The sequence below is a fragment of the Sitophilus oryzae genome, unplaced genomic scaffold (genome assembly GCF_002938485.1).
Source record: "Sitophilus oryzae breed Bouriz unplaced genomic scaffold, Soryzae_2.0 scaffold_1442_pilon_pilon, whole genome shotgun sequence".
Lineage (NCBI taxonomy): Eukaryota > Metazoa > Arthropoda > Insecta > Coleoptera > Curculionidae > Sitophilus > Sitophilus oryzae.
In genome coordinates this window covers 7,015,586-7,138,035 of record NW_022146107.1, presented here as the reverse complement: position 1 = coordinate 7,138,035, position 122,450 = coordinate 7,015,586, and the positions used below count along the sequence as shown (strand labels likewise).

The 122,450-nt window shown below is 31.5% G+C and overlaps 5 protein-coding genes and 4 long non-coding RNA genes across 18 annotated transcripts; 3 read left to right on the top strand and 6 right to left on the bottom strand.

Moving 5' to 3' along the window:
• Positions 1–12,303: 12,303 nt before the first annotated feature.
• On the bottom strand, positions 12,304–48,614 carry LOC115877185. Of its 2 annotated transcripts, none has more exons than XM_030893346.1 (16): positions 47,994–48,614; positions 47,302–47,805; positions 47,070–47,248; positions 43,963–44,181; positions 43,695–43,903; positions 40,161–40,308; positions 39,233–39,437; positions 37,881–38,128; positions 36,302–36,502; positions 32,088–32,636; positions 30,176–30,394; positions 29,961–30,117; positions 24,212–24,407; positions 23,068–23,291; positions 21,991–22,166; positions 12,304–12,715 (listed from the first exon to the last, which is right to left on the bottom strand). In XM_030893346.1, the coding sequence occupies exons 1-16, from the start codon at positions 48,215–48,217 to the stop codon at positions 12,447–12,449; spliced, it is 3,927 nt and encodes a 1,308-aa protein (XP_030749206.1). In that variant the 5' UTR covers positions 48,218–48,614; the 3' UTR covers positions 12,304–12,446. The 2 variants fall into 2 exon arrangements, with proteins under 2 accessions (XP_030749206.1, XP_030749205.1); XM_030893345.1 differs by having other exon boundaries at positions 29,961–30,126; positions 47,994–48,613.
• On the top strand, positions 13,544–15,390 carry LOC115877188. Of its 2 annotated transcripts, none has more exons than XR_004049305.1 (5): positions 13,544–14,035; positions 14,118–14,225; positions 14,285–14,481; positions 14,665–14,818; positions 14,895–15,390. It is a non-coding gene; the product is annotated as an uncharacterized LOC115877188 (long non-coding RNA). The 2 variants fall into 2 exon arrangements; XR_004049304.1 differs by having other exon boundaries at positions 13,547–14,035; positions 14,285–14,474; positions 14,895–15,019.
• LOC115877186 lies at positions 15,104–20,885 on the bottom strand. 5 transcript variants are annotated; one of them, XR_004049301.1, is made up of 9 exons: positions 20,596–20,885; positions 19,236–19,437; positions 19,039–19,165; positions 18,864–18,976; positions 17,614–17,697; positions 16,599–16,802; positions 15,667–16,072; positions 15,473–15,602; positions 15,104–15,393 (listed from the first exon to the last, which is right to left on the bottom strand). It is a non-coding gene; the product is annotated as an uncharacterized LOC115877186 (long non-coding RNA). The 5 variants fall into 5 exon arrangements; XR_004049303.1 differs by having other exon boundaries at positions 15,473–16,072; positions 18,777–18,976; XR_004049299.1 differs by having other exon boundaries at positions 15,473–16,072.
• A 1,414-nt stretch (positions 48,615–50,028) lies between the features above and the next one.
• LOC115877184 (nucleolar protein 11) lies at positions 50,029–52,914 on the top strand. The gene is made up of 5 exons (XM_030893344.1): positions 50,029–50,250; positions 50,562–50,726; positions 50,791–51,139; positions 51,222–51,424; positions 51,481–52,914. The coding sequence occupies exons 1-5, from the start codon at positions 50,119–50,121 to the stop codon at positions 52,432–52,434; spliced, it is 1,803 nt and encodes a 600-aa protein (XP_030749204.1). The 5' UTR covers positions 50,029–50,118; the 3' UTR covers positions 52,435–52,914.
• A 1,047-nt stretch (positions 52,915–53,961) lies between these two features.
• On the bottom strand, positions 53,962–58,290 carry LOC115877183 (TPPP family protein CG45057-like). Its single transcript, XM_030893343.1, has 3 exons — positions 57,982–58,290; positions 57,790–57,919; positions 53,962–54,291 (listed from the first exon to the last, which is right to left on the bottom strand). Exons 1-3 carry the CDS (start codon positions 58,149–58,151, stop codon positions 54,112–54,114), a joined length of 480 nt encoding a protein of 159 aa, XP_030749203.1. The 5' UTR covers positions 58,152–58,290; the 3' UTR covers positions 53,962–54,111.
• A 13,900-nt stretch (positions 58,291–72,190) lies between these two features.
• Positions 72,191–96,876, top strand: LOC115877181 (TPPP family protein CG45057-like). Of its 2 annotated transcripts, XM_030893340.1 has the most exons (5): positions 72,191–72,370; positions 82,825–83,055; positions 90,418–90,612; positions 94,203–94,418; positions 96,579–96,876. In XM_030893340.1, exons 2-4 carry the CDS (start codon positions 82,837–82,839, stop codon positions 94,383–94,385), a joined length of 597 nt encoding a protein of 198 aa, XP_030749200.1. In that variant the 5' UTR covers positions 72,191–72,370; positions 82,825–82,836; the 3' UTR covers positions 94,386–94,418; positions 96,579–96,876. The 2 variants fall into 2 exon arrangements, with proteins under 2 accessions (XP_030749200.1, XP_030749201.1); XM_030893341.1 differs by lacking the exons at positions 72,191–72,370; positions 96,579–96,876 and adding an exon at positions 81,243–81,264 and having other exon boundaries at positions 94,203–94,915.
• LOC115877182 lies at positions 91,850–92,663 on the bottom strand. Its single transcript, XR_004049298.1, has 2 exons — positions 92,436–92,663; positions 91,850–91,987 (listed from the first exon to the last, which is right to left on the bottom strand). It is a non-coding gene; the product is annotated as an uncharacterized LOC115877182 (long non-coding RNA).
• A 2,451-nt stretch (positions 96,877–99,327) lies between the features above and the next one.
• Positions 99,328–105,419, bottom strand: LOC115877245 (alcohol dehydrogenase 1-like). Its single transcript, XM_030893396.1, has 6 exons — positions 105,394–105,419; positions 105,307–105,348; positions 105,016–105,257; positions 104,650–104,756; positions 100,108–100,344; positions 99,328–99,689 (listed from the first exon to the last, which is right to left on the bottom strand). Exons 3-6 carry the CDS (start codon positions 105,026–105,028, stop codon positions 99,468–99,470), a joined length of 579 nt encoding a protein of 192 aa, XP_030749256.1. The 5' UTR covers positions 105,029–105,257; positions 105,307–105,348; positions 105,394–105,419; the 3' UTR covers positions 99,328–99,467.
• A 1,894-nt stretch (positions 105,420–107,313) lies between these two features.
• On the bottom strand, positions 107,314–117,723 carry LOC115877180. Of its 3 annotated transcripts, none has more exons than XR_004049297.1 (12): positions 117,529–117,723; positions 116,742–117,094; positions 116,403–116,551; positions 114,917–114,988; positions 114,358–114,474; positions 113,249–113,405; positions 111,927–112,024; positions 111,426–111,528; positions 110,534–110,626; positions 110,016–110,100; positions 108,233–108,311; positions 107,314–107,461 (listed from the first exon to the last, which is right to left on the bottom strand). It is a non-coding gene; the product is annotated as an uncharacterized LOC115877180 (long non-coding RNA). The 3 variants fall into 3 exon arrangements; XR_004049295.1 differs by having other exon boundaries at positions 113,355–113,405; positions 117,529–117,721; XR_004049296.1 differs by having other exon boundaries at positions 110,534–110,621; positions 113,355–113,405; positions 117,529–117,721.
• Positions 117,724–122,450: the final 4,727 nt, after the last annotated feature.

The window sequence follows — 122,450 nt, the reverse complement described above, 5'->3', positions numbered from 1 at the left end:
CCCATTGGTTGTTTGAAATGTCAAACTGTGTCGCCCGCGACACGACGTTGTTCTGAGAACGGGGCTTGTGAGAACGGGGCTTCAGAACTGCGACTGTCGCCAGCGACACGACAAAAGAACCAATCAGATTTGTACAAAATTCAAACAACTGTCAATTTTAAATTTAGTACAGTTCTCATTGGTTGTTTGAAATGTCAAACTGTGTCGCCCGCGACACGACGCAGTTCTGAGAACGGGACTTTAGTTATTCTATGAGGGTGCAGCCACACTATCCTAAAAACGGCGTATCGGCGTAACCTTAGGGCGTAACGGCGTAATGACCTTGAATAGATTTCCAGTAATTCTATTGGCTGAAACATTCATCTGTCAGAAATTTTATCTGTCAAATTCATCTGTCAAAAATTTCAGCCAATAGAATTACTGGAAATCGATTCAAGGTCGTTACGCCGTTACGCCGATACGCTGTTTTTAGGATAGTGTGCAGGGTTCGGAAAACTACATGTTACTTTTAAAAACTACATAAACTACATTGCATGTAGTTAATATAGTTTATGTAGAGGGCGTAGTTTATGTAACTTATGTATGTAACTTTCAAATGTCAAAGGTTTGAGGTGAGGTTATAATCAGTTGAGGCTTTAAAAACACATAATGTATTTAAGAAAACAGGAGAAATATGGCTTTAAGTATAATATTTACATCATATTATCTCTATTACACCTCGTACAAAGGAAAATTATTCATAATATCAATACATAGTTTATTAACGTAGTTTTCATGTAGTTAATGAACGGGAAAAGACGTAGTTTTTGAAGAAAAACTACACGTAGTTAATCAGGTAAATTACGTCTTAATTAACTACTTCCGAACCCTGATAGTGTGGCTGCACCCCAAATACATTTAAATTTACATATACCGCGGCCTCCCCATAAGAGCAATGAGAGAATTTTTGTCCCAGGATTGAAGGACAGAAGATCGAGTTTGACATAAGTCCATCCTTGTTCAGTAGCTGGATGTAATGCACATGCGCCGAAATGCTACTTTTCTATTGGCCGAATGGTGTCGAGATGGGTTATCGATTTATTTTTGGACGCGTCGTCGGCGTTTTGTTTTCAGTTTGGACTTGGGCAGTCGCCATTAGTGTTTTCTCTAACTTTCTGTGTTTTCCACGTGTACTGTGTTTTCGTTTGTATTTTAATCTTTGTGCGTTTATTGACAATTTTGTGATTTAGTTTTAAAGACTTTTGCTGTAGTTTAATTAATAGAACAATGCGAATGGGCTACTGCTTTTTGTGTGGTAGAAGCCAACTAACCAAATTAATAATAGAAATTTTTCTCGATGTTCGTTTGTTTCATGAAAGCAAAATCAGAAATGAAAGGGATGTTAATATAAGACAAAAATATACGAAACTAATTTTATTCAAAAATCAATAATTGTTAAAAGCATTATATTTAGTCTTACTATTTTAAAATAAAAAAGACATTATAATGTAAAGACTAAAAATAGAGACTACATAAGGCTAATTATAATGCTTACACAGTTACACACAGACTGTCTTATTGTAAATTATTATTGTTTTTTTTTCATAATATAAAAGAGTATTTACAATTAATGCAACAATGTAAATAATTATATTTTTTGTATCTAGCTTGATTTATGTATAAACTTAATATGTACGTTATATTTGTTTAATAAAAAATATGTTAATAATAAAGAATTACTTTTGTTTCATTTTAAACCAGGACTGATGTTGATTATTGATCATAAATACATGGGCAGTAAAAGAAACAATAGACAGTAAAAAATGTACTGTTATACTTTGTTTTGCTGCAATTTTTAAGTCGAGTGAAATAGATATGCAATTTGTACTACAAAGTTTTTAAGACAGTTCCTTAATTGAGGTTTTACTAAATTATTTTTTGAATTTTAAAAAAAGTGAAATAATGCAATTTGTACTACGAAGTTTTTAAGACAATTTCTTAATAATTGTGGTTTTACTAAATTATTTTTTGAATTTAAAAAAAAAATATCGTACCTGTCACTTTTTTTCATTCGTTTTATTTAATAATAATTGTCTAACACAACAAAGTCTACTTAGAACGATATGATATAAATATAAATGAGTTCATTAAAAAATGGTCTGATTAAAATTAGTACCTAAATAAGCAAAAATTATCCCCTCATAAAACAAGAAATTAAGGAGTTCAGTAAAAGGATTGCAACTATATATTTTATTCAGTAAATTTTCATAATAGTAAGTATAAAAGCACAATCTCTAAAACGACAATATGAATAATGTATATTAAGATTTAACTCGAGTTTCAGTGAAAAAACTATATTGATATTAAAATATTTTAATACCTTCAGAATACTAATTACATACCATAAAATAGGAGTTTTTACGATGCGGAAGCCTATCTAGAAAAAGAATTTTAGAAATCAGCAATGGGATTCTGTAAGCTCTGTAGCAAGAAATTTCCTATCGAGCCTATGCTATTTGTATACGATTGATGAGTCACTAGACAGGGAAATGTTTACAGAATCGCACTGCAGATACCTATTACGCTACTAGGAGCCCCCCATTGTGAGACAGATATAAAATAATTTTTATATACCTATTCCATAGCCTATTTTTTTAAATGTCTGTAATCTTATTTTAACGAGTAGAAGTATTGCACCAGCATCAAAATTAACACTACTTGTAAAAAACTGTTGCTCCTTGAGTTTGTAATACATATAAACAAAATAAACATTCGAAAATAACTAAATCGAAGATATCTGCAAACTTTTGGTTGAAAGTGTTTTGCCATAACATGTTGGATACAATTAAAATATCTCAATTGACAAATATGCGCATAATGTTACATTATCAAACTTATTTGATTTCAAAATATTTAACAAAAAGCTTCCAATTTTTCGAAAGATTTAATTCAATTAGAACGTCTTTAACCTCAACTTAAAATAAATAAAACCAAAACAAAACATATCATATGATTTGGAACTGTCCAATCAAAGTGCTTACAGATCGAGCAAGCGCAGAAAACCTCCTCCCGAACAAGGATAGACTTATGTAGGAAATGCATTGACATTCTATAGCCATCCTTCAACATCGGGACAGGAATTTAAGCGGTACTCTCCGTATATTTTATTAAAACGTATTTGCTGCACCCTGAATGACAACTTAAAGCTTGTTTCATATAAGGTTTGTTCTCACAACTGTAAGAAACATATTTCCAACAGATAATCATGCGCAATAGGTTAAAACGCGTTCGCACAGAAATGTTTGATTGGTTTCCAATCAACAGTACGCTGTTCGCACAGAAAATTCTGATTGTTAGCTGACAGGCAGACCTGTTCGCGGATCTTTTGCAAGTAAAGTATCCGGCGCATGCGTATTGCGACCCGACGTCATTAATTGGTAAACTTAACCTACAAAACATGTGTTGTTTTTGTTTAGTGTTTTATTCTTCAAAAAGTAAAGAAAAGAAATGAGCGATTTAACATCTTCCAAAGAATCTGAGGCGTCTGAATTTTCGGATACGGACACAGACCTAGAAGAGCTGATGGAGGAACGGGTCAGGCCCAAGAATCAGAATTACAAAACATTAAAACATTAAAAAGAACAAAACCAAAAACATTAAAAGATGTCTTTTGCTAATTCCCTGTTCGTTTTCTTCTTTATTCGGTATTACGTAGGAGTTAAAATTAGTGGTATTATTAGATCAAAAAAGAAGAGTAGGGGATTCGCTGTTCGCACAGACAGTTTGAAACATGTTTGAAATCGACAAGAAACTGCATTATTTGAGATCTGCGCATTAACACCGGTTTGGAAGAAGTCACAAACATGTTGGGAACACGCTGTGAGAACAAACCTATAGACGCGAATTGCGATTTTGCGAAACTGCTCTCATTGGTCCAATTTTACTGATCATGGCGGCGCTGTCAGAAATGTTAAGATTTTGGCGATTCGCAAGATTTAAAATTTGGGGGGCGGGAAAGTTAAAGTGTTTTCAACTTTTTGCGAATATTCGCGCGATTTTAAGGTACGCGTTTGCGCAGAATGGTGTTGTGATCCGGTTATCGATTATTTTGACGACGCTGCCGCAAAGTAACTGAAAGCATTTCTCCAGTTGAAATGGGTTCTCGTACATAATATGTTTTTGATATATATGGCGACAATTTTTCAACTTCAACCAAGTTATCAAACTCCTATACAGACAATCTGTGAAAATTCCTAAATTTTTTCTCATTTTTCTTCCTTATTTTTTGAATTAAACTGCGACAAGCACCTTGTTGCTTACGAAATTTGAATATTTCACATGTCCCAAATGGCCCATAAATGACCTATAAACCTGTGCTATAAACCCATTCTCTTCTACGTTTTAACAATAAGTAAATGGCAATTTTACACCTTATTCTATTCCAATCCCACAATCGTAATCGATATTCATAATTATTAAACAAATTTAAACTCATATTGTATGCTATAAAATATAAAATAAAGATCGTAAACACGAATAAATATGTATAAAACAAATTAAGTTATCTCAGGTTATGATTTTTTTTTGGTAACTTTCAGTGGAGCAAAAATGAAATGTCCCTGAAAATTCGCGACTGTATGAAATAGGTCCAAATTTTGCGAATATTTTTTGGCGAATCGCTTTTCGCAATTCGCGATTCGCGTCTATATGAAACAAGCTTAAAGCCCCGTTCTCAGAACTGCGTCGTGTCGACAGCGACACTGATTGACACTTCAAACGACCAATGGGAGCTGTACTAAATTTAAAATTGACAGCTGTTTGAATTTTGTACAAATCTCATTGGTCCTCTTGACGTGTCGCTGGCGACAGTCGCTGTTCTGAGAACGGGGCTTAAACTCATCTCTTTTCCAAGGTCTCTTTTCAACGTTCAGCCCAATGACCAGGGTTCGGAAAACTACATGTTACTTTTAAAAACTACATAAACTACATTACATGTAGTTAATGTAGTTTATGTAGAGGGTGTAGTTTATGTAACCTATGTATGTAACTTTCAAATATCAAAGGTTTGAGGTGAGGTTATAATAAGTTGAAGCTTTAAAAACACATAATGTATTTAAGAAAACAGAAGAAATATGGCTTTAAATATAATATTTACATCATATTATCTCTATTACACCTCATACAAATGAAAGTTATTCATAATATCAATACATAGTTTATTAACGTAGTTTTCATGTAGTTAATGAACGGGAAAAGACGTAGTTTTTGAAGAAAAACTACACGTAGTTAATCAGGTAAATTACGTCTTAATTAACTACTTCCGAACCCTGCCAATGACTAAAGAATATAAGGACATGTAACGCCCCTGTACGGGCTGTAGTAGAATTTGTGACGTTAGACGCCATTCGTTTGATGCCAAACAGTGAGTCATCATCCAGTCACCAGCGACAATTTTAGCGATTTTTAATAGTTTGTTGTGTGTAGTGAACTTTGTATAAACTTTGTTACAATGGTGAATTGTGTAGCTTTCAAGTGTAAAAGCCACAGCGACAAGAAAGAGCCAGGAGTTACGTTTCATACGTAAATAAACAGTCCACTCCAACTTTTTAGCGTTTTCTTATTGAATTCGATAATTATTCTTCAATTTCAATTAACATCTGTATGTACTTGATATGTGCTATACGTCGATACTAGTTTTGTACCTTTTGTTAACATTTTAATACGTTTTTTTCGTAATTAATTAGGATGATACACCATAGGCGGAGTCAAAACAATTATCAAAAAATATAAATATTGCTTCAAACAGCTAGGTTAAGAAAAATATGTGCCACGGCACTGTTTGATGCCAGCGTCACAATTTGCTGTCGGGTGTTATTTGTCCTTGGATTCTTTAGTCATTGGTTCAGCCGATTTTAAATTGATCTTGACTTTTGACTTGACAGATTTTTGACTGTTTGAAGCTTTGAAGTATTCAAACTTGAAACCACAGATAACTGAATTGATTGAAACCTTTGATTGAAACTCAAAGATTGAAACTGATTGAAACCTTATTCAAACCAATAACTAAAGAATACAAGGACATGTAACAACCTTAAACGGGCTGCAGCCTGCAGCCTGCAGCAGAATTTTTGATGGACATGTTTTAAAATAAAGTATACGGAGGATACCGCTTATAAATACCTGTCCCGATTTTAAAGGATGGCTATAGAATTTCAATGCATTTCCTACATAAGTCTATCCTTGTGTTGTAGCCAGGGTTCGGAAAACTACATAAACTACATTACATGTAGTTAATGTAGTGGTAAAGGTGTGGATCCGGTGGCTGACCTTGAAGCCCATATTTGCTGCATTTGATCATCGATACTACGCAAGCGCACATCGTCGATGTTGCCAAATTGCAGTTTATTTTCGAATTATTTGCAGTTGAAATTTTTTTTTTGAGTGTTAATAATAATACAAACTCTATAATTAATTTTATAATTTCAGATTTATCTTGATATCCAAAATTAAGGTAAGAAGGATAATGAAGATTGTGAAATGAAAGTATTATGAATATATAAAATTGTAATAATAATAACATTTATTTATATTTACATTAGAATTAAAAATTATCATTTACGGACTTTTTCTTAATGGTTTTAAACTTATTAGAATTATTTTATTTCTTTCAAGTTATTAAATTTCTAGTTATTTACAGACAACAATAGTTTTGATTATATGTATTGATGTATTGAAGTACTACCATGACGAGTCTTATACAGGGTCCGGCAATAGTGCGTCGGGCATCTGCAGCTCCTAGAATAAAAAACTGAGAATTTTGTTTAAGTGCAGACCTAAAGTATGTACCAGGATGTATTTCAGGAAAATATTTTAGCTTCTATAGAGTGGCTCAAAAAAGTGTGAGTGGACCTGGATGATTTTTTTTAAATTGAACACCCTGTATATTATTGCATTTTTGGCTTCCTTTCAGATCACTTTACATAACCCTAAGATATGAATAAATATATTTCGATAGTTTCAGAGATATTAATAAATAAATAAAAAATATATATTTTTCAGTCTTTTTTAAAAAAATTATTAAAAATAGAAGAACTGTTCTGAAATCAAAACTATGTTAGGTATTTACTTTAGATGGTCTATTCTTACTTTGCTATAAATATGGTTAATCGTAAATCATACAGGATGTTCAATATTCTACGCTACACTTTCTAAAATATAAAATAATTTTTCTTTGTTTTTGTTAAATGGAACACCCTGTATATTATTATTTTATTAGATGGAGAATTAAAAAATGAACATTTTTTGTATTTAAAGTATTTCAAAATTTTTAATAGTTTTCCGGATACACGCAGTATTATTTCATATGGCGCTTTCAGTGGTAAAATACGAGAGAAAAATGATTGGGTGGCTTTGATAAAAATTTACTGTGGAAAATGCCATATGAAATATAAAACCGCAAATATTTGCGAAACCGTTAAAAATTTTGAATACTGTAAATACAAAAATGTCATTTTTAATTACTCCGTCTACGGAAAAAAGTAATATACAGGGTGTTCCATTTAAAAAAAACGAAGAAAAATTATTTTATATTTTTAGAAAGTTTGGCGTAGAATTTTGAACATCCTGTATAATTTACGATATTCATATTTATAGCAAAGTAAGAATAGACCATCTAAAGAAAATACCTAATATAGTTTTGATTTCAGAACAGTTCTTGTATTTTTAATAATTTTTTTAAGAAGGGCAGAAAAATATATATTTTTGATTTATTTTTTAATATCTCTGAAACTATCGAAATGTATTTATTCATATCTTAGAGTTATGTAAAGTGATCGGAAAGAAAGCCAAAAATGCAATAATATACAGGGTGTTCCATTTAAAAAAAATCATCCAGGTCCACTCACACTTTTTTGAGCCTGAAATACATCCTGGTACATACCTTAGGTTTGCACTTAAACAAAATTGTCAAGTTTTTTATTCTAGGAGCTACAGATGCCCGACGCACTATTGCCGGACCCTGTATATGTACTTGATATGTGCTATACGTCGATACTAGTTTTGTACCTTTTGTTAACATTTTAATACATTTTTTTCGTAATTAATTAGTATGATACACACCATAGGCGTAGTCAAAACAATTATCAAAAAATATAAATATTGCTCAAACAGCTAAGTTAAGAAAAATATGTGCCACGGCACTGTTTGGTGACATCGGCACAATTTGCTCTCGGGTGTTATTTGTCCTTGGATTCTTTAGTCATTGGTCGTGAATCGTGAACTTTGTATAAACTTTATTGCAATGGTAATTAGTTGTTCAACTTTAAGTGTAAAAGCCATAGCGATAAGAAAGAGCTAGGAGTTAAGTTTCATAAGTAAATAAGGTAAAGGCAGGGTAAAGGTGTGGATCCGGTGGCTGACCTTGAAGCCCGTATTTCGTATTTGCTACATTTGATCATAGATACTACGCAAGCGCACATCGTCGGTGTTGCCAAATTGCAGTTTATTTTCGAATTATTTGCTGTAGAAAACAAAAAATGTTTTTTTGAGCGTTAATCAGTAATAATTTTATAATTTCAGATGATCTTGATACCAAAAATTGAGGTAAGAAGGATAATGGAGATTATGAAGTTAAGATATTGTTATTGTAATTGGAGTTGTAAGGAATTTAATATTGTACTAATAATATCCCATTTATTTATATATTAAATATATTGGAATTAAAAATTATCATTTACGGATTTTTTCTTACTGGTTTTAAACCTATTAGATTTATTTTATATCATCAATATGACACATTTATTATATCAAAGTTGTTTAATTTCTAGTTATTTACAGGCAACAATAGTTTTGATTAAGTCAATTATAAATTATATGTATTAAAGTACTACCGCGCATGACGAGTCTTATAGCACGATACAAGTCAATTGCTGTCCTCCATTCGCGAATTTCAAGTTCCAGAGCTTTACGTATGGCTTTACGCCCTGGGCCCGTATTCTGTAACTTTGACATAAAGACATTACGCTTTCAAAGCGGTGAGCGCAAGTATTCGATCAGCGGTTTCGCATTTCGAAGCAAGGCAGTCGATTTTGATATTCTCGTTGCCATGCGAATCGTGTTCTGGATACGCGTTGAGCACATATTGACAACATCACAATTTCTAATGTAGTTAATAGTCAAAAGTTGATAACTGACGGATGTAACAATGAAAAATGTCAATGTTACGTGAATTTTATAACCTATTGTTGAGTTATGTCCAGAGAAATAGAAGGGATAGTTATGTCAAGCTATTTTTCTATGGATATGTCATTATTTTTATTATACGAGGGAAGTGTTGAAGACACTTCTTTGCATTTTCGATGTTTTGAACAATATTTATAGCTGGCAAGTCGTAAATTATCAATTACTTATTGAGGAATTTATAGAAGAAGTAGTCATTTTCACTAAAGAGCCAGATAACGCACAAAATCACAATTTTTTCGAGTTTCACTGACAGTTCGACAAGCAAAACGATCCTTTAAGGCAGCCGTTTTCAAAGCGCTCAGCGCAATCAGTAAAGACGGTAAGCGCGTCAGACGAGAATACCGGAATCGCTAATTAAGTGCGCGTTCAGCGAAAATTAACGTAATATTCGCTGAGCATCTAAAAGCGCTTAGCATTTTCAAAGTTACAGAATACGGTCCGGGCTGCTCAGAACGGTTCTGAAAGCAGCTGTGCGCGATAGCCTGGTGCTTTAATATGGCGCGGAACACTTCTGAACTTTATGACTCAATTGAATGAAGTGAGAGTATGGCGTTCTTGAACAGTTCAGAGCTGCATAACTGCGTGAATGGAGGACAGCATTTGTTATCTGTGGAGCTGCTCAACTGTGTGAAAGGAGGACAGAAATTGCTGTCCTCCATTCGCGAACTTCAAGTTCCAGTACTTTACGCCCTGGGCTACTTAAGAACGGTTCTGAAAGGAGCTGTGGGCAATAGCCTGGTGCCTCCATATGGCGCGGAACAGTTCTGAACTTTATGACTCAATTGAATGGAGGGAGAGTATCGCGTTCTTGAACAGTTCAGAGCTGCACAACTGCGTGAATGGAGGACAGCATTTGTTATCTGTGGAGCTGCTCAACTGCGTGAAATGCTGTCCTCCATTCGCGAACTTCAAGTTCCAGTGCTTTACGCCCTGGGCTACTCAAGAACGGTTCTGAGTGAGAGTATCGCGTTCTTGAACAGTTCAAAGCTGCACCACTGCGTGAATGGAGGACAGCAAATGAGATAGAGGTATCATTTGGTATCATTTTACCTAGTTTGATTATAGTGTTTGTATCATAATTTCTTAAAAATATCAAGTTAGTGGATTAATAGCAATTGTAGGCATATATTTTATCGAAGAATGCTGATAGGATTAAAATAAGCTTTATATTTTATCTTTTTCTCGGTAATGGTGTGGATCCGGTGGCTGACCTTGAAACGAGTTTTTTGCTGCATATAGTCACAGACACTACGCATGTGCACATCTTCGATGTTGCCAGATTGCAAGTTATTTTTGAATTATTTTCAGTAGAAAACAAATATGTGCTTTTCAGTGTTTTTTTGTCAACATATACCGTATGATCGAAAAAACGGCGTCCAGTTGGCTGGGAAATGACGATTAAGGATATTTCCCATATAAAATGACAACGATCTTCATTTCATAATGATCGCTGACGTTTTTTTTTTCAATCATAGTACGCCGGTATATTATTTATATTATTTTAATATTTCGCACAACACGTGAACGCTTATTATGTATTTTCATAGTCAATAAAATTAAATAGATATAAAACTCTAGATTCTCATAATAAATCTAATTGCTCTAGATTATTATGCTACGTTTAAAAAGTGTTTTATTAAAAATTCGGGAAATTAAAAGTGACGTGTCCAAGTTTTTTCTTTTTTTTTTTAATTTTTATATGCTGTAGCTCCATGTCATCAGATGTCATATTCATAATAAGTTTTTTTAACATTCCATCAAAACTACGGAGGCCTTGTGAGGTTCAAGTTAACGTCTCCTTTCTGCTGCAATGGCTAAACTGGACGGGACCTACTTGTTTACGCGGAATCCGAACCGCGGTCCTCGGCCATATCATGGTCAATGGCCTACCGACTTAGGAAGTGTCTAAATTAACTCTTACTCACGAGATATCCGATCTCATCCGGCCTTGAACCGGCGTGAATGAGTAGTGTGTATCAATAGATTTTACACTTTTCCCTTTTTGGACAACAGCACGATGCAAAGTTTCGAACCGGTCACCCGTCCATCCACTAGCATCGCCTTACGACGCTTAACTTCGGTGTTCTAATGGGAACCGGTGTTTCGACGTAGCTGGGCCGTTGCCCATTATTTATATTAATATTTTAATATTTCGCACAACGTGAACGCTTATTATGTACAATATTTTCATAGTCGATAAAATTAAATAGAAATAAAACTCTAGAAGCTAATTACTCTAGATTATTAATTATTATGCTAGTTTAAAATGTGCTTTATTAAAAATTCCGAAAATTAAAAGGGGTGTGTCCAAGTTTCTTCTTTTTTTTAATTTTTAAATGCTGTAGCTCCAAATCATGTTCATAATAGGTTTTATAACATTCTATTAAAACTATGTATGTCTTCTTTAACGAAGCACTTTTTAAACTAGCATAATAATGAAGAGTGTAAGAGTCAGTTATTTTTCAAATAATATTTTAAACAATAATTAATTAATAATTCTTTAAAAAACCTAAGAACAAGATAAATTATTCGTCTATTTGCGCTGCCTGGTGAAGGTTTAGGGTCTTTTACAGCGGGAAAAAACGCTTATTTAATTTTGAGATAAAGATGTATATGGTGTCAAAATATGGCAAAAAGAGCAAATATATCATCCACATACCTAATCCAACTCTTGTTACTCCCCTAGTTGCCAAGAGTACGGATTAGGTGTAGGATGAAGCTGGTTTTTAGCTTCTACTTCAAACCTGCTTATGAATAAATTGGCCAAGAATAGAGTGTCAGTATAAATGCCCAACCTGTAAATTAAACAGCTGATGATGCTAACATGGTTAGCAATACGCACGTCCAGCATTAAAAGTAAAGTGTTTTGGGATATTGTAGCGAATTAGTGTTTTATTCTGCTGATGTACACCAAACATTCCAACCCCAACTTTATTCTATCAATTAAAATGACTGATAACTATCAACGTCATATATTCTCTCCCTGAACCTAACCTAAACAAAATTAATATTTTTTTATCACTTGTCATTTTTTATATGAAAAAATAAGTTATAATACAAAAATTGGGTTAAAAAATTGGTTAGTTGCGGTTGACTACAAGTTTTTATTAATGACTGACATGAAAATAGTATATTGAAGGTCATATAAATATATGACCTTCAATTAACCTATTGGACATAACTATTATAAGTACATTACCTATATGTACAGAATATTTACATAGGTATTATGGATAGTATGTAGTATATGGATGATGATATCCTACGTTTGTTGGCGAAGTCACGTGAGATCGAGGTGTTATGGGAGTGGGATGATAGGGTGTCTGAGATACTCCAGTATAGCTGCCAAACGGCGGCATGGGAGGTGTAACAGTACCGTTAGCCGCTGCTGGTGGTAGAATGCGAGTATCTCCAAGTAATGATCGTTGATCCAGAAGACGTGATTGATCTGTTAATAAACGACTTTCATCTGTCAGAAGTCGTGTCTGGTCTGATCCTGAAAAACAACATTTAGAGAATATTGTAGATTCGATACAAATTGAAGTATTGAAAAGCCTATGTTAGTTGTAAATAGATGAATATAAATAATATATACCGGGTGCGTCTTAAAACTGACTCACCCCCTATAACTTTTTTATTTTTTCAGATAAATAAACGAGATTTGGTATGTTAGTATATGACTTAAATTAGGATTGATTGGTATATTCAATTGTTTTTGGTCAATTCCTGTTTCACCGGAAATGACTACAACTTTTGATTTTTAAATGGCACCCTCGGTATTTTTTTACTTTAGTCGATAGAAAATGACATTCTGAATAGAATGACATATCATATGTCAACTTTTGACATTCTCACTTAATAAAAAATTGTATTTTAAAATTCGATCTAGAGTGCCATGGCTATCTTAAAAACGCCAATTCTTCATCAAGGAGCCTTGGAAAAATAGATTTGATCGTCTAATGTTTTTAGTGTCTTGTCCTGGCCAGTTAGAAAATGCTTAAACCGTATTTTTAAGAATAAATCAATTTTTTTCAAATGGAACGAGGGTGGCTCATTAGCATATTTGGAAAAAGAATTTTTTTACGAATAATTTGATACCACCAAAGACATCTAAATATAGGTAGACAGAACACTCCATTCATAAAACTCAATTTTTTAGAATCATACATGGTTTGGCACTTTTATGAGAGTTAAAAAGAGATGGGTACATAAATATGACAACACGGTTGAGTTTCGTCTGTCTTTCTGTCATTTCACTCCATCAGTGGCGTGACGGTGGTGTGGTGTTTTTATCAAAATTTTAAAATACTTATTTGTGTATTTTAATTTAAATTTTAATTTGTAATATACGTAGTAATATCGATAATATACAATGTAGGGGCGTTTGCACCAAGTTTTTTAAGCAAAACTTAACACTATGTTTAGCTTATTTTCTTGCACTATGCTTTAATCTAACTTGAATTTATATTTAAATTAAGCGGTCAAATTTCCAGGCTAGTGGTCACTTAACCTATCTTAGACACAAAAATATTGTTTTACGAGGAAGAATTATTGTTATTCCTTTGAGAAAGCTAAAAAATGTATTATGATACCTCTACGTAAGTTCGATGATTACTTTTGATATCCTAGACGTCGATCAGTAGGTATATTCATTGAAAATGGATTTCCTCAAGAATGGATGTAAGGAAAAATCATATTGCCAAGAAATGAACCTCCTTAAGTTTTTAGGACAGAGACTTTTAAACGACACTGTAATATATATCATTATTAATTACCTCGGTTTAATTGAACAAAATCTAGAATATCAAAATGAGAGGTAAGTTGGAATGCTAGTAAATCTAATGTAAGATAAATTAATTATATTTATACTTTGAACCATTGTTCTTTAGTATTTCCAGAAACAACAGCATAACTGCCATAAATCAACAACAATTTTATAGTATATTTGGGTTTCCTGGGATTATAGGGATAGTTGATGGAACACAATGTAAGAAAACATTCACCTGGTAAGTACCTATATATTTTCTTCAATATTTATCAGCACAAGGTTTCTTATACTTTACAGGGGGTATTGATGGAGAGGTATTTAGAAATAGAAAAGCATTATTTACCCCAACATTTAAATTACTGGAAATGCTAGTCTTAAAACTATAGACTTGATTGCTTGTTGGCATGGGTCTGTGCATGAAGCCACCATTTTTGGACATTAAGGACCCGCTTGGGGACTGGTGACTTTTCAAATTAAATCCTGCTTGGTTAGTGGTCCGTATATTTATTTACTGTTAGATCATTTATATAAAATATATTCCTTAAATATTTGAGTAGGTATTCAATTCAGAAATATATTACGAATAAGATGAATTAAAAGAAATTTTTTAAAATTAAATGTGATAATATTCAAAGGGTTCATATACTCTATTAAATTATTTTATTATCTGTTATAAGGTGAGATTGCATATGCATTGAGGGGATATATGCAGAAATACAGCTGAAGAAATGTTTCAGAATTATCGTTATATGGAAACGCCACTTTCCAATATGTGTTTTATGGTATAAAACCAAAATTACAAAATGCAATGTCAGTTATTGTTGCACAACAGTTTGTTAAGAAAAATATTATCTGTTCAATTATAGAACAAAATTTAAAAACTTAATGTATGTACTTAAATTTTTAGATTTTGTTGTTTCAATGTGCTACACAATACAGCCAGAATGATGCCTGAACAAGAGCTGCCGCCGTTAGATGAAATAAATATGGACCAAATTAATAAGAAGAGAAATAATAAATTATTTTGAAAGATTAGGGCAATATTTTTTTTTAACTTATTCTAAACATGTTTTTATGTTGTTATTAAATCTCTTGAGTATTAATTTCTATAAAATATCATTATTAAATGTCTTTTATTCAGAAATAACATATATTACATTTTTTACATTACAATATAAACACTAATTAAAATTATTAAATAAGTTCTCTTTGAGAACTTTACTGTTCTTTTTTTATTTCAATGTCTAACAACCCTTTTTTTCTTTAGCTTATGTTCTTCTCTGTTTTGAATACTACTACTTTGAATTTTGCCCATCTCCATATTACAAAAGAACAGCCTTTTGTCTAGTAAATTAATATCTTCCCTTTTCTTCTGTTTCTTTGTAACCATCAGTTTTGTTTTGAGACTGAAAAAATATCTAAATATATTGAATTCTCTTAAAAGTAATAAAAAATTCAAAAACACAATGAAAGGTTAGTACTTACAATACCAGTACTCCTATTAGTTTTAGACAATCTATCACCATCATGTTTTTTAATCCCACAATGCTCTTCTCATTTTTACATTGATTGAATATATTATTATCTTCCGTTTTTGCTTTTTGTATACGTGGACCTCCACCAGTTAGTCAAAATATATTTCAATAATTGATTTTCTTTTACATAGTATTTATACATACGTTGTAAGCTTTCCATACAAATTAGAAAGCCCAAAAATCCCGTTTTTCTTTGTGACTATGGTTGACCTTTCTTTTAAAGTAAGTCCAATAATATACAATTTAATTATTTCAAAATTATTAAAAAGTATGTTGTTCTTATATTTTTGATAATTTTTTTATATGAATATTTTGTAAATCCATTCTGAGAGTTAAAAATATCAAAAATATTGTTGAAAACTAAATGGAATTTAGAGGCCTCCTAAGAAAACTCTGGGCCAGTTTATGTATCCCTTATAAAATTCTATGTTTTCGGCGAATAAAATGACAATGTTAAAGCAAAGGATAGTAGCAGAAGATTGGATTTTTGTGTGGCAGGTCCTTTTAACATTCTTTCAAAGATATTTTGTACTGGTTCAGCTAAGGAAGCCTAAAAAAAACATATATTATCTCTATTAATGTTATATCTCTATAATATTATTATTAGTCTTTTTTAGACACATCCAAATTCACTAAAGGGTTTTAAAATTTAGACCTGGCCTTGTCATGGAAATTAGAACCTTTCATTAATCGTATTTATGCCACTGTCATATGGATTAGTGTATCATTTACAAAATTAGACCAGAACTAAATTTAAAACTTGTTAACGAATCTTGGGGACAGATTTTGACATAATGGCTGTAGGACTAAATTATTAAATGGCTGATAACTTAACATTATTATAGTTCCCCTCCGCCCGCCACTCAAATATATACATATAATAATAGTGTCCAAGATAATAATTACAAGCACTGGGATCTCAGAAACAGTAAGAGATACAGCTTCAATTATTAGAAATTGCTTTTGGCGATTTTTACTTGATTTTTATATTTTTTTGGATCCTCACATATATTACTTTACTTTGACTTATAACCATTATGTTTTTAAAATGTCACCCTGCATATCTATATTCATACCTGAATGGTCAATTCAGTTGATACACTTATCAAAGATTTTTCTTTTAAGTAATCAATTAACTGATGCATTGATATTATTTTATTTTTCAATCTTCTAAGACCTATTTGTAAAGTATGTATTTTTCATTTTCTTTGTTTCCAAATTTTTACAAGACTTAAATTTCTACATAATATCATTATAATGCCTCATTAACATACTTCTTTCTGAAATTAAAATAACTTATGCACAATTTTACTTAAGATACAGGGTGGCGCCTCTTAAATGCTACCAAGGAGAAAGAGTTTGTATTGAAATTAAATTTTGGGAGTATATGTAGGTTAATTTAGAGCATTTAAACATATAAATGTGATAAAATATGTGTTTTTTTAAAATATGGAGTTCTACAGGGTGTCGCCAAAAAAGTTACACAACAAAGTTTTGTTTTTTGGAATGGGACACCTTATATATTATTTGATTTTCGGATTCTATGAGAAAAATAAAGGTGAATTTCATTATTGGACTAAAATGTAATTTTATTCCCTTTTATTTGAAATGAACACAGCAAGTTCCCTTTTATTTGAACACCCAGAATACTATTCCGATCTTTTAATTGCAGTGTGCATTCATCAATTAATAGAATGCTTAAGGTCAAATTTTAATTTGGTTAAATATACAATGAGTAAATTTCCATCTAGGTAGCTGTTATTGAAATTTAAAGTTTATTCATTATTTTCACCAAATGTGAAATATGACAAGCCTTACATTTTAGACATATGCTTCTTTAACAAAACTCACTTTTATTTCTTTCCTAGAATCCGAAAATCAATTAATATATAGGTGTTCCATTACAAAAAAAAACTTTGATGCATAACTTTGGGGACACCGCGCAGAACTCTTGATATTTCTATAAAATGCTTTCCATTATCCTACATATGCTCCCAAAATTACATTAACGATAAAAACCACCGTTCTCTTTGGAGCCTCCGCGTCGTAGGAGAGGCACCACCTTGTATATAATGTAGAGGTAATTTTTACCTTTTTCTGATACTTTGACGACTTTCTTGAGATAATAAATATCCAACTATTGAGAGATCAGAAGATGAGGATTGTCTTACTATGCTGTAAACAAACAAAAAAACATTAATAATTAATTTTTCAATAAAACCTATTTTCGTTTTTAATTTTTTCCTAAATACTAATAATTTCCTTCTATAGTATTAAATTTATCATTAAGCGAGAATATTTTCTAGTGCAAAACAGAAGCTCACTCATAGAAAATATATGTAAACAAAAACCAACACTATGGCAAAAATTATGTAGTTTATGATCTTATAATGTGGAAGATAATTCCAAATAACATATCCTTGACAAAACATATAAAATAAAAGATAGCTATGTTAATTATACAGGATTTCTGGATATTCGACCGATAAAGCTTGACAATGAGAAGCAACAAGTCTCGTATTTTTATAAAAATTAAGATAGGAGGTAAACCCATAAAGTGCTTAATTAATAAGATACAAAGTGATATTAGTAATGTTATATTACGTTATATTGTTCTATTAAATATTATAACAGCTTCCTTGAAATCTATTACTGCTAATGACATAAACAAAGTGTCCCCTTTTCTGCAAGAAAGATAGAGATGTCAATTTTTAAATAATTAAGACGGCAAACAAAAGCAGAAAAAATGTTATTTTGAAAAAGCTCAATGTGTCAAAGTATCCCGTCTACTATAGTTACGTCAAAAGTATGATTAAGAATGTATTTAGATTTTTTACCGCAAAAATTGTGTCTACGAAATTTCGCGTCTCAATTTTTTAAAGAAATACCTGGATATGTCAAAATTAAACTTACTATTGTGACACCCTGTATGTTAAAAAGTAAATACTTCGCAAGAGGGTGTACACCTGTATTCAATAAGGCACAGTACACTACTTGACAATAATAGTTATAATGAGAGTATTTCATTTAAAATATATTACATACTAGTTGAAGCCTGGCGCATCCGCCACGACATCAGGAAAAAAAAATACTTATTATTTTTTTTAATTAAATGAAAAATAAAAAATCCGGCGATGAGCCAATTAGCTATCTTTTAGTAAAAAAAGCAACTTTCTAGAGCAAGTCGTTACTTCAGTAGAGACGACACAGATAAACATTAGCATTTTATATTATTATTATATTATATATATTACTTTGTTATGAATACAGCTATATTCCCATTCTGTTAAAAATACAAGAGCTTTTAAGCCTTGTCAGTCAAACATCCAGAATACACTTACAAAGAGCACATACTGGTTAATTCCAACTTCTTTTTCCAATGCCGTTTCTGTTGTTTTGAGGGAAGGGCTTCTTGAGAAGGGCTAGTTTATCTTGTATGATTTTAGGCAAAATCCTGTGAATTTTAATTAATTATCAATATTAAAATACATGTATAAAATGTATCAATGTTCTTACAAATTTGAGGGGCCAGCCAAACTGCCAATCGCGGGACTAGGTAGGGACCTTCTCTAGTCCCTCAGCTGGTCTGGAGGTTCATTTACCTAAAACATTTTTTGGGTGGCGGTACAAACTAGAAGAAAACCTAGAGTAAATACTAATATTAGTACAATACTTATTTATTAACTGTTAAAATGTATTTGACTGCTTTTTACCTGTATGATAAAGCCCCAGCAAAAATGGTACTATCTATTTGAGGCTCAGAATTTGGTCTTATTTGCCTTCGATCAGTTAATTCGGCGATCATAATATTGCTCTTATCAAAATCATCAGAACAAATTTGGACACACGTTAGTTTGATTTTTCAAATTCAAGAGTGAAATCGATCATTGTCTAAGCTCAGTATTTATAGGAACGCTACAAAAGTACTATTGGTTACATATGCAACACATACATATTAAGTATTATAAATCTATTTAATAATATATGTAAAATAATAAAAATATGCGGTAAAAAAAAGGAAAATTAACCTAAAGGAAAATTTTTCCAAGGTTTATTTTCCTCTATTTAAAACACCAGATATGTACTCGCCTGTGAATTGTGTGTGTGTGGGTGTTTAGGTAAGTGTGGGTAAAAGTGTAAAGGGTTCCAAAACTAAAAAAAAATATCATAAATGAAAGAGTAAAGAATTATCATAAGTAAGGCTTATCATTATCATTCAAAACAATGCATATTTTTAAGTACTGAAGCATCATTATAATTTTATTTAATTTATTAACTTTTTAATTTGAATTTTGAATACCTATATCTAAACCTTACCTATTAGGTAATTACTTATAGAATTTTTTATAATAAATAAATAATAGATCTATCATATGTGTTACGGCTAATATCTAAAACCTGCTAATGTTAACTAGAGTTCAATAAAATTAATATTTAGATTGCAAAAACAGTTTTCTTTCAACATTGGGGGAGAAATGTGGAAATTATCTAGCCAAAGTCTGAAGTAATTATAAAAATTAAATGTCTTTAGTTGAACATTAGCTAATTTTGTCATACTAATTTAGCATACTAAGCACTGCTTTAGCCATAATAAGGTACATAGTTAATATAGAATATAACTGAATAATTTTGATGTTCAAATCGTGTTCAAATTTCAGGTATTAACTACCTATAACAGCAACAGCTGTTTTATTTCAGCAGATATTAGCCATAACATACACAATTTTTAAGATATTTATAGCGGTTTCGAATGTTAGTTGGCACTTAGATATATAATATAAAAAAGTTTTTAAATGTTAAGTTGAGAACAGCCAGTATTACCCCTGAGCATTTTTTACCACCAACTGTAACAGCAAAATGGACAAATACATAAAATAATTGACTTAAAACGTAGATCGGTTTTGCCAAGGTTTTGCCTGAGGTCTAACTAAGGATAAGTCTAATTTCACAATCAAAAACGCCAGCAAATAAGAAAATATACGTATTTTTGTAATAATCTACTTATAACTAAAAGTACTTAGATACGCTACTGTAAAGGCATTGCTAAAGGTAAAAAAATGTAATAACACTTACCGTCCAAATATCAATCAGGAGTTAGAATAGTCCACCTTTAACAAACTATGCACTGGCGAACCATTGTAGATAGTTAAAAACTACTTTAAATAGTTTTCTTTGCAATAAACACTAATAATTATTCGAAAGTTGTCCGAAATCCACAAACACTTCCAACGGTCGCAGAAAACTCGCAACAATGCTCCGTTGGACAAAAGTTGAATGAATACGTCAAATGTCAGCGTAATTTCTACAGATTCCGACAATTCGTAGTAAAAATTAATCCGTAGCGATGCCGGATTGTCTTAGTAATTTCCTAATATATTTTAATAGTAATTTTAATATAATTTAATTAGAAAACTAATAATAATTTCAAAGGTATAATCCTAGTATAATTAATGTATTATAATTAAAATTATATATCTACACAAATATTTAGTCTAATGACCTTGTAATGACAATAGCATTTAGAACTCAAACCGTAATCAGCCGAAATCTACCACCGGTCACTTAAAATTGGCATCATCGATTTTTGTGCAACACGGTTCCTGATCGCGGTAAAATGTAAATTGTTTCGTCTCCTTTTATTTAGATGTCTTTGGATACCACACACTTGGTATTTCAAGTCAAATTTTCGTTACGAACCGCAAGTTATAATTTCAAATAAACCATATGCGAAAATGTCAAAAGTTGACATATGAAGTCATTCTATTAAAAATGTAAATCCATTTAATAATAAAAAGTTGTAGTCATTTCCGGTGAAACCGGAAGTGACCGAAAACAATTGAATACGTCAATCAATCCTAATTTATGTCATATACTAACATACCAAATCTCGTTTATTTAACTAAAAAAAAATAAAAAAAAGTTATAGGGGTGAGCCACTTTTGAGACGCACCCGGTATACGAGGATTGTTTTTTATATTTTGCATATAGAAACATAGGCGCTGTCAACATGTATCAAATGTCAAAATTAACTGCCCAGCAACAATTTTATGTTCTATATAACATTTCCAGAGCAAATTTTATAGAGCAATGTTTGATGATGCAACGACGAATAATCCTCCAAGGCAATGCAAGTCCCCACACAGCTCGAAAAACAATTTAGTTTTTAAAGCAAGAAAACATCCAATTGTTGGACCATCCTCCATACAGTCCTGACCTAAGTCCTAACGACTTTTTTACTTTTCCAGAAATTAAGAATGAACTGCGTGGTCAAAAGTTCCAGTACCCAGAAAATGCAGTCAGCGCCTTCAAAAATGCTATTTTGAAGGTACCAGCAAGCGAGTGGAATAACTGCTTTCAGAAATGGTTCCAGCGCAGCGTGGATAATACTTCGAAAAACAATATGGTTTAAAAGTTATTTACTGTTTTTTCTACCTCAACCCTCGTAATAGAAAATATGTAAATATTTACCTGTTAAGTGATCGTTGTTGCCTAAGATTCTATTGGTTGTATGGTCGGATAGTAATCTGCCACTTGTTTCAGGTATGAGCCGGGTGTCGCCAATTCGGCTTGTCAGTTCTCCTGTTAGTAATCGACTTTGATCCAAAAGCCTATGATTTGGTTGTAGTGTATGATCAGTAAGTAATCTAAAAATGAAATGTTTGAATAATTCATGGACAATACAGTCTGTTCAATTTTCCTGGTTGCTACCCAATTAATAAATTTCGCAATTAATGAGACAATAATAATTACAAACAAATCTTATTATATTTAACTGCATTTATTGTTTTTTATAAGTATTCTCTAAAATACACATAAAGTTTGCAAAAAAAAACACGAAAAAGGCGTTTGATGCGTCACGCATCCGTGCTATGACCAAAAAACATGTTTTGTATTAAGCATTTTTTTTCTTAATTTCTTTTTGTTCTACCCATTATTATATTCTATGGCAACCATTAAATAAAAAAAAAAAGAAATGAGAGTTAAATAATAGTTGTATAACAGTGACAGTTGTCTCCATTTTAATTTGCAGAAATTGTAGTTTCTCTAATGCAATATTAATAATAGCCTTTCCACATACTCTGCAAGCCACCATGACTGGAAGCTAACTCGTAAGAGATGCAAAATGATGACAAATATGAAAACTATATTATAAATTATTTTATTCAAAAAAATAATTATATTATTATATTGATTATTTAATTAATTACTTAGTTTGCCAATTTTTGCTTAACCTGCATTGATTTTCATTGCACGACATTTTCATTAGTCCTTTTTATTCAAAGCTTATAACCAAATATTTTAAAACAAAGGATTCTATCCCGAAAGGTCAATTATTTAACTAGCTTGCTAACTTAAATTGAAGAGAAACTAACCCATTTAATTTAATAAGTAACCAATAAGTCCTAGTAAATATTATGTGCCATGTAGTTCCAAAATATTAAATCTTAGAAAATAGATTTTTTGATTAATTATTATTATTTTATTTTTTAATGAAAACAATTAATGCACTTGTTAATATGCTAATATCAACACAAAATATAGTACCTCGTATTTGCTATCGGATGTAAAGGGTGACTCCTAAGACTTAAATCCACGCTGTGTCGTCCTGGTGGCGTTAAGTCTAACGAAACTACCCTCATTAGATCGTATGGTGGGGGTGGGGGAGTATAATTTAAACGCAAATCTACTCTATCGACTTCTGGATATAAATGATGGTAACGATTGATGTTTGAGTAGTTGTGAAAACTCCTTGCTGACATATCTAAACCCTAAGACACACATTAAAAAATAAATTTGGATAAACACGCTGTATCTTAAATTAAATCAGAATAAGAGTTAAAACACAGATTAATATTGTGGTTAAAATGTACCAAAATACTCTGGTATAGGCTTGGTGCATTTCAACCGACGTTTTAAAATTCCGACAGCAGCGCTCGGTACGGCAGGAATCAGAACTGTCCGGCTAACTTTATTACACACCGTCCAGGTTACCATGATTTGCAATGTACATGTACGTTGTTGCATGTACGCACTGAATCATTATTTAAATCATATAATAAGTCATAATATATATCATATAGATAGTCATAATATATCGTCATTAGTTTTTACTACCGCAGTTATTAAAACTATAAAATTCTCAGGTACCAAGTTTGTGTGTTTCGGGTAGTAAAAATTAAGTGAAAAAGAAACCAGACTAGACGACGCGTTGTGTTGTGTTGTGACAATTTCAAAAGATAATAAAATTATAATATAATCAAGTAATTGTCCGGCCAAATTATCGTCGGTAGTGCCAGTTACGATTCTTGTTTTTATGAAAGGTAAATTGTGCATCTGGTTCGTTCAAATGAACGAATCGTAGGAGTCGATTCAATATGAGAAATTGAATCGTGTGATTCGATTCACTAAAAAGAATAGTGATATCCATCACTACACAGTTATATTCCATCTAGCAAAATCGGTGCGTAAAGCTATGTAATAACGTAGGTGAAGCAGCCCGCATGTTATTACTAATTTAAAAAGATTTACCTTTTTTTAATTTTTCTCGAATTGCACTTACTAATAATATTCAAATAATATTATAACAAATTTAACTCGTGTATTTGTATAACTCGGTTGTTTACGGGATTCTCCCATGGTGGCAGCACGCGGAGAATGCACCAAGCCTATAAAAAAGCACGTGACTTACCTGCAGCTCGGACGAGTTGAGAACTAACGGCTCAAAGTTTCTATCCGGTCTAAAATCGGTTTCTACCGTTGTTCGATTCTCCAAAGTGTCTATGAGATCATAACTCTTATTCCTAAATTCTAAATCAGAACCAGTGTCGTAGGCTCCGCGTTGACGAAGTAACTCAGTCTCTATATTATTTTCATAATTCTTCAGTCTGAAAAAATATGGTAATCTCAAAACGATTTCCGATGCACGTGATCAACTTTGAGTGACAAGCGATGGCGACAGCGCTGCCAGATTGTGATGGATTTATCAGATGAATCTTAATTTAAAAGTGACAAACAATATATTAATTATATCATTTTTTTCAAGATTTTTACGGTTTATATTTATATATAAATTTAATAACTAATATTTTAGTAATTAATTGATTTATATGTTTTATAGCTTATTTTACTTATTACGTATTGGCAAAAACTAGTCCATTATGAAGATTATTCTAAGTGTTATTATGGGTTATTTATTTATTGATGTACATCTTACAACGCCATAAGTGGTAATAACAAGTAAGAGGGTGTTATTAATTCACAAACTAATAATCACAGAATTTAATAAAAACTAACGTAGAAATAACTTTGAAAGTGGTGCAATGTGCTTATTAATCAAACTTACTTCTCTGACTGCAGTCAAGGGTAATAAAGGATATTTATTGTCACGTTCTCATTCAAAATAGTTTATCAGGGAAACTACAAGCTCTTTGCTTCGACTATTTAAATGCTTCGGCATATTTTCAACACACAATTGCAAGAAATGCAATACAAAAACTCGAAAATTTAGTTCTTAAAAGAACTGTTTGTGCTTTTAAAGTATTTTTTTAAAAGACTATGAAAATAGGCAAAAAAATGAGAATTACCCACAAAGATTCAACAACACGATATTATAGAAAATAATGACTGACATTAGGATAATTATTGTCAAATAATAAACGACAACCTTGCTGAAAACGGCGCAATGTGACTAACATAGCGATAATAAAATTCGGTTTAAACTAATTTTTGCAGCTTTAATCTAAATAAAATATGTTACAATCATTTGCTCTATAAAAGTTAAATAAAGAGCTGCTCGGTATCCTAAATTATACAACAAATTTATTAATTATTAACATTTTTGTCAATATTTCATTTAGTCAGGTTTATAGATTTTAGTGTCAATGTCTATATGATTGATGACGTGCATCGGAAAATGTTTTGCGATTACAATAGTTATAATTTCATTTCATCACTGTTTTTCAACAAGTTTTCTCATTTTAGTGTCATTTGTGCGTTCTAAAATTCAATAAAGCATTTAAGAGGATATTTTGTTTCCTTGAACGTAAGAAAAATACATGAAAATAATAGAAGTCTTAGTATAAATGCTTACAAAAATATGACCGCCGTAAAATATACACAGCTGCAAAACAAACATATTACGAAGGTAGCTTGTATGGAATACATGTTTTTAGCATATCTTTATCTAAATAATCAATTTTCATATAATTTTATGCTACCTTATTTTTTGCATTTTTATCTCAACTTTATAAAAAATAATCAAAATTTAACATTTGAAATTTACAATAATGGAAAGTATTACATACAGGGTGGTGCCTCTCAAACGCCGCGGAGGCTCCAAGGAGAACGACAGTTTGTATTGAAATTAAATTTTGTGAGCATATGTAGGTTAATTCAGAGCACTTTTTAAAAATATAGAGAGTTCTACGGGTGTCCCCAAAAAAAGTTACATATCAAAGTTGTGTTTTTTGTAATGGAACACCCTATATATTAATTGATTTTCGGATTCTGGGAGAAAAATAAAGGTGAGTTTTATAAGAGAATTATATGACTAAAATGTAAGGTTTTTAACATATTTAACATTTTCTAGAAATAAAGAACACTTTTTAAATTACAATAAAAGCTACCTAAATTGGAATTTACCCGATATAGTCTATATGTAGTTAAATTAACTATTGTACTTTAAATCAAATTAAAACTTGATCCAAAAAGTTATACAAGATGAGACAAAATTAATACTGAACATTGGTCACCTTTTAAAGCATGTTACTCTTTTATTTTAAATGGACCCAGTATATTACTCCGATATTCAATGGAGAATTCATGTCTCTTCAAAATACTATTAAGGTTGCCTACCCCTCAAACAAAGATTTTCATTGATATTTTCATTTACATGATTTGATCTGGGTAGATCTTTATTATTTGATAAAATCTAGATGGCTGTGATATGTCTGACGTTACTTCAACATATCTGTCTAATTAGTCCAACTTTAACAACTAGTTATCATTGTGTGTCAGTTAAAACAAAAAATTTTCTCAGAAATTTGCTGAAAATGCAAACTTATCCTACATCAGAGAGAATTGATATGATTCTATTAGTTGGTGAATGCTTGGTGATGAGTGTTCCATTAGAAAAAACGCAACTTTGATGTGTAACTTTTTTTGGGGACACCCTGTATAATTCTATATATTTTATAAAATGCTTTCAGTTGACCTATATATGTTGCCAAAATTTCATTTCGATATAAACTACCATTCTCTTTGGAGCTTCCGCAGCGGCGTATGAGATGTCCGAACCTGTATACACCGAGTGAAAAAAATATACAGGGTGTTCCTTAATGACAAGCTAATATTTATTCCTGAACATATTCTAAGAAAAAAACTTCATATGAATGTGTCCTAAACGTCTAAACTTTTGAGATACAGGGTGGTAAATTTTTCTAAAGAAAACCCATTTTTCATAATAACTCCGATGTTATTATAGATATCTTTATGAAATTTGGTACACTTTTTCTATGCATCAAAATGTCTATTTTGATGTACAAACAATTTCATTATTTCTATCAGTGGCGTCCATACAGAAGTTGAATTAAATATTTTTGAAGGAAAAAATGGTGCGCCACTGACTCTCTTAGCATAAAAATTACTTTCAAAATCCTCATTCATTTCTAAACAACTTTCATCTTCTCTTCAAACCAAGTCATTTTACTTCAAGGTCAAATCGTTAAAAATCTGAGGCGGTGATTGTTGTGTGGGTATCATTTTTCCATCGGCTGGATGGAAATTAAGAGATACAATAAAAAAAGTTGCACTCCAAAAAAAACAGTTTTATGCATAGAAGACCGTGTATGAAATTTCATAAAAATAATTATAACGACCTCAGAGTTATTATGAAAAAAAAAAGTGTTTTTTGGAAAATTTTACCACCCTGCATCTCAAAAGTTAAGATGTTTAGGACATAGATTCACATGAAGTTTTTTCTTAAAATAGGCCCAAGAATCACCCCACTTAAATATTAACATGTCATTAAGGAACACCCTGTATATTTCCTTGGCATATTTTATGTAAACAAAGTCTCTTGATAAAATCGCTACGAGTAATAGCCTCTCAGGGTATTTGGAATCGAAATAATCCATACAATATCACTAGATTAAACTGAAACTTGAAATGTTTTTGTGCCAAAGATTCAACAGAAACTGTTTTATCATAATTTTCGCTAGACAAATTAATGATTAATTTTAAAAAATAAGAAGTTCCCAAATTTATTATTTCAGTCAAATAACTAATGTTATTTTTGTCAATAATGACATGTATTGATTATTTCCATTCCAAATATGTATACTCAGTTTTTTTTCTCGGGTAAGATTTCGACAGACAATGACAGAAGAAAAGCAGATGACGTCCATACCAATCTATTTATTTTTCTAAAAAAAAGTTTCTAATATTTTTTAAGTTAACTATGGATGGACTTAAATACAAATCCGTCAGGCGTCGTCTCTTGTTATTCTTAACCAGTTTTATTGGTTTATTTCAAAAATGACAGATCATATTTCAATTTTATTGGTTTGACGGAACGATGAACGACAAACGGATGCCGACGCGTATGAACTCGCCTTTAAATTTTTGAGGATTGTCAAAGTCTTGCCAAGTTATAGGTTATAATTTTGTGTCAACTTATGTCAAATACCCTGCGTTTTGGAAGATGATTTTTTTGGTTCGTGTTATTACGTGTGAAAATCGAGGGAAAATTAACTGTAGACCCAGAGCACAGTTTATAGTTACTCGGTGCCCAGGCGGAAAGTTACCATCAATAAAGTTTGTATACCATCTCGTCATAGATAAGTGCATCTCGTATATGGTACAAGGATCGTACTAGTGATGGGAATAATCGAATTATTTTCACCATTGAATAATTAGTAATAATTCATATTTCACAATCGAATTAATAATTCGAATTATTTAGTAGTATTATAAATTTAACCTAAAAATAAATTCCAGCTAGTGCTCGTCTAGGGGCTATTTTAAACAAATCTGAACCAGTGCCATACCTATATTCTCTCACTGAATAAAAAATTAAAAAAAAATATTCTTTATTCAATGTATTCTATTAACTGTGCCGAAGCCGTTTAATAAATTAAACCATAATTTAAAGTTTTAAATTTAAAAGTGCCGAGTTTATGATTGTTTCAATTCCTATTGAAAAGCTCATATCTAAAATAAAAGCTTCTTCTAAAACGATATAAATATGTCCTTGTTTACGTGCGGTTCGTATTTCTTTTTATTTTATCAGTTGCAATCAATAATTATTTAGATAAAAGAAGAAAATTAATTTTAGTGTTCGGCAGGTGTTCGGTGAAATTTGGGTGAGATGGAAATGAACCAAATAATAGTAGTATTCTTTCGTTCTGAACGAAATCAAAATTTTCACTTAAACTGATTTATTCCTACGTGGTATAGGAAATAACAATGATTTCTGGATTTTTCTATATCGGATCGTTCCTTTCTTTGTCGATTCCCTTTATAAATCAGTTTAAGTGAAAATTTTCAGTTCGTTCCGAACGAAAGAATACTACTAATAGTACTATACTAATTACTAATATTCGTATTCGTCCATAAGAGGTTATGTTATATGTTCATTTGTAATTCGGTTACCACAGATATAATATAAAATACTACTAATTTTTATCTCGATTATATCGAAAAAGATAATTCGAATTAGTTAGTTTTAATTTACTATCGAATTAGTCGTATTATTTAATTCGAATTTTCCCAACACTAGATCGTACTAAACATATACTAAAAACTGGAGTAGCTGTAAAATATAGACATCACACGATAGTTAAATAATGGATTTTAATACTGCAGAAAAATAATGTCAAAAGGTACACTGGTTTTAAAAGAATTAAGATTAAACTTAATTAATCAACCTTTAAGGTATAAAATTTGGTAAGTATTATTATTAATAAAATAGTTTGTTTTATTTATGTTGTTTTTTTATTCCTGTGGAATATTTTGAAAACTACTTTTGGAAACTACTTTGAAATTAAAATGACAGAGACATCTATCACTGTCAAGGATCTTGTCGTTGGACAGACCAACAACCAATTGTTGGACAGATTTTTACCAAGAGAACTTTTTTATCCAACAAAGAATTTTAGGGTATGAATTTATACAAACTTTTTTACCTATTTTTATCGGTAGATATTGCCGCAGTTATTGTCGCAATCACATAACTTTACACGGTATAATAAATCATCGTATTTTAATGAATATAATAAACCTGTTTATTCCTTTGTCGCACCCTGGATCCATACGTTTTTCATTTTCAAGATTTATTTGATTAGGTTTTAATTAAACTATAGTGTAATAAAAACGATTTGTTTAAATCTGTGTTAAATATAGTTGAAACACCGGACTGTCATGTCAGTAATGTAACAAACCTCAAATCCAGATCTAGTTCAAATTTACTTCTAATCTCAGCCGACAAGTCATCGTGGTATTTATTGCGATCATCTTTCTCTTGTAACCCGTTCGACATATCTTGCACAATGTCAACTTCAGGTTCTAGAGGATTTAATGCGTTACTGGTGGTCCCAACTAAAACATCTATGAATATTATAAAAATAAAAACATTCTTATAGTTTAATAAAATTACTTTCTCCATCAAACTTCATTCTTCGTAAATATTCTGGAGTTTTGTAAGGAGTCTTGTACATTGATAAATCTAGTTGAATATCGTTTTTGGCGGCGTGCAGGCTTAGATTTTGAGCAGCCATTCCGTTACTCTCATCGGAAGACAAATTTTCAGGATTAATATTGTGGCCAAAACCATAGCGCGGTGGACTTGGTCCTGGGGATGGATTTTTATTGCCTCCTGAGGAATGTAATAAATTAGATTCAACAAAACACACTTCAATCAATAAAAAAACAGGCAAGTTACAGGTAACTGTCTAGTTAAAAACCAAGTAAAAACAGAGCAAAAAACAAGATAAGGCCAAGGACCCAAGATATACAAATCAAATATAAAGAGAAAGATCCTAGATTGCACTTTTTGATATAAAAAAAATATTAGCGAAGATCGTATATGATTACTATTATTTTTATCTACCCCAATGACTAAAGAATCCAAGGACATGTAATGCCCATATACGGGCTGCAGCAGAATTTGTTACGTTAGACGCCATCATTTTGGGGCCTACGGATGAGTCACCACCTCGTCAACAGCGACAATTTTGTATAAACTTTATTACAATGGTGACGTGTTCACCTTTCAAGTGTAAAAGCCGCAAGGATAAGAAAGAGCCAGGAGTTGCCTTTCATAAAAAAATAAACAGTCCACTCCACCTTTTTAGCGTTTTCTTATTGAATTTGGTAATTATTTTTCTGATATTATATGTACTTGATATGTGCTGTAGGTTGATACTAGTTTTATACATTTTGTTAACATTTTAATACGTTTTATTCGTAATTAGTATGATAACACCGTCTACACCATCGCCGTAGTCAAATCATTTATCGAAAATATAAATATATCTTCAAACAGCTAAGTTAAGAAAAATATATGGCCACGGCACTGTTTGGAGCCATGGTAACAATTTGGTCTCGGGTGTTATATGTCCTTGTATTCTTTAGTCACTGATCTACCCCCAGATATATAACATTTATTTGTTTCTCTATTAATAATTCATAGTAGCATAACTCTATTCAAAAATTTCCAGATTTAAAAATTAGTATTTTTTGTAAAAAATCTATGCTTGGACTATAGCCTACTGACAACTCTCGGCTTTGGATCTGGATTTTCGTATGTCAGAAGAGTACAATGCATTTTAATATTATAATGTACTGAACAAAGGGTAATAACATTACCAAACGTGTGAAATAAACTATGCACATTGTTAAGAGACGTGGAAGGGGATATGGAAGCTTCGTCGCGGTCGCGCAGCATAAAAATCATAAAATTGAAATCAGAGACATTTAAATTCAGTATTTAGAATTCTAGGGAAGGGTGTACAACATTCGTTCAGCATCCCAACTAAATAACTGCCCACATGTAAATATCGATCCAAGAACAAGACTTGCCAACAGGGTATTTTTAACAAAATAGGATAACAATTATGTGCGATGGAACATATAAAAGTGCATGAATTGTAAAAGTTCATTAAAATTTATTTGTATTTTTTAAGAAATACAGTATCTTAATTGACAACATAATGATTCTGAAATGTCAAAATACCGCATGGCGTTGTTATAATTTGCATAAACGCTTATTGTGACAATTTAACTGTCAAAGTTGTCAAAATAACGCCTACTTTAATACTGCAAATCGTCACCATATCTCGATTATTTACAATAGAATTCATTTAACAGCCTAGGCATTAAATGACGTGGAAAAATTTCAAGGTATCACTTTTAATTTATTTAAAGTTCGGTTCTATTTGTATTAACATTGTATCTTTTTTCATAAAAACTCTACATATAATTGTTTCAGAACTTTGTGTACAGTATAATGCAAATACTTTAAGCCACAAAGACAAAATTCATAACTAGAAATAATTGATTATTTTTACCTTCATAACCGTTGTTTGCAGGCGACAAACTATTGATGTAATTCTTCACAAAGTTCGCTCTCTGAATACTAGTAGGACTATTTTCTGGACTAAAACCATCCTGATGGAAATTCGAATAATCCAGTCCGATATTTTGGTTTTGCTGTAATTCGTTATCCAACTCGTCCGTTACCGAAATGTGATCGTTTACAGATGGCGACATTAGGCTTATATCACGCGACTCTTCCAGGCTGTAGTTCACTTCCGGTAAATCGTTGTGTTGGGTTAACGAATAGAGATTATTGACCAAGGTATCGTGGCAGTTCGAAGCCCCGCTAACATCGATGTCAATCCTGGGTTCATTGCAGACCGAATCCAATGCTGCCTCCACCAGTAAACTGGCGTTCGACGGTTCGTGTCTAGTGAATTCGGCCAAATTAGACAGTTTGCGATCGTACAAGTTGTTATCTTCTATAGTTAAATCGTCTTTACTCAGTCTTTCAATGGTATAGAAATCTGACGCTTTGAGAGTTTGAAGCTGGGGTTCGTCTGCTATCCATTTTTTAGATCCTACAAATTATTCATTGGAATAAATAAGATGTGTTTACCTTACACCTCCGGTAGAAAGGGTTTTTTGATTATACAGGGTGATCCGAATTGTAATCGGAAAATCATGACAACATATTCTGCAGATGAAAATAAGTAAAAAAGTTCTTATAAAATCATCTCCTAAAATGCTTCGTTTTGGAGATATGATGAGATGTAGATGTTTCATTTTTATTTCGGAGTTTTTAAGTAATTTCTGAACTAACGTCCATATTTAAAACTCTGGATCAGGGAAAAGCAGACTGGAGAAATAGACAGGGGCACAGGCACAGCAAGGCTTTTATCCAAGGACCTAGCTCTAAAACCGCAAAAGAACTGCTAATACTTAGCAGGAATAAATTGCGGATTACAACAGGCCTCTTGACAGGACACATGGCTGTCAAGTGTTACCTGAACAAGCTCAACCTGTATCAAGGAAGTCTTTGCTGCCTTTGAATAAGAAGACTAAGGAAGGAGCATATTAAAAATCTTAGGTACACCGCGATGGACCTCAAATATGGCCGACTTAAATTCCGGTTTATCAGTGCCGTTCTAATTTTATTTAAAAAATGTAAAACTATGATGTAGGGTAGACATGGGGTAGACTCAATAATGTGTTATTTTATTTTACATTGTGAATAAATGCTGGTAGTTATTAAAATTGTTATAAAAATATATAATTCTAATAAAAATAGATAAATTATAATAAGTATTTATTAACACAAACATCCGATACGCTACTGAAGCAGGTAAGTCAAATTAACGTATCAGAATTCTTTGACATCTGATCTTTGACAAGTATACTGACAAGTAGTATAAATAAAAGCTAAAATGCAAGAAAATATATAATTTAGTTAATTTAAGTGAATTTCATAAATGATCGGTTTACTACATGTATGTATATTATATAGTCACTTACTAGCGAAAAGTTGTTTCACTCAATTTTTTCGGAGATCTACCGCACGCTACACAACCAACTATTTTAGAGTCTTTTTCGATAAATCGCGATAATGTCACTGTTAATTTAAGTTCTGCCACAATTTCCATCTAGATTTACTACCTTTATACAACTATCAGTAGTAGAATAAATAATAAATAACATAAAATAAGCTCCGTAAAGACTGACAAATCCACAAAATTTCAAATCAAATTCAAATGTGTCAAATGAATCGTCAAACAGAACTGTCAAGGATCCCCACCCTATAGAGCTTTTTCCGCCCACCATGCATGAATACATGGATAGCATTATGCTCCTTCCTTAGTCTTCTTATTCAAAGTTTGCTGCAGACTCTGCAATAAAGATCCTGAAAGAGCGGAGCACATAATATGTCACTGCGAGGCTCTGGATCGCAAGCGACACTTTTTATTTGGGAAAGCTAGGCTAGAACCAGAGGAACAATGCTCCCATCCTATCAAGCTGCATAAGTTAGTGCAGGGCACAGGGATAGGAGAATGGGTGCAGATATAGAAAGGGGACAAACACAATAGGCCACACAGGTCGCAGTGTTTCCAGCAGAGGACGGCCCCTTGTTGTGAAAAAAAACGTCCATATTTGGATAAAAATTGGTGTCTGGGTGTTTTTTGAGAGATTTGATTTTTAGGTGTCAATGTGACTCGTATGTATCGGGGACGCCACCTACGTATTTTTTACTGTTTTGAAGAGTAATAATTTTTTGTCCGTACCTGTATAAAACTACTAAGTAAATAAATATACATTTGAAGATTTAAAGTAAATAATGTTCTTGAGTGCCAAAAATCGATTTTACATGTTTTATTAAATTTGTAAAATGTCCTAACGTCCATAACCAACAACATACTATACTACAAAGCTCTAAGTGTCACAGCGTTAATTGACGAAATAAGAAGATGCGCAACCTTATGGGCGATTTCGTGGCACAAAACCTGTCCGAGATGTAGCTGGTGTTACCGTCAGCCTGTCCGAGAATTCCAAGATTTAGTTTAGCTCTGCGCCGTTGCGCGCTGATCGTCGTTTACAGATAAAGAATACTGTACCGTAGTTCTGCTTTTAGTCGACAGAGTAAGTGGTTGCCGGAGACAGTGTTGCCAGAACTACTGATTAATCCGTACGGATTTACGGATTTTGGGTATAGTACGTTAATAATACGGATTTTCTATCGTTAAACAATTTAATATAATATTATATGATTAAACAAAGAACGGCTTCAGAGCTGGCTTGGAAATGAAGATCGTTGTTCTTTCATATGTAAAATATTATGGTAAATGTCAATAATCGTTATTTCCAAGCCAACTAGACGACTTTTTTTCGATCATACGACATATTTAATACAATAATATTTTTTAACATGGCAACACTGTCGCTTTCAGATCCACACTGTCCTCGATATGCCTTCGCTGGCCGAGTTAGAGAAAATACGTGTTTTACGCATTGACCGCAGAACAATTGCTGTCTCCACCATACAGCACTTGACACGTAAGTGGAAATCAAATCAGCCTTGTTACGAATTCGCCCATAAGGTTGCGTATCTTCCCAATTCTTTCAATCAACGGTCACGGCTATTAATTGTAATAAAAAAAATTCTTAACAGACACCGCCCGTTCTTATATATTGGTTATGTAACAAAAAATGTTTATCTCGATAATAATTATTATGGCACTTAGAACATTATTTACTTCAGGTCTTCATAAGTTATGTAATTTTTTACGTAAAAAAGGGGTTTTGGTAAAAATCGCTACGAGTAAGTAGCGATTCTCACTGTAACGTCTCGTCTCCCGTTACCGTCACATCGAGACAGAAAGCATGAAGTAAATGGGAGGTGGACGTTGCCACAACGTGACAGCGACGTTACGGGTAGTGTGAATATGTTCACTGTTGGCCATTTAAAAACATTTACCATGGTTGCCGTTGTGACAAAGGTTCAACAAAAACTGTTTTATCACAATTAGTTCTAGAAAAAATTATGATTAATTTAAAAAAAATAAGAACTTCCCAAATTTACCATATAAGTCAAGTAATTGTCTAGTCAACACATGTTTATTTGTTGTCAATAATTAAAATAATAATAATAATTAATGTATTGACTATTTCCATCCCAAATATCTTGAGAACGATTGCTCATAGCCATTTATACCGAGAGCCCAAAAGACCTTTTTGACGTAAAAAATGACGGAAATGTGTATCTTTTTACTGAGTAGTGTTATTTATTAGCACGAAGTCATTACTCTTCAAAATAGTAAAAAAACATGTAGCTTGCGCCCTCCACAAGTAGAAGTCATATTGACATCAAAATCAAATTCCTCATGTCAAAAAACACGCAAACAACGATATTTTCATCCTTTGACTACAGTTCAGAAATTATTTGAAAAAAAAAACGAAATAAAAATGAAACTTCTACATCCTGTATCTCCGAAACTAAACATTTTAAGACATACATTTACAAACTTTTTTACTTATTTTCATCTGCAGAATATGATGCCGAAGTTTCCCGAATTCAATTCGGACCACCCTGTATATAAAGATAATTAAAAAAATATATATTTTGCATTTCTAAGAATAAACAAAAATAAAAAAAGAATAATATTGAGAACAAAAGAAAACGCATAAGTATATTGCAATTTAAACTAAATAAAAATGAAAAAAAAGGAATATATAATTATATCTTTATATTTACCTTTACTGACTATTTTAACAGTAGATGGTTGATTTGATAATTCACTGACATTATATGAATCAATTTGAGATGTTTCTGGTTGGTTTGGGGACGACAAATCTGGGGGTTGAGTAGGAGGAGGTGGAGGAGGAGGCGGTGATTCGGGAAGATCAAGTGGAGATTGTAATGCTGGCGGATCATCCATTCCCTTACTGTCCAAACCTAGAACAAACAAATTTCACGACAAAAATAATACAAAACACCAAATTTGTTGGGTTTTACTAAATATATTTTATTTTACGGGAATATTTCGATAGACGACGACAGAAAAAAGGCAGATGACGTCCATACGAATCCATTTATTTCACTAAAAAAAGTTTCTAACATTTTTTAAGTAAACTATATGGAACAGTTTATATATAGGGCGAGTCAAAAACTTAACTTAAATAAATGCAAATATTTTTAGGGGTGGTATATTTCGACACCAGGAACATGTAAGACAGAAAAAAATCCGGTGGCTCTCAATTTTTTTTAAAATAAATCAATTTTTTTTTTAATTTTCAAACTTGAATATCTGGATTATTTTGGACTTATTTGAAAAACGGTCAAGAAAAAATATGTTTCTTTCATCGAGATCTGCCAGCTCTGAAATATTTGCACTTATTTGACTCACCCTGTATAAATCCGTCATGCTCTCTTGTTGTTTTTAACCAATCATATTGATTTATTTCAAAAATTACATATTTTGACTATTTCATTACAAGTTTGGAGTGACGGAACAATGAACGACGCACTGAGGCAGATCTGTATGAACTCGACTTAAGATTTTTGAGATTTGTCAAACTATTTCCAAATTATAGGACATTATTTGTGTCAAGAAACCAACGTTCTGGAAAATGATAAATATTTGCGAATTGCTGTTGCATTTTGGTTTGTTATTACTTGTGGTTTGTGTTTATTAAGTTAGTGCAGGAAAAATTGATGAAAAATTAAGTGTAGACCCAGAGCGCAGTTCTAAAAATAAAGTTTGTATACCATCTCGGATATGGCACTAAAAACTTGAGTAGCTGTAAAATAAATACATCACAGGAAAAGTAAATAATAATAGATTTTAGTACTGAATAGAGAAAGTAAGTGTGACAGTAAGTGTTTGTAAATTACTGAAATTATAAATAAAATATTTTGTTTTATTTATGTTGTTTTATTTATTCCTGTGTAAATATTAAAACTTTATTATTTGTACAGAAGTTATATTGATAAATATAATAATAAAAGCAGGAAGTTTGAAAGTAAGAAATAGTTTTTTATAGATTTTTTATATGTGGTGTTTTGTTTAATATACACCCTTGTTTGTTTTGTATTAACACACACTGTTATTTTTTAAATAAAATAACTCAATTAGATTTTTTCAGTTTTATACAGTTTCTTTTCATAAAATTTTTAAGTAGGTAATCATTTGTCACTAAAATTTGAAATATATTAATATCCTGCTTTGCAATTTTACCAACTTATTTCCTTGTAAAATAAACTACTTTGAAATTAAAGTGACAGACATATCTTCCACTGTCAAGGATTTTGTCGTCGGACAGACTATACTCACTAGCATCATCCAAATCAGTATCATCGTCGTTGTCATCATTCATTTGCTCATTATGTTCCCTATTACTTTCCGAGTAATCTAGATCATCAATCATTTGACTTTCAAGTCCGCTATATGCTTTGAATGTATAATCAACACTGCGTTTAATTTTAGGCATATTTTCCTCTGTATAATTATGGCCTTTTTTATAATGGAACTGTAAACACTGTTTGGTAGTAAAGGCTGCATTACAATTGTCCTCCGTACATCTAAAAAAAGTTAACTATCAGTAAAAGCCATTCAAAATTAAACTTAAATTGCAATAACAAGTGTCCATAAGGTTTTTAATAATTTACTGGTGTTTAATTTAAAATAATTAACTCAGGTAGAGTTAAATGAAAACTATTTACGATGCACGTTATACCTTTCTACAACCAAAATCTGAGATATATTTTGTACATAATTTACCTACTTAATACCAAATATAATCAAATGTATAATATAAAATATATATACCAATAATAATCAAAAACAGTTTAACATACATATTTGGTCACCGTAGAAGCGTGGTCTGGATTTTATCGTGTGATGGAGACAGCGTAATGAAAAATCAAATGTATTAAAAAGAGAAAAAAGTAGGGTTGATGGATTTCTTTTATGCGGTATTGCTGGATTTCGCATCAAAGTTTCAGACCGCCCAAGTAAGAATTTACGAAAAGTGTTGCATCTAGCGTTGGATCTTTATTTTCTCAATTGCTTACTCATTTTACTACAGCTGTAATAGACTGATATTAAAACTCGGTCTCAGAACTACGTTGTGCCGCTGGCAAAGTTTTCAAGCAACTGTCTTAACAGAATTGGGTATTATTAAATAGCTATATATATGTTATCTTCTTTTATGTTATTTCACTTACAAACCGGCAACACCGTATGCCCCTTTTTATTTTATCTGTCTGTCAACTGGTCGTATATAGTTTTCTCTATTGTATGCATTAAAATACAGACGACGGAAATAAAGTGATCAGAGCCATATGTTAAAGGCAGACAATCAAAGACATCTTGTCTTTTTTCATTGCATTACACGTGCTCTCAATTTTATCATTCACTTAGAAACTACCATATGATCGAAAATAACGGCGTCCAGTTGGCTTCGAAATAACGATCGATGATATTTCCCACATAATTTTGAATATAAAATGACAGCGATCTTCGTTTCATAGCCATCGCTGACGCCATTTTTTTCGATCGTATGGTACCTTCTAGAAATTATTTCTTAGTAATCCATCCTAAACTAATGTATTTCATAATTATATTTAAAAAAAATTCTATGGATATGCACTGGATTCGCATATAAAATAGACAGGTATACTTACTTAAAAGGCTTTATGCCACTGTGAGTCAACATATGAATTTTCAAGTTAGATTTATTTTGAAAATGTTTTCCACACCTAGCACAAGAACATGTACCGTCACCTTGTTTTTGATGTACCTCTTTCTCATGCCTCTGTAAAGCAGCCCTAGACCCTAATATTTTCATACAATTTTTACACTGAAATTCCTTTAATACTTCTGTCATACCTAAAATATTTGACAAGTTAAAAGATCTACAGAGACGTGTTGTGTTTAATAATCCCCAATAAGATAAATATAATTACAATCTTTGGTAATTGCCTTTATGTACGATTAAAATATTTTGAATCTGCTTTGTGAAGGAATTAATAAACGATAATAAATTACCCAGCAAACTGATTTTAGGCCAACTACTGTTATTCCTAACTAGATCTGTCCGACGAAAAAAGAGACGAGATAATGACGACGAAAAAAGTGAGAGAAAATTAGGTTGATTTAGACAGATCGAATATGTCGATTTTCCTTTACTTATAAACCAAATTTCAGCTTGCCGAATTTATAATATAAGTAATGCTTATTCAAGATCATGTTTTTGTTAATTTTACACATATTTCATTTTTTATCTCGGAAACAACTAGAGATATGTAGGTATATGTTATTATAACGAAACATTATGAGATATGAAAGTAGTTTAAAAAATGTAATAATATACCGAGTATTCCATTTAAATATCAATGACACTATCACTTTTAGTATGAAGAGGCAACACTGTAAAGCTGTAAATAATTTAGACAAATGGAGCAGGTGCCTTTATACCATTATACCATGATAAATAAATTAAAAACCTTAAAATTACTAAACACCACACTCTAAATATGTAAGAAGAAAATTTGTAAAATAGACTAAGGTAATATTTTACATTATGCGGATTTGATTGTGAAAAATACATACTGCTGTGCATCCTTTTAATGTGGACTTTCAATTTTTGAGGCTGACAAAACTTCCTCCCACAAAAATCACATAGTGGTCTAGCTCTGTGGGGATTCGCCGAACAACCATATGTACGGTGCATTTCAAGGTAATTAAGTCTCAAAAAGAACTAAAACAAATGTAGGTTTTGGTAGTATCTGGTCAACGTTTAAGTTAAATATTATGGACTGCTAGCTGCAGTGTCTCGTTTGCTATCGAAGGATTTTTGGACTTGCCTAAACTTGAATAAACGGATTTTGAACATTAAACATTCACAGATAAACTACAATTAATAGTAAAAAAAATTATATCCAAAAAATTAAAAATTGTTTTGTCTCGAAAATTTATTTGGTTAACAAGGTCATGTTTTGTTAGTCATATCACAGATTATACAGATTATAAATTTATCGTCAAAAGCAGTGTTTTTTTCGTGGTTCCAATTTTCGGAGTCGCGCACTAGTTAGGTTACTAGTTTGCGCACAAGCACGCCCACTTATGGCCTCTAAGATTGTGCACAGCGCCTGACCAGCCTTGTGACCAGCAGAGTTATTACGCTCTTTAAACGGGAATTTATTTTTGCGCACAAGAAAATTTACTCGTTTGCTCATCGTCAAAAAACAATTTTCGTACCATGAATTAGGGACAAGATTTTTATCTGTATACTTATAGGATACCTAATCTGTGGTCATATTTACTTCTTGAAAATGAAACATGTTTTTGGAATATAGTCCATTGAAAATAAACTTCTCCAAAACATGAATTGCATTACATATGTAAGTATCTAAAAATTGCTTGCCGTACAGTCTTCCAGTACTGAATTAAAGACTGATATCGGGACTGATATATAGACTGATATGGGAAAAAATAATTTTTTGAAAATAGATTTGTGTGTCTAGAAATTTTCTATCCTTTTTTAATCTTTCTATAATTAGTGGTACTTCTGACAAGTTTTATGTCATTTTTTAGTAAACTGACATAAAACTTGTCAAAAGTAACACTAATAATTATAGAAAGATTAATAAAGGATAGAACATTTCCAGACACACAAATCAATTTCCAAAAAAATATTTTTCCCAAATTTTAAACTACTCCCACTAAAAAGCATTTTTACTCAATACAAAAATAAATTACAACCTGCTTAAGGTCAACTGGCAGCCATTAAAAAATAAAGAAGAGTACGGGCCAAGTAATGAAATGTACGGTTTGACGTCGTCAAAATTATCCTTTTTTTATTTCAATTTTCATTCCCAGGCCGTGTTTGACGCCGTTTGTTTTTTTCGTATTGCATATTCAAAATGTCATATTGAATCCATTGTTTATTATACAACAAATACCTATAGTAAACGCCACGAATGTTTGGGAGTGACTTATCGGTCGCTACCAGGTGAACTAATCTGTTCAAGGTCACATAAAACTTAATTCCAGTGCAGTGGTGTTTCAATAAGTCATTATAATAATCAATATATAATCTGTTGTAATTTGTTGTTTTAACTGTCAAAGTCTTGTCAAAACATATATTTGGTTATAAATATAAAATGGAATGCCCCATTGGTCGCACTGCAAGCACACCAATGGACTGACGCACAAAAACGAATCAATCAAAGAAACGCGATATAGTATCGTCTTTGTCAATCACGCAAATATTTTAGAATAAGTAGGAGGAGCGTAGGCAGATGATTAGACCGGGCCTTTAAAAACTACGTCTGCGGTAAAAATTTACGTTTTTAATGTAAAAATGATAGCGCGCGTGTCGATTCTAACTTCATCAAGCGATGAATCACTCCCAAACATTCGTGGCGTTTACTATACTTTAAATTATTAGTACAGTACGTCTGTCCGTTCTGTAGCTACGGGATATCCGTGAGGATATTCTCTCGATGTTTTTCGTAAAAAATTAGACGACGCTTCCCATCAATAAAAAATCGACAAATTTGCTAGTAGCCAATAAAATGAGTGGGCGGAGCGATTTGCGGTGACGTACTCGTCAAGTCGACGTATAAAATATATTGTTGTTTATTTAAATGTTTTTTGTCTGCCATACTTTGGTGACAAGATTTCGAGGTGACACCAAGCTAATTTATATGTTTTTTGTGAATACTGTTTTGTTTTAAATTTATAAACTGTGTTGTTTAGTATGGTGAGATGTTGAGCGTATGACTGGAAAGGCCGAAGCGAGAAAAAAGTGGCTGGAATTACATTTCACAGGTAAATATCGATACACAACTTTTGTTATGTAGTCATAAAATGTACATTTTTTTCATTTTAGCAGTAAAAATATGTAAAATGCTTTTAATATGTCTTGTATCACATCCAAACCAAACTATTTTTAATCATTCCAAGTAGTATTTTCAATAGCCTGTATTATAATTAATGTTTCAAACTATAAATAATGCCAATCTGATTGAATTCCTCCAGTGGCGTAGGGAATTATAATCAGAGAAATACAATTTCTGCAATAAACATTTTTTATATATTTTACAAGACTACTTGTTACTATACTTTTTTAAATACCCTTTCAAAAAATTTGCTAATTTAGGTGTATAATAATAGTTTCAGTGTGTAACTAATAAAAATTTAAAAATAAATAAAATAACAGAAATCTTCTAGAATTGTTTGTTTTTTTGTGGAAAATTAGGATATTCTTTTATTCTTATGATTGAAGGCAACAAACATAAAAAAATTACATTATTCATTGAATCCGTAAACAATTGTGAAGGGGATTAGCTAGATTCATTATTATACCGTATGATCGAAAAAACGGCGTCCAGTTGGCTTGTAAATGACGATCGATGACATTCCCCATATAATTTTACATATAAAATGACAGCGATTTTCATTTCATAGCCATCGTTGACGCCGTCTTCTTTCGATGTCGTTTTCTATAGTTTTTATGTCATTTTATATGTAGTATTATTTGGGGAATGTCATCGATCATCATTTCCAAACAAACAGGACCCCGCTTTTTTCGATCATACGGTATGTACATACACGTTTAAAACATATATATTTACATTATTTTTTATTTAATTATACATTATACAGACGTTAATAAATAAATAATTGTCTTGATGATCAGTCCACTGTGACTGTTAAATAGATTTTGCATTATCGACTTAGATATTCTAATATTATAAACGTGAGACTATAAAATACAAAATTGTATATGCATTACTCAAAAATGAACGATATATTAGTTTACGTTTTAATAAATATTTTGTATCGTCTAGGTACAAGCTAATTTCTGATGCTACGCCATTGGAGAATTTCGAGTGGTGACAAGTGGCCTCACTTTCAGCTGCCGTGTTACCTGTCACCTCTCTTTCCTTGTCTAAGCTGCCGACACAGTTTGACATTTCAAACAAACCAATCAGATTTGTACAAAATTCAAACAGCTGTCAATTTTAAATTTAGTACAGCTCCCATTGGTTGTTTGAAATGTCAAACTGTGACGCCCGCGGCACGACGTCGTTCTGAGAACGGGGCTTAATTATAATAAACATAAGTATAGTTGCCTACCTTTCTGCAGAATTGGCACTGATAAGCTCCTTGTCCATTATGTAATTCTATTGCATGTTTCATAATATTTTCCTTTCCTAAAACTGCCTCACCACAAATTTTACAATGATATTTTCTTATTGTTAAACTATACCTAATGTCATGAAATACAGAACAATGGGCTCGATAATACAAAGGGTGAGAAAATGTCATATTACAACCGCCACAAACTAAAAATATTTATTAATTAAATATTTTACGTTACGTTATCTACATTCCATGGTCTTACTAGTTTTTCCCATTTTTTTCTTACTGGTAAATGTCGAACTATCTTGCCAGTATAATAATTCATCACCATCATTTAATACCTTAATATTAATAAAATATATATTATTTTCTTTAATAATCACAGTTACATTTCGATCGTCTCGATTTGGAGCTGGTCTAATGAATCGACACCAATTAGATGTTTCCATATCTTCTGTACTAATATAAGTATATCCGTTCTCTAAAAAACAGACGAGAGATTATAAAAAAACGGCAAGTGCAAGTCGGACTCGCCCACTGAGGGTTCTGTACAAATTTATAGGCACATATTATAAATAGTTCTGGAATCGAATCTCACAGTTTTTTCCGAGCTTTTCCCGAAATACAGTTTCCAAAACCTATCATTATTACTTATAGCGGTGATTGAAGAAATAAGAAGATGCGCAGCCTTATGGGCGATTTCGTGGCACAAAACCTGTCCGAGATGTAGCTGGCGTTACCGTCAGCCTGTCCGAGAAATCCGAGATTTAGTTTTGCTCTGCGCCGCTGTTATTTCTTCTATATGTAAATTGTTAAATGTCAATAATCGTCATTTCCAAGCCAAGTAAACGACTTTTTCGACGATACGACATATTCGGTACCTATAAAAGAATTTTTATTTTTATTTTTTATTCTATGTTTAACACGAATAAATTTTCAATACATAAACGGATTTTTCATCCAAAGATATTTTCATCAAACGTATTACAGATATTACACATTTTAATATGGCAACAGGGTCGCTTTCAGATCGACACATGCAGATTTTCATCTTCGACATGCCTTCGTTAGCCGAATTAGAGGAAATATAAGCGTTTTATGCGTTGACCGCATAACGATTGGTGTTTCCACTGTACAGCACTTGAGACATAAAGGGAAACCAAATCAGCTTTGTCACGAATTCGCCCATTAGGTTGCGTATCTTCCCAATTCTTTCAATCAACGCTTATAGTAAATTATGGTTATACTAACATTTCATACCTAAATTAGACGAAAAAATTATGACGAAAATACTTTTGACGAAAAATCCGCGTTTATGTATTGGAAATTTACTCATGTTAAACATAGAATAAACAACAAAAATAAAAATTCTTTTATAGGTACTGAATTTATCGTATGATCGAAAAAAGTCATTTAGTTGGCTTGGAAATGACGATTATTAACATTTACCATAATATTTTACATATGAAATAACAGAAATCTTCATTTCCAAGCCAACTCTGACGCTGTTCTTTGTTTAATCATAAAATATTGTATTAAATAACTGTTTAATAATAGAAAATCCGTATTATTAACGTACTGTACCCAAAATTCGTAAATCCACGGATTAATCAGCAGTTCAGGCAACACTGTCTCCAGCAACCACTCACTCTGTCGACTAAAATCAGAACTAAGGTATAGTATTCTTTATCCGCCGCGCTGTAAACAACTATCAGCGCGCAGCGGCGCAGAGCTAAACTAAATCTCGGGATTCTCGGACAGGTTGACGGTAACGCCAGCTACATCTCGGACAGGTTTTGTGCCACGAAATAGCCCATAAGGTTGCGCATCTTCTTATTTCTTCAATCAACGATATTACCTAATTCATTTTTAATTATTAAGGATAAACACTTCAACCACTTTTATATTATGTTTTCTGTCACTTCAGTGGCCATTCACTTAATTGACGTTTGAATAATCAAAATCGTCTCGTTTTGAATTTGGTAGATGTCATACGTTATACCCACAACTCACAGCTCACTCTCAAAAATTTCACAAATATTTCCACATGGAGAAAGAAATGCTGAAGTATATTCTGAACAAAATTGAAAACTATCAGCGCTCAGCGGCGCAGAGCTAAACTAAATCTGGGGATTCTCGGACAGGCTGACGGTAACACCAGCTACATCTCGGACAGGTTTTGTACCACGCAATCGCCCATAAGGTTGCGCATCTTCTTATTACTTCAATCAACGAATTATTACCTAATTCAATTTTCAAGTACAAACAAGATAAAACTGGTTATATTTTTAATAATTTTTAATTATTAATAAAGACAAACACTTCAACCACTTTTGTATGTTTTCTGTCACTCAGTGGTAATTCACTTAACTGACGTTTGAATAATCAATCAACTTTTTTAATAAACGTTCATTGAGCGTATTAATTTTTTTTCAATTTTTTTTATAAATAAGGGTGTTACATGTTTCAAGACGGTAAGATCTCATCTTCAGTACAAGTTAAAATATCATAGAATACAGCCACAGAAGTAAAAACTTTACTTATTAAAAAGAGTCAAATAAACAAAGTCAGGCAATAAGACAGATACAAAATACATACAGTTAAAAATATTACAATTGTTTAATTATCTATAAAATTTTTAGAGAAAGTTAAATTGGCTTAACAATAGATAGATTATAATTTATAAAAGATGAAACAGGGAGATGGTGTAAAATTACCTTTATCTTATACAATAAAATTACGGGTAGCTAAATTTATATTATACAAGACTATTAAAAGTTAACAAACAAAAAATATTATCTAATTGTGTTTCCTTTATTTCGGCTTGTTTTAACTGTTCTTCTTAACAGTTTAAAAAATACATTAATAAATGTTCCAAATTATAAAAAAAATTTCAAATTTAATAACTTTTAATTCTCTTGTATAATACAAATTTAGCTACCCATAATTTTAATGTATAAAATAAAAGTAACTTTACACCACCTCCCTGTTTTATCTTTTATAAATTATAATTTTTATCTCATGTTAAGCCAATTTAACTTTATAATAAAAAAACTTTATACGTAACAATTTTATAAATTGTAATACTTTTAACTATATATAATTTGTATCTCTCTTTTATTGATTGTCTTTATTTCACTTTTTTTAATAAAGTTTTTTACTTCTCTAACTGTATTCTATGATATTTTAGCTTGGGCTTTGAAGATGAGACCTCACCATCTCAAAACATGTAGTCCCCTTATTTATAAAAAATTGTTGAAATAAAAAAATATAATACAAGATTGTGAGGATTTGTGTCTTTATTCCCTCATTAGAGGATATTCATTTATACTTTTCTTATATAAAAATAATAAAAAGTATAACTTTTACCTAAAACTATTTCCCAAATGTCTCGCATATTTGAATCATCCTGAATATCCACTTCTTTTATGCTTTTACCTATTAATGGACCAAACTGAGTAAACATTTGGATCTGTGTTTTACAAACTACACCCAATCCATGATTAGTTTTTGTATTTATAAAATTAAGGCAACTTGGTAAGGAGACTCTAAAAATTCAATCATTGAAAATCACTTACCATAAAGATTTGAATACTTATACCTTGAATAAATAAATCTATTTCGATCCAGATCTTCTTCAGTTTCACATTTAATATTTTTGTAATTTTGGTTGTCATGTATAGGTTTGTACTTATCTCTCCATAATTCCTTACTAACTGAATCTGATATGTTTAATATAGGATAATAGATTGGACAATGATCATCACTGTGTTTTGTATTGCAATTTGAACATAGTTTGAATTTATTTTCAGAATTTGAATTATCTTTTGAGTCATCATGTTGAATATGAAGTTGTGGAACTTTGCGGGCATCATAGTCTTTTGGCTTTTCTTTTTTAAGTGTATTAGTCTTTTTTCTCTTATTCTGTTTTTCTTCTTTTACTATATTTTCTAAGAGAAGAGATGCATTTTCAATGTTATTTACCACTTCTTTATTTAAATTTTCATTTTCACTTTCTTGTAACACTGTTTCTTCGTATTTATCAACCGAATTTCCATTTCTAAATTTTAAATTTTCTTTGACTGGTGTGCTTTTCCTCTCTGATCTAGAAAAAATTATAAAGCCAATGTGTAGAAAAATCAAAACAAACGCACGTGGTATGTGTTTATATTGATCTGTCAAAATACGATCCACCTACAAACATGTCTGCCGTATTCATTAGAATAGTGAACCGTAAAATGTGATATATGTTTACTTTAATCTGCTTTAATACAATTTTACAGTGAAACTTACTTAAATATGAACTTTTCAGCAATATCTAGTAGTTTTGTGACAAACTGTTCGTTGGATTTACAACTCAATTGCCGTTTTACTTCACACCATCGCTTGAAGTTTAAAGGACCTATAACAAACTTTAAAAGGGCAGCTTCCTGAAAATTTAACACCTCTGGATTCGTTTTTTGGTTGTTTGTGACGATAGATAGTGATTTTTCGATATTTTGAGCCACATTCGGCATTTTTAAAAATATTAAAGTAGATAAACCGAGAACGAAGCTATCGCTCTATCATCTTTAAGTTGGGCGACATGTTTGATGACGTCAGGCGGCGGGAATAATTCAAACAAATCGATAAAGTTTGCAATCATTTTTCTCTCCAAAAGGTCCTAAATTCTGAATACCTACTCACTAATATATTAAGTTGTGTACGATTTTAATGCTTTTTTATTGTAAAGATATTTGTGTACAATAACATATTTATAATGTAAATGATGAATTTAAAACATTAAAATCAGAGAAACGTCTGAAAAAATCAATAAAGAAAAGGTGCTAATAAATATAGTTATAACTTCTAATCTATTAATAACTTCAAAACATTTATTTTAATGATTTTTCCTGAAATATTAACACCGCCTAGTCACAGGCCTAGTACCTAGTTCAAAACATGAAACATATTTTGAATGTGAATATATAATATATGAACGAAATTATTTTCTTCTTGTTTTATATGAAGTAGGTACATATATAAAGATTGAAATAATGAAAAAAAAGTTAATTCAGCCCATTTTAAAGCACAGTAATGTAGTTCAAAATTAATTAATAATAATCTATTAAAATTTTAACAGATATAAAAACGACATATAATAACTCATGTACTATCAAAGAGTAGATGAGTAGATAAGACTTATCTACTCTTTGGTACTATCTCTGTTCGAGACAGGCGCCATACAGATACAGGCACTAAACCATGGAGTGTAGAGGTTGGAGTGTATGGAGTGTAGAAAGACAGTGTATGGAGTGTAGACCTCTACACTCCATACACTGAACCTTGGCGTCACCGTTCGGTTGTCTTCGTCATGGCGCAATTTATAAATTTTAGTGCAAGGTTGCCAATTATGCGGTGATCTATTTGTTGGTTTGTAAAATAAATGAAGGCGAATGTTAAGTGGAATATTTTTACATTACCCTCTTATTTGGTCATTTACGTTACCTTATCGATAAATTATAAATTAATAACTTTCTTTCAAAATATAGAAACCTTTAGACACTGTCAGTGGATTGTGAAAAAAATATATATGAAGCATTTTAATAAACACCAAAATGTGATCGTTATTTTGTTAAAATAATTTGAAACAATATTAATTTTTTAATCATAGTTTATGAGCAAAGTGGCACCTTTGGCGGCACTCTATAAGGTTCTTAACATGCTGGCATTGTTATCACTTTTTATTTTATTTTATTAAGGATCCAGTGTAATTAATGTGTTTATTTTATCATGCGCTACAATTAATATACCAAAACCAGAGACCAAAACACTTATTTTTAACTATAGAGGGTATAGGTACTTTTAACACAGGACGCGCGTTTTGCTATCCAAGTTAGCATCGCATCATCAGCACTATCAGCAATGATTAAAACTTAGTTTTAATTTTGATGCATTAGTGTTTTCTATTTTGTAGTTGAAACACCAAAGGTTCCAAACCCAAACTCTATTAATAAAAGATAAAGAGAACCAAACTCTATTAATAATTTAAAATACGACTTATTCTGAAGATTGGCAACATTGCTGCAGAATCTTTGTGGCACAATCTCCATAGGCACAATGACGAAGATAACCGAATAGCGACGCTGAAGTTAAAATATGGTTAAAATACCTAAGGCCAATCTAAGGCACACGATAACCGGGCCATTTCAGGTCAATGTCAGTTGTATGTGTTCATATACCAGTCATATACTTATAAAAGTATATGACTGCGATAGTTCTTACTAAATTCCCGATTAAACAGGCCGGATAGTCCTAGTAGCTTAAGCCATTCTGAAGCTTCTAAATTAATAAAAAACGAAGATATTGGGTTATGTATTAAATTCAGCATTTTTTTCATGAAGATTCTTGATTCTTATAAGACTATTTATATTCTAAGATGGCAAAGTTATTATCATATTACCGTTTATGTCCACTAATTGATAGTAAAAGTTTATTAGGAATATCTCACGATTCTGAAAAAGGTTTTGTAATTGTAACTTTGGGAAGAAATATTGTTATAAAGTATAGGGTAAGGTTTATTGCTACATATAAAATGCATAAGAGGCTAAAAAATTGTTTCGAGTTTATTTTTTTCTTGGATATCTGGTGCTTATACATACATTGAGATGCTACCTATATTGTTAATTGGTAATGTTTATTTTCAATCCTTCATGTTCGAAGCTGTTGCTATCGTGTAGTGAGACACGTGTATTAAGTACCTACTCTCTAGTACAATCTGTATTTATGTGTTCTAGTACTGATATGATACTGAGAGCGCTTGATATAGTAAATTTTATTTTGTTTTATTCACTTTCGAATACTTTTTTTTCTTTCTTTCAGCTCTCTGATCAAAAACAAATTTGTAGTTGGAGAACAAGAGATAAATTTAGTTCTCAAGTCTTATATGACAAAAGACTAGAAAAGTATGTAGGTGTTTTTAATATATCATTTCTCCGAATTTGGTCTAATGATGATGAAAATATTGATAAAATAAAAAAAATTAAGGTATTAATTGAAATATTGGTAATTTATTACTAATTTATCTAATTTTCCATATATATTTTTTTAGTTTACTCAACAAATACATAGTATTTTGTCACATAATGAAGAGACATATATTTTTTTTAAAGATGGTTCATTATATTCTTTGCGTGAAATATTAGAAAATAAGAAGAATTTTGTTCCTGAAAAGTTTCTTGTAGATGAATCTGTTCATAATATTTTATATACATCTGTAGGAGAAACTTTATATTTTGGCTATTTAATTAAAAGGAGGGACAAATATATTTTTCATTGGAGCAAATATACAAATAATTCAAAAAACAACTTTAATGCAATGCCTATACAAAGAGATCGACTGGATTTAAAGGGTTATGGATTGCATGTTGAAAAGAATTTAGTAATTTTCTTATCAGTTTGTAAGTTAAAAGTATAATTACTTGTGCCTAAGTATAATAATTACTAATGCTTACTTATAGTTTAAAGTGATAATATTTTAAGGGAGTGATGGTAGAATATATGCTCAACATTTGAAAGATAAAGAGAATTATGTAAATTCTAGTGAGCTCTTCACTGTTATAGAGCCAATTTCAACTACACATTTGGTTAAAATGATTGATATTGATGAAAATTACATAGGTGTGTATGGAGCAGACCCTAATGAAGAAGGTGCAATTTTATTAATATACAATACTCAATTTAAGGTAAAATCAATATATTATTAATTATAATGTTAATTTTGGATTAATAAAATTTATAGGTTAATCAGTCCAAACAGAACCACAAGTTATATACAAATGATTCCAAAATTTGGAGAATAGATGAAAATATTTTCTTACCTGTTGGTCAGAATTTAGTTGTCGTTCCGTTTTGTCTAGAATCTGAGCAGTTAGCAGCTTTAATTGGAAGTCATAAACCTTTGCCATCTAAACCTGATTCTGATGTGATATTTGTTATGGACTTTGAAGTTGGAAGTTGGCAAGACAAAATTAAATTGGGCAATAAGCTTGTTAGAAAAAAGTCACTGAAGTTTTCTGAGCACAAAGTACAAGAGTATTTTAAACAAGGTCTACCTGAAAGCTTAATTATAGAACAAATTCTTCCTAACGTCTTAGAAGAAAGTAACATTAAACTCCTTGGTGAAAGTTTAGATTTTTTTACTGACATACCAGAAAAATACTTATCGCTGATTCTAAATTTTATTTTGTCTAGAGATGAGGGAGAATTTTCACCTAAAAATAAAACTCTTGCTTTACAGAATTTACCTGAAGAACTTCTTCCATTAGAAAGGGTTGCTTTACTTGATAAATTATTAATTAGAAAGTACAGTGATGTCCTCCTATTGCCCTATCTAAGATCAGACTTACATTTAGAACAAGCTATTTGTCTTTTAAAATATATCACTTACATGCTTTCAGAAAATGGTCATAATTTACCTAAACTTAATGCTGTTAAAACTGAACAGCAAATCATAAATTGGGCCTCCTTAATAATAGATTCAAATTATCAAAAATTTGTATTATCTAGAGACAGCAATATTGAAAATATTTTAGTGGAATGTAAAAATAGGGTTACAAGTTATTTAGATATAGTCGAAGAACTAAAACAAATATCTCCAGCCCTTTATAGAATTAGTGAGGAAATTAAGGGCAAAAACTGTAATGTAGGATTTAATAATAGTTTGTATCTTGTTGAACAAGTAAGTTTTTATTAAATACACCAAATTCCAGAAATTAATCTTTTATTTGGCTCAACTTTTGTTTAGCTGAAATCAGTTATGTAACAACTCTGACAGTCAAAACACCCGAGAAACGTGTGGTTTCACTCTCTCACTTTAAACTTTTTTTTTTGGTACGGTAACTAATGTTTAAATTACAGTATGCCGCCGTTGGGCGGCATTTATCTATCAGGTTAATGACAAATTAATCCCGTTTTGCACCGGCATTTACAGATATGTGTGATGGTTTAAACCTTTTTTAGTTTTTTCTTAATTTTAAAACTATGAATTTCCGCAAGGAATTTCTTGCCTGTTTACGTTTACAAGGATGTTTAGAATGTAAAACAGAAAGGTATATTTATGACACATTTATTAACACTATATTTTATTTCAAGATGAAAATAACATTGCCGCAAAAAGTTTTTTGTGTATTTGTTTAAAGTGTTTAGAATGTAAAGCAGGAACAGAGCTGCAAGCTTACAGAAAACTAAAGTCTTTTTTTGATTTAAATCATTTTATTGACTTAATTCATTTGATTTTAAGTCATTTTCCGAAAGCTGACTTAAGACTTAAAATTTAAGTCTTTTTCAAAATGACTTGTGATTTATATATCTTTATTCCGCAATAGAAAAAGATTTAAGTCTTTTTATAAAAGACTTAAGTCAGATTTTTATATATTTTTATGATAAATTTTTAACAGCAGCATTCCTTTTTAAACTTTTAGGCGGCAGCCATGCAGCAGAATAAAAAAACCATGCTCAATACCACAAGCAAATAAAACGTTAGTTTTTCGAAACCGGTTTTGATTATTTGTCATGTTACGCGTGCGTAATGAGTCTGTTGTCTTTCAAGTAAAACTCCGTTATGTAGCCCGAAAGACGAACGAAAGAAACTTATCTCATTATTTGTGAGTTTGTAGTTCTGAAAATTAACCATTATATTTTATGTGGTTTTAGTCTCATCTGTACCTACAATAAATGATTATTATGATACTAGTAAGAACATCGCCTAATTAGTAATACAAGAAAATTAATATTAACATTGAAAAAATGGAACTTAAATTGAATTCTGATTGTCTCGACTAAGGTCTCGACTTGAGGGTAATTATATTGATTTAAGTCATTTTACTGACTTAACTTGCAAATCATCATAATTTAAGTAAAAAATATAAACTTAAGTCGTTAAGACGACTTAAATAACGTTATATTGATTTAAGTATTTATAGAAATGACTTGACTTGAAATAAATTTATTTAAGTAAAAGACTTGAGAGTTAAATCATTTGGACTTTATGTTTATTTTGACTTAAAACTGACTTGTTGCAGCTCTCAGCAGGAACATGTTTTCATGTAACTGATTTTAATTATTCTACTGCCGGAAAAAAGAAAATGATGCATTTCCGCAGATAAATTTTTATGATGTTGTGTTTAGGGAGACTTCTATATACTGGAATTTTCATTTTTTTATAAGTGGTTCCAGTTTAAAAAAAGCACCCTTCTGTTTTGTTAAAAAAACAAGATTCAGATGAAGGAACAAATCTTATATTTATACTGAAAGTGCTTTATAAAGTGCTAAGTTTCATGGCGAATGAGTAATTATTTTTCTCCTACACTTTGTGCGTTTCTCAAAGTAGTGCTCTTGTCACAGCAAACTGAATAGTATCCGTTTCTGAGTTTTACTTGCTATCATAGGTATCTTTGTTTTTATATCCACCCACATAGCCACTATCATCGGCTATGTTCTCACGCCCTTCTTTACCCTTCCCTTTTCCACTTTCGTCAAACCGTTCTTTGTGGGCTCCTGTATATTTTGAGGTGTCTGTCAAACGATCCACGGCACCCGTTTTTACTGCAATCTGAAATAACAGAAAAATAATATGTACTTACAAAGATAACAATTTTCTCCTTTTGTGTGAAGGTCGATTCTCACTTGCGCTACTCTTGGCTAGGCTACGCGACGCTACGTTGCACTGCAAAATACGGCTAGATTTAATAGTATAATTGAGAGTATTCTCACATGCTCTGCGCTACAGTTTTACATTTCCAACTTCCATCAGTGTTACTACACTTTTCAGCGCTGCTACGTGTCGCGTAGCTGATCCTGACTCAAGCCCTAATGAGAATCATGCGCGATTCTCACTATACGTAACGTCACCGTCACGTTACCGTACCGCAATGACTAAAGAATATAAGGACATGTAACGCCCCTGTACGGGCTGTAGTAGAATTTGTGACGTTAGACGCCATTCGTTTGATGCCAAACAGTGAGTCATCATCCAGTCACCAGCGACAATTTTAGCGATTTTTAATAGTTTGTTGTGTGTAGTGAACTTTGTATAAACTTTGTTACAATGGTGAATTGTGTAGCTTTCAAGTGTAAAAGCCACAGCGACAAGAAAGAGCCAGGAGTTACGTTTCATAGGTAAATAAACAGTCCACTCCAACTTTTTAGCGTTTTCTTATTGAATTCGATAATTATTCTTCAATTTCAATTAACATCTATATGTACTTGATATGTGCTATACGTCGATACTAGTTTTGTATCTTTTGTTAACATTTTAGTACGTTTTTTTCGTAATTAGTTAGGATGATACACCATAGGCGTAGTCAAAACAATTATCAAAAAATATAAATATTGCTTCAAACAGCTAGGTTAAGAAAAATATGTGCCACGGCACTGTTTGATGCCAGCGTCACAATTTGCTGTCGGGTGTTATTTGTCCTTGGATTCTTTAGTCATTGCCGTACCGTCAACCCTTAACCTCACTGTAAATATTAAATTTCCATATTTACACATGATTTACACTATCACTAACGTCCACCTTCCATTTACGCCATGTTGTCCATTCGGTGACGTTACGTATATAGTGAAAATCGCGCATTAGAATGTCCGGAGCTGTTTTTCGGTACGAGAAATTTCGGTACTACACTTCTAAGGAACCGTCCAAACATAAAATATCCAACCAAACTAATACATTGAACAGCATTATACTAAATAAAAAATATAACATATTTAAACCTCAGTAATTTAAAACATTTAAACATTTAGGTAAACATTTTCGAAACTTCAAAGGAGAAAAGAAGTAAGAACTATAAGAAATAGCATCACTACTTGGTTACTCCCCACATGCATAAGAAACCAAAAATTGAAGATAATTCTCGTGAGGAAATAGAAGTCTTAATATGCGCTGCAGTTGAGGAAAATCCAAATAGGAGCTGTGTACAAGTTGCTGAAGCAGTAAATTCAGGTACAACAACAGTTAAAAGGGTCCTCAAAAAATATGGTTATCGTTCAAGAAAAGCTAGAAATTTTCCCCGACGATCAATTTCGCAGTATGGAGTTTTGCGAAATAATTATGGAAAAGGTAAATCTTGACGAAAATTGTTTTAGGAGAATTGTTTTTACTGATGAGTCGTCCTTTTCCTCATTAAATCGGCAAAACTCCACGCACGTGCGATATTGGTCAAGAGAAAATTTGCATAGGTTTTATAATGTGCGAACCCAATATCCACAAAAACTAAATGTTTGGACGGGTATTGTAGGGAACACGTTATTGGACCATTTTTTATTGAGGGCAATTTAAATACTGCGAAATATTTGGATTTATTGCAACAACAAATTGTACCGGCGATTCGACGACAATTTGGCGAGAGATTTGGTGATATTTGGTGGCAACAAGATGGATGTCCAGCGCACAATGGACGTATTGTGCAAGAATATTTAAACAATACTTTTGGCAATTGACTAATTAGTGGGCATGGAACCATTTTGTGACCGCCAAGGTCACCTGACCTCTCGGTGAATGATTTCTTTTTATAGGGGTACATAAAATCTAAAATTTACGGCCATGAAGAAATTCAAAACTTGGAGCAGTTAAGGCAGAAAATATTTAATGCCTTTGACACTGTCACCCCTGATATGTTATCCAATGTGAGGAGAGGGGATTTTATGATCGTTTGGGTTATTGTTTAATGCAAGAGGGAGGCATTTTTGAACAATTTTTGTAATTTTTAAAATTTCATTATCCTGTTTTTTTAGCGTTTACCCATTACTTACCTTGACAAACATGGAAAAACAAATTTCCTTTTCACGACCACAAATATTTTGATTGAAAATTTTTTTTTCGATTAAAAAAACAAAAGTTGTTAATATAATACCAATTTAAAAGTGTTTTAGTAGTTTTAATACACACTATGCTATAAAATTTATTATTATTATAATGTACATTTTATTTCTACTTAATGTACATTATATTAATACTATTATTCATTCGAAATAGCATTAAGGCCCAATTGCCACCAATGTTTTAAATTTTTCTTAAAGATAAGTAGAGCTTAGAATGAGCTGCATTTATATTTACTTTAATATTCACCCTAAATGAGGGAATTTGACTGATACAATTTTTGAATTTGAATTGTTTTTAATGATACTAACAATTTTAGTTCAATTTTTAATAAAATTTATTTAATATTAATAGAAATCCAAGAGATTTGAAAGCTCTTTTAGCGATTTATAACATTCTCAAATGAACAACAGGTGCCCTTATTTTCTATGAAAACCATACAGCTTTTTTCATAGTCGCTGCAGTTGCTATAAAAAAACATAAATAAATGAATAGGGGCACTATTCTCTTAGTTTCATATTAATTATGTTTTTAAAGAAAAAGTCACAGTTATAACTCGACTTAAGCTAAGAAGATCTTAAATATCGCCATGCAATTGGCTATACATTAATGTCAAAACTAATTTTTTAAGGTGTAACAGTTGCGACACACGCTAAATGGACTTGATTTTTCCTGTCTCGAAGTCTGTGGACCTTTCTGTGTATATAGTCAAAGATATTAAATGATAAATATAGTCTTACAGAAGACAAAAGTATTTTTGTTCTGAATTGAGTTAAAAACGTTAATAAAAAAACCATTAGTTTGGATTAACTTCATAGGCATATAATCAGATAATAGACTAATCAGTTTTTACATCATACACTATAAAAAAGAAAATGTAAAATTACCACGATGAACGATGAGCGTGGGTCCATTTGTGACTCAGGACTATCGTGGCAATTTTACATAGCTTATTAAAATATTTAATTTTTCTGTGTAAATTTTCACAAACTTCTGTTACTAGTAACTGGAAATATTCGCTAGAACGGAACGTTTCGGAACTATACGCGAAAATTTGAAAACATTCCAAGAATTTTACTATCTCTTGGCCCTCCTGAGCCAAGGAGCGATTCTATTACGAACGAACCTATTAAATCAATAATTAGCTTTCCAGCATTTATTGCCAAGTTACCCATCTCTAATGTAATTCGCCTATAAATTTATTATATATGCGTCTGAGATTAAACGTACCGTTGTTTTAGTAGTTCCGGGAGGTCCACACTCCATCAGTTTGTCTTTAATTTCATCAGGCGTCATTTTCTTCTGACCGGCCAAATCTTCGATAAAAGCGTTGAAATTTTGGAAATTGATAGTTTTAGACCTAAAATGTTATAATGTTATATTTCTTTACTTATGTACCAATTAAGGATAACCACTGTTTACTTGAATTTATTAAAAGTTATTCCAGTATCGGTTTGAGTTAATTTTTTATCGAACACTTGAGCCTGTTTGAACCATTTATCGATTTGCGTTAAAGTGATAGTTTTTCCGTCGGCTTTCGTATCCCCAAACTTTGCAAAATTAATGAATTGCTGATCGAGTTTTATGGCCATTTTGTTTATTTACACAGATAATTTAGTATTTCCAATGATGAATGAAAATGATGCGAATACGTAAATGAGACGTTTTACTCTGACTTATGGCTACCTGCGGCTACCTGAAAAGTGAATTTCTACCCTAATATCTACGTTGTTCGAGCGTTTGTGTTTTTCAAAGTTGCCGTAGCAACATTTATTTGATCAGTTTTATTTAATCTACATTTATTTTTCTACTGTGTTATATTGCTTCATGCGTACACTTATGGTTAGTCCAGGAAAAATAATCATAAACGCTATAGGCCAGGAAGCGAGAGTTTTAGGGTCCAAATTCTGAACACCTGCACCGATTAACGTGAAATTTTAACAATGAATAGTATATTGTTAAGTTTTTCGTCGGTTCCGTGTGGATAGAAAGTCACAATTTATTTAAACACTATTTATTTAACACTAATTAATAAAAACAATAACGATAAAAGACTTATAGAACTATTTACAAACGATTTATAACTAAGAATTTATTTTGAATTTTAGCGCGTCAACTGTATATTTATAACTGCCCCCTGTAGGCCACAGCCGCCGGCTTTTATACCGACAGGTAAAGAACTCTAGAATAGTCCATAGATCGTTAGGTGCGTATGAACGGTAGGCCAACAGGAACAGGTGAAGAAATTTGTCCCAGTCTCTTTGGTGGTCAGAGACTACTTTGGCCAGATAACGGTTGATAGTTCTGTTCATGCGTTCAACCATCCCATCGGATTGTGGATGTAGAGCAGTCGTCCTGGTCTTGCGGATGTTCAGGACTTCACAGACGTTGGGACCCTCTTCTTTGGAATGACGATCTGCCTTCTCTCTTCTTGTCCCTCCGGTCTCTCGATCACACGGCGAAGTAGTCCGTTATCTATTACCAAGGAATTCCACTGGGCCCAGTACGACTTTACGTTCGGCGAATATCTGCAAACTTCTTCCCACGTTGGTCTTTGGCCTGGGGTTTTCCAGTTAATTACTAAACCTAATTCTGGGTCACTGGTTTGGTCATTTGCAAGATCTTCGGGTTGCCAACTATCATTAACCACAGTTGTTCTTAGGAGTTTCACTTCTTTCTCTTCTGCTCGGGAACAATGCTTACAGTCCTTAGCGCAAGGTCTTCTGTAAAGTGCGTCGGCATTTCGATGGATTGCTCCAGCTCGATGTTCTGTGTCGAAGTCAAATTCTTGTAATCGTTCAATCTAGCTATCTGCCCTTCAGGATTCTTAAACTGCAACAGCCATTTCAAAGCAGCATGGTCTGTTCTTAACAAGAACTTTCTTCCATAGAGATACTTGTAGAAGTGTTCCACTGCTTTAACTACTGCTAGTAATTCTCGTCTGGTTACACAGTAGTTCCTTTCCAGTTTTCACAAGGTCTTACTAAAATATCCAATGACTTTTTCTTGACCATCCTGGATCTGAGACAGAATAGCGCCTAACGCAACATTGCTAGCGTCGATATCCAATATAAAGTTTCCGTTGCCAAGAGGGTAGCTAAGTATGGGCGCACTAGTCAGGTCCTTCTTCAATTTTCGGAATGCCTCGTCAGAATCTGAGTCCCAAGAGAAACGCCTCTCGCCTTCGGTAAGTCTGGTCAATGGTTTTGCGATGGTGGCGAAACCCTGTACATAGCGGCGATAATATGTGCATAGTCCCAAAAAGCTTCGTAGTTCATGTTTATCTTTAGGTATTGGCCACTCTTCCACTGTCTTGGTCTTCTGTAGATCTACCGCAACTCCTTGGGAGGAGACTACATGTCCCAAGTTTCAAACCAGAGCTCCCTAGTCGCTTGAAAACTTCTTCCAAATTCTTCAGATGATCGTCAAAGGATTTCCCAACCACTATGATGTCATCCAGGTACACTAAACAGGTAGTCCAGGATAGACCCTTTAACACAGACTCCATTAGTCTCTCAAAGGTAGCTGGCGCGTTGCACAATCCAAAAGGCATGACGGTAAATTGCCACAGTCCGGTGCCCACCGAGAACGCTGTCTTCTCTCTGTCTTTCGGCGCCATGTCGACTTGCCAATATCCACTCTTCAGATCTAACGTAGAGAATATCGTTGACCCCGCCAGCGTGTCTAGAGTATCGTCTATCCTCGGCAGGGGATAACTATCCTTCTTGGTAACATTATTGAGCTGCCGATAATCAACACAGAACCTGGTGGTACCGTCTTTCTTCTTTACTAGTACTACCGGCGATGTCCACGGGCTGTTAGATGGTTCGATGACACCCTCTTCTTTCATTTCTCGAAGGATTTTATCAGCTTCTTCACGTTTGGCGAGCGGAAGTCTTCTCGGATTTTGTTTGATTGGTCGTGCATCTCCGGTATCAATTTTGTGTTGTACTAAATTGGTACGACCTCTCTGTCCTGCTTCTCCTTTATCAAACACATCTTGATACTTGATTATCAGGTTTCTCAATTTTCTTCTATTTTCGGGAGATAATCCTTTAACGTTTACTAACTCCTTCACCATTTTGTCCGGAATTTTTGAAGTCGAAACTTGGAGGCTTCCACGCTTCGAATGACTGAGGAGCCGAACAACAGTACCCTAAAAGGGTTCCCTTCTTCAAGGATACAGAATAATAATTTGTGTTCATTACTCTCGCCGGTACAGTTTTCTTCGCTCGTAGCAGGGCTTTTCCAACAGCGATCCCCCGTCCTATTTCGCTGTCATGGTTCCTTGGCTCCAACAGAATAATACTCCCATTATTCATTTTATCTTCCAGGCAACCATCCAAAAATATCTCACAGCGCTCAGGGATCGAAACATCTTCTGCTACCACCACGCGAAGCGTCTCCTCACATTTTCGATGTAGAACCACTTCTTCTTCATTTATTTTCAAAATTCCCTGTTTGAAGTTTAGTTCAAAACCTCTAGTGGCCATGATGTCCATTCCGAGAATAAGTTCATCTTCGATATCTGCTACTACCACTGGATGTTCAAAACTGGTGCTCCCAATAACAAAATTAAGGTTTACTTCTCCATGGACAGCAGCAGAGCCCCCCGTAGCAGTACGTAGTCGCCATTGTGTTGTTTTAACCTTCTTCGATGTTTTAAGAATGTCCGGTCTGATAATAGTTTTCGTCGCTCCTGTATCCAACAGCATAGTCCGGAACTCTCCATCAACAAAACCATCCACAAACATGCTGTTGAATTTGTGTTGTAGCGAGGCGACTCGAGCAGTTTTCGTTGGGGCATGTTGGGTACAGGTCGACGTGTGCCCCTTCATTTCGACCCTTAGTAGTTTTCCGACCTCGACGAAGCCGGTTCTTCGTTCTTCTCCTTACAACGGCTTCGCACGTGTCCTACCTGTCCGCAGTTCCAGCAATGAATCAGTCCCTTCTTGCCCATGTACTGGTCCATTACCTTCCGAACAATCCCTTCCACGGATTCGTCGGAACATTCGTCGATGGCCCGTACTCTTCTTAAAGACCTAGAACTTTGTTTCGCGGCCTCAAATTCTAGGGCACGTGCTAAAGCATCCACCAAGTGCGTTGGGTGGGCTAGGAGAAGTGCTTGTCTTGTAGCTCCGTAGAATTCTCTATAATCTTTTCTTCTAATTCCCTGGAATTTTCTGTTATATTTTCTTCTAAATTAAGTATTTTATTCAGTTCATATCGAACAGTCATACGAGACGGTCGTGCTTTCGTTTCGTTTGTGGACCGCCGGTATTGAACGTTTGTTTTGTTTTGTTTTGTTTGGATTTGTCGTGTGTTGTTATTCGGTCTTGACCCGACCCGCTTCAGTTCGCTAGTTTTCGCTGAACGTGCGTTTCTGCTTTATTTTATATAATTATTTTTATATAGATATTTTTTAAACGTGACCTAGCTTCGTTGACATTGACACTCTTTTTTATTATTGAACTATACTGTCTTGTTTAATTTAATATTTTCCGATTTTGCTGTTCCTTTACACTTCCAAATGGCAGATTTTAAGTGTGATTCGTGCCAAAAACCATCTCGGAAAAGGAAAATATAGACTTCGTTGTAGTGGGGAGTGCCGCCGCAACTTTTGTATGACCTGTACTGGGCTGGACAAGACAACCACAAAAGTGATCCACCAGCAAAAGTTCAAAAATATTAGGTTTTTCTGCAATGTTTGTGATTCTCCCACGATGAAGTATCTCCATGACAAAGTTTCACAGCTTCAGAAATCACAGATCCCTCTAGAAACTGTTGAAGGTCTGGGAACCTGTTTAAAAAGGAACAACGACCTGCTTCCAGTCATAACTGAAATCTATGACATATTGAGTTATCATGACTCCAAATGGAAGTCTTTATACAAAAAAATGGATGATATTCACTGCCACCACTCCAAAATTTCGGAAAATGGTCAACAATCTTTATTTCATTCGATCAGTGAAATAAAACAAGAAATACTCAACCTATCATCCATTTTTATGGACTTTCAGGATGAGTCTGTTAGGGTCCAGGTTCATGACTCTTCAAAGGTAGATCTTTTGAAGGAAGTCAGTGAGCTGCGTAGGAGCGTAAATCAGATGGCAACCACAATAGAAAAGTTTGCTGCCCAAGGCAAGCAAAATAATAGGAGTAGCCCACCAGCAATAAAAAAGTCAACTTCGACTCAGACAGATTGCCAAGCCTCAGTGGGTGTCACTTCTTCTAAAGTCAGTACTCCCCCACCTCACAAACCCTCCATTAGAAAAGCCTGGCATTATGTCGTTGTGTCCAATATCCCATCTCCCTTTACGGCAAACCAACTGGCTCACTATATCAAGGATAAACTTGGAACTTCGGACTTTATTCGTTGCTTTCCTATGCTTAATAGTGAGGACAGTTCACTCTCAAAATTCAAAGTTGGAGTGCAGAATATAAGGCACCTAGAGCGGCTGCTTGATATAAGTATGTGGCCCCCAGGAATTGAAGTAGTCAATAGCAATGTCCAACCATCTTTGACTCCCTCGGAGGTATCGCCGCAAAAATCAAGATCTTCTGCCATGGGATTTCAACAGCCTAAGATTTCCACTTTGGAGAAACGAAGCCTTCCACAATCTTCCAATTTACCTACAGATCTAGCCAAGGAGGTCAAATACGTTAAAATTGGTTCAGACAGGGAGGCTATAGCTGCGAGTAAGTCCTTTGGGCAGCAGGAGGCGAAAAATATTATCAATAAGCATCCAAGGGAAGGTGAGGTGCTGAGTTTGGACCCAATGACTCCACCTATTGTGCGGTTATCGCGTGAATCGGACACGGCCAATGGACGTTATTTGTTGGCGAGACTAAGGGACCCTTCGATATTGAAAGCTGTCAGGCTATTCCTTGCGTACCTCCATGACCAACCCCCCAGTGCGTGTTTTGAGGGACACACCAACACCAGCATCAAGTTGGCGCTAGCATCGGAAGGTCTCCCATGCGACATGGACTCCCTGCGCAAGTTGTTTTATCGCTTCCACGACGCGTATGGCATTGGCGTGGCTGAGGTTGAGGCAGATCTCTCCGCCTTCAGGACCTTTTTCTCATCAGAGAAGCTATTTCACCTTCAGAAGTCTAGGGAAAGCCACAGCAAGTATTTTTCCAGTGGCTCTCCATCTAAAAATAAAAATTTTTAATTCATTTGACGCGAACAGAGGATCAAGCACCCTCTGATAAATCGGACGATAGCAAGCTAGGTATTTTTCTTATCAATGTTCAGTCCTTAAGACACAAAACAGATGAATTATTTCTTTTATTGGAACAGCTCAAATTTCCTGAAATCATTGCCATAACGGAACATTGGTTAAATACCGATGAGCCCGTGTTTGTGAAAAATTACACAACAATAGCTAGATTTAATAGAAGTAATTTATCTCATGGAGGTACTATGATAATGTCTACCAACAAAAACCTTACGGCAATAACAAAATTTGATCACTTATTAGCCGAGAAAATGTTTGAATTTTCTATCATCTACCACATTGCTTATGACCTCTATATTGTTTGTATTTATAGAACACCTGACGCAGATATGCATATGTTCTTTCAGAAATTACTGAGTTTGCTAGAGTCCCTGCCTGTGAATAGCAGGTTGATCTTGTGTGGTGACCTTAATATTACTTCTCCAGTGTGTGTGATGCTCGGGTATCTCTCCAGTCTATCTTCGAGACTTTTGGTGTAGTAATGCATGTTAATGCACCAACAAGAATCACTAGAACTTGTTCTAGTACTATAGACTATGTCGTGTCATCCTTTGATCCAGAATTGGTTGACTGTACTGTGTTGAACTCAGGCTTCTCTGATCATGAAGGAGTATTAACAAAATTTTCCATAAAATCCGAGAGTAGAAACACTTTTCGTAAATTAGGACGTATTTTTTCGGAAAAAAACTTTATAAATTTTAAGCAGCTTTGTCTAACAACAGATTGGCATGTCATCTCTGGTGATGTAGACACTGAAGTTTCCAGATTTACACAAACATTATCTGGTCTGGCATCCAAAGCCTTTCCTCTCAGGCCTGTCAAAATTAAACATCATAAACCCTGGACTATTAAGGGCCTACGTACATCTGCAAAAAACATGCGCTCTTTATCTCACCTAAAAAAATTCTCGGATAGTGTCACGAGTACGTGAAACTTTACAGGAAAATTTACCATAAGACTATAAAAGCCGCCAAGGACATCTATTACAATAGGAGGTTGACTGAGTCCGGTAATATTGCCAAAGAAACATGGTCGATTGTGAATGACTTGAGGAGTAAGGTTTCTTCGTCCAACATAACCTCAACTTCACCTGAGGACCTAAACAATTACTTTGTAAATGTGGCGAAGAATATAGTGAATACTATCTCACCCTCCCTGGATCCTCTATCATTTCTCTCTGACTATAATGTTAATTTGCACAGTTTCTTCCTTACGCCTGTGGGGTTGGCAGAGCTTCGCAATACATTAAATGATATTAAAATAAATCTTCAGCAGGGACTGACGGACTTACTCTTAAAATGTTCTCTAGTATGCCGGAATGTACATTAAACCATCTTTCAGCCTTAATTAATATGTCATTTGAAGATGGTGCTTTTCCAAATTGCCTTAAGTCGGCGATAATTATTCTTGCATAAAGGAGGTGATAAAACAAGCTTCCAACTATCGTCCAATTGCACTCCTTCCCACGTTATCGAAGATCATGGAGAGACTGGTTAAAAAAGGCTTGTATCATTTCTTCTAAAATACAAAATACTCACCCCCTTTCAGTTTGGGTTCTTGAGTAACAAATGTACAAATGACGCTATGTTTTTCGCTGTTTAATAATGTATACTCCAGTCTGAACAACCGTCTCGTTACAGCAACAATTTTCTGTGATTTCTCGAAAGCTTTCGATTGTGTTAATCATAACATCCTACTAACAAATTGCAGTACTATGGTATCAGGGGAACGCCTCTTGAATGGTTTAAGTCCTACCTTAACAACAGAAACCAGCGTGTGAGGGTTGATAAGACTGTGTCTTCTTGCAAGCCAATAGAATGCGGAGTACCTCAGGGCTCAGTGCTAGGTCCTATTTTGTTTCTGTTGTTTATCAACGATATTGCTAGTCTGGACATCAGTGGTAAAATCTGTCTCTTCGCGGATGATACTTGTTTCACATGGAGCAGCCCGGACACCACGGCACTTCATAGAACCATTTCCAGTGACTTAATCAACATAAAAACATGGTGCGATTCTAATTATCTGTGTCTCAACGTCTCTAAAACTAAAGTCTTATCATATAAAAGTACGTTGCTACCTTTTCAACTTGATAATACCACCATTGACGTCGTTGATTCTGTGAAATTTTTAGGCCTTGTTGTGGACAACTATTTAAAATGGGATTTGCAATCGATGCTTTAGCTAAAAAATTAAGTTCTGCCTGTTTCGCACTTAGATCAGTTGCTAATGTGCTTAATTTGTCAACATCTAGGACAGTCTATTATGCCCTTTATGAGTCGCATCTCCGATACGCACTTCCATTCTGGGGTGCGTGTTGTGCGACTCAATTTGAGCGTATCTTCAAATTACAAAAGAGAGCTGTGCGATATTCACTGAGGCTAACCAGTTGTGCTCACTGCCGGGACTTGTTTAGAAGATATAAAATATTAACTCTTCCTTCCCTATTCATACTCGAATCCGTCTGCCTAGTTCGCAAGCACGTATCGAGTATTTCTCTAGAGCCAGTTCATGGCTATCCAATTAGGAACGCAGAGCATAACATGTATCTGCCAACCCCTCACTCTGAGTTAGTAAAGAGTTCCCAATTGTACAATGCAAAAAAAAATGCACTATCATCTGCCATCTGAAATTAATTCCATTTCATCCTTTCCTGCATTTCGCAGAGCCTTGAGATCATACTTACTGGAGAAAGCCTTTTACGCGGTTAACGATTTTTTTATTAATATCTAGGGTTCTAAATTTAACACACATTCACTAAATTTAAGAAATGATTTTGTTTTCTATCCATTTAAATTTAGTATTGACATTATATACAGTTGTTTATTTACATGTATGTTTATATTTTATTTATATTTAATTAAATAAATTTTTGACAATGTACAATTTCTATAATTGTATAAAGTATTGTTTTAGTTTTGTATGTTTGCTGTTAGTTTTATATGTTTTTCTATTGTTAAGTGAAGTTTTGTATGTTTTTTATATTCTTTTTTTTTTAAGCTTTGTCAACAAAATTGTAAAATTTTTTATGACAATAAAGCAATTTCTTTCTATTATTAAAGCTGGCCTGTATGTCTTTAGAATTTTCTGCGATCTTATCTTCTAAAATATTAATTTTATCACTGATTTTCTCTTCTAAATTAACTTCCAAGTCAATTATTTTACTATTCAAATTGTTCAAGTTGTCGTCTAATTTTTTAGAATTCTCTGTCATTTTACTATTCAAATTGTTCAAGTTGTCGTCTAATTTGTGTAGGTACGAGTCAAGGTCACCTTCCAACTCAAAGCAAAATGTGTCAGGATCCTCACCTTCCTCCACCAAAACGTCTCTCAGTCTAGCTTGCAAAATGCTTTTCTTTCCATCTGTTTCGCACTCTCTCTTCCAATATGCATTTCAGCTCGGACACTTTCAAGTCTTTCAACAATTTTTTCAGAGCCATGGTCAGTCTTTTTATTCTTCTAATCTATCACACACGCCACACTTGACACCAATTGTTACGTTTTTCGTCGGTTCCGTGTGGATAGAAAGTCACAATTTATTTAAACACTATTTATTTAACACTAATTACCAAAAACAATAACGATAAAAGACTTATAGAACTATTTACAAACGATTTATAACTAAGAATTTATTTTGAATTTTAGCGCGTCAACTGCACTGGTATATTTATAACTGCCCCCTGTAGAGCCACAGCCGCCGGCTTTTTATACCGACAGGTAAAGAACTCTAGAATAGTCCATAGATCGTTAGGTGCGTAGAGAAGGTTTTCGAATGTTCTCGTATGTACTAGTCCATTCCAGTGGGACTCGATTTTTCTCGAACGACTGAATCATTACTGTGTCTATTCTTTAATGCGATGTTAAGGTCATCTGAGGGCGGGACATATACACAGAATAGATATCAACAATGATATCTATTCTGTGATCTATTCTTGTGACATATAGTTAGGTTAGGTCGAGTCCACACGGGTCCGCAACAATATGTAAGAAACAAAAGTTACATAGTAGCGATGAGTGCTTTCACCCTGGGGGTGAGTGCCACCCCTTCTCGAGAATTCATATTTTCCGAGTTATTTAGGATTCAAAATGTTGATTTTTTGTCTAAAAACCGCATATTTTTCTGCTATTTTTTATAAATAACTCGAAAACCTTGCGTTTTATCGCAAAACTCATATAAAGCAAAAATGAAGCTTTTGGAATAACTAATACCCACTTTTTAAAGTTTAACAATACGCACCGTTTGTATAAACTTTGTTTAAAGGCTAAACAGTGATTAACTATAATAAAATATGTATAGTTAATCACTGTTTAGCCTTTAAACAAAGTTTATACAAACGGTGCAAGTGGGCATAAATGATCCATTTTTTGTTGATTATCGTAGCTGTAACAATAGGTATCACCCTTGTTTATATTTATACATAATCAAGGGTATCACTCTGTAAAGATGATTTTTTATTTTTCGAAAACTATATTTCAACATTTTATCGTAAAATAATGGCGAAAGAACACATTTTTCGAAGAAAATGAATATGACATAGTTTTTAAAGTGAAAAACCTATTTGCTTGAAAAGACCTATTAAATGCTTTTTTAAAAAGGTTCGTAGCTCAAAAACTCGCCGAGTTATGATAAAAATAAAATGGTCACCTCATTATTTCAGAAAAAAATTAACAATAAAACCTGACTAAAATCATAAAAATAAAAACTAAGCATAATACATGTACAGTTGGCTATATTTAGGTACTAACAATAATGGGCTCTGCAAGTTCGAGCGGTTTAGAATGCCTAAATTTGGAAAAAAGTTGAAAATAATGCAAATTTTTTATTTTTTATTTTTTTTTTACATATCCCAAAACTAAGCAAGATACGTAAAAAATGCAAAAGGGTAAAATTGAAGGTCTTTTTTTGCAATATTTTTGCTCTCTTTCAATTTTTCTGTAGATCTCTTTATTTCGTAGATATTACGTTTTTTAGTTTGACTTGAGTGTAAGAGCCACCTTCTTTGAGCCCTTGAAACCCAAAAATCTCGTGAAAATGAAGAGTTTTTTGAGAAAAACGCAAGATTTTCGAGCTATTTATAAAAAATGGCAGAAAAAATATGCAGTTTTTAGATGAAAAATCAACATTTTCAATCCTAAATAACTCGGAAAATATTAATTTTCTGAAAAAATGTTATAGAACATTTTTTGCGTCGAATTCTTATTGATTTTTGTAATTAAAATAGATGATTTATTTTTCACCCCCGAGAAGGGGTGGCACTCACCCCCGAGAAGGGGTGGCACTCACCCCCAGGGTGAAAGCACACATCGCTACTATGTAACTTTTGTTTTATACGTATATCTCTATTCACTGTTAAAATTTCACGTCAATCGGTGCGGGTGTCAAGAATTCGGAGGTAATACCATGGTAATACCCTATTTTTATACTCGCTTACTGGCCTACTAGGAAACAATTTGTAAGGATTGTTGAATTACTTTTTGCAGTAGGGCATTTAAAAAGAAAGAATCATCAGCAGATGATTAGAACTAATAGTTTTAATTTGCTGATGATAATAGACTGTTCAATGATCGTTCAACGTTACGTCACATATTGTTGTACTCTTTCTTTCAGTCAACAACCAGATGAAAGAGATTGGTGATGTCTTTACTGCATTGCGGTAGAGTACGAACCAACTAAAAAAGTACAACACGCGTCATCGTTTAGGCATCGTTTGTCTTGTACTGGCGCAGCGCCCTTGATTATAATCAAGGGAGACGACGATCGTTTTTCTGTGACGCTCGTGGCACTTTCTTAGTTGTTATTACTCTACATTACCGCTTTTGATTACTGCCTTATTACTGCACATTGTTTTTCGTAATATAATTGTCATTTGATTTGGGGCATGGATTTGAGGTTATAATTTTATTGACGGACATTGATCCCTGTTAAAATTTGCCTTTAGTTATTAATCATTGTCATTTGATTGAGGTTATAAAGTTATAATTTTATTGACGGACATCGATCAATGTCAAAATTAAAATTTGATTGCGCTATGAACATAAATATGCTATAAACGTCTCAAAAGTGGCTCACCCCCTATAACTTTTTTATTTTTTCAGATAAAAAAACGAGAGTTGGTATGTTAGTATATGACATAAATTAGGATTGATTGACGTATTCAATTGTTTTTGGTCACTTCCTGTTTCACCAGAAATGACTACAAGTTTTGATTTTTAAATAGCACCCTCGGTATATTTTTATTTTGTTCGATAGAAAATGACACTCTCAATAGAATGACATATCATATGTCAACTTTTGACATTTTCGTTTACAAAAAAAATATCGTATTTTAAATTTCAATCTAGATCACACTAATTTTTAATCAGGAAGCCTTAAAAATAGATTTGATCATCTAATGTTTTTTGTGTCTTGTGTCCTGGCCGGTTAAAAGATGCCCAAATCGTTTTTTAATCATATCTCAACTTTTTCAAATGAAACAAAAGGGTGGCTCATTAGCATATTTGGAAAAGGCATTTTTAAAAAAAAAATCCACATTGGGCCACACACTTGCTATTTCGAGTCAGATTGTCGTTATGAACAGCATGTTACAATTTCAAATAAAACATAAATATGCGAAAATGTCAAATATTGTATAGAGCTCAGGGTATACCAAGCTAAGAACTAAGAAACTGGCAAAAATGAAAAAATCCTAACATACCTACATAAATTTAATAAAAACGGAACTCATTTAATTAATAATTTCAGAACGCACTTAAAATTTTCTTAACAATATGAACTGATCTTAGACAAGCTCTAAAATGCATAATGATGACGTAACGTTGAACTATCACCGAACAGATAGCCTGTCATTGTCCAAAATTTGATTTCTAAAATCTTTTTCCAGTACTATAACAAACAACTAATACATTGGAATAAGCATATTGATTGTTTGACTCATATATTATACATAATACACGGCCTTCAGTTTATAGAAAAATAAGTACCATAAAAAAGGATTTTAATTTTTTCGAATACTGTAATTTTATAAGTGTATTTTTTTGCTTTCAAAAATTATATTTGAACCTATTTGAAATTTGAACTGATCATCAATATATTGAATGAAATCATATTTTTAAATTAATACCACAGATAACATAGTTTTAATACTCTATTAGAGATTGGTATATCATACATCAACAAAGTATGCATCAGCGATGTTGGAACTTTCCCACTTTTTTTATTTGACTAGTAAAAAGGTTTTTCAATTCGTTACTTTTTAACTACACATGTTCCTATACCTAAAATAAATTGTTTTTAAGTTATGTAAGATTTAGTTTGAAAACTTTTTTTTATTTTATCTAGCTTTCTTTGGCATTAAGTGTCAAACAGTCAGACAACTTATTTCCATCTGTCAGAAAACGAATTATTTGAATTTCCTATATTATAAATACTGCCTGCTTAAGAGTTTAAAAAGTGTATTTATAAAAATATATCTCATATTTTCGCTCTTTAGTGATATCTAATAGTTGATTGTTAATAATATACCGTATGATCGAAAAAGCAGCGCAAAGTTGGCTTGTTTTACACTCGGTTTTACATCACTTGACGTTTAAAATTATAGGCTACTGGTTAAAATCAAGAAAAATATATGCTTTTAAACTAAATCTTAAATAAATTAAAAACGATTTGTTTTAGATATAGGAACATGTATAGTCAAAAAGTAACGAATTGAAAAGCCTTTTCACTAGTGAAATAAAAAAAGTGGGTTTCTTTATGAAAAAAATTATTTATGATAATTTTTTAAACGCTCAATTCTATGACAGCTGAGGTAATTATTGTATGTCATTCGAACAATTTATTTTTTGAAATAGATAGCCACATGTCTTCTCTTTATGGCACAGTGGCTGTAGTAAACACTAAATTTGACATTTAGACTGTACACATATTTTTGACAGGCAGTTTTTTTCGTCCAAAAATTTTAAATATTTTTTTTTCAAAAACGGTTAATGTTAGGTATACAGTGTTTAATCTCAAAATTCATAAAATTTTACAGAGAATTTAAGTATGTAATAAAAAACGGGGGCACCCATTTAAAATAAAAAAGTTACTGTCAACTTTTGGTATTTCCGGAAGTGCCACTCATCACTCATATTGGAAATATTTTTAATCGATAGATCTCGTTGTGAAACAATGATGTCCAAAAATCTTCGATCTAAATATTGTAGTTCTCTAGAAACTTTTAATGCACGCTTAGCCTGGGACACCCTGTATACAGTTTCTTAGAAAAAGATAGATCTTTTATTTTTTTACCGTTATCTACCTAAAATATAACGTCATAAAAGTATATCTTGCTAAATATTAGAACAATTCACTCTGTATACGTAAACAAAAACACAGCGTCTATGCGCGCGATTTAAAAAAAATACGCTCCCGCCATTCGGCGTAATCAGTTTCTATTCGCACACCGCAGAGTGATCTTCCTAGTTTCACAGACGCACTTCAAATTTTTCTCCCGAAAATCACGGCAACAATCCAGGACTTCCTTATCAATATCCGTCTTTGCCTTTGTGTGGAATAACAAAAGTACCAACAGGTGAATATAATTAATATAAGCTAATAATACTAAAATGTTATTTAAAAGAACATAAAATAGTTTCAGTGTTATATCTCTTCGTTGTAAAACATTCAAACGCTTCATGTGTAACTTTTGGTTTTAATCAATTTCTAAAACAAAAACTTCTACAGAGGGACATCAATTTAAATAAATAGAACTTCGTTTATGCGTTATTACTTAATCTATAGGTATAAAAATACAAAAACATTAACGACTTAATTTTTTAAGTGTACTCTTCAAATAACTTATTTTATTCAATTAAAATTTTGCATAAAATACTACATAACTAATATTAGTGAACCAATAATAGTTAAAAAGCGAAATCATCTGTAAAATTATCTCGGGAGAGTTTTTTTCTGGTCTCTTTTGGTCTATTGATTTCGGAAAATCGATTGTACTGCGCATATTTGCAAGGGACGCGAATCATTTCCGTATTTACATCCCTTAGGAATAAAAATAGAACAACTGAGCATTGCCTTAGTTTTCGCTATGTTTGGATATGATGTCATTCTTAAATGATATAGCAGAAACATTTACCTACCTGTATTATTTGCATATTTGATAATGTAATATTTTGTAATTATTTGGAACTAGACTTTTGTAGAGTGAAATAGCAACAAAATTAATTTGTCTATTTACATACCGAGGAACATAAACGGGACAACTGAATTGTGGCCTTAATTTCTGTTATATTTGGGTATGATATCATTAAGTGTTATACATCAAAACTATTTTCGGGCCTGTAATTAAATATTAGCTACCCAATTACATAATTAATTGTTATACAGAGTGAAACACTGCTCCCAAATTTTCTTAAAGGTCTACATCAGGTCTCATATTTGAGATTTTAATTTTCCTTTTTAATATACAGGTTTCGTTATAAAAGTAGTTTTGTTAAAAACATTTTCTTGGCACATAGAGTGTATTAGTCTTATTTATTTTATTTTAAACCATTATTTTTTCACAAAATAATTATTATTAATGATTAGGTATTTAGTATATGTTTTTAAAAATCGAGATTTATATCGTATGATAAGATTAGATTACTGAACACAAATATACTTAAACATTTTATTAAACTTCCCGATCATAAACCTAACAACAAATTTAAAAATTATTATTATTAATTTTTATATTATCAAATACTTCAATACTAGTCTAATAAATCATATTTATTAATTAATTAATGAACATATTATTGTAAATTGAATTAAGGCCTCTTAAGCTTCATTCAGAACCTCGATATTAGTACAGCAAATTAGTGGTTTCAATTATACTTTTTACTAGCGATGGGAACTATCGAATGAATTAGACTATCGAATGGTTAATGAATGAATGATTTCAACTATCGAATGGTTTTATTCGAATAAAATCATTCATTCATTTGTAAACTAAAGCATATGTGACAACCTCGCCGTGCGACTAAATGGTTATCGTTGAGCCACGACTATCGAATGCTTTTGATAAATGAAATTTAGTATTCGTTTGGATTTTGTATGCGTCAGTGCATTATTGGTTCTTCCAAATTTTTATAACTTCGCCGTATAAATACTGTGCTATTTTTGCGTTCATTAAAATAGTTAAAATACTAAAATAGTAGTTATTTTTTAATTTTATTTATTGACGATTGTGTGCATGTGCAGGTGGTCAAAATTTTTCCGATAATTTGTGTGGTTTTCCGTAGTCCGATCTTTCAATTATTTCATTTTATATGGTATATGGTCTATTTTTTAATGGGAAATTTTGAGAAGTAGCAATTTTTAAGAGAGATGAGATGAACTTACAATTAATTTTAAAAATACATATTTGTATTTTAGATGTTTTAATAATACCTATGAATTAGTTGGAACTTAATAATTATATTTTATATTATAAGTAATGTGGTTAAATAAATGGTTATCGAACTCAAACTATGGTGTGAGAAAATTAAAATGAAAATTTTACACGTGCCAATTAAAAAAAAAAGTTAACGATGTTTGTATTTTGTTTATGCTAATTCTCTTACATGTAGTTTTTTGCGAAGAAATATTTCATTTATTTTTTAAAGTAAATGCCAGTAAAAGTAAATATAATTTTTAAATAGTAATATAAAGCACCTAATATAAATAATTTTGATTTCTAATTTTTTATTTATATTTTCCTTCCATTACACCGCTTGCTTAAAAATTAATAAATGTTTATATTTCAGGATTTTAAAATTTGTTGTTAATATAACAAATTAGTTCTGTAATTATTATTATTTAATAAACCAACGTTGCCAAAAAAAATTAGAGACTATATTATTTTTAAATAGGATCTAATATAAATAATTTTGACATCTAATTTGTTGTTTATATTTTGCTACTACTTAAAAAAAAATATTTATATTAAATGATTTTAAAGTTTGTTGTTAATAGGTATAACAAATTATTACTGTTATTATTATTTATTAAACCAGTCTTTGCTTAAAAACATTAAAAATAATTTTCCTACATCCAAAATAACAAGTATTATTGCAGTGTAACAACAGAATATTAATAAAAAAATGCAGAATATATAGACATACTATCCCTAACTAACTAAAGCCAAACAATAATATTCTTTGCTAATATCAACTAATACAAAAATATGGCAACAGCGCCCTTCATAATGTATTTTCTGTGTAAATACTAGCACCTCAATAAAAAAATAATGTGTCCTTATCTATATATGACTCCGCAAAAATCAAAGATGCCGGCTTCTTTCATAGCATTGCCACCGACCGCTTTCTCGGAAAAAAACCTACGTCGCCGGGCGACAACTAAAATTCAGTTAATATTTTATTATAATCGATCCTGACGAATAAATGAATTTCATAAATGAATGAATTTTATAAATGAATGAATTTTATAAATGAATGGTTTTTGCTGCCGAATTACTAGAATACAATATTTCAAGGCAGATGACGGATCTATTCGATAATTTTTATTCGAATAGTTTTCAACGAATGTTTTCTTATTAACTATCGAATTATTCGAATGAATTGCAACTATCGAATGTTTCGATAGTATTCATTCGATAGTTCCCACTACTACTTTTTACTTATGAGTTTACGATCATTCACATTAATAGAATCTCCGAATCTCCTAACAACAATTTCTCTTGACGGATTATAACTGCTTATCACAACATTACAGTTGGGGGTTGGAACCTTTGGTGTTACACAGCAAAATAAAACACTAAATCACCACAATACACCAGAATACTTTTACTTTTACACTGGACGCGCGTTTCGCTAACCATGTTAGCATCATCATCAGTTTTAATCATCTGCTGATGATGCTAACATGGTTAGCGAAACGCGCGTCTAGTGTAAAAGTAAAAGTGTTTTGGTGTATTGTGGTGATTTGGTGTTTTATTTTGGATGATGAAATTACTCGCAAATTGAGGACAATTTTTTCGACAGTTGATGTTGTTAAAAATGACATTACTTGCAAATTTTGAAGTATAATTAGATAATTAGTGAAAAAAATAAAAGTTTGTTAGAATTGAGCTTCATTCGGAACCTCGCAATTAGTAGAATAAATTAGTGGTTTCAATTACACCTTATACTTTTTAGCTTACGATCATTCACAATGTCTAATAAACACAATTAAAATTCATAGAATATCCTAGCAACAGCTTGCTGTATCAGTTGTATATTTATGTATATAGACAAGGGTTGTATCTATAGATGGAGTTTAATATTTTTTTATTTAGCTAAATATTTTAATATTTAGCTTATAAAACAATCAACTTTGTCCCTGACAATTTATACGAGTACTCCCTTCACCTGCATGTAAAATGTACTAATTGTCTCTAATTATTTTCAGAACATGAGCGTAAACCATAGATAATAGAGGCGTAAACCGTAAACATTTCAGAAACTGCTTATATAATATGATTATTTATAATTTCTATTCAATGTTCGACACAGTTTCAAAATAAAAATAAATTTATACAAATATTCCATTTGTTTATAATAGTTAATTCTCCTTTTACCTTTAGTACAAAATAAGATATACACGTTAACCTTTTCAAATGATGTGCTGTCTTTTAACCTTGGTTTTAAATAAAGAATTCATAACATACGTATATTATGTTATGTGTCTGTTTAACACATTAAATTTTTCAAGAAACATCTCCAAATAATGACTAAATTTTATTTTTAGTTCTAAACCGAGTCAGATGATTCGTCTATCTATCTAACTTGTTTATCAAATCATAAGAGTAAGGAAGGAGTAAGGTACCTAGTTTAGAAAAATTATTGTAAAAATTGATAACTTCAATAATCCTTATTCTGATACCGATAAATATAGGTAAACATTTGTTTAACATAATTCTGTAAACCAGTACAATGGTGTAACTTGTTTAATGATAATTTGTAAAATAATTATACCTTCATATACAGGGTGAGTCTTAAATAAGTGCAAATATTTTCAGGGCTGGTAGATCTCGATAAAAGAAACATATTTTCTCTTTACGATTTTTCAGACAAGATAATTTTTCAGATTTTTTTTTGAAAAAATTTTGAGAGCCACCGGATTTTTTCTGTATTTGCATCCCTTTAGTGCCGTAACCATGGAGTAAAGCCGTAACTAAGGTAATATCAGAGATTAAGAAATTATACGTGGAAAGATTTTCGGTGAACAGGCAGTTCTAAAAAGTTTTCGAAAAATATACAGGGAAATTTACAGAAAATGCACGATTTTCAACATTTTTTTTGCGAAAAAAACCTCATAGACGTGTTCCTGGGGTCGAAATATACCACCCCTGAAAATATTTGCCCTTATTTAAGACTCACCCTGTATACTATACAAGGTGTCATCGAAAAGTATTTCGAGGTTTGTTCAGGTTTTTTCTTTTCATTTATTACTCTTTCTTGTTAATATGAGTTAGTTAATAGTCATGGTAATTAAATAAATACGGAGTTGGAAGAAAAGCCGCGAAATCTGTTTTTTGTAATAGCTGGCTATATGACTCTAAATATTACCATCTACTTTTCATAATTATGTTTTTCCATATTATCTTTTCAAGTACCTTTCATAGCTAAATGATTCATGGAGTTTTAGGGTGATTGATAATTTTTTGATTAATAATTTTGATTTATGGGGAGAAATCATTTTTATAAATGATGGGAATGTCATCGATGTTCATTTCCAAGCCAACTGGGCACCATTTTTTCCGATCATACCGTATAAAATATTAATGATATTAATTCTATTTTAAATGACGTATACAGGGTGAGTCTTAAATAAGTGCAAATATTTTTTGGAGTAGTATATTTCGACTCCAGAAAAACGATTATAAGGTTTCTTTCGCGAAAGAAAATTTGGAATTTTTTTGGATTTTTTTTTACTTTTTAGTTAGGACACATAATTTCTTGATAAAGGGCAATATAGGTAGTAGATTAAATTTACAAGAAAGAAAATTCAGAAAAGCTCCAGTGGTTCATTAGCAAAAAATCATTTTTTTGTAAAGTGTGTAAATCTTAATCAAATTTTACCTTTATTTAAAAAAATACAACTTTTAATATTTTTTACTTATTTAGGACACTCTAAAAATAAGTGAAAAATATTTCGAAACACTTTAACTGAAACAAGCATACAGATTCCAGGAAATTGAAATTACTATTTTATTTCAGTTGATTGCTTAATGATTTTTATTTTTAGACACGTTGAAAATATATCATTTTTCCAAATGCGATTTTAGATGCCAGACTTTCAGTCTCACTGCATTTTAGACGTAATCGTAATAGTGTCACATAAAAACTGAATGATATCTTTAGGTTTAATATATTTTATATGCATAACCGCAAAACCTTATCATATTTAAAAATAGCATTACTTAACATAATGTTATACATTTATTTATAAATAAAAGCTTATCCATAATTCCTTTAATTAGTAAATAAATAGTAGTTAATTTTCTTAATTGTTATGTTTATAAACGTATCATTTATGAAGAACAATTCGGATTTATTTATTTTTCACTCTAAGCATGCTCTAAGCCATGAGCTAGTTAAGCGGACGTATTTTATATTCTAAACAGAATGTAAATAATTGTCCATGAAATTCAATGACAATTTATAATTGAAATTAAGCCTATAAAGGAAGTAAACGGATATAATTTATGTACAGTATTGAAATTTATCCTAACTGGCAAGCATCTTTAATATTGGGTTTTAGAATATCCTTAATGTAAATTTAAAAATAAAGTTTGTGGGAGTTACCATATGAAAGATTTTCATAAAAAATCGAAACGTTAGCAAATAAATGATTTAAAAACATCTAAAAATCATTTAATTTTTAATAAAGAAACCTATGCCCAAGAAAATCACAATTGAAATATTACTTTTATATTGAGTAAAAATTATTTTTAAATGGTGTATAGTTTAAAATATATTTTTTTTAAATATATTATTGTGTCTATCATTATTAGTCACTACATTACTCTAAATGTTAAATTTGGCAGTTATTCTTTAAAGCAAAAACTGCAAAATCAAATTTGACCTAACTCAATTAATAAAAAAAATCCTCTACAATGCGGGCAGTATCTGTGACACTGAGTATTTGCTTATACGTATTACCAAAACTTCCAACTAACAATCATTATGAATAAATTATTGGTTATTTATTTAAAACAATATACAGGGTGTCTCAGATTTTAATCGGGAAAATTTAATAGACGATAGAACTTGGAAAAATAAAACAAAAAGTTCATATCAACTTGTAAGATTTAAAGCTTCCTTTTCGAGATACAGGGTACCATTAGAATACCAATTATAATATTAATTACCAATTAGAATTTAATTTTTTTAGTAAGCAAGATAGACAAAAAAGTCAGGAGACAAAAAAATAATATTTTTAATTACTAAATCCAAAAATAATATTAAACTTCTAAAAAAGCAGTGGCGTGCCTATTTTTTCCTTTAAAATAATTTAACAGTGATGCCCCACCGCCGCCCCTGGCCATTAAACTTAAATCTAATTACATCAAATTAAGTCCCATAGTAAGTATTATAAACGGGTCAAGTTATATCTAAATCGATTAAATAGTTTTTCAAATATCTTGATTTTTTTTTCTTTTTTAAGTAACTTTAACACCATGTATCTCGAAAAGGAAGCTTTAAATCTTACAAGTTGATATGAACTTTTTGTTTTATTTTTGCAAGTTCTATCGTCTATTAAAATTTTCCCGAATAAAATCTGAGACACCCTGTATATATATATATATATATATATATATATATATATATATATATATATATATATATATATATATATATATATATATATATATATATATATATATATATCAATAAAATCTTAATAAAATATTGACATTTTAGTCTCCTATACCAAAGTTTATAGCCTATACATAGGCTTGTATAGGTACTTTATTCTTTAGCATAACACAGAATCGATTCTGTCGTGTAACATTATATATGCAGGGTGGTCCGAACTGTATTCCGGAAACTTCGGTAGCATATTTTGCAGATAAAACTAAGTAAAAAAGTTCGTATAAATCTATGTTCTAAAATGCTTAGTTTCGAAGATACAGGGTAGAGAAGTTTCATTTTTATTTCGATTTTTTTCAAATAATTTCTGAAGTAACGTGATATTTGGATGAAAATTGGTAGTTTTTTGACATGACAAATTTGATTTTGATGTCAATATGACTCCTACTTGTAGAGGGCGCCACCTACATGTGTTTTAACTGTTTTGAAGAATATTAACTGTTCATTAACTAATTTTAATTAACTTTAATTTTTATTAACTTTTCGTCCGTTCTTGTATAAAACTACTGAGTGAAAAAATATACACACAGACATACATTTATACGAACTTTTTTACTTATTTTTATCTGCAGAATATGCTGCCGAAGTTTCCGGAATACAGTTCAGACCACCCTGTATAAATAAATTATCATCATACTAGAATTATAATAAGAATACGTATATAACAATAATATATTTAATTAGGGAAAAATAAATAAAAGAAAACAATAAATTTGACTAACGATTTATCTCAAGTTTAAATTTGAATGACAATTTTACGGAAATTGTTCTCCCTTCAGTAATCCAAAAATGTTATTTTATATTTTTTATATGTACCTATGTCCCCGGATTGTCTTTACAAGAAGAAAAACTTTTTTACTATTGACATTTTAAGAGAAATGCATTCTTCTTAAAAAATTTTGCTTCTACTAGAATTATTAATCCCGTTTATACTTTTCCAAATTTCCATACCGTTTTAGAGAACATTAAGAAAAACATGAAAATATGGTTAATTTTTTAAGGCCTAAAAATCAAAATGCGTTTTTATGGTATAAGGATAACTTCGTTTTCATTTTTTGATATATTGTTATTGAATATATATATATAGAATATTAATTTATGTAATGTATTTTGTTGTTTTAAAATGTTAAAGAAGTACAAAATTTATTTAGTTCAATGCTACGGAAAGGGTGATGATAGTTATCGGAAAATATGATACTTTAACAACAGCAAAGAATATGACATTAATCAAAATTAGTAATAACATATATCATAGATAAAAGACTTATCTACATCTTTCCTCAAAACGTCAATAATAAAAAAGTTTTTCCTCTTGTAAAGACAATCCGGGGACATAATGTATACTTATTTTTTTCTAGTAATTCTCTAATTATAGAAAATGTATGATATAATATAGCATCCTTATCAATTTATCATATTAACTAACTGATTTGAGTGTTTTCCAACTGATTAATGATTAGCAGCATGGTCGGCCGAGCAAAAAATTATTTTAAATATTAGAAGTGATTTCATTGAAAAAAACATTATTATTTCGAATAACGGTTGCTAAGTATCAAAAGTTCACGATTTAAAAAAGGTATGATGTCATTATTACCTAACATTCGCGTTGTTACACCTATCTATTTATACATTTCAATGAAAACCGTTAATGTTAAACATGCTAGTTTATTGATAAAATACAATATTTAATGTTGCGTTAAATACCAGCTTAATAATGTAACATGTAAGCGTAATTATTAATGCATAATTTCCCCGACTACCCAATTATTTTTTAAGGCACACATATAGGGTGTTTCAAAAAACATGTGCCATTTCTCGGGGGGAGATTCCTCACGTAAAAATAAGATTTAGTTTTTATATCAACATATAGGTCCGACTCTGCTTTTTTTCGTAGCTACAGGGGGTTAAAGTCATGTTTTTTTTTCGATTTTCTTCCAAGTGCTTTTCAAAGTTGCTTCCAAAGCTAAAAAGTGTCGACAGATTCGTCAGGGACGTGAATATGCCGGTTATCACTAGAATATTTTCCTAAAAAAACATGTGCGCCACTGACTTTCTTTCCTCTTAGCAAATTTGCGTAGACCGTTTAACGCCTATTAAAAGTTATTAAGAGGTAAACGCAATTTAATTAGTCACAATTAATAAAATAAAATTAAATATAATAATAAAAGTAAAATTAATAAACAATTTATTTAATCTAATTTCTAATTAAATTTCCTTAAAATTTATAACACTGTTGTTCAATACGACCTGCAAACAAACTGAAAAAAACATGATATTTAAGGTAATTAGAAAAGATTTTTTAAAGCTTTAACATCCTGTAACATTTCCGCAGCCATGTTTATAGGAACTTTTTTTTATATTTTTTGATGTGATATAAATGAGTACTTATTTAACACTTTGGCCAGTTAATGATATTATAAATTGTAATGGCCATTCGACTTGGATTAAGGCAAATTAATAGAATTTATCAAGTCCGAAATAGACAAAACATCAAGAGACAACTTTTAATAGGCATTAAAGCATTAAACGGCTCTACATAATTTTAACTATCAAGAGAAAAAAGTCAGTGGCGCACATATATTTTTTTAGAAAAATATTCCAGTAATAACGCAAATGCACATCCCTGGTAAATACACACCATGTCGACACTTTTTTAGCATTAGAACATGTCGCACTTATAGTAAGTTTTACACTCAAAATTTAATACGAATCGATAAAAGCACTTGGAGGAAAATTATAATAAGTCGACAAAGAAGACTTTAACCCCCTGTAGCTACGAAACAAAGCAGAATAGGACCTATTTGGCGTAAACATAAATCTTATTTTTCCTTGGGGTATCTCCCCACGAGAGATGGTTTTTTAAGGGATATACTACTATTTTCAGAATATTTTAAAAACGATTGTAGTTGTGTGTGAAAATAAAAATAGAAAACTTGTCCATTGAAATAAGGGATAATTTTGACAGTCTACATCCAAAAAATGACAAGTAATTGACAAACAATCTAGTTTTTAATTATAATGTCATAAAACAACTGTCACTGTCATATATTCTTTTGTTGGGCAGATTATGGATATTTACGTCAAAAATGATCGTCATATAGAAAAATTATTAATAATTTTCATATAATTTATACAGATCTAAAAGAAAATGTCGGCGTCCGCTACACCTGAACCGCCCATTAAAGAAGTAGAAAATTTGAAACTGGAGAATGGATCTGGAGACAGTGAAAAACCAACTCCACCCACTACACCAACTCCGTTACAATCAACGCTCGAGGAACAATTCAAGCTATTTGCAAAATTTGGAGATCCGAAGTCAGATGGAAGGCAAATCACGTTATCAAACAGCGACAAATGGATGAAACAGGTAACCCTATTTTACTATAATACGAGTATATTATCTTCGATTGATTAAGAAATCTAAAAAAAGGACAAGTGCTAGTCGGACTCACCTACTGAGGGTTCCGAACAAATGTACGTAAACGTAACGTACGTAACCAAACCGAATACATAAATATTTATATACCCGCTCAGTGGGCACCGAGTAGGCGTGGCAAGATTTAGTCAACCGAGTCAGAGCCCACCGAGCGTAAAAATTAATTTTCGCAACTAGAGTAGTAGGAACAGAGAACCCGGAAGGAATTGGACCGTTTATCGTTATCTCTGTTCATACTATCTTTAAATTTATTAATTTTGACGCTAATATAAGCTTGTATAGTTATTAATAATTTAAAACTAAATATCTATATTTATCTGAGCTATATGTTCTTTAAATCTAGTTAATATTCATCTTCTAGTTTTCTTAACATATTTCTGATTGCAATCTTTACATGAAATTTCATAAATACCCGACCTTTCTAGTGGAGGTGTTTTATCTTTAGTATTACCTAATAATTGTTGTAATTTATTATTAGCACTATAAAGAAGTTTATAATTGACATTCTTAAAAATTCTTTTTAAACCACGGTATAACTCTCTATCAAACGGTATTAAAAAATATTTTCTGAATACCGTTTTTCAATACCAAATTACTTGTAAGCACTATAAATTCCAAAACTTGCATGTCAAAATGAAATTTGGATAATCAAACATCGATTTAAAGAATGTGTAGGCTTATTGTGCGTACTAATTTCCCTGTTTCCCATCAAATTATCCTGAAAAGATACAGCTGTAAATACCTAACAATAACACTTACTTTAATTTGAAATTTATGCAGGGTGGGTCTTAATAAGTACGAATATTTTGAGGGATGGTAGATCTCGATAAAAGAAACATATTTTCTTTTTACCGTTTTTCAAATAAGTCAAATAATAAAAAATAAAAAGTTGTAGGGATGAGCCACTTTTGAGACACATCCGGTCAGGGGCGCATATACGGGAGGGGTAATGGGGGTAATTTCCTAAAAAACGGTCAAGTGCTAGTCGGACTCACCTACTGAGGGTTCCGAACAAATATACATAAAGTACGTCTACTATATCTGTGTCTATGAAAGGAATGCGGACAAAAAACATTTAAATTATACAGCAATACATATATTTTAAATCACCACAATACACCAAAACACTTTTATTTTTCCACTGGACGCGCATTTGGCTAACCATGTTAGCATCATCAGCAGATGATTAAAAACTAAACTAATATCTACAATTTGAACCTTTATATACCCGCTCAGTGGGCACCGAGTAGGCGTGGCAAGATTTAGTCAACCGAGTCAGAGCCCACCGAGCGTAAAAATTAATTTTCGCAACTAGAGTAGTAGGAACAGAGAACCTGGAAGGAATTGCACCGTTTATCGTTATCTCTGTTCATACTATCTTTAAATTTATTAATTTTGACGCTAATATAAGCTTGTATAGTTATTAATAATTTAAAACTTAATATCTATATTTATCTGAGCTATATGTTCTTTAAATCTAGTTAATATTCATCTTCTAGTTTTCTTAACATATTTCTGATTACAATCTTTACATGAAATTTCATAAATACCCGACCTTTCTAGTAGAGGTGTTTTATCTTTAGGATTACCTAATAATTGTTGTAATTTATTATTAGCACTATACAGAAATTTATAATTGACATTCTTAAAAATTCTTTTTAAAACTCTCTATCAAACGGTATTGAAAAATATTTTTTGAATACCGTTTTTCAATACCAAATTACTTGTAAGCACTATAAATTCCAAAACTTGCATGTCAAAATGAAATTTGGATAATCAAACATCCATTTAAAGAATGTGTAGGCTTATTGCGTACTAATTTTCCTGTTTCCCATCAAATTATCCTGAAAAGGTACAGCTATAAATACCTAACAATAGCACTTACTTTAATTTGAAATTTATGCAGGGTGGGTCTTAAATAAGTACGAATATTTTGAGGGATGGTAGATCTCGATAAAAGAAACATATTTTCTTTTTTCCAAACCGTTTTTCAAATAAGTCAAATAATAAAAATAAAAAAGTTGTAGGGATGAGCCACTTTTGAGACACACCCGGTCAGGGGCGCATATACGGGAGGGGTAATGGGTGTAATTCCCTCCCAGGAAGAAATTTATAAATTAGAAAATCTGGTATAAATTAAAATTGTCACAAAATAAATTAATAATATCAATCAAAATAGAAATCCATCGTCAGGGACGTGAATATGCGGGTTATCACTAGAATATTTTCCTAAAAAAACATGTGCGCTACTGACTTTCTTTCCTCTTAGCAAATTTGCGTAGGCCGTTTAACGCCTATTAAAAGTTATTAAGAGGTAAACGCAATTTAATTAGTCACAATTAATAAAATAAAATTAAATATAATAATAGAAGTAAAATTAATAAACAATTTATTTAATCTAATTTCTAATTAAATTTTCTCAAAATTTATAACACTGTTGTTCAATACGACCTGCAAACAAACTGAAAAAAACATGATATTTAAGGTAATTAGAAAAGATTTTTTAAAGCTTTAACATCCTGTCACATTTCCGCAGCCATGTTTATAGAAACTTTTTTTTATATTTTTTGATGTGATATAAATATAAAATAGAAATCCAGAACAATCTAGGTTTATTTTTTTTCATAGTCACAATACCTTTAAGCGAAAATTTAATTTAAATCTATTACTTTATTTAAATATTGCCACTACCCCTCCCAGACTCACTCTCTGGATGCGCCACTGCACCCGGTATACTACCCCTAAAAGTATTTACGCTTATTTATGACTCACCCTGTAGTGTATTAATTGATGGGGTGTAGTTGAAGGGTTGTGTAGTCAAAATGAGATGAATAATTTCAAAACGGGTTTCGAAAGATACTGTATTGAAAACGATACAAGGGTAGCATAACCCGGAATGTACGTTAAAAGTATAGCATTTATTCGAAATAGTCCAGAAGGAACACGGAAAACAAACTTATGCATGTAGATTGGAACCTTTTAACTTTGGAACTATCAAAACAAATTTACTAATAAGCTAGAATAATCTAATCAAAAAAGAAGGCAAAATGCAATATGACAACCCCGATTGTTTCATTTAAAAAATCACTCACACCGAGTTACATTCTCTATACAGGCACCCTGTATAGGCTGTCTTCCGGCGAAAAATTAGTTACGCCACTGGATTCTACGTGAAAAACTCTATGAGACTCATAGACGGAGAGCTGGCTACATAAAAAACCTTATCATCGTTACATGGCTAATTTTTTGTATGAAGTATCCTTTTGTAACCATTATGAAACCATTTTGTTACCATTATGAAATAGTCATGTCTGCCAGCGCGATCCCGGGGCTTAAAGCGGGGACGGTCAGTCGAAAGAGTGAACTTTTGACACTAAAAATATTATAAGGTACACGTGTTATAATTGCAAAAATAGCTTTTATTTATTATTAAGAAACGTGTAAAACTGTTGACAGACATTTTTCTCGTGGCTAAAATGCCGGCGGACAACCCGAAAGAGGCATGGAATTTGACAAAAAAATCATCGCATACCTGCATGTCGATTGGTGGAATGTCATGTTTATTTATTTAAAAAACCGAATCTATGCAAAAGGACAGACAAAAAAATCGTGGCTCAATTAGCGGTAGACAGTTATAAAAAACGCGATATTACTCTACAGGGGTTTATGCTACAGGGTGAATCTTGAATAAGTGCAAATATTTTCAGAGCTGGTAGATCTCGATAAAAGAAACATATTTTCTTTTTACCGTTTTCCAAATAAGTCCAAAATAACCGAGTTATTCAAGTTTGAAAATTTAAAAAGAAATTGATTTATTTTTAAATAATTTTGTGAGACACCTGTTTTTTCTGTACTTGCATCCATTATTTTAGTGTCGTAACTAGTAGTGGGAACTATCGAATGAATACTATCGAAACATTCGATAGTTGCAATTCATTCGAATAATTCGATAGTTAGTAAGAAAACATTCGTTGAAAACTATTCGAATAAAAATTATCGAATAGATCCGTCATCTGCCTTGAAATATTGTATTCTAGTAATTCGGCAGCAAAAACCATTCATTTATAAAATTCATTCATTTATAAAATTCATTCATTTATAAAATTCATTCATTTATAAAATTCATTCATTTATGAAATTCATTTATTCGTCAGGATCGATTATAATAAAATATTAACTGAATTTTAGTTGTCGCCCGGCGACGTAGGTTTTTTTTCCGAGAAAGCGGTCGGTGGCAATGCTATGAAAGAAGCCGGCATCTTTGATTTTTTGCGGAGTCATATATAGATAAGGACACATTATTTTTTTTATTGAGGTGCTAGTATTTACACAGAAAATACATTATGAAGGGCGCTGTTGCCATATTTTTGTATTAGTTGATATTAGCAAAGAATATTATTGTTTGGCTTTAGTTAGTTAGGGATAGTATGTCTATATATTCTGCATTTTTTATTAATATTCTGTTGTTACACTGCAATAATACTTGTTATTTTGGATGTAGGAAAATTATTTTTAATGTTTTTAAGCAAAGACTGGTTTAATAAATAATAATAACAGTAATAATTTGTTATACCTATTAACAACAAACTTTAAAATCATTTAATATAAATATTTTTTTTTAAGTAGTAGCAAAATATAAACAACAAATTAGATGTCAAAATTATTTATATTAGATCCTATTTAAAAATAATATAGTCTCTAATTTTTTTGGCAACGTTGGTTTATTAAATAATAATAATTACAGAACTAATTTGTTATATTAACAACAAATTTTAAAATCCTGAAATATAAACATTTATTAATTTTCTAAGCAAGCGGTGTAATGGAAGGAAAATATAAATAAAAAATTAGAAATCAAAATTATTTATATTAGGTGCTTTATATTACTATTTAAAAATTATATTTACTTTTACTGGCATTTACTTTAAAAATAAATGAAATATTTCTTCGCAAAAAACTACATGTAAGAGAATTAGCATAAACAAAATACAAACATCGTTAACTTTTTTTAAATTGGCACGTGTAAAATTTTCATTTTAATTTTCTCACCCCATAGTTTGAGTTCGATAACCATTTATTTAACCACATTACTTAAATATAATTATTAAGTTCCAACTAATTCATAGGTATTATTAAAACATCTAAAATACAAATATGTATTTTTAAAATTAATTGTAAGTTCATCTCATCTCTCTAAAAATTGCTACTTCTCAAAATTTCCCATTAAAAAATAGACCATATACCATATAAAATGAAATAATTGAAAGATCGGACTACGGAAAACCACACAAATTATCGGAAAAATTTTGACCACCTGCACATGCACACAATCGTCAATAAATAAAATTAAAAAATAACTACTATTTTAGTATTTTAACTATTTTAATGAACGCAAAAATAGCACAGTATTTATACGGCGAAGTTATAAAAATTTGGAAGAACCAATAATGCACTGACGCATACAAAATCCAAACGAATACTAAATTTCATTTATCAAAAGCATTCGATAGTCGTGGCTCAACGATAACCATTTAGTCGCACGGCGAGGTTGTCACATATGCTTTAGTTTACAAATGAATGAATGATTTTATTCGAATAAAACCATTCGATAGTTGAAATCATTCATTCATTAACCATTCGATAGTCTAATTCATTCGATAGTTCCCATCGCTAGTCGTAACCATAGAGCCAAGTCGTAAGCATGATAGGTTAAGAAATAATTATACCGTTGGTAAATTTGCGGTGAACAGACAGTTCTAAAAAGTTTTCTAAAATATACATGAAAATTTAAAAATAATGCATGATTTTCTACATCTTTTTTGCGAAAAGAAAACTCATAGACGTGTTCCTGGGGTCGAAATACATCACCCTTAAAAGTATTTTCACTTATTTAAGACTCACCCTGTATAAGTGTTTTCAGGAAACGCTGGCCGCGTTATCAATTGAAACATAATACTTGTAAATCTACAAAAAATTTACGGTGCAGATATCGACTCAGAGGAAGACTTGTTTGCGAGAGTGGGGATCTGCAGTACGATGAGTCAGATACAAATAGTGAGGCAGAATAGTAATTGTATGATATCTATTTTGAAATAATAAAAAAATATATTTATAATATAATCGTATACATGCTTTATCAATACTTAAATGGATGAGGTGGCGAGCGTTCCCTGAAAGCGCTAGAGTAATATCGCGCTTTTGATAACTGTCTGCAGCTGATTTAGCCACGATATTTTTGTCTGCCCTTTTGCATACGGTTTTTAAAATAAATAAATATGACGTTCCATCAATCGGCATGCATGAATGCCATTTATTTTTTTCATTTTTCAAATTTCATATTTTAATAATTTCGAGATCATTTTTAAAATTTCATGCCTCTTTTGCGTTGTCTATCGGCATTTTAGCAACCAGAAAAATGTCTGCCAACAATTTTCCACGTTTCTTAATAAAATATAAAAGCTATTTTCGCAATTATAACTCGTGTACCTTATAATATTTTTAGTGTCAAAATTTCATCCTTTCGATTGGCCGCCCCCGCTTTAAGCCCCGGGATCGCGCTGGCAGACATGACTATTTCATAATGGCTACACAAAAGGATACTTCACACAAAAAAATAGCCATGTAACGATGATAAGGTTTTTTATGTAGCTAGCTCTTAGATTATCAGTTTTCACCTTTTCGATAAATTATAACCAGAGTAAGTGGATCGACATAACCTTGATTATGATGGTTATAAGAAATCGCAATGCGAAGGGGTCGGAAAATTGCAAATTTTTCATATTCGCCCTGTATTTAGGAACTAAGAAGGCTAGGACAAGCATGTTTGTAGCATCTTTAGTTTCATAAAAAAGTAGCGCAGCGCAGTGATGTGAAACCGCATCTTTGTATCTCTATTCATAAACGAGAAACCCTGTTAAACACACGAGAATGAGACACCCTGTACAAGTTAACGGTTGCAGGTCGCTGTATAAATTATACCTATACGGTACTTTCCTTAATGTAATATTTATAATACCTACTTGAACTATTGTCAAATTTTTTATAAATTCTGTTACAAATAAGTGTGTAAAATTATATACTGTGTTAAAAAGTCCCGAGTTGAATAAAGGAGTAAAAGTAGACTAACCTCTCTAAGTTGGTATTTTTTTATACATGCTTTATGATTATAGAGAGATCTTGTAAAGATAACGAAGATTCTGTTCTATCAAATTTTCTTAAAAAAATACGTTGTTATATCAAACAAGTTTATGATTTATTTTATAACTGATATATTTCTATCTGTTTTGTTTTTAGGCAAAAGTAATCGATGGCAAAAAGATTACTACGACAGACACTGGAATATATTTTAAAAAATTAAAATCTTTAAAAGTCGGAATAGTAGATTACAAAAAATTCTTAGAAGATTTGGCCAAGAACAAGAAAATCGAAGCAAGTGAAATCAAGAGTAAATTGGCTAATTGTGGCCCACCTGGTCATCATGGATTAGGAGTAAGTTTAATTTTAAATTTATTTTCTAAATTTAATTTTTCAACCCATGAAATCTCCAAACCAAACCTTTAAAATTTACACTGAAACAATAATTATATATGTTATCTGTATTTTAATTTAAAAGTAGATTATTTTCTTAATTTTTTTACGAAATCATATATTTTCTCCCTTCAACTATATCTTCCTACTCTATTGCAAAAAATATTTTATCCTGTTGAGTAAAAAGGCTAATAATGAAATCAAAATTGTTTTTACCAATAAACTATAAATGTAAAACTTTTATTATTTTATCAGTATTCCTCACCGGAACTACACGGTTTCGATAACTTTATTTTTAATTATCATAATTATTTATATTATGTTTGCTGTGTATTAAATATTCAAATGACAAACGCAAGTTACAGTCAGAACACATATATCTAAAAAAAAATATTTACTAAGTCATATATAGAGTGTCCCAGTATTTCGTGGACATACAACTACTACGTCAAAATAAAACACTAAATCACCACAATACACAAAAACACTTTTACTTTTACACTGGGCGCGCGTTTGGCTAACCATGTTCGCATCATCAGCAGATGATTAAAACTAGTCTTAATCATCTGCTGATGATGCTAACATGGTTATAGAGAAACGCGCGTCATACAGTGTAAAAGTAAAAGTGTTTTGGTGTATTTTGGTGATTTAGTGTTTTATTTTGCTGTGTAACACCAAAGGTTCCAACCTCCAACTCTAAAATACTACGTATTATTGGAATAAAAACACAATTAACAACGTCAATAAAATTTTCATATTCGCCCTGTATTTAGGAACTAAGAAGGTTAGGACAAGCATGTTTGTAGCATCTTTAGTTTCATAAAAAAGTAGCGCAGCGCAGTGATGTGAAACCAATGAATAAAAAAACACAGGAACGAGCATAACGTCACATCGCTGCGATCAAAGTGGAGGTTGCATATGGCCGACCCACGTGGTCGACCTGTTTTCGATGTAGCAGTGGCGTAGAGTAATAATTATGAATAAGTCACGAAAAAAAAAATAAAAATGATAAACCTTGGCAGGTCAGAGTTTTAATAAATTTTTACTTTTATGTTATTTAATATAGAGTTAATTTGTTTATATTTAACGGATTATAAATGAGTTAGTGATTGAACATAGGTAATATTATTATACCTACATATTATTATGTAACTAAAAAAAAGGGAAAACGGATGGGAAAAGGTAAATAAATAAAAAGTCAAAAATACAAATTTATTGGCCTTTAAATAAAATTAATTTCGTATACATTGTGTGTACACTACTGTTTTTGGGGATAAACTCAGGGTTTTTGACAAAATTTACCCATTGCGATCTTCTCGTCTGATTTTTAGGAAAGCTAGAACAAAAGTATAATTTTAAAAAGATTATTGAAAATACCTATTGTCATATTTAACCCCGGGTCACCTTAAACCCCAATAATGAAAGTATTTTCTTTTTGTAGTTTTGTACAGTTAAAAATTTGTCTCTGAAATATATTATAATAATATGATAATCAATATCCAAGTTTTTAACCCAAACAGTCAAAACACAAACCCTAAGTTACGCCTATGATCCTAGGCAAGCTTTGTCATTTGTAGTTTTGTACAGTTAAAAATTTGTCTCTGAAATATATTATAATAATATGATAATCAATATCCAAGTGTTTAACCCAAACAGTCAAAACACAAACCCTAAGTTACGCCTATGATTCTAGGCAAGCTTTGTCATTTGTAGTTTTGTAGGTTAGGTTAACCTTTACAAAGCAGTTAAATAAAATAAGCTTTTATTGGCTTAAAAATTCTTACCTGTGAAATGTAACACCATCATCTTTATGTTTTGGTGTCAGGGAATAGCCACAAGCGGCACAGCTAACCATATTTTCGGAACACTGGAATTTGGCCTCTGATTTGGCGAACTGGGGCGATAAAAAATGACAACAGAATGAGTCATACTCGGAGGACCAATATGGCCGATTTTGTCTCGCGCATACTTTAGTGACAGATACGAAACGCTCGTTCCTGTGTTTTTTTATTCATTGTGTGAAACCGCATCTTTGTATCTCTATTCATAAACGAGAACCCTGTTAAACACACGAGAATGAAACACCCTGTACAAGTTAACGGTTGCAGGTGGCTGTATTATTACACCTATATTTGGTGTATTGTGGTGATTTAGTGTTTTATTTTGATGTGTAACACCAAAGGTTCCAACCTCCAACTCTAAACTACTACGTATAATTGGAATAAAAACACAATTAACAACGTCAATAATTAATTTATGAAACTTATTGACAAAAATTATTTGACACTGGCATATCATTCTACATCCACCTCTACATCGGCAACTAGATTATTATTGCCTACTAGATTTTAACGTGTGATATGGCAAAAAATCTTTTTTACAAGAAACAAAACCGTTCAGATAATTTTTATCCTCCTTGTACTCTTTCTGTTTTTTTTGCGAAGTGAGATATACCATATACCACTAACAAAATATAGATAAAGATATATCTAGATCTATCTATCTATATTTTGGTATACTTTCTATATAATTCAATATACATCAACTAATTTAACAATAATTGAGTCACAATTACATTCACAATCTTTTACAAAATATTAAAATAATTTTGAAACCCAAAATTAGATAGATACTTTTGTAGATTGTATGGGGGGGGGGAGTTAATCACCACAACCATATAGATCTATTGTATCCCCTTTTCTTGAGTAATAACTCACCATACAGTCTCAGGGCTTTGACAAAAGCTAGTATCTGAGACGGTTTCGCACATATTAGTTCTCCATCTCCGATATATTTCGTACCAAAGTTTATGGCACGAATGGTTATCGTCTCGGCGCACTCAGTGATGAAGTGTTATGGTGTTTCCCTATTTTCCCCTCAGAATCTGCATTTGCCGTTGTTTCTTAGCTACTAAGGTGTTCCTTGAGGAGACAGCGTACTGTTAAAAATCCCGTGATAATCCGAAAATTGTTCTTTCTTAAATCTAGGAAAATCTTCGATTTTTCTCGGTCGTAAGTTCTGAGAAATCTCTTCTAGTGTCTTAAATCGTTGGAGGATTCCCATTCCAAATTACAGATGGACTCTTCCACGCTCTTGAGTTCCGTTTTAAGTTGGTATCTTCTTGGGAAACAGAACGGTTCTGGTCAAGTTAGTCGAGTGTTCGCTCATTTTCTAGCTAGATAGATCGGTTGCTTTTCCATTAGCTTCTCTCCCTTGGTGGGCTTGTACACACAAGTAGGAGGACCTTATTTTCTTTTCATAATTTGTACATCTACAATATAGATACTTTTAAGAGTTAAGCTAATTTGAGACCTGAATGACTCGGCTAAATGCTTTGTTATTGCAGATTATGGTTCTCAAGTATTAAAAATATTTTACATTAACAAGCTGCTCATTTGATATTGTGTTTTTATTGCAGTACAAAATAAAATCCCTTTTATCATTATAAAAAATACCATTTTTCATTACACAAACAACAGTTCCCTTAATATGTTGTTTTGAACCCTTGATCACTTAATAGATGCAGAGATACTATTTTTTATTTTTTTTAGAAAGTACACAATACCAGTACTGTAGATCGGCTAACTGACACTACAAAGTATACTGGCACGCATAAACAGAGGTTTGACGACAGTGGAAAAGGAAAAGGCATTTCTGGACGGAAAGACGTACTGGACGACTCCGGCTATGTCAGCGGCTATCAAAATAAGGATACTTTTGACAAGAAAGAATGAACAGTGCTTGAGTAAAAGTTAACTTGTTTTAACGTACGCATCAGTGATGTATTTATAGTTATTCTAAAAAAATATTTATTATAGTTTTTTATTTTTAACTCTATGATTATAGTCCTGGATTCAGCGACATTTTTATTGATCACCAAAACCACTTTCTACGTTAAGTGTGTGGAAATGTACTCGTATAAAACTTTAGCATTATTTTTTATACTACATAATTTTTCACGAAAAACAAAAGCATAATCGTACATTTTGTTTGGTTTGGTTGGTTTTACCACGATTTTCTTGTGTGTTAATTTTCAATGTCATTAACATATAAACATCAACTCAGTAAAATGAACCATCTATTTTAGTAGCTATTTTCAATTGTATTATAAGTTTCTTTTCAAAAGATACTAGCTCGCTCTCACATTGGTTATACAGATTGGTCCAAACTGTGTTCCTGAAACTTCGTCAGCATATTCTGCAGGTAAAAATAAGTAAAAAAGTTCTTATAAATGTATGTCCTAAAATGCTTAGTTTCGGAGATACAGGGTGTATAAGTTTTATTTTTATTTCGAGATTTTTTCTAAATAATTTATGAAGTAACGTCAATATTTGGATGAAAATTGGTGTATAGGAATTTTTTATATTGACTACTTGTATTTCCATTTTAAATATCTTGAGAACGGTTGCCCGTAGCGAGACCAAGAGGCATTTTTTACGTAAAAAGTTACGGAAATGTATATTTTTTCAGTAGTCAGTAGTTTTATACAGGTACGGACGAAAAGTTATTACTCTTCAAACAGTTAAAACATACATATGTTTTAACTGTTTGAAGAGTAATAACTTTTCGTCCGTACCTGTATAAAACTACTGACTACTGAAAAAATCTCGCCACCTACATAGGTGGCGCCCTTTACAAATAGGAGTCATATTGACATCAAAATCAAATTTTTGATGTCAAAAAAACCCCAGACACCAATTTTCATCCAAATATTGACGTTACTTCAGAAATTATTTGGTTTGGTTAAAAATCAAAATAAAAATGAAATTTCCACACCCTGTATCTCCGAAACTAAGCATTTTAGGACATACATTTATACGAACTTTTTTACTTAGTTTTATTTGCAGAATATGCTGTCGAAGTTTCCGGAATACAAGTTCAACTGTATAATAATATTTACTTCGTATAATTTCAAGATGAATAAACTGACATATAATATGAAAAGAGAGATTATAGTATACTAATATATGATACTTAAGGTCATTCCAAAGAATTAAATACAAAATAAAATCGTAATACACATCGATTTTATTTTTGGAAGAATGAAATCGTCAGAATATAAAGTCTGTTCAACGAGTCAGAAAAGATTTCGACAGACGACATCCAAAGTGACGGAAAATTCAATTTACCTGTGAATTAAAATGACAGACGACAACTGTCACTGGTTGGACAGACTTTAGACATCCCATAAATGTTCTGTTTTAAGATTTACTGTACAATTTATGTAACTGCCAATGCAATAAATTTTTCAGACATATTATAAATACAATAACGCAGTTTTTCCGTTTTTTTTTGCAAAGTCTAATATGTATTGTCTATACCTATACATACTCTACTGTTTTTTTTATAAATACATCACTATGTGTAAATATTAAGTGTTAGAGATATTCGTAACGAAATAAAAGGGCACAGAAAGCTTGTCACACTTAGATATCGTTCTTTTATGTATATGTAGTATATTTTTGTTAAATAATTTATATTTTACACAAAAGGCTATAACTGTATTTTTCTAAAAAATATCTTACTCCTGAATTCCACACATCTTCCATATATAATTAAAAATTAAATCAAAAGAAATGCAGGGATAAAACAACTATTGTGTTCTAAATCATTTAAGTCTTTCCATTGAATTATATTATTATCAATATACATATTTCTATTTATTACGTAATTTTTACTATATTTGAGATTGTTCATCTTTAAATATGAAAGTTCATAATTGACAAGCAATAAAGATATTGATTTTGCATTATTAAAAAAATATAATCGTTATCTTTTTAGAATACTCTATTATAAAGATCAGAGGTTTTCTATCGCATTTTTTGCTGTATATGCAATAAAAAAATTACGTCAAGTTACCACAGCAATGCTCATCGTTAATATTGTGGATTAACATTTCTGAATTAACTAGATGTCGTTTTTTTTAGGTTATACAATATTCAGAAATATACCATTTCAGAAAGAGATGAGTGAATTTCAGACCACGCTTTAAAAACATTTTAAAAATATTTAAAAATCATGAGCAGTATTGAATTGAAAATATATTCAGTGTTTACACTTTTCATTGATCGGTATTTAATAACAGAACTGTAAAATCTAGTTAAAGTACTTAAATATCTCTAGTATTTGGTTCTCTTCAAGTACAATTTGTTATTAAATAATATAGATTGAAATATTTGAAGTGTATTACTAAAGTTGAATTTTAAATAATTATTTTTAATGTTGTGTGTTTGTTCGTTTTATACTATAACTTTCTAGATTAAGGCCTCTCTATGGTTTAATATATGTTAATAATTATGTATTATGAATATTTATTGTGAATTATTAAATATTCAAACCTACTGTTTAAGCTAAAAGTGATATATTTTGTAAGTTTTATAGTTTTACCAATAATTACTAGGTATTTTGGTTTAATTTATAAACTTCATTTTGTTACTGTATGAGGTTCTGTATACAACAAATTCAATGTTCTTATTAGAAATAATATATTTAGCAGATACAAATATACAATTTTGGAGATTAATAATTATTATTTTCTTAACTATAAATGCTCTACGTATTAATAGAGGAAGTGAAGGTAGGTATTTTGGAATAGTAGTTATAAAAAAAATTGCAAAAAAATTAAATGTTGATAATTTTGAACAAAATAAATAGTGTGCCTTAGGGTACTTACATAGTGAGGCATCTCGATGCGACGCATCCTACGCGCACTTATCCACCGTTTTATTAAAATATTAAGTATTTATTAAAAGAGGAAATTAGGTAGAATATTTATAGTAGGTGCACATATAAAGCGCGTCTGCTGGATCTATGTCTATGAAAGGAATGCGGACAAAAAACATTTAAATAAACAGCAATATATTTTATGCGTCGACTTGACGAGTAAGTTACCGCAAATCGCTCCGCCCACTTATTTTATTGGCTACTTGCAAATTTGTCGAATTTTTATTGATGGGACCTGTCCTCTAATTTTTTACGAAAAACATCGAGAGAATATCGTTTCCCCTCTCACGGATACCCCGTAGCTACAGAACGAACAGACGTACAGTACAGATACGTTCCGGAGTCATATCCGACAGAGAGTGCACTGATAATTCGCATGTGAGGCACTGACCCCACTATTCTCCCCTTGTACCTTTCCTTCGCTGAAAAAAACATAACAGCTTACTTTTGGTTTTTCTTATTACCGATTCTGAACCGTCCAATAACTGTGATACGCAAGCGCAGAAGGAAATAGGGAAAATTGTTTCATTTGCGCATGCGCTGCAGTGTCCTAGGACGGTTCACAATCGGAAATAACAAGAACCCGAACAAAGCTAGTCTCGATCTTCTGGCTTTACTTTTTTCATCTATGCTTCTGGCTCTCTATTTAAATCAATTTCTGGAGCGAGTTTTGAGGAGTTCGAAATAATTCAGCTTGCATTAGATTCACTATTTTTTCTTGTCTTCTGATATTTGATCCTTTTATCTATCTCTCCTACAATTAGGAGCAGATTAAGAGAAATCTATCGACACCGCACACCTTATATGTTAAAGTTAAAATCCACCAAGAAGGTTGAGCTACAGTGCGTGCTAAAGAAATTTACATACGTCATAGATAAAAGAAATAAATTTAAATTGGAAAGCCCGTCAAAATATATAATTGTTTTGGGTCGCGACCGCTGTACGCGATTTGGCGCTGCCTATAGCGGTTGCTAAAAATTATAAAATCTTTCAAAATTTAAACCGCCCTCATTGAAAAAATACCGAAAAGTGTTTAAAGCGCCAATTCTCAAAGTAATTATTGCTATCTTGTAAGTTTAATTTAAATTTGACTTACTCAAACCCGTGATAATTGTGAAAAAGTGCCATTAAGAACTAAAAAACCGTGTTGTGAACTGCAAAAACCATTGTGGATGGTGGCATAACGTCGGTTTCCAATGTTTCATAGGTATTTCACATACGTGTCCTCATATAAAATAAAGTTTCTTGTATGCAAGACATTGCATTTTATTTATAAAATTAAAAGAAAATCATAAATTTGAATAAACAATATTCGGCGACATAATTCCGGAAAAAGCCGAACCGATTCGAAATTATCAAAAGCTTTATTGGGTCGCGACCGTTGCAAGAATAGCGCCAAATAGTGTTTACATTGTCCTTATGGGCACTTTCTAATCTAAACCTGTGATCTAAACTTCTTTCATTTGTCTATGACATACATTTTCAAATTAGCAACATGAAGACCTACGCCCTAATCCGTAAAAAATATATATTCATTAACATATCGAAAAAATACATTTAGTAAATTAAAATGTAAACCCATACTTACCTCAAGACCCAATCAAAGTTAATTTAAATCAAAATCAAGGCAATGATTGCCGATTTAATTTGCACTAAAAAATTTTTGTCACGTCACAATAATTATTTGTTCACTTTCTTTTCCCCTGTACTATAAATTTAAATAACTACTATACAAAATCTGTTGTCAACTAAATACAAACCGAACTAGTAGTTTATACCATATTTCTTACCATACAGATAGCGCCACGCATAGCTTCAATAAGTGAGTATTCCAAATTACCAAAACAGTATTCCAAATTATCCTCACGTCCTCTACCTTATTCCTAAGATCCTATCATATCTTTTTAAAAAACAAGAGGAAATAAATAAAAATTAATATAATATAATTTTTATATTTATGTCAGTTTTATTACAGTAATACTGATCGGTTTTCAACTTTTTCTACAGATGAAACTAAATGTATTTAATGGTACATTTCCAATTAATATATAATAGGTATAGGTAAAATACTTAAGTGGACTGTCCGGATATATTCATATAAATTGATTTTCCAAAACACGATGAGCTTTCAGATCGGGTATTTTCAGACTAAACAGTCTAGATCCTTCTACAATCCATACACTGCCACTGTCACCACACTTATATACCTCTACAATTGCTTTAGCAACAACTTCTGGCTTTTGCCAGCAAGCCTCGTCCAGATACGCCTTTAAATCGTTACTCATGTGTGGACAGCATATCTTCTTAATCACATCCTAAAATAAGTCGATAAATTTATATAAATAAAAATAAAATGACGTTTAATTGTTATTTACACCAATACTCGAGAGGAGATTTGGCTAATTTGGGTTTTGAAATATTTGTAGAAATCCGAGGAAAATTTAAGTAGTGACAAGAAATTGCAAGAAAAATAGTAACCAAAAAATACAAAATAAATTTGACGTTTAACAACTGCAACGAAGTTATAGTTATATTTAAAAAGCGGTGGTGGTCGTGTGGTATAAGATGGTTCATACTTAACATAAATATAGGAAAGAGAAATCATTAGAAAGTCTTAGAATTTTGTTGATGATGGTTAGCAAAACACGCGTCCAGAGGTGAACGAACAACTCGTCATATTGTGGCCGAGTAGTGTTTTATTTCGCTCTTATGTAAAATCGCTAAAATGATTACTTTCGTAAACGGTGACTCCGTAATTCCAGAACATAGAGCAACGACTCTTATGCCTGTACGCATAAAGTTCTGTTCGTGTCCTTTGCTCCTTGTGTATCCTATAACACCATGAAAACTCCCTGCCAACACCGGTGAAGGACTAAAGGGTTCGGTTCCAGACAAACCCACCACATTTAGAACCATTCCGGGTTTTGTTATGACATCCTCGGCTAGCTGATTGACGTTAAGAGTTCCCATCTGTAATAAAAATATGAATTATAATCCGGTCGAGATATTAAATCCCGTGAGTTTCTAAAATCCGTGTTTTTAGAAGAAGAAAAATTAACTAATCAATCTGCATCGATCCATGCCCAAAAATCGTTCAATTCGGGATAAGTGAAAAAAGCTCGATTTTAGTCGGGAAAATTTTTGGAAACTTTGCTTTTTTCAGCCTTTTTTAGAATATCTACCAAGCCCTTCAATTATAGGCTTGGTGCATTCTCCGCCGGTGCTGCCACCATCTGCGAATATCGTAAACAACTAATATATACAAATACATGGGTTTAAATAGCGAGTATACGAAAAATTTATTATATAGTTATTCTAAAAGTGTTAGGAAGTATAATTTTAAAAATTCTAAAAATAAAAAAGTTTGTAAATATTTTGATATCTTCAGAAGGTCTAACTTGTATTATAATTTATTATACCAGCTAAAAAACTTTTTAGATGAGTTCAACTACGGTAGCGAGCATAGTTTTAATCACCGGTTTTGCTAGTGGAGCATAACTGGGGCTATTTCGGCTATAACGATTTTTTTTAAAGGTACATAATTATAATTTTAGAAGATGTTCATAAAACATTGTTGATTAAAAAAAGTATACCATTAATATTGCAAATTAGATTATATCCTCTCATAGTATATGTCTATTTAATTCTTTGATTATGTAACAAGCACTTTGTTTACTTACTTGTTTCGTCGAACTGCTTGAACCCATTTTTGCTTTTGATCAAATCGGTGTGAGAAACTATGAAGCTATAAAATGTTGTTTCGGGAGAGTTGAGTTATTGAATGATGTTGTTGCACCCAACAAGGTCCTCATTACGCGTTAATATTTTTTCGGCAGTTTTATTAACATTTGAAATTGTCACAACACGACGCCTAGTTCAAATCCTTTTTCACTTATTTTTACTACCCGAAACAGCGTTACATCACACAAACCTCGACTTGAGTGTTTTATAGTCTTAATAACTGCACTAGCAAAAAAACTAAAATACTTTAATATTATAACAAAACCACGATTTCAATATTATTTTAATGCGATCAACATGACGGCGCGCGGCGGCGGCGTGAAATAGGCACTGATAATTTCTGATTTTTGCCGCTGAAGCGCTGCGGTCGGAATTTGTTGAAATAAATTGAAATGCACCAAGCCTATAGCCTTAGTCGACTTAGGTACCCAAACTTGTATTTTTATTAAGAAATTTGTTCATTATATGCCAGCAGTAAGATATGAACTCTGCGACCCCACGCCACTGGGTACTTTCTGCAGCGGTACTATATATATATATATATTTTTTATTTTATTAATGTATAGATTCAAAATATACAGAGTGGTCCGAATTGTATTCGGAAACTTTTTATTTCGGTATTTTTCAAATAATTTCTGAACTAACGTCTATATTTAGATGAAAATTGGTGTTTTTTTTTTTGATGTGAGAAATCTGATTTCGATGTCAGCATAACTCTTACTTTTAGGGGTCGTCACCTACATGCTTTTTAACTGTTTTGAAGGGTAATCATTTTTCGTTCGCATGTGTATAAAACTCCTGAGTGAAAAATACAAATTTTCGCGGTATTTAGGTCTAAAAAGTCTCTTTGTAAAAATCGCTACCAGCAGCCGTTTTCGAGATATTTGGAATGGAACTATGGAATGGAAATAGTCAATACATGTGATCATGTACAGGGCGGACCAATTTGGTTGTTTCTATAGGGTATCTATAGGAAACCGTGAGAAATATTCAAATTTTGATACTGCAGTCTCGGGTTCTTTTTTTAAAAAAATAACAATGGCGCAAACGGATCGTGGCTATCTTGATCGGTTTTGAAGATACAAGGGGATTCTCAAATTTTGTACTTTTTGAAGATGTTCGATAGTTTGTTTATTTCAGCAACTACGGAAAAATTAATTATACATTCTAAAGGCACTTTTCTGTGTAGAATGCAGTGGCGTAGTCAGACTTTTTTCCGAGCTTTTTTTCAAAAAAAATATTTTTTTTAGATATTAACTATACTTATGTTTTTTTAAATAGAACCCCCTGTATATTTTAAAATTTCCTGATTCTGCTTGGCATGGGCTTCTCGAAAATATATAACACTCTATATTTATTTTCACTATTAACCTCAAAATTTCATTTTTTTCTTAAAATATCGAGTTAGAAGCAGGCCGCGTCGAGTAACAAAGTAAACGGTTGTCATGGTGATCGGAACATACCTTTGATGGTTGCAGTTGGGTCTTCAGTCTTGCTCTATAGCATATAAATGCTATAGAGCAAGGAAAACCCAGCTTCTACATCCTGGAGACGCAGAATCGAGTTTTGTAATTGGTATTTGGGAATGTTAGAAGAAAATGACTTGTTGTTTGATCAGATTATCTGGTGCGATGAGTCAAGAATTTCAAGTGATGGTATATTCAACCGGCATAATAATCATATTTGGGCAGAGATCAAAATCCCAATCAACAAGTAAACAGGGACATTTAACAAGGACGATTTGGATTTAACGTATGAGTTGCTTTACTGGGTAACGAGTTCTTGCCTATGAAATATACGAAGGGAATATGAATTCTCACCGATATCTTCAAATTTTAGAAAGACACATTGTTCCATTTTTAGATAACTTGCCTTTGGGGGAAGGTGAACAAAAAATATTCTTTCAGCAGGATGGAGTTCCAGCTCATACTCGCAGTGGTAGTAGAATATCTCAACGCGAACTTTGGACAAAAATGGATTTCAAACAATGGACCAATCAGGTGGCCACCTAGTCTTTGTGTTTTTATTTTTTTATATTAACTGAGAAGCCTGATTGAAGAAACCTGTTGAGAAATTTATAAATTTATTTGTTCTTTTTTTTAATAAACAAAAAAAACTGTTGAGTTTATATTAAAATATTATTCTTTTGTTTCTGTCACGCTTATTTTTTATTTGCTTCGTATTGTTCGATTTTATTTAATTGCTAATACATGGATTAATTTGAAAGTAGATATTCGCTTCTTTCCTTTAATACTTGACATGACCTACCAAGAAAAAATATAAATCAGCTGCCCATTTGCTTATATGTTTGTTAGACTCAATATAACATTCTATATTTCAAACATTATATATTTCTCAAAATTTTCAAATTTACTCATTTATTTATTATTTAAAAAACACACACTTCAATCTGTTGAAATGAAATGTCACGCATCCATCAAAGGTATGTTCCGTACACCATGTTAACCGTTTACTTTGTTACTCGGTGCGGCCTACTACTAACTGGATATTTTAAGAAAAAATTGAAATGTTGAGGTAAATAGTGAAAATAAATATAGAGTGTTATATATTTTCGAGAAGCCCATGCCAAGCAGAATCAGGAAATTTAAAAAAATATACAGGGAGGGTTATTTAAAAAAACATATAAGTGTCGTTAATATCTAAAAAAATATTTTTTTCGAAAAAAGTCTGACTACGCCACTGCATTCTGAACAGAAAAGTGCCTTTAGAATGTATAATTCATTTTTCCGTGGTTGCTGAAATAAACAAACTATCGAACATCTTCAAAAAGTACAAAATTTGATAATCCCCCTGTAGCTTCGAAACCGATCAAGATAGCCACGATCCGTTTGCGCCATTGTGATTTTTTCAAAAACAGAACCCGAGACTGCAGTATCAAAATTTAAATATTCCTCACGGTTTCCTAGATACCCTATAGAAACAACCAAAATGGTCCACCCTGTACATGTTGGGGATTTTTTTTTATTTCTTTGATCATAAGTTTTTCTAGAAAAAACTGTGATAAAACTTTTTAAAACGTTTCTGTTGAATCTTTGGCACAAAAACACTTCAAATTTATTATTTCAGTCTAATAACTATCTAGTCAACGTGTAAAATTTGTCTATATGACATGTATTGATTATTTCAATTCCAAATATTATGGGAACCATTACTCATAGCGATTTTTACCAAGAGAGCTTTTTTACGTAAAATACGGCGGAAATGTATATTTTTTCACTCAGTAGTGTAATACAGGTACGGACGAAAAGTTATTACACTTCAAAGCTGTTAGAAATCATGTATGTGGCACCCCTAGAAGTAGTTAGACTAACATCGAAATTGAATTTCTCACGTCAAAAAACACCCCGACACCAAATGACAAACAATAATGAAGCTTTTCTACACCCTGTATCCTCCAAAACGGAAACGAAGTATTTCAGGACATGTTGCCGAAGTTTTCCTAATACAGTTCGGACCACCCTGTATAAATAACAAAATTATAAGACAAAAAAAAATCAAAAGATTTATACATACTAAATTTAAATTAACTTCGTATTCCCATTGTTTTTCATCCCATATTCCAAAAGTATTAATTACCATATCAACTGATTTAAGTTCACTTTTTGCTTTCAAAAGAGAATCTGAAGGAAAGGTTAATAGAACATTAGCCAATTTGAAACTCATTTGTACAGTTTGACAAATATAGGAAGAGACTTGGGGATAGCACCGGTCGCGCACACGATAGAGAGAGAACGCATTCGGCGGAAGAGAGATGCAGTTACGCTACGAAAAATCTGATTCAAGCAAATTTGTGGGCTGTCCACTGCGCATCGAGGGGCGTCTCTTATTTTATATTTCTCACGTCTCTAGCTATACTTGTTAAGTTGTACGGAATAATACCATGAATATCCATTTTATCAGTGACATTGCATTTCAAAAAGATGGCCTTATTTTTTCCAAAAGTGCAGTTTAAAGCCGAAACAGCTTTCTCTCCTTTACAGATATCGGTGTCCAATAAAGCGATTTTTCCAACCTTTGCACAAAATAGCAGGTTAGCTGTCGCCTGCCCAATCGCGCCAGTACCACCAACTATTACTGCATTCTTACAATCGGTTTTAGCAAATGTTTTCTTAGTTTCAGGGCTAAAAGCAGCTCATTATTTTTCGCACAGAAAAGTTACGTTTACGTTACCTCTTTGAATTGCACACTAAAGGATGTACTAATCGTCTCGCACTAAAAATGATAGTTTTATGAGAATTACAAACTATATTCACTTACTTTACAATGTGGTAGTACTCAATGGTTTTAAAAAGTTATAATAAGAAATAAACATTTCCGTCTAAAATTGCATCTGTCTTCTTGACAATTATATTGATTTGTTGAAGGCTAATCAAAACCTGATTTCATTTTTAAATCTTTTAAATTTACTAAAATGTTAGGTAAGTACACCTCGACAAGAATAAACTATATTTACTTTTTAAAAAATTTAGTTACCTACTTGTTACTAAATAGAAGCAATCTCAAGTACATATTATTTTTGTATACCGGGTGCGTCTCAAAAGTGGCTCAACCCTCTAACTTATTTTCTTAATGTTAGTATATAACATAAATTAGGATTAATTGACGTATTTAATTGTTTTTAGTCCCTTCCTGTTTCACCCGAAATGAATACAACTTTTGATTTTTAAATGGCACCCTTGATATTTTTTGACTTTATTCGATAGAAAATGACATTCTCAATAGAATCGCATACTGTGATCACATATCATATGTGAGCTTTTGACATTCTCGCTTAATAAAAAATCGTATTTTAAATTTCAATCTAGAGTGCCATGGCTACGTTAAAAACACTAATTCTTAATCAAGGAGCCTTGGAAAATAGATTTGATCATCTAATGTTTTTAGTGTCTTGTCCTGACCAGTTAAAAGATTCCAAAATCGTATTTTTAATCATATCTCAATTTTTTCAAATGGAACGAGGGTGGCTCATTAGCATATTTAGAAAAAAAAAATTACGAATAATTTGATACCACACATTTGGTATTTCGAGTCAAATTTTCGTTATGAACCGCAAGTTATAATTTAAAATAAACCATATACGAAAATGTCAAAAGTTGACATATGATGTCATTCTATTCAGAGTGTTATTGTCTATCGAATACAGTAAAAAATACCGAGGGTGCTACTTAAAAAGTTGTAGTCATTTCCGGTGAAACAGGAGTGACCGAAAACCAATGAATAAATGATTCTATTCTAATTTATGTCATATACAAAGACATACCAAATCTCGTTTTTTTTAACTACACATGTTGACTAATTAGTTATTGAACTGAAATCATAAATTTGAAATGTTTTTGTGCCAAAAGTTCAAGAGAAACTGTTTTATCATTTAAATAAAAAGTTCCCAAAATCTACTCAACATTTTTATTTCTTTCAATAATGACATGTATTAACTACTTCCATCCTAAATATCTTGAGAATGAGTCATTTATTACGTAAAATATCACGGAAATGTATATTTTTTAGTAGTAGTAGTTTTATACAGGTGCAGACGAAAAGTTAGTACTCTTCAAAACAGTTAAAACACATGTAGGTAGCGCGACCTACAAGTAGGAGTTATGTTGACATCATAATCAAATTTCTCGTGTCAAAAAACCCCCAGACACCATCTTTCATTTAAACATTGACGTTACTTCAGAAATTATTTGAAAAAAATTGAAACAAAAATTAAACTTCTATACCCTAGAGCTTTGAAACTATTCATTTTAGGACATACATTTATATGAACTTTTTTCTTAGTTTTATCTGCAGAATATGCTGCCAAAGTTTCCGGAATACAATTCGGACCACCCTGTATAACTACAATATGATCGAAAAAAAGGCGTCAACGATGGCTATGAAGTGAAGATCGCTGTCATTTAATATGTAATGTTATAAACCAACTGCACGCCGTTTTTTCCATCATATGGTATTAAAAAGAAGGTACATGCGTGATGTATGTATGTAGCGGATGGCCAACCAAGTATAAACGCCACGCCAGAGGGGGCTGCATTTTAGAAGGTAAATATCATATAATCACTAGTATAACTTAAGGAGAAATATCCGCTAGAGGTGAACCTGGTGTGACCAATAAGAAAACGGAATTTTTTTGGAAAATATACATCTGAAGGTGAAGGCTATTCAGTAAAAATATCACACTTTACTAAACTAAAACTCGCGTTTATTTTACTTTCCATTTAATTCACAATATAATATAATAATTATAAATATCTTCTATCTTCAATAAACAACTGCACGTATTCTCTCCAAATCATTATAATACTTTTGTTTGTCTGGCTCCATAAATCTAAGAAATAAATATTACTTTAACCCATCAGTATGTATAAAATTACATAAATAATATTTTACCAAGGATCAGTTAATTTATAATTTAATCATAAAATTCATAAGTCTAGCATGTATAAAATTACATCATAAAACAATAAACGTACACAGGATGTTAAACTTTTAGAATAGTTTATAAATATTCAAACAGATACTTTTAATAGAATTATTTACATGTGTGTCATCTAAAGCATGCTTGATCATAAAACTATACCGATTTGGCCATTGAAACTGTGCGGTCTGGATTTTAACGTGTAAGACAGTGATGTAGATAGCTTAATGGGAAATCAAATGTATTAAAGAGATAAAATTTGGATCGACACATTTCTTCTATGCGGTATTGCCGGATTTTGCATCAAAATTTCAAACCGCGCAGGTTAGGCGTTTACAAAAAATGTTGTAGGCTTTATTTTTCACTATTAGTTACTCATTTTACTACAGCAGTAATAGATTATATTTAGTTTAGATATTTTATCAACATTTCAGTAGTATACATGAAAGTTTTTAAAATAGTTTATATTTTTCTATACACATTTTCTTACAAACGTAACAAACCGGCAACACAATATGCCGTTTTTGATTTTGTCTGTCTGTCAACCTATCATTTATATTATTCTCTGTCACACTCATTAAAATCCAGACCACATAAATTGGATTACCAGGAGGGTATGGACACCCTGTAAAGGTATGGATTAACCTCCTACATTTCCTGATAATGGTATAAAAGACTCACCAGCATTTGGAATAAGGATTGCTTTCTGCGGTCAGGTTACAGTTTTTCCGATATGCAAAGTTACGGTAATTTCAGCTGCCTGGGAAGTACAGAAAAAAATATAGTAAATAAAGGAAAAAACATGAAATTTGTAATATATGTTGGAGGCAGATGCCGAATTCGGCCTATGTCCGAAATAATTAGACATATGGCGATTATAATTAAATATACCTACCTATATCCACAAAATTACGCGGAAGAGTTTTGATTGGTTTCAACTTCTATGCGGAGGGTGTTGTTAATCTTTTGTTGTTATATTATACCAAAAAAAGATTAACCCCCTCCGCAAGAAGTTATATAAAGACTATTTATAACCACGAACTTGCACTCATCTGGCAAGTTTAGTATGGACGAATCGCCATATGTCTAATTATTTCGGACATAGGCCGAATTCGGCATCTACCTCCAACATATATATTAAAAAAAATGTTATGGAGTAAACGGAGCAGAGCATATATGGTTGACATACAGGTAATTAATTACGTTGTATGCAATTATATTGTCTGCACGGGACTCCTTATTCGCTATTCCTGTGTGCATCAAGATGCTTTATATTAAAAATAAAACCTCTCAAATATCACAGGCTTATCCAATATATCACAAGGATGGACAGGGAACTTCCATGCAAAATTCACAAAAATGTTAAGAATATTAGAAAATTATTTTATTTTCCTTGAATTAACTCTGTATTTAAGCAAAAAAAAAGTAGCAAAATAAGCCTTCGGCATTTAACATTTTATGTAAAACTGGCTAAGTATTTTTACACAAATGAAGAAGGAAATTAAAGATAAAGGTTTAATACTATATCCGTATTGTAGCACATTTTTAGACAACTTCTTTATTTTTAAGATTTTGATGGTCAAACATCAACAAAATATTCCTTATGTTTGAACTAAATTTTCTCGAAAATAAAGACATATTTAAAATTCCGTTACAGTACGGAAATAGATTACAAAGCACGTGTGTTTGGAATTTTGAGTGTGGCTTAACACAACAGGATCGGGCTAAGCCTTAGGCAGATTTCTGAAATATAATATATATTTTCTTCGGCCACACATCCGCATTACCTGACCCCTGAGAGCAACCCAAAAGTACAGCGTAATAGACTCTTAAGTGTTTAATGATCCCACAGAGAAGAGAAAATGTAAGTGCAAGATAAACATTTGAATAGAAAAAAAAAAAAAAAAAAACTAGGAAAAAACTTTCCGACGACGGTTGTGTTTACAAAAAAATAATTATTTTATTTTGTAGATTTTCTTGCAGCAGTGGCGAAATAACCATACAGGATTTTTTTGAAAAGATGAATCCGCCACATAGGTATAGACATTTTTTATAAACTTAAAGCTTACACCCTGAAAATTATATTTTAAAATCACCGAAAATATAGTAAAAATTTAAAATTGATGGCATTTTTTGCTCTATAAACTGATATTCATGGGTTATTCCTTCATAGCCAATCAATATCCCCACTTTTGTAACATTACATTTTGATTTTTCTCTTCTCAAGCACTTTTTAATTCAGTTCAGGATATTCAAAGTGTGTTTTATAACAAGATTTGTTAACAAAAAATTTGCAAATAAAAATAAAATTATTGTAAAAAATAAAACCTTCACTCAACATAAATTAAAGTTAAAAAATATTTATATTGCTGTAATTTATGTTAAATTATTTATTAAATTTAGTTACTCATTAGCTGAGAAATAGACAAAAATAAATAACTCCAATGAAATGATGGTTACTTACTTTTCAATAATCCTCTGCCCCACAAAGCTTTCTAGACAGTAGGATCCTCTTTTGTCCATTGTTTGAATGTTTACATGGTGTTTGGCTATATATATATAAAACATTAAAATTTATTATACATGAATTTAAATACTGAATATAGATTTATTTTTAATTATAATTTTAAATCAGAACTGCAGGAATCTCATCTTTATTATCAGAGAGTGTGATATTATCATCATAGAAATAATTTATAAGCCTTAGTTATTTCTTGTATTTGTTTTAGTTTCTCTAGACAGAAATGTATGTACCATAAAAAGTTAAATATTTTCAGTTAGTTAAATTTGAGATCAGGACTAGAACTACATACTGAGAAATTTGTCTCTGAAAATGTTTAATTGTTAACACAATACAGAAGAATAGTATATTTCTCGATTTACAAACATTTATTTCAGTAGAGTTTTTACGAGATTATTAAAATGTACTGATCACATGTAATAACCCCAAATCAAAATAGAAAAATATATAATACCACCTACCATAAAAGTTCCTCTTTGATATCATATCTTAACATTGTTCCAATACATTGAAATCCTTTTAACTGGAGTTGTTCTCTGCATATAACATCTACCCTGACGATAAAAAAATATTTATTAGCGTGTTCGTTAAAAATTACATTTTTTCGGCGCCCCAAAAAGTCTTTCCTTTTGATGAAAAACTACGGGGAATTTTTTTTTAGTTTTAAACAAAAAGAACACGTGCCGACGGCCAATTGAAGTTTGCTATGAAGTGGATATTGAAGTGGCAATTTCAGTTGGCCAGCGGCACGTGTTTGTTCTATTTGTTTAAAATAAAAATTTCCCCGTAGTTTTTCATCAAAAGGAAGAATTTTTTGCCCCTAATATTTATAAAATAAAATATACTTATATGTATAAGTAAGGTCAAGAAATGGCAATATTTTTTGCCAACATATTTACAAATGTGGGTTATTATCAAAAAACTAGTAAGTTCCTTTAACTAAATTAGTGTAGTTCAAAAAATAAAGTATTAAATCTTCAATTTAAAAAAACATATTAATATTTATTATTAAATATTACAATTTATTCTTTACCATAAAATAAAATATTATCAATAAAATAAAGTATTGTTACATGCATGGGAAACCCAAAAGTGAAACAGCTATCACATCCGGTACTATGAGCATGAATGTCTATTTTGGGAGTTTTCTTTTGAATTCTTCAGTGGTAACAAAGAATCAAAATGGGAACGCCCGTGAATATTATAGTATGTCCAACGAGTCGACAAGATTTCGACAGAAGGCATTAAAAAATTACAGAGAAAATACAATTTACTGTGAATTAAAATAACAGAGACAACTGTCACTCAAGTATACTCTCATTGAACAGACTTTAATACCAGTTAATAACTGACCTATAAGTATCCAAGAACCCTTTAGAATGTACTGCAACTGATAACCTTGGCAGCCTAGAGTTGGAAAGAAAAAAAAAACAGCTTCATTCATTTCCTTTTCTTTCTGAAATAAACAAAAATCATATAATTAATTACGCTGTAGACACAATATATAGAAAAAAAAATAATACTCTAAAATTTTAAATGCATACTGTTTAAAATAACGAGAATTTAGGACGTAAAATCATTAAGATGACAAATACCAAAAGGTTTTAATGATTAACATAATAATAAGGTAATAATAATATTAAATATTAAAGAAAATTGATGTCTGCTCTATCTATTTTAAAATGTCGTTGCTTATTGATTTAAACTATTCATCAGAAGAAACAGTTAATTTAAACAATACACAACATCAATTTTCACAGTACTAAACGCCACTCTAGATTAAGATACTAGTCATCTGGTGGAGCTGGGACTGTGACATATTCAAAATGATAGATATAAAATAATAGAACTTACCTCAGTATTGTTCAGATGCTTCGATTGCCAGGAGCGCTAGCCATATATACAGCGCATCAAATTTATACATTTTCCTCAGATTTATGAAGATATCCATTCTAAAATATTACAGAATGCTCCAATTATATTTGAAACTAATAAAAATAGAAGCAATATGAAAATCATATAGTTGGTTTGTTAGATAAACTTATAGTTTGTTAACATAAAAGTGAAAACAAGAAATGTTCAAAATTTTAGCAGTTAGCAAATTCTTCCTTGGTTTGACAAATAAAATGTGATTTCATACTTATCACAACATTAAGGCTAAGCGCAAATTGAGTCGCGTATATCGCGCCATAAGCTCTGCTTGGTGGTCCGCAAATTGGGACGCAGTTTTTCAGCGACTCGTCTCTGCGACCGTATAAAAACGTCTGCATAAAAATGTCTGATTCGTCATCGAAACAATTATTGTTACTAAACCTTAGTTCTGAATCAGGTCCCGCAGGTAGCGCCGCGCTGCGCTTTGTTGCCAATTTGTACTGTCCCATTTATTTCTGTAGTTTACAAAAACTCGCGTCGTGCCAGGTCATATACACACGCGATATACGCGACCCAATTTGCGCTTAGCCTAACACAATTATAATGATATAACAATATACTATTTTTAAATTAACAATCATAAAAAAATAGTTGAGATGACAAAAAGCACTTGTTGATTTTATACTATATTGGTCACATTATTTCCATGGTCTGTATTTTAAAGCATATGATAGAGATAACTATATATGACAGGTTGGCAGACAGAGATACAAAATAAAAAGCGGTATAATGTTGCCGGTTCGTGCGTATGTAGGAAAGGTTAAGAATAAGCATGGTGGGAGTACAAATTACGGAGTTTACTTTTGTAGTATGTCTTTTTATTTTGTTTCTATGACTGAGGCTTAATAAGAATCTTTTGCAGTCGTGAGTAACTAATAATGGTGGAAATTAAAGGTTCAACCATAGATGCAAAATTTGTCGTAAACCCCCACTTCGGCGGTTTGAAATTCTGATGCAAAGTCTAATCTTTCTCCTTCTTCTAAATAAAAGGTAATACCACATAGAAGAAATGTATCAACCCAATTTTTTTATCTTTTTCTCTGTCCCCATCACTGTCTTACACGTTAAAATCCAGACCACGAGCCTGTGACATTTTCCAATGATATTTTCTATAATTATATAACAACTTCTATAACAACTTAATATTAAAAGAACTCATATATTTTTATTAAAATGTTGTTGCTTACTGATTTAAACTATTCATCAGAAATCAGAAGAAATAGTAAAATTAAACAATACTCAACATTAATTTTCACAGTGCTAAACGCCACTCTAGATTAAGTTACTAGTCATCTGGTGGAGCTGGGACTGTGACATATTGAAAGATATCTTCAAAATAATAAAACCTACCTCATTATTTTGTTCAGGTGGTTCGTTCATTCTCATTATAGAGATATTAGTCTGGAACAAAACATAATGTTCCAATTAAATTTCAAACTGATAAAAGTTAAAGATATAAATGTTATTTAATATTTATATCGCAATGTTGAACATAATTAAAGTAAAACTGTTACAAATTTATTTATATGAGAGAAGTAATAATAATTATTAAAATTGGATTCTATATTGGTACATGACATAAAAAAATCTAACTGATATAATAGTACTAATAGAACTAAGTATCTCTTTTATTAACCAAAAATTATTAATTTATATTAATTTATTTCCAGCGACCAATAAATTTGGAAAATTGCTTAGTAAAATAATAAATTTCATATTTTCTACATATCGTCCTATTGCTGCCAAAAGTCACTAACTAACATTTTTCCAAACAACCAAATTCAATCACTAACTATATTTTGAAGCGGAGAATTGATTGCATAAGTCATTAACTACGATTTCTGGCTATTTATGTTTTATTTTAATACCAAATAGTTACTAACTATAACATCTTTATGCAATGCAATTCATTTTTAGATGCATTTTTCTCGGAAGTAATAAAAAGTAAGTTAGTGACTTTTGGCAGCAATGGGACGATATATTTGTAATAGTATTACAATGTAATATATGTATTCGAAAATATAACGAATACATACTTCACACTAAATATAAAATAAATTATTTATTTATTTTCAAAAAACTATTGAACAAGACATCGATTCAGTATCAAAGAAACTGTTTTAATGTATCATCTTGATTCACTCCAACGTCCTATTTTAAACACATCGGAGGCGACAAGAGGGTATTTATTTTGCACACTTTTTGTCACAATAAGCCATGAAAAATGCTTATTTATATGTATATTTCTATGCTTTTTGAACCGGTAATCAGTGATATAAAAAGAGAAAAACATATTGAAAGGTTTCAAAAATCACATCTTTTAAGCAGTATAAATGAGTTAATTTATACTTACAGAGTCCATTTCAAACTAATCCACTATCTGTCAGTGATAACAACTGTCAAATTGACGTTACATTTTACAATTGGATAGATTTAACTCTCCAGATAAATTACACCTATCCATACTCAACTAAAACAAAATCAATATATTTAATTATAATTATTTAACAAATAGCCATATTAACTGTTATAAGATTTTATATATTCAGTTTTGTAAGTTATAATCACATAGATTCAGGTGAAACACGGACAAAAGTTTCATCACCATAAATATAGTTTTTACTAATTTTTAATAATACAGTTTAAGATAATTTTCATAAGAATGTAATTGTTAAAAATTACAATCTTATGGAAATTATTAAATTATAAAAGAAAACATTCAATTAAGATATATTATAAGAAAAAACTCAGCAATAAATTAATTATACTTAAAATATTTAATTATTTAAAATTAATAATAACAATCTTCTTATTATCAATCTTACAAAACAATGATCAATTTATTTATGATTTTAAGTTTATTATATTTATGTATAGTCTATGAATAAGAATTACTAGTATTTTAAACTCACCATCAGTTTTGTTTTTTTACAATCCATACTGCATTTATATTACCAGAGCTCAGAAACAGCCATTCCAAATACCTAAAATTACAAAATATATTAAAATTCATCTACTAACATAAAAATATATAACTATTTTGCAAAAATTATCAGTTGGCAGTGTAGTCAGCACTAGGTTTTTTGGGTAACCTCAGCAGAGGGAGCCTGCCAAATATCTCATCATGTATAAGTTATGAAGTGTGAAAGTTATGCGTAACCAAATAAATGAGACAGCAGCACTGAATGCATGTTATGCACATATACATTCACGCTTGAAATATGGAATTATCTTTTGGGGAAATTCTTCAGATATTAGTAGGATATTGATACTACAAAAAAGGCTGATACAAACTATGTATGGAATGCATTCGAAAGATACGTAGTCTATCTAAAATTTGCTCTATGCTAAAGGTGTATTTATTTCAAAAAATATCCTAACTGTTATTAGTATTTATGTCATGGAATCAGTGTTATTTGTAAGTGATAACAAAGATTTATTTTTAGAATGCATTAGAAATCATGATCATGATACAAGATTGTACAAAAATTTAAAATCAGAAAAATGTAATTATACCTTGATTCAACAAAATGTAAAATTTAATGCTGTAAATATTGACAATTCCTTGCTATTGAAAATTGCTATTAGAAACTTGCCAAAAAACAAACTAAAGTCTGCTTTAAGGGGGCATTTAGTAAATAAAGCATTTTATTCAGTGCAGGATTTTTTCTTAGATAGCTCAAAGACTGCTCTCGCCGTCGGAAGTGGATTCTAATTTGAATATTAAAAAAATGTAGTTGTATATTTCTAAGATATATCTAGATTTAAGGAAATTATGTTAGTTTTTTCTACCCATAATCAATAGCATATTATATTTTTGTTTTTCTTTGTTTAGACGGGTTCCACGTTCATATGAACATTATTAAATTTGTAATTTTTTTTACTGGAATGAATAAACTATTATCTATCTATATCAATACATTATGAAGTGTGTAAAAGCAAAATTCACTGTATCCTTCCATACTAATAACTTAAACTTTGATTATATTATTCCCAGAACATTTTCTGCAAATAAAAATCTACTACTGTCTATATCGTCAGCTTTATAACGAAAAGGTGTATCTAAATTTTTGGCTATATTAAGATATCAACTTCATAACATGCACAATGGGTCATTTTTTAGCATGGAAAATTCGCTGTATCTCAATATTATACCTTACTCATTTTATATTCTTTTAAAAATTTGCTCTATGCTAAATACTAGAATTAATAAATAATTAGAATTTTTTAATTGCTCTCCTCAAAAGTTGCAAAAATCGAGATACACCTTTTCATCACAAAGCTATACAAAGCTTACAATATTTCATTTTATTTAATCATATATTTTCTTCTGAAGGATAAGACATGTTTTTCTTTTACATGCTTCAAATATTAATTTATATAAAATATAAAACAAACCTCTAGGCCATGTCTCAACTCCTTAATAAAGACTTTCGTCTTTCGAACATAACATGTTCAGTTGAAGAGGTTGTAAAATGTATCTCATTCAGTATAAAGTTAAACTTTGTTTGTCACCATCCCCAAATAGTTCCATCCGATTAAGATAACTAAAAATTATATTTATCAATATAACAAGTTTTATTAGTATTATTGCATAGTAAAATTGGCATTATTATTATATTCAGACATCCAAGGAAGTTTTATTCATTCATTAAAATTTCAGTTGATAAAAGTTTTTATCATCATTTCAATTTATAAAGCATATACTTAAATTATGGTTTTATTCTAGATACATACCACATGATGAAGCTAATATTCCAGGCTCCAGTAGTCATGGCTATTGCTATCTCGTCCCTACTGGCGTTCTATCAAGAATCAAGATGTTTTCATTTGATTTCAGTAAATGTAATTTAAATATATCTCCAATGTTTTGTTTCTCTTGAACTAGATTTTATTTAATATGTTTTTTACCAATTCTCTTAGTGTACTTTCTCGATGCCATTTTTGAGACTGGCTCATTCATCTTGCTATAGCAATTTTCCAAATTCTTGTACCAGAAATGTTGCAATATGAATAGCATGGGTAATTATTTCTATAGCTCTTTGATGTACTTAAATTATATAGATACATTGATAGTACATACAGATAGTCTAAAATCAATATGAAAACTTAATATATTTTTGTAAAATAGTTTTTCAGACTATTATTTTAATTTGTAAGAATAATATAAAATAAACAAGATTTTTTCTAACATCACACAGGAATAACATATGATAAAAGCTTTGAGATAAAAGAGTTAAATTATTTGCTCAAAGTAAAATTTTAGTAGTAATTTTAAAAAATGTGAGATACAAAGACCAGGAATATATTTTATTTTAAATATATTCCAACGATGTGAGATATCTCAATGTTCTTTTGCACTAATTCGACCTAAATCTACATGATTAGTATAAAAGTAGGAGATACCAAGTGCTCATTCTAAATAGGTAAAAAGATTTTAAAGGGTTTATTTTATTCTTTTATTACTACTAAAATACAGGCAAAATATAAATTTATGGATATCAAAAATGTAAAAAATACTTACTTGATTTACTGATGAGCCATAATCGCGAAAAAATAATAGGATTTTTTTCTAAAATCAATGCCGGGTATCCGATAAAAGCGTTCACGTGTAACGTCAGTACAGAACCATTGCAAGGATGAAAAGAAATAAAAAAGGAGTTGTCAGTTCAGTACCGCCAGTACTTCAGTTTCAGTACTTGTTTGTCTGTAGAAAAGTAAAACGAGAAAAAGAATGTTCTCTGAGAAAGAGAAAAAGAGAGGAAGACTCCGCCTTCTATTGGTCCATCTGTAGATAACTTTTCTTCATTGCTATTGGTGTACATACATCACGTGACCGGATATCAATAAGGTATTTCGTTTGGATTCTAGGAGCTTGATCATATATAAACATGTTTCTGCAATGTCATATATAAATTATATATAGTATACAGATGGTATACAGCTAAAATAATTTTCTGTTGGATTATTGTTTATCTTAAAAAAAAATTGAACAGAAGAATCTTCGGTAATTACCATAGGTAAATCTTCGTCAAGAATATACCTGCCTCTGATAATACCGTACGATCGAAAAAAAACGGCGTCAGCGATGGCTATGAAAATGAAGATCGTTGGGAAATGTCATCGATTTCCAAGCCAACTGGACGCCGGTTTTTTATCATACGGTACTTTTTCGTTTTTCATATACCGTGTGTGGATCCGGTGGCTGACCTTGAAGCCCAAATTTGCTGCATTTGATCATCGATACTACGCAAGCGCACATCGTCGATGTTGCCAAATTGCAGTTTATTTTCGAATTATTTGCAGTTAAAATTTTTTTTTAGTGTTAATCTCTGGTGTTAATAATAATACAAATTCTATAATTAATTTTATAATTTCAGATTAATCTTGATATCCAAAATTAAGGTAAGAAGAATATGAATTGAATTGAAGGGATAATGAAGATTGTGAAATGAAAGTATTATGAATATATAAAATTGTAATAATGATAACATTTATTATATATATTTACATTAGAATTAAAAATTATCATTTACGGATTTTTTTTTAATGGTTTTAAACTTATTAGAATTATTTAATTTCTAGTTATTTACAGGCAACAATAGTTTTGATTATATGTATTGATGTATTGAAGTACTACCATGACAAGTCTTATAGAACAATATACACGTCAATGAGATAGAGGTAACATTTTACCTATAATGTTACTAATATAATATATTTTGATTATAATGTTTGTATCATAATTTCTTAAAAATATAGTGGATTAATAGCAATTTTTAGACATATATTTTATCGAAGAGTGTGTTGATAAGACTAAAATAAGCTGAATAAGCTTTATGTTGTATACGCCATCTATTGGGGCAATGGTAAATTAACATAACCCATGTATTTACGGTTGGTAGCACTAAGAATAGGTTAGTAAGTTTGTTTTTATAAGGTTCCTAGTAACAAAAAAGAGAGTAAGAAGAATATGGCGGCAGCATATTCAGTTTGTTCGTTTTAGTTTTTGTTCTTGTAATTGTTAACAGAAATAAAACTCGTGAAGAGTAAAAAGACCTGGTTTAATTAAAAAGTAAATTCACGGACCTCAAAACAACAGGTTATGTGCCCAGATCACAGCCCAGATCACAGCCCAGACACAGAATAGAAAACCAAGGTCTCGCACTAAAAACGGCAAGGACAAAACGACAAGTAAAATTTCGGGAAAGTGTATCGGAGTGTTAAGAGTAAAAACATTAAAAGTAAAAACAGTAAAACCGAAAAAATGTCTGAAAATAACGCTGCATTAAAACTAAATGGAGATAACTGGCCAGTCTGGAAATTTCAAACAAGCATCATACTAAAAGGTCGTAGTTTATTTGAAGTAGTGGATGGATCCAAAGTAAAACCAACCACAGGAGTTGAAGAAATAAATAAGTGGATGAAAGAAGATGCAAAGGCCCAAAATTACTGGTAACAAGAATGGAAGAAGGACCATTAACGCATGTACTGTCTTGTGAAATGTCCAAAGAAATATGGAGTAAACTAAAAACAGTATATGACAAGGAATCAGTGGTGAGTGTACACCTTTTACAAGAACGTTTCTTCTCACTGCAGTTTGATTCAAGTGTTAGTACCTTTTTTATCTAAAATAGAAGAAATAAAAATGAAATTAAAATCTGCAGGCGAAACTCTATCAGAGAAAATGGTAATAACCAAGATCTTAATGTCTCTCCCAGAGCAATTTAAGCATTTTAGATCAGCGTGGGAATCTGTTCCAGTAGATAACCAAAGTCTCGAAGAGTTAACTTCAAGATTACTTCTAGAAGAAGAAAGATGTAAGTCTTTGGAAAATGCAACTGCATTGGCAACTAAAACCAGTGAAAAACCTCAAGGAAAGAAATGTTATATATGTTCAAAAGGTAGGCCATATTGCTAGAGATTGTTATTTCAGGCACAAGAAGCAAAAGAATGAAAAGAGAAAGTGTGCAGTTTCTGTAGAAAAAATGGTCATTTAGTCCAAACATGTTGGGTCAGAAAAAAATAAAGAAGGAAATCAAGAAAACAAAGGCATGTCAAGTAAAAAGAAAGAAGAACCAGAAGTAAATGCTTTTATGGTCAACTCTAAAACTAATACCAAGTCACATGAATGGTTTTTGGATTCAGGTGCAAGCGAGCACATGTCATGGAACAAGGAATTATTTCAGGAAATGTACAAAGTAAAAATCCCTAGAATGGTGCAAGTAGGAAATGGTCAAAAGCTAGAGGTAAGAGGTTATGGCAAAATTAAGTTGTGGGCATATAATGGCACAAGTCTTATTGAAACTTACCTTTCTAATGTATTATATATACCTGATTTAAAGTTCAATCTTTTTTCTGCTGGTTGTGCGCTTGATAATGGATATTTCTTGTCCTCTGATAATGAAAAATGCACTTTTTATGACAAAAATGGAAAGATAAGAGCTCAAGCTATAAGACAGAATAAGTTGTATACAATGTGTTTTTCTCAAGAAAAGTCTTATGTCAAATGCTTACAAGATCAACCTAAAAATATCCTAACAACTAACTTAAACTCTGACTGTATGAAAGTTAAAACCATAGACTGTTTAAAAGAATGGCACTGTAAATTAGCACACCAAAATGTTAACTATATAAAACACTTTTTAAGGAACAATAACATAGAATTTGTGGATGAAAAGTTTGTATGTGAACAATGCTTAACTAGAAAACAGCATAGACATCCCTTCCATGAAAGTGAGTCAAGAGCTACAGTACCATTGGAGCTAGTACACACAGATGTATGTGGACCTATGGAGCAAGAATCTTTAGGAGGATCTCGATACTTTCTCCTATTAAAAGATGACTATACTAACTACAGGTATGTCTATTTTCTAAAGAATAAGTCAGAAGTAAAGAAAAAGTTGGAAAATTTCATAACTTTAGCTGAAAGAGAAACAGGTTACAAAGTGAAGGCTCTAAGATCAGATAACGGTCTTGAATTTTTGAACAAAGAGATCAAAGAACTGTTAGAAAACAGAGGAATAAGGCATCAAAGATCGGTTGTATATACGCCACAACAAAACGGAAGAGCAGAAAGAGAAAATCGAACCTTAGTTGAGGCAGCTCGAACAATGTTGCAAGGTCAAAAAATTACACAAGAATTTGTGGGCAGAAGCTCTCAACACAGCTACTTTCATATTAAATAGAACAGGAGTAAGCTCAGAGCAAAATAAAACACCATATGAGTCATGGTACAAAAGAAAGATAGACCCTAATATTTTTAAGAGGTTTGGAACAAAGGTCTCGGTACATATTCCAAAGGAGAAAAGACTAAAAGTGGGATGCAAAGAATATGTTTGGTATATTTTGGGGATATAGTCAAGATGTAAAAAGGATACAGAATATACTTACCTGAAAAGAACACAGTAGAAATTCTTCGTGACATAATATTTCTACCAGAAAAAGACATAGAACCTGAGCGTGTCATAGAAGAAAATAAAGAAACAGTAAAACAAGAAAATCAAGAGCTAATTGCAGAACTAAACACTCAAAATGAAGCTGAGTCTAGTAGTGACAGTGAGTTGGACATTGAAGAGGAAGAAAGACACTTAGAAGAGAACGTAGATAGTGACAGTAGTGAAAATGAAGACCAAGAAGACAATAGAAGATACAACTTAAGAAGGAGCATAAATCTACCGTCAAGATTCAATGACTTTGACATGGACAACGAAGATATAGGTTTGTTAGCCTGTATTGACACAGATGAACCCCTAACATATGAAGATGCTATGGCAAGCAGTGATTGGAGCAAATGGAAAGAAGCCATGGAAACAGAAATCAAAGCGTTGGAAGAAAATCAAACTTGGATTTGTGTGAGTGATGAAAGTGTAGGTGAAAATAAAGTCATTCAGTGCAAGTGGGTTTTCAAGAAGAAAAGAAATGACAGTGGAAATGTTTTTAGATTTAAGGCAAGATTAGTTGTTAAAGGTTTTCAACAAAAGGTATATCATTTTCAGATATTTATAGTCCAGTTGCAAAATTACCATCAATAAGAGTTTTCTTAGCTTTATGTATCAATTTCATTTAAAAATACATCAATTAGATGTATGTAGTGCTTTTTTAAATGGGGATATTCAAGATGATGTCTATATAAAACTTCCAAAAGGGTTTAAAGAAATTGAGGGTACAGTTTGTAAGCTTAAAAAATCATTATACGGTTTAAAAACATCACCAAAGAACTGGAATGATAAATTTCATGAATTAATGTCAAAAATGTCATTTAAAAGATCTGAATATGAGTATTGCCTTTATATCAAAACAAATGTTAAAAGTAAAATGTATATTTTAATTTATGTTGATGATTTGCTTGTAGCAGGAACAAACGAAAAAGAAGTAGACAATGTAATTAAAATTTTGAATAATACTTTTAAAATGAATAATTTAGGGCAAATTAAACATTTTTTA

What these genes read in the sequence shown, in the direction of transcription:
- LOC115877185 (XM_030893345.1), bottom strand. Translation starts at nt 48,217, where the DNA reads ATGCCGAATGTGGCTCAAAATATCGAAAAATCACTATCTATCGTCACA. An exon ending in GAAAAAAATGGGAAAAACTA is followed by an intron (nt 43,904 to 43,962) that starts GTAAGACCATGG and finishes AAATATTTTTAG; the next exon opens with TTTGTGGCGGTTGTAATATG. An exon ending in TCAACTCGTCCGAGCTGCAG is followed by an intron (nt 23,292 to 24,211) that starts GTAAGTCACGTG and finishes TGTGTGTCTTAG; the next exon opens with GGTTTAGATATGTCAGCAAG.
- LOC115877184 (XM_030893344.1), top strand. Translation starts at nt 50,119, where the DNA reads ATGGCAAAGTTATTATCATATTACCGTTTATGTCCACTAATTGATAGT. An exon ending in ATAAAATAAAAAAAATTAAG is followed by an intron (nt 50,727 to 50,790) that starts GTATTAATTGAA and finishes ATATTTTTTTAG; the next exon opens with TTTACTCAACAAATACATAG. An exon ending in AGTAATTTTCTTATCAGTTT is followed by an intron (nt 51,140 to 51,221) that starts GTAAGTTAAAAG and finishes TAATATTTTAAG; the next exon opens with GGAGTGATGGTAGAATATAT.
- LOC115877183 (XM_030893343.1), bottom strand. Translation starts at nt 58,151, where the DNA reads ATGGCCATAAAACTCGATCAGCAATTCATTAATTTTGCAAAGTTTGGG. An exon ending in ATAACTTTTAATAAATTCAA is followed by an intron (nt 57,920 to 57,981) that starts GTAAACAGTGGT and finishes ATAACATTTTAG; the next exon opens with GTCTAAAACTATCAATTTCC. An exon ending in CCGGAACTACTAAAACAACG is followed by an intron (nt 54,292 to 57,789) that starts GTACGTTTAATC and finishes CTGTTATTTCAG; the next exon opens with ATTGCAGTAAAAACGGGTGC.
- LOC115877181 (XM_030893340.1), top strand. Translation starts at nt 82,837, where the DNA reads ATGTCGGCGTCCGCTACACCTGAACCGCCCATTAAAGAAGTAGAAAAT. An exon ending in GCGACAAATGGATGAAACAG is followed by an intron (nt 83,056 to 90,417) that starts GTAACCCTATTT and finishes TTTTGTTTTTAG; the next exon opens with GCAAAAGTAATCGATGGCAA. An exon ending in CTGGTCATCATGGATTAGGA is followed by an intron (nt 90,613 to 94,202) that starts GTAAGTTTAATT and finishes TATTTTTTTTAG; the next exon opens with AAAGTACACAATACCAGTAC.
- LOC115877245 (XM_030893396.1), bottom strand. An exon ending in ACGAAGTTAATTTAAATTTA is followed by an intron (nt 100,345 to 104,649) that starts GTATGTATAAAT and finishes TTTTTATTACAG; the next exon opens with ATGGGAACTCTTAACGTCAA. An exon ending in CGGAGTCACCGTTTACGAAA is followed by an intron (nt 99,690 to 100,107) that starts GTAATCATTTTA and finishes GACTTATTTTAG; the next exon opens with GATGTGATTAAGAAGATATG.